This window comes from Cricetulus griseus, chromosome 4 (assembly GCF_003668045.3).
Source record: "Cricetulus griseus strain 17A/GY chromosome 4, alternate assembly CriGri-PICRH-1.0, whole genome shotgun sequence".
Classification (NCBI taxonomy): domain Eukaryota; kingdom Metazoa; phylum Chordata; class Mammalia; order Rodentia; family Cricetidae; genus Cricetulus; species Cricetulus griseus.
Genome location: NC_048597.1, coordinates 60,470,287 through 60,614,465, shown reverse-complemented (window position 1 = coordinate 60,614,465; position 144,179 = coordinate 60,470,287). Strand labels below are relative to the sequence as shown.

General features: G+C 44.2%; 1 protein-coding gene across 1 annotated transcript; it reads right to left on the bottom strand.

Moving 5' to 3' along the window:
- Positions 1-30,331: 30,331 nt before the first annotated feature.
- Positions 30,332-136,707, bottom strand: Mb21d2 (Mab-21 domain containing 2). The gene is made up of 2 exons (XM_035444664.1): positions 136,497-136,707; positions 30,332-31,596 (listed from the first exon to the last, which is right to left on the bottom strand). The coding sequence occupies exons 1-2, from the start codon at positions 136,705-136,707 to the stop codon at positions 30,332-30,334; spliced, it is 1,476 nt and encodes a 491-aa protein (XP_035300555.1).
- Between the last annotated feature and the right edge of the window lie 7,472 nt (positions 136,708-144,179).

Below are 144,179 nucleotides of genomic sequence, written 5' to 3'. Positions count from 1 at the left end.
GCTAGAGCCCAGGATGCCTGCTGTTGGGATGTGTCTGCTAGACATGACTAAGAAAGTGTACCTGTGAATGCTCAGCACTATAGGTGCCTAGACAAGACCAACACAATAGCAACAGCAGTTAACATGCCAACAAGATGGGACATTCCATGTGGTCCCACTTCTAAATGAACTACAGGTGGTCAATGGCTGCTGAGAGAGGAAGAATGTGTGTCCTCTAGGGACAAGCTCCCAGACTGGTAGTCTAATCCCAAGTTATCAGCCCTGCACATATATACATATGAGCAAAGGTGAATGGTCTCAGTAGGCTATATGAGTCTATGTATGTAAATATATATATGTGTGTGTGTATATAAATATACGGATGCATGTAATAATTATAATTGAATAGGAGATCATGAATAGGGGCATGGGAGAAGGTGGAAGGGAAGAGAAAGAAGTGGGAGTGGTATAGATTCAGTATCCATATATGAAATTCTAAAAAATTAAAATAAAATTATAAAAACTTCAAATGCAAAAATACAGCATTTTCTTAATTTCTATTAACAAAGTCATTGTTAAATTTATTATAATCACATTACTTGATCTCAAACTATAATACAGAGCTGTAGTACTAAAACCAGTGCAGTACTGGAAAAAGCAATCAAATAAATGGAGAAGAATGGAAGATCTGGAAACCTACACATCTATAGCCACCTACAAAACACACATTGTCAGAGCACATACTGCAGGGGGTGGGGAAGTACCTTCAACAAAAGGCACTGAGGACAGTGGACATCCACATGTCAATGAGACCAGATCCATGTCTCTCAATCATCACAAAAATCAATTCAAAATGGACTGAAGATTTTTATGTAATATCTCTAACTCTGAAACTACTAGGGGAAAGCATAGGGGACACATTTCAGGATGCAGGCACAAGCAAGAACTTTCTGAAAAGAACTCTATAACCTCAGGAAATAACTCCAAGAGTTACAAAAGCAGAATTCCATGAAATTAACTAGTCTCTATACAAGGTAATCAATCAACAGAGGAAAAGATTGCCCATAGAATAGAGAGAAGTTTTTGCCAATTATACATCAGATAGGGGATTAGTGGCCAGGATATATGAAGAACTCTATCATTTAACTGCCAAAAATGTCATCTAATGAATATTTTGGAAACCTTTCCAAAGACATATTCAAAAATATGTCAGACATAATTAGCTATTAGATAAATGCTAATCTAAACTACCTTGGGACACCATCTCAGTCTAAATGACTAACACCAATAAAACAAACAGCAAATGCAAGTGAATGAATATTTATACACTGCTGGTGGGAATATAAAGGAGAACAGACACTGTGGAGACCGATAGGAGTTTCCCCAAAAAGTAATCACGGAACTACCATGTGGTTCAGCAATACCACCCTTAAGTATATAGAGGAAGAATTCTAGAGATAATGTAAGATACTTAAACATGATGCCGAAATAGCCAGTATGTAAAATCAGACCAGATTCCCTCAGTAGCTGAATGGAGAAAGAAAATGTGGTCTACATATGTAACAGAGTTTGATTTCCACCATGAAGAATGAAATCAGCTGTGTAGTGGTGGCACATACCTTTAATTCCAGCTCTCTGGAGGCAGAGACAAACAGATCTGTGAATTTGAAGCCAGCCTGATCTACAGAGCGAGTTCCAGGACAGCTAGAAATACACAGTGAAACACTATCTTGAAACATGACTCCCCTCCCCAAAAAAAAGACTGAAATCAATCTCAATAATGATTATTTGGGGCTGAAAAATTACCAGATAACCATCACCAGTTGTTCCAGTAGAGAAAAGGTTTCACTTCACTGGCATTAGTCTCTTTTTAATAGTATTTGACTCATCAACAACTATCTTACCAGAAACCACAGCTTCTGAATTCAAAGTATCATATGAACAACCCTGATAGCATTTGCTTCCCTTTGAAATATCATGGGCTGCCTTTATTCTTTAGTGTAGCTCTGTCGGCAGTGCAAGTACCTTCTTCAAGTTAAGATATTGTCATTGCTTTGAAAAAAGTTCCTATGAAAAAGTTTGCCTTGAGTGCAAATCTCACTGGCAAATCGCATGAATTTTTTTGTCTTGAAATTGTTGTTTTATTTAGTGCACAAGATAAAAGGTTTCAGTATGATATCTTTCATAAACACATATGCATTATTGTACTTTGCTCATATTTTACCTCTGGTATTCTACCTTATCGATGCTCTGACCATCTAGCTTGCCCCTGCCTCTCAAATACCCCTCATTCTGTTTTCATACCATGTGTAAACACAGAGTACATGCACCTTTAAATCTGGATTCTCTGTACGAGGGGGAAATGCTTTCTCTTTATTCTTCCTCTTTCCCTCTGTGTTCTCCTCTCTCTCCCTTCCTTTAGTCCCTCCCTCCATCTTAACCTCCCCCTTTTACTTTTGTTCTCTGTAATGTTTAAATATTTAAATATTGATTCTGTGGTAAGGGAGAGAGTGGGAACAAGAAATTGTTCTTTAACACTGACACTTTTTTCCTCATTATGAACACATTTGAGCATTGTTGCCTATCCCAAAGAGCCCATGTTTAGTTGCATATAAATCCATGTTCATATAATTGGTAAAATAAATCATAGCCTTCTGTAAAAACAGAAAAAAAAAATATCGGTTCTGCTCCGGAGAAAAGTACAATATCTTTCTTTCTGAGTCTGTGTCTGTCACTTAGCCCATGGTCTCCACTTCTACCCATTACTGTTTTCACTTAGCACACAATCTCCACTTCTACCCATTTGTCTTCAAAGGACATGACTTTTTTATTCAATCAAGTGATGACCTCCTGATTTTCTGCAAACCAAACAAGTCTTCATTTTCTTAAGAAAGAAACCCACGGCTGAGATGCCTGTATAGGCAAAGTGGTTACTGTGCAAGTGTATGGAACCCAGTTTAGATGCCCAGCACCCACACTAAATAAAAAATAACTAGGCATGATGCTTCAAGAGTCCTAAGAATCTAATAAAAATCCATTGCCAGGCAAGGAAAAGCGCCTTTGAGTTGTGGACCAGAGGGTCCGAGAGAGACATAAGGCACATAGGCTGTTGCTATAGCCCTGGGTTATCTCCTAGAACTTAAGGTAAAACCCTATTGCTGAATTCACTACAAACTTTGGACATAGACTTGAAGGAATTGAATGTGAACTGTCCTGGAAACTTCCTCCCTGGAGAACTATTAGAAGATTCTATACACAATGGTGTAATAGTGACATATGTATTAGAGGTAATCACAGTTCTCTAATTGGACTTATGCAGTGGGAGGGCATTTATGCCTACCACTAAACAGCTACCAGTGGCTGGAGAGAACCTAGTATTTCCATTTTCCTAAATCAATATGGTTTTTAAATAAAGTTTCTAACTAACTGCATTCTAAATACTTACCCTTATGCCCACAGAGATGTGTAGCTGTCACCTCTCATCTAAGAAGCTTCTTTTTTGTGGTAGAGACTCACAACCGGTCAAAATGCAGACTACAATGTCCCTATTGGTACATCTACAATGCAACTCCCACACTATGGCTAGGGAGCTTCTCATAACAGGGAGAAGAAAGATTATACATCTGGAGGACCAAAACATCTGCTGTGAGAAAGTTGTCTATGTATGACAGGGAAATCTCAATAATATGGTCATCTAAACAAGACCTGCCTAATGACAACACCACTCAATATGTCTCTGTGGATGAGAAAAATCTCACAAGGCCCCACCTTATCGAAGAAGATTTATAGCTACAGGCAGTCAGTTCCTGCTGCACATATACACATGTGTGTGTTAGTTAGGGTGTCTATTGCTGGGAAGAGACACCATGACCACAGCAACTCTTATAAAGGAAACATTTCATTGAGGAGCTTACCTACAGTTTCAGAGGTTCAGTCCTTCATGGCAGGGAGCGTGGCGGCCCGCAGGCAGATGTGGAGCTGGAGCTGAGTCTGCTACATCTTGCAGGCAACAGGAAGTCAACAGACACACTGGGTGGCATCCTGAGTATACGAAACCTCAAAACCCACCCTGTTGCAGACACCCCTCGGGGAAGGGGGTGAGAAGACGCAGCCCCAGGACTCAGGCACTGGGAGTCAATGAGTAGCAGCGCATGCTGTAGACTCCTTTATTAAGTAAGTTAGACCTGCCTTCATACCCCTGACCAAGGTCCGCTTGGCTCAGGCTGCTGACTCTGCTGTATGTCTTTCTTCATCGGTGTCTCTGGATCAGGTGTCCCTCAGTCAGTGTCTCTGGCCATTGAGGCAGGCTTGGTAGCTTGGCTCAGGGAGGAAATGCCTGCTGCGCATGGGCGTGCTCGTGCGGACTGGCCTGGGAACTGGGGACAGGGTGACTGTGGCTTGGGTAGGCTGGCCACAGTTTCTCCTACACCACTCGCACAGTGACGGACTTCCAATAGAAGGCGTGGCCCAGATTAAAGGTGTGCCCTCCAGCCTCAAGGTCTGGATTAAAGCGTGTCATCCAGCCACCTGCAACGAGGCCACACCTTCTAATAGTGCCACTCCCTGAGTTTATGAGGGCCAATTACATTCAAACAAGCACAATATATGTCTATATGTATATGGGGGAGAGGGAAGAGTAGACATCATGTAAATACAGGACTCGTGTATGAAATTCTCAAAAGAAAATTTAAAATGGCTTCTTGTTTTTTTCATGCTGGGGATGGTGGCAGGCTTCTGTCGTCTCAGTGCTAGGAGGCAGAGGTGGAGAGTTCTTTGCAGGCCAGATAATCTCTGGTGAGAGAGATCCTATCTCAAAAATAAACTGGAGAGATAAGCTGGAAAGGGAGAGAGACCCACTCATACAGAGACATCACAGGAAGAAAGAGAGGGAAGGAGGGAGGGGAGAAGGAAAGATAGGAAACAATGAGATCGAGATACACGATATAAGAGACATTGAATAATAAAAAAGAAAGTTTAAAATCAAAAGAAAGAGAAAGACATCAGCCCCCAGCTCCACCACTGGGAGCTGCGATGTTGATGAAGGTCCATGGGGGGATTCAGCCCCTGTATCCTCTGTGTGCACAGACAGAGATGTTCATGGGATGAGAAACAGAGGTGGTTACTCTGTCCTCCTAGCTGCTAACAGCTCAGCTGAAGTGCAGTATGTACTGGAGCCTCTCCCTTTCTTCCTTTGACAACCCCATCTCTAAACCAGGAAACCTAGTCACTCCAAACTGCAGCTTACCTCATGGCTGCCTCCCACCTCCTGGGTCCTCACAGCATCTTCTGCATTCACCAAATACACTATAAGCATGTGTTTATGTGTCTGAATTTGCATATTGAACAGAGAACTCCTTAAGTGTCTGCCCCTCATCAGGGAAGAAGGAAATATTTAGTGAAAAATAGATGTTCCTAGGCTGGTGTTGTGGCAAACCCTTCAATCCCAGCCCTGGGGAAGCATAGGCCCGTGGATTTCTGGGCTCAAAACCAGAGTTGTCTACAAAGAGAGTTCTAGGAGACACTGTCTCAAAAGAAGGAAGGGAGGGACGGAAGGAGGGAGGAAGGGATGTGTTCCAGTAAGTATTACAGAGGGAGGGTGGAGGGAGGGAGGGAGGGAGGGAGGAAGGAAGGAAGGAAGGAAGGAAGGAAGGAAGGAAGGAAGGAAGGAAGGAAGGAAGGAAAAAAGTGTTTTTCTGTTCATTTATCTTTCACAAACCTTGATCTTCCTGGCAAAGTTGCAATTTGGTTTCAGGAACACAATGTTTACATCTTTATGCTTTCTTGATCGTGACACTTTTCCACTCTATCTTCTGATTTTCACCTAGGATTGGAGAGTCCCAGGACCCCCAAAAGCCTTCAGGCTCAGTAGCAAAGATATCGACTGCTACTCTGCTGCCCCCTAGAGGACCGTGGGGAACATCAGCAGACTTTGCGCTATTGTAAAGAAATGAACTTCAGCCAGGAATGCCTCCCAGGGTCTGGTTCTATAGGAACAGAGTGAGGCTTGTCTCTGGAAGCTGATGTAGGCGATGGAAACAAGAGTAGGTTAAGCCCCAAGGCTGAAACACTCCCTGTGTACGGAGCTAATCTCACACGTGGGAGACTCTGCAGAGTGCTGCAGTAAGTTGATGTTGCTATTTGACCCTCGGTAGACAACTCCCTTCCATTTAATCATGAACATTTTTAAATATTGCTTGATTCCAGAAGAAATACAATTTAAATTATATAAAATATAAACTAGTTTTTGTCTCTCTAAGCTTGTGCTTTTTCTTTCAGCACAGAAAGTCATGATGAAGTTATATAGATGCTTAGTTGTTGCTAGACCCTTTCTAATAATATTCTCCACCAGATAATGCCTCTAAAGTATCCTAAAGTTCTGTCATGAAAGGGTCTGTTGCTACAAATGTCTTGAATATTACTATCACTGGAACTATATGATTTAAATCAATGTGTTCCAGTAAGTATTACAGAAAAACAGAAGCCAGGGGAATGTATATAAAGTAGAGACATTTTTATGCCAAAAATTCCCAATAAAGCATCAGAGAAGCCAGTTTGTAATGTTAACATTCAGAAACTAAGAAAAAACTCACTCCTAAGTTTGATGCCATCTAAATTTTGAATCGGTGTAGGTGGCTTTCACTGAAGAGATTGTATATAGGGAAAGAATGTTCTAAAAATCATAGGTCAGATCTAAGATTATGGTTTGTTTTACTCAAATGAGAAGTCACAAATTTAGAAGTCATACTAATGCACTTCCTACCCCAACGAGTGTTGGATATTAATAAAGCAAAACTAAAGTGATAAAAGGGAGTATGTTTGGAATAAGAAACATCGTTCACCCCAGAATAACTCACACACATCCTTCACACAAACCCTTGTCATGTATGGAAAATGAAACTCCTAAGCACACATGTCTACTAATTGTCGTGATCATATTCCTGGCCACAAAAAAGTAATTTTCAGGAGGAAGGGTTTATTGTATGTCCCACGTTGGGAGCACAGTCCACCCGGAGGCAGAGCATGGCAGAAGTGGCAGCTTGAGATTATAGCTGTGAACTGAGAGGCTGGCTGCTTGCTCACATCTCTGGGATCTGGGAAGGGAATGTGAGCCCTTTGCTGCTTTTCTTTCCATTTCCCTTTTTACTCTTCCTGGAACCACAGATCATAGAATGGTTCCATGCACTGATCTTCACTGGGAAAGCCCTCACAATCAAACTGTCACTCATTCATGTCCTAGGTTTCTCTTAGTCCAATCAAGTTGGCAATAAAATCAGTTATTACATTTAAAGAGTTTGGCATAGCTAGCCATTACCAAGTCATGAGGGAGAGGCATAAAATAAGAATCAACACACTCAGCTGGTGAGACAACCAAGCACACAAACAAACACAAGATAGAGGAAACCATCACCAGCATTCCTGTATAAAGTTGAAAGAGCCACATTCACATTTTCAGATATAAAACAAGATTTCAAGGAAGAAATTTTAAAACCCATAACAAAGGCACACACAGAAAAAGAAAATAGTGAACTAAAAGTGGATGGAACCTAGGAAAGATTAGAAAATAGAGGACTATCTCAAAGCAAACTTACTTTAAGGTGCTCAAAATTATGAATTTTGTTGCTGTTTTGAGACAGGGTTTCACTATGTAGCCTGGAACTTTCTTGTTAGTCCAGGCTGGCCTTGAACTTACAGAAATCTGCCTGTCTCATTTTTTTTCTGAGTGCCACCACACCCAGCTCAAAAAATAATTTGAGCTGAAAACTAAAATCACTATTTGACAATTTAATTTAAAATATTATTTCTAGCACCATAAGATTCTAATACAGAAATAACTCTTAACAAAATTTGGGCAACCCTTGTATATTAGTTTACTTTCCATTGCCATGATTAAACACTAGCCCAAGTCCACCTGGGGAGGAACAGTTAGTTTCAGCTCACAGGCAAACGCCATTATCAAGTGGAGTCAGGGCAGGAACTCAAGGCAGGCAGGAACAACAGCGGAGAGCATAGAGGAATCCTGCATATCATAGCCTTGCTTCTCTTGCTTGCTCAGACACTTCTCTTACACAACTCAAACACATATGTCTAGAGCTGGCATTGAACATAGCAGGTGGGGTCCTTTTCCATCAAATAGAAATTAAGAAAATGCTTAATTCCCACAGACATTCCCAAAGGCCAATGGAGGCAAATCCCCCAATGAGATTTTTCTCCTCCCAGCTGATTCTAGCTTGTGTCAAGTTGATAAAATCTAAGCAGGTTACTCTGTGACTTAAAACTGCAAATCCAGCTGCAAGAAATTTAAGATCTTGCAAATGAAGAACAATATCATGCCTTCAGAATCGAAAAATACAATGTTTAATTGAATGTCTTTCCCAGGATACTAAATATTCTCAAATTAATCTAGTCTTAACACACAAATCTTAATCAATTCAAGGAAGCTTTTATATACTGTGACAGTTAATATTAGATCATTTCAGTATGCCTTGGGTATGTGTGACCATCAATAATCCATTCTAAAACTTATGTGAAAATGAAAGAAAACCTAGAATAGCCAAGAATATTTTGGGGCACAATTTTATGTTACCTTGATCTCACAAAGATCCATCTGCCTCTGTCTCCTGAGTCCTGGGATAAAGGTGTGTGCCACCACTGCCCAGCTTCTATGGTTAACTAGTGTGGCTGGATTTGCATTTTGATTCCCCAGGCAAGCTTTATTAGGTCATAAATAATATATCACCACAATTCTCCTTTTTTTGTCTAATACAAAAAGGAAGGCTACAACTAACATAAGAAAAACTATATACATGTTTATCTTATTGGTTGATGAATAAAACACAGTTAGCCATTGGGCAGCAAGATAGGTGGGTCTAGGAGATGAGGAGGATTCTGGAAGTATAGGCACAGGGGGACACGATGTAGACCCCAACAGAGTAAGAGGCCTGGACCTTTTCCCTGTTAAGGTAAGACCATGTGGAGATACTTAGATATATAAATGGGTTAGTAATTAAGACAGAGCTAGCCAATAAGAAGCCCTAGTCAATGGCCAACAGATTAATAATTAAAAATGGGAAGAAAAACTATATACAATAAGTATATACAATATAAATAGGCAATAAGTACATCAACAATGTCTAATCCATTTGCATTTGACAGATTCAGAGAAAATACTCCATTATCTATCCTATCTTGGTGAGTCCAAAAAGTTGTACCTTTTTCACTTTCTATTCTAATTTGCATTATCAAATTCTCTTTTAATGTCTCTCAACCTTTTACACTTTACACCTCTGTTTTCTACATGTCCTGAGACCAAAGTTTGTGATGTCTTCAGAAATAGAAATTCCAAAATCATTTTAAATCTTAAAAACTGGGCTGCTAAGATAACTTAGTAAGGGAACTTGCTGCCAGCCAACCCTGATGACCCTGGGTTCAATCCTTGAAATCCACATAATGGAAGGAGATAGATAATTGTCTCCTGAAAATTTACCTCTGACCTCGACACAGAGCTGTGGCAAATACATGAACACACACACACACACACACACACACACACACACACACACACACACACACACACACACAATGAAAGCATGAAAATACAAATAATTGTCAGCAATACAATGTGATGAGGTTATAGAACAAGAAGAGGTGTCATTTGTCACTGGAAGAGTATAAATCGTTGCAACACTTAAGATCACTGTTTGGGACTATTTAGTGTGCACTGACTCACATATTCTATTTCCAGTTATACACCAAAGAGGAGCAAGTTCGGGTGTCCAATAAATGCATGTACATGATGTACATGGCAGCTTTATTCTTAGCCATAAAAAGACTGTTGAAATAGACAAAAGCTACAAACAACCCAGATGGACCACAGCTGCCAGGCTTGAAAAACATCATGGTGCTTTTACAAGGAAATATATGTAGAAGACTGACTGGCTTTAACCATGAGTCCAAAAGGCCATTTCCAGACACAGTGAAAGGGTTTGTGTATTTTATGTTAAAATAAAATCAAGGATGTCTACTTAGCAAAAACACATCCTTAAGAGACTAGAAAGGCAAGGCACAGAATAGAGACATTTGAAAAACATGACTGATAGCAACCTATTGGCCATGCCTTGCTTCCAGGCCCAGATAGTGAAAGCCCAGTATACTTTGGCACAGATGTGTTAAATAAAGGTAAGCTGCAAAATCACACATTGTGCTTGCTTTCTAAATGGATACATACATACATACACACACACACACACACACACACACACACAAATATATATATATATATATATAGAGAGAGAGAGAGAGAGAGCGAGAGAGAGAGAGAGAGAGAGAGAGAGAGCACATTGGTGTTTTGCCTGTGTGTATGCCTGTGTGAAGGAGCCAGACTCCTGGAACTGGAGTCACAGGCTGCCTGTGGGTGCTGGAAATTGAACACAGGTCCTCTTGTAGAGAAGTCAGTGCTCTTAAAGGCTAAGCCATCTCTCCAGCCCCCATGCTTGCTTTCTGAATGGTTTGCTTCACAGGAAAGAGAGCATGACAATTCTAATTTTGACAACTGTAGAGGAAGCAAATCATTTTTGCTTTAGGTATAAGCTGGAATAATCTGAGAAGCAAATGAAAAAGAATTGTGAATTTGTGTTACATAAAACAAAATGATAGCTGTTTGCCTGATTCATGTGAGGATCTACCATCTAGAAATGTAATCTGTCAAATGTACAGAACATGAATGGTCAAGGAATCAGAGCAGGCCATCTACACACTACCCACATGCTAACCCACTATACCAACTGGCACTAGTGGTACTGTGTAAGACCCCGGGATAGACTGGGTAGGGAGAAAGACTAAAAAGAATTCTCTTTTGTTGCTGTTGTTTTGTTTTTTAGGACAGGGTTTCTCTGTGTGACAGCTCTGGCTCTGTAGACCAAGCTGGCCTTGAACTTATAGAGATTCTCCTGCTTCTGCCTCCCGAGTGCTGGAATTAAAGGTGTGTGCCATGACCACTAGGCGAAAAAATTCTTATTTAGAAATTATGGTGGAGACTCAACTATAAAGCTAATTTATGATCCATTTGAAGATTACAGCATCCAGCCCCCCAGGATTAGTTTATGTGTTGATAACTCAAAGGAAGGTTTGTCCAAAGAGCTTAAAGTGGGACTACTTCACCAATTTCATCATTATTTAGGCAAGAGTATTTGCCAATTTAATGAGTTAAAATAAGTTCCCGAGAAGCTGAGAGGCAAAGCACAGCTTCCCTTCCATATGAGCACTGCCCAGTGCTGGGGTAAAATGCTTACTAAATGGCTGGAATAAGTAGATGGTTTTGTCTCTCTGATTCCCTAAAAATCTATTTAAAACATTTTCTAAAAAATTCTAATGTAGCCCTCCTACAGCATGGCATCCGTCCTGCTGGCTCTAATGAAAATTCCTGTAAGTATTCAAGGAACAGATCATTCTTAATATTTAAACCTTTGAAAATGAATTTTTAATGGCCATCCAATTAATTTCACAAGGCTGGACTTACACTCTATTACACTTCTCTCTGCAGCTGTCATAACTAGCAGAAAATACATAATAGAGTGAGAATGAAAGCCACATTTGCAGTAATAAAAATTGTGAAGAAAAATGGAAAATTTTTCCTGAAATAGTGACATAGCAGAAAGGTGTTCCATGTTTCTGAGAAGGACCAAAAGATATAAGAATATCAATTAGTTCATTTGAAAAAGTAGATTTTTAAATATCTGAGGTAGTCAAGATGAGGTTTATAAAAATAAAACGATGACTTAGTAAGTTTTTTCATATATATATATGAAATATATATATGTATATATACATATATATATATATATATATATAATATATATATATATATATTCAGGATACAGTAACTAACTACTATTCCACAAACAAACTGAAACAAATCAGAGGGAATAGTGCATCGAGCTATATGATGTCTCCCTCAGAATGTAATACATTCTGCCACACTACACACCAGTGGGGGGAAAGGCAGACAGAAATAAGTACTGGGAGAAAAACAGAACAATAGTAACTAGAAAGTCAGTAACAGTCAATGAAAACACTGTTAGGCTTTAGCAAAAGTACCAATGGCTCTGTTCACGATGAATGCTAAGACATGGCAGGCAGGATGAAGTACAGAGCTGAAGGATGACCATTTCTTAATCACTCCTTTCTCCTTTAGGTGGTCAGCAGGGTAACAGCCACAAAGGAAGTGAGAGAAGGCGAAAATTTTTTCCTGTGAAAACACTAGGAAACACCATGCTCCAAAGTCAGGTACATACAAAGAAAACCTGCCAAGTCTGGTGAAAGGTAAGAAGAAAGTATGGCCGATGGAGTCTCAAGCAGAAGCAACTGACCACAGCAGCTTCCAAAGCGTGAGGCTCACTGAGAAGGGCAAAGACAATTAGTACTTTTGGGAGACAGGAGGCAGCTTTGGAGAAGCAGCTCGGTGGGCCTGTTCTGGATAACCAGGTTTTAGTGGTGAGGCCACTAAAATGTCACTGAGTTCTAAGGCTCAGAAAGGCACTGAGTCATTGAACCTCCCCTGCCTTCCAGTAGGGAGCTCTATCTAACACCTTGCTTTGAAGAGGGGAAACAAAACGAAAGGGTGGGATAAAATTTAGCACTATAAAATATAAATTTCAAGAAGAATGGTTAATGGGACTTGAAATATTTTTACTGTGTCTTATAGTTGTACACAGGAAGCTATGCAAGCTTCTGGGGAACAATAGACATCGGTGTTCTCAGCTAGCACTGTTTCCTGCATGCTACAATACTGACCCACCAGGTGAGATGTGCCCACTGGTTCAATAGTGGCGTGATTAATAAGGGGATAACCAGCCACTTTCTGATTGTGTTTGCAGCCTGCTCCACAGGAAAAGTTTCATTCCTGGTACTGTAAACATAGTAAAAATCCATGGATAAGAAGGTTTATGGACTGTAGGAGGAAGCTACTGTTGGTTTTGCTAATGATCATGTTGTCAAACTGCCTTCTAAATCTTTATGTTAATCCTGTTCATTTGTGCATCTTTTATCCTCAGTGGGAGAAACTTCTTTATGGCCTGGGTAGTGTTTAATGCAGAGTTTAATGCAATGAGAACAAGTGACTCTCAGGGCTCAACCATAGATGGATCATCTCTTTCAAACTCTTTCAAGGCTTACAGAACATTGTCAAAGATAGGGAGGAGAGACTGTAAGAGCTAGACAATCCCTGTGTGTGTGAAATTTTATCTTCTGAACACAACACGGCCATGGGGATACATGACCTCACAGCAGCCTGTGAAGCTCTACCCCTAGGGGAGAAGCTACTTGCAGTGAATGATTACTAGGGAAGGGAGAATTGTTTTTCTTTGGGGTATGACCACAAGTAATCATTATCTAATTGTAGAAGTCAGGTTCTCTTGATCCCAGGCCTCTGAACTACAATGTGGGCTGAGACATCCTATGCTTGGAAGTAGAAAGTTCTGGAAGAGGGGCAAGATAGGCTCAAGAAGACACAGAAGCCATCTTAGAAGAACTCCCATTGAATAAAATCGGGAGGACTTGACCACCAAACTAAAGACTCATCTTGGCCCATAAACCCATCCTGGAATAATACATGGAAGAACTGATAGCGTGATGAAGAACAGGACATTTACACACTTTGAAGATAGCTCCTCACAAAATAGTCAGGGAAGGAAAATAAGCCTTGCAATGGAGAGAGATAGACAAAATAACAGGTGAGAAAAATCTCAGCAATGCAGTTACTTTTTTAAAAGTCAGTGTAGATACTAGGTTTGTGCTGAGTGAGATGCAGAAGCCAATGGTAGAATTGTTGAAAAATATAGACTTGTAGAAAACTTCAAGTAGACCAAATTGAGTACATTCTGGAAAAGAACTGACTAGTAATCTTCAATTGTGTTAAGGGCCTAAAAACCAGAGACTGAAGACAGTCGGTGACAGAAGGAACATGACAATCCATCCACATTAGTCTGATTGTGTCCCTGTTATTAACAACTTGTACAAATCTGAGTGCTATGTGAGTATAAGAGTCACACACATCAGCATATATTCTTTGATTTTGATAGAAAACACAATATTAAGAAATTAAGAAAGAAAAGAATTTAAAGAAATGACAGAAGCAAAAGCCTGGCCATAGGAATAAAGTGTGATACATAACAAATAACAAAGTGTCAGAAAAGAAAAACTGATACAAAACAAACCCTTCCTCAAATAAAAAAATTACATATACTGAAATGAGATAAAGAGACAAATATCACATTTTCTCTTACCTGTAGAATTTAATGACAGACATATGATTATTTATGTTATGGTGTGAAAACAGAAAGGAGTGTACTGGGGAGGGGAGGAAGGGACCAGGAGGAGGGAGAGAAAGGAGGAAGTAAGGGAAGTACAATAATGTTATACATGGAATATATATTTGCATGTCTACATATTTGAAAATGTCATTGTTGAAATTCATTATTTTGTACTCTGTCTAAACATTAATTGTTAAAAGAGAGAGAGAAAAAAATTCCAGCTACCTGGCAAAAACTTCCCAGAATTCCCATTACCTAACATGCTCTAATATGGAATTTTAAGGCTAAAGAAAAACAAAACACATGGGAAGGAGAAAAAAAAAAAGACTTTTAAAATGGCACCGGAGTAAAACCAATGGTCAATTTCACCAAGTGGTTTTAAGCTTCTTGGCTGTTTTTCTAGTTTACTGTTTGTTGCTGTGATAAACACCATGACAAAAAGCAACTTGGCTTACAGGTTACCGTCCATCACCTCCAGAAACTTAGAACGGTGGAAGCTTAAAGCAGAAATCAGGAGGGACGCTGCTTACTGGCTTGCTTCCCCCAGGCTTGCTCCGCTACCTCAGTTATTGTTCTTATACATCCCAGACCTACCTGATTGGGAATTGTACTACTCACAGTGGGCTAGGGCCTCACACACTAATTAGCAACCAAGAAAATACTCCCAGAGCCATGACGGCAAGCCGGTACTATGGAGGCAATTCCTAAACTGACACCCCCTTTTCCGAGGTCTACCTTTGCAAAGGGTTGACAAAAAATCATCAGCCCAGCTGCCGAGGAACCGACAGCTGCAACCAACATTGTTCAGTTGCGGATTTGAGGAACTGACAGTGGTGTGACTAAAGCATTGGCCTCTACAAGAGTACATACCATCACTGAAATGGGAATATTTTCAAAGAACCTGAGAAAAATCCTGTCTGTGCAATCTGAGGTAGAATCTTCCAAAATGTGTAACAACTGATAATGTGTGTGTGTAGGGGTATGTGCTGTATGGAGTGTATGTGTGTAGTGTGTGTATGTATTTGATGTGGTGCTAACAGTGTGTGTACATGTATATAGTGTGTGTGTGTGGTGTGTGCCTATATATGAGTATGTATGTGTGTGGTGTGTGGTCTGTATGTGGTGGATTGGTGATGCACGGACATGTATATAGTGTGTGTACATGTGTATAGTATTGTATTGTGTACATGTATATAGTGTGTGAATTGTGTACATGTGTATATTGCATGTATGTGTGTATAAGTGTATACTGTGTGTGTCCATGTGCGTGTAGGAAGGTGCACTTACCCATACATAAACTTGTAGAGGCCAGAGTAGACTTCACGTGTGTTCCTCCACTGTGCTTCACTTTCTTTTGTGGAACAGTCTCTCACTAAACCAAGAACTCACCACTTCAGCTATACTGGCTAGCCAGTAAGCCTCAGGGATCCTCCTGTATCTGGCCCTGATTCCCCAGCTCTGGGGTGTTACTGGTTACCCTTCTCGGACACCCCTTAGGGGAGGGGGTGAGAGGACGCAGCACCAAGAAGTCAGTTAGTAGCAGAGCATGTTGCAGACTCGTTAGACCTGCCTTTATACCCTCCCAAGGTCCTCTTGGCTCAGGCTGTTGACTCTGCTTTATATCTTTCCTCATTGGTGTCTCTGGGTCAGGTGTCTCTTTTAGGTTTCTCTGGGCTTTGAGGCAGGCTTGGCGGCTTGGCTTAGGGAGGAAGGGCCTGCTGTGCATTTGTATGCTCAGGCGGGCTGCTAGACACAAGGGGCAGGGTGACTGAAACTTCAGTAGGCTGGCTGCAGTTTCCCCTACACTGGGCTTACAGACACATGCTACCATGAATAGCTTTAATATGGGTACTGTGGATCCAAACTCAGGTCCCCACACTTGTACAATCAGCACTGTATCCACTCATCCAGATGCCCAGCCCATCACTGTATTGTGTGTGTTGTATTGTTTTGTGTTTTGTTATGTTGTGTTGAGTTGTGTTGTATTGATTTGTGTTGTATTGTGCTGAGTTGTATTGCGTTGTGTTGAGTTGTGTTGTGCTGTGTTGTATTGTATTATTTTGAAACAGAGTACCACTAAGTTGCTTAAGGTTGGCCTTGTATTTATGATCCTCCTGCCACAGACTCTAGTGGATGTTCTTAATTTCACAACCACACGAGACTGATAACATAATCAGTATAAAAATATTTTTGTTTATGTAATGTTTTTGGCTTTGGCTAAGACTGAAAATTTTCTGAATGAGAATTGCCCTCTGTGACTATTAGACCTTGAATGGCTTTGGAAATTAACCTTTCCTATAATTTGATGCTTTTTAAAATAAATCCAACCAAAAATAATACAGCAAAATAGCTCTCATATGTCACCTGATTCAGCATTAAGTCATTTCAATGACAACTAACATTTGAATCTCAAGTAGAGCCAAGCTGTGTTATGAATATCCCATTCATTAAAAGCTAAGTGAGACTCTATCTCCACATGTTGCCACAACTCTGTTTATAAAGCTGGTGTTGCTTCTGCTGCAGTATTCTCCAGACTCCCACATGTAAAAGATGAGTGTACCTCCATTTCCTATGCCTATTTCCATCACCCCCCATTCCCCCTCTAAAATTCTCTTTCACTGTAGAAATCTTTCCTGCCCATCTGGACAGTTTAACCCTGTTAGCCTCCAAAGCCTTCTCTACATATCTGAACCAATGGTAAGTTTAACTTTGATAATAAGTGTTACTGATTTTTCTTTTTTTATTCTTTAATTACTACTCATTTTTACATATCGTCCCCACCATTCCCTTGCCCTCCCATTCTCCCATGTCCCTCACCAACCCCCCAAAACAACCCCCTAACTCCTCCCCAGGGATAGTGAGGCCCTCCACAGGGGACCTTCAAAGTCCTTCATATCATTTGGGGTAGGGCCTAGGCCCTCCTTACTGTAACTGGGCTGCAATAGTATCCCTCCATAGGGAATGGGCTCCCAAAGTCCATTTGTGCTCTAGGGATAAAGACTGGCTCCACTGTTAGAGGTCCCATAGACTGTCTTGGCTTCCTAGCTGACTCCCACGTTCAGAGGGCTTGGTTTGGTCCAATGCTGTTTCCCCAGCTTTATAACTAGGATCTCCATGCTATAGGTAGGTCAGGTCCACTGTTTCTGCGGGGTTTCTTCAGCCCTGTCTTGGCTCCTTTGCTCATCCCTTCTCCCTCTCCACAACTGGATTCCAATACTATAGTTCAGTGCTCTGCTGTGGGTGCCTGTTTCTGCTTCAAAGAGCTACTGGATGAAGGCTCTAGGAATGGGCGAAGGGAATCAATGGCATCCTCTCCACCACTGCCTAGCTTCTTAGTTGGGATCATCCCTGTGAATTCTCTAACATTTTCCCTGAGCCAGACCTCTCTCCATACCTGTACTGTCTCCCTCTGTCAAGGCATCTCCTTTCTTGCCCTCCTCTATTCCTCCCTTGTCTCAGTCCTCTTGTTCTCCTCCACTGTCCCCTTCTCCCTCCCCACATCCTTTCTCTCCCCACCCCACCCCCACACCCACTTTGCTCAGGGGTTCTTGTCCCCATCCCCTTCTTCAAGGGACTATGCAATCTTTTCTTGGGGTCCTCCTTGTTTCCTAACTCCTCTGGCACTGTGGATTGTAGACTGGTAACCCTTTACTCTATGTCTAAAAATAAAAAATGAGTAAGTACATACTATGTTTATCTTTTTGTGATTGGGTTACCTCACTCAGGATGGTTTCCTCTAGTTCCATCCATTTGCCCAGGAATTTCAAGATTCTATTGTTTTTTTCCGCTGAATAGTACTCCATTGTGTAAATGCACCACATTTTCTCCATGCATTCGTCAGTTGAGGGAACCTAGGCTGCTTCCAGGTTCTGGTTATTACAAATAATGCTGCTATGAACATAGTTGAACATCTATCTTTGTTGTGCATTCTTTGAGTATATGCCCAAGAGAGGAATTGCTGGATCTTGAGGTAGACTGATTGCCATTTTCCTGAGAAACCACCATACTAATTTCCAAAGTAGTTGTACAAGTTTGCACTCCCACCAGCAATGGAGGAGAGGTCCTCTTTCTCCACATCCTCTCCAGTACAGAATCATCCTTTTGCTACTTACTATATATCCAAATTCATAATTAATAACTCTCCTCATATACTTTAAGTTCCTTGAAGAAAAAGCTACATCCTTATATGTGTGTGTGCATGTGTGCATAAATAATTTATGTTTGTGTGTGTGATGGGTGTGTGTATATGGGTATATATATATGTATATATATATATATATATATATATATATATATATATATATATATGGTGTGCATGTATATATTTATGTATGTGAGTGCATGTCTATGTGTGAGGATGCACACATGCCATTGTATACACATGGAGGTCAAATGACAACTCACCTTCTACTGTGTTTGAAACAGGGTCTCTTGTTCCCTGCTACATACCCCATGTTAGGTGGTCTAAGAGCTTTTAGAGTTCCCCTGATGTGCCACACATCTTGTCACTGGAGCTCAAGGCTCACAAACATAGGCTACCACACCCAGCATTATGTGAGATCTGAGAACTCCACCTCAGATCCTCGTGCTTATGTGGCAAGCACCCCACCCACTTCCGGAAAAGCTACTTCTTGATGAATATGGATCATACCCCCTTCGGGTAATATTTGCACCTTTGACAACTGTTGTTTCATTAAATGCTGACAATCATTTTGGCAGCTCTGAGTATGAATATCATGAATGAAGAACTATAGAAAGGCTCAGCCATACTTCCAACATTCACAAATGCTATCCAACAAGCATTTGCTAGATGCGTGCTTCCTTTTGGCTAGGAGGGACATGAAGCTAAAACTGTTTCTACCCTAAGGAAATAAAAGGTAAGTTGGAATTATTTGCTATGGTAGCTTTCAACTACAAGCAATTTTATTCCCCCAAAGAGCGGTTGGCAATGCCTGGAAATGCTTTTTTGAATACATGTGTGGATGTGTAGGATGCTACTGACATGTGGTAATCCAGGCAAGAGAAGCTGCCAAGAGCACAGTAAATACTCAGGGCCTTCATGTATCTTGGTGCAACATCAACAGTAGCAAACATGAGACATCCTAAGTTGGCATGCCAGTATCAGTGAATATGTGTCTTTTTGTTTGTTTGCTTGTTTTGTTTTTCAAGATAGGGTTTCTCTGTGTAGTTACAGCTGTCCTGGAACTCTCTTTGTAGACCAGGCTGGCCTTGAACTCCCAGTAATCTGCCTGCCTCTGCCTCCCGATTGCTACCATTAAAGGCATATGCCACCACTGCCTGGATTCAGTGGTATGTCTTTTAAATTATGAAACTTTCACATGACTGCTAAGTTTTGCATCCGAACATCTAGGACTAATGTTTGTTTCCTATTGCCTTATGCTAAAAAATCTAGGAGACTGGACTGCAATCGAGGTCTATCCTTTAAGACTCTCGGTTTTGTTGTTGTTGTTTGCTTGTTTGCTGAACTAGGTGCTCCGAAAATCTGTCAAGTGAGTAAGTATTGAAGTATTAGCACACTCCTTATTCTCCAATATACTGGTTTGACATTTGCATTCTAGAATTTAAGGTCCTCCTACTTACTAGGCAAGCACACTACCACTGAGCCTCATCCCAAGTTCTGTTTTTCCTTTTTATTTGAAAACAAGTTACCCATTCAGTAACCTAGAATAGCCATGAACTTTTGATCCTCCTGCCTCAGCCACTAGAGCAACCAGATTATAGCCAGAACCATCTCTCCTGGCTAGAATAAATACCTTTAAAGATCGTTTCATCAAATGCTTTTTAATGGCCACTGGAAGTAATGTGGTTTTTCTCCAAAAAATATTCCTATGGGAAATTCTCATACTTAAGGCAAATAAATGCAGCGACCCATGACTAGACAGAGGTAGACGGCTGCTTTCTTCTATGAAGTACTCTGAAACACAAAGACAGAACAAAGGCTCTTACTTTGTTGAAATAAAGTAGTGTCACACCACCTGTATGTATGTGACTAAAGACGTCTGTGTGGTGATCTGTTTCCTAGGGCTGGTGTCTTCCTCCACATTCATGCCCCTTTCAACGGTATAAATGCCCCACAAGGCTCCAATCCCTTTCCAGTTTTGTGTAAGTTTTTTCGAGGCTGGAACAAGCTATGCGGATGAACTAAATAGATAGTTCTTTTTGAATCATTTTCTTCCAAGGCATTCTGTTCTGAGAACCACTTTAAGCCAGTGGTTTAAGTGCTTCAACCTTTCTAATGCTGTGGCCCATTAACACAGTTCCTCGTGTTGTGGTTACCCAAAGACCATAAAATTATTTTGTGGCTACTTCATAACTGGAATTTTTCTACCGTTAGAATCCTAATGTAAATATCTGATATGGGACCCTAGTGAAAGGCCATTCAGCCTCAATGAGGTCACAACCCACATGTAGAGAACTACTGATTGAGCAAAGGAAATTCAGACCCTCCCTTCACTGTTGACTTGCCCTTCCACACAGGTGAATGACTGTTGATGGCATTTGGAAGCAGGAGTAGAGCTAGTCTGAAAACAGTCTGTACATTCCTTTAAAACTCCAGCACCTGCAGTTTTCTTATACAAACTCCAGAGAGCTTCCAAGAGAGTTTTGGCGGGGTAATGGGAATGCTTAGAAGGCAATTTTTTTTTCCTAAAACGTCATAGGAAACTGGGTGGGATGGGAGTATGTGAAAGAATCAAGAAGTTGAATGAGGGTTTGAGATCTAATAAACGATTACAGGTTATTAAGAAAAAAGGAAACGGGCAATTTCATATACAGACTTGAGAGGGACCTCTTAATTAACCCCATGTCCTGTGTGGCTATTCCCTGAAAATACTATAAAGATTGAAATTGGGCATAGATTCAAGGAAGTAATGGGCAACTGGGGCCAAGTTCAGGATTCATGTGAGCTGAGCCCATCCCTGTAAAGATGAGGGAGTCATTCTCAGACCTGCCCTTATCCCTCAGCTGCACTTTGTAGGTTTCCTCCCAGAGACATTAGCATAGAGGAGAAGGCCAGAAGGTGAATGTGACCCCGAGGAAGGTTTGTCCTGGCTGGACTCACGCTGCGATCCTGTCAGAGTCACAGGGCTTTGATGGGAGACATTGTCCCCAAAGGTTTCCACCACAAGGTGAACACATGGGAGGTAAAGATCAAATTTAAGTAAATTATATATACAACCTAGTCACTGTCGCCTGATCCCAAAAGGTACTCTTTTTTCTTTTAGAATTCCTATATAAAACTGAACAAAAGTGATGTGTGAATCTGTCAAGGTCAACGCTTTAGCTATATTTTAATGACTCCAGAGCCGGAAAGCCTTCAATTTTCCAGTAAAAATCCTTTTGTAAGCAATGGCTTTTAAAATGCCACAAACAGCTATGCAGAAAATACAGAGAGGTCTAGCTATACCAGTGACAGTGGGCCTGACCCTGGGGAAACTCTCAAAACCATATGTCTCCACAGAATAGACTGGAGCAACGTCTGCTCATCACTATATCCTACCCAAGGGGTACCTGCTGCCTCCTTCCTTCTCGGTTCATCTAGAGTCCACGCCTGAGTCTGCAAATTCCCCTCACCAGTCCTACATAGGTTGTTATTGCTTAATCTTCTCTGTGTCTATCTTCTGTCCAGGTGACTATTTTTCCTCTGCAGCCAACAGTTATCCGTGGGAAAGGGATTTGTAGAGGTCTACAAATCTCACGGTGCCTCAGTGAACAAAGAACAAGTAAGTCCCAGAGAAGGGAAATGATTTCCTCAAAGTCATACAGCTGATGAAGGAACAACTTGTGATCCTGTTGGCCCAGCTCATCTGCACTGTAGTGCGCACAGCAGCTTCCCTGACCTTCTCAGCTCCTGAAGAATTCTCCTTTCCCCAGCTTTCCATTCTCAGAACTCTGATTCTGGGAAATGTAAGAAAATATTTTGGAAGTATCTGCCCATCAACCACAAAGGATCTGATGTGTCAATTTTATTTTACACAGTGAAATGGGAAGTTTCTTTGCATTTTAGTTCCTTAAGCAAGGACAAGTCGTACAACAGGTATGTGTAAGGCTTCCAAGAAGAGGCTGCGTGGAGGATCAAAGGACAAAAGTTGAAAACACGATTCTGTTTTTCAAGACAGCAATGGTCACCATAACGAAGGCCAGCTCTCCCATAGACCAGGCACTTATGCTGCTATTGAATCTGAATCTCAGTCTTTAATTTGTATTAGGATCCCCATTCCAACTTTTAAAGTTATGAATATAAAAATACAGATGTAGACAGGGTAAAGGCAAAGAATTTAGACTGGGTATAGTCTCTCGGTGTTTTTAAATAAATGCTTGAAAATTGTTAAACATACTATTTTTAAGCCTTAAAATTATAAATACACAATTTTTAAAATTACAAGATGGTCTATTCACATGTCTTTCATTTTTATATCAAGTTGTTGGCTGCCTCCAACTGTACCCAACTCTTAAATGCAATTAAGACCCGGAACTGCACATTTTCTTCAAAAACACCTCTCCCCTTACATCTTGAAAGGAGTAATGTTTTGTTGATAGTAACCTTTTTTATTTCACTTTCTCTGGCTCCCAATTCAGGAACTACAGTGGCAGTAGGGTCATTTTCACTGTTTCCCTTCCATCAACCCCAAACATCCCGTTAGTGGTTGTTTCTCTCCTCCTTGGATCATTCAGTGATAACTTTCTCCAGACACCCATCTGTTCTGCTGATGAAAACACTATGAAAGTTTGCCCAAGACTTATGTTATCCGAACACATGTCCCTATGGGTTCATAAGCAAATGTGTCCTAAATAGTAAGATTGGATTCAAGCCCCAGAGGCATCATGAAACAGGAAGTTTCAAATATGCTTTTAGAAAGATTTATTTTATTTTAAATTATGTATATGTATCGGGTGCTGGGTAGGTATGTGTTCAGAGTGAAGATATCTGAGGAAGCCAGTGGCATTGGATCCCCCTTAGAGCTGGCATTACAGGCAGCCATGAACTGCCCAATGTGGGCAGTGGACACTGAACTCTGGTCCTCTACAAGAGCAGTGCAATGCTCTTAAGCACTGGGCCATACCCTCAGCCCCCAAACCTTTAATTTCTGAAACGGACAAATGGATTCAAGCCCTGACTCTTCCACATACTTAATTCTCTGTAAGTTTGAACAAGTTACCTAATGGACTTAATATTGCAACTTACTGTGTTTAGAGTTTTGTGATAATTAAACAGGCTCATGAATGGAGAGGACCAAACAAGAACTGCCATAGCAGGTGTCCTGGAGGTGCCTGTGTTGCAACTTAGTGAGAATTTTTATTATTAAAATTCTTTAATTAATACTCATATTTACATATCCATCCCATTCCCTCACCCTCGCATGTTCCTCACCAAGGCCCCCAACCCATCCCTCAACTCCTCCCCAAGGATAGTGAGGCCCTCCACGGGGGACCTTCAAAGTCCATCATATCACTTGGGGGAGGGCCTAGGCACTCCTTGCTGTATTGGGGATGCAACAGTATCCCATAGGGAATGGGCTCCCAAAGTCCACTTGTGCTCTAGGGATAAACACTGGCTCCACTGTCAGAGGTCCCATAGACTGCCTTGGCCTCCTAGCTGGCACCCACATTCAGAGGGCTTGGTTTGGTCCAATGCTGTTTCCCCAGCTTTACGACTAGGGTCTCTGTGCTCTCTCACTAGGTCAGGTCAACTGTTTCTACGGGTTTCTCCAGCACAGACTTGGCTCCTTTGTTCATCTCTCCTCCCTCTCCACAAATGGATTCCAGGAGTATGGTTCAGTGCTTAGCTGTGGGTGCCTGTCTCTGCTTGGAACAGCTACTGTATGAAGGCTCTAGAAATGGTAACCAAGGTAGACATCAATCTCATTAAAGGGGAACGGCATCAATGACATCCTCCCCACCACTGCCTGGATTCTTAGTTGGGATCATCCCCTCTTAACAATAAAGTGCTGGAAAGGAGTCCAGACCAGGCTGGCGAAATCCACAGAAACAGCTGACCTGAACAAGGGAGAGTTCTTGGTCCCCAGACTGATAGCTGGGAAACCAGCATGGGACTGATCCAGACCCCCTGAATTTGGGTGTCAGTGAGGAGACCTCAGAAATCTATGGGACCCCTTGTAGTTGATCAGTACTTATCCCTAGCATAGGAATGGACTTTGGGAGCCCATCCCAACTAGAGGAATACTCCCTGAGCCTAGACACAAGGGGGTGGGCCTAGGCCCTATCCCAATGGCTATGACAGACTCTGATGACCCCCTATGGAAAGTCTCACCCTCCCTGGGGAGCAGAAAGGGTATGGGATAGGTAGGGTGTTAGTTCGGGGGCAGGGGAGGAGGAGAGGGAGAATGAACTGGGATTGGCATGTAAAATAATCTTTCTAATTCAAATAAAAAATTTAAAAAGCTAAACAGAGAGATATAATATAAAAAAAAACAATGAAGTGCTGGGGAAATGAAGACGTGCAGGTTTTTAAAAAGTGGGCTTCTAGATCTAAAACTGTCTCTTTGGAGACTGGAGCAATTCAAGCTGCCCAGTAAAAGCCAGTGAGGAGGAAAATAGTCTCAAACCCTCTAATTTACAGACATGAAAGTGAAATGAAATCTTATGGTTTATCTTCTCACAGTTAACCCTCTTTTCCTTAACTAAGTGATGGAGTTGACAGCAAGGGAAACTAGATTGCTGAATCCTTACCCCAGTAACAGCTCACGGATCCTAAGCAGAAAGAGGATTAACACAGATAACAAGCCTGAGCTGCTACACCAAGCTAAGATGAATTATGTCTTTAGGAGTCTCCGTAAATTTGGGCCCTTTGATGTTGTATATTTATTGTTGTCTTGAGAAAGGGCCTCATATAGACAAAGCTGACCTCCAACTTGCTGTAGGGAGTGTCTTAGTTCCTTAGTAATTAGCACATAGATGGGATTCAAGGATGTCAAACTGCTAGACCATCATCCTTCTGGGTGACTGTGGCCATGGTGCTGTGCTACCCTACAGTATCGTGTAAAGGCTGTGCCTTGTCCTAGGTGACTCATTTTAAGCGCATATGCGGAGGCAGGGTGACTCTGCACCATTGATACTGTGAACACCAGGCACAGGATGATATATAACTTATTCTTAAAAGTGAAAGGGGTGCAGCTATAATCTTTTCACAGACAATTGGCCTGGAGAGGCACATGGGCACATTCAAATCCTGTGAGGGAAACTAGGCTTGAGAAATTATTGAACAAGCCAGACCAAGGAAAAGGTTCGACCTCTCTTTTGGACACCAGAGGACACTCAGCACCATGATGGCGAAGGACCCAACTGAGCTGCTAACATTTGATGTGTGCTTCAAGGGTCTGACATCTCCCACCTGTCCCAGCTTCATCTCTATGCAGTCTCCACTACTGATGCAGCCTTCTCAAGTTACCACTTGTCCACACTTCAATTCATCCAATTGGACCCAACCCTGTCTTTCACCTTTACAGCCTCCATGGGGAGCTCGCTTCTGCAGCTTGAACTCAAGTCTGAGGCTTAGCTCAGTTCTGGCCCTATGACTCAATTTTACAGCATCTGCAGCAGCACCCCCGCCCCCTCCGGACTTAATTATCGGATCTCCCCTATTCCCATGAAATCTGCCTTACATCCCTACCAAGATCTTGTTTCTGCTGCTTAGTGAGGTCTTTGGGGGATTCCCTGAACTCTGCTGTGGCCTCTCTAACTCTTTGGAACTATTCTGTCAAACACATATGTATGTACACACACACACACACACACACACACACACACACACACACACACACACACACTTTTACACCTTGGAATCTGGTCCAGTGGTTAAGAGCACTTTTGGCTCTTTCTGAAGAGTAGAGTGTGGCCTTACTCTCTTCCTGCTGATCTGGATGTAAAACTCAACTACCTCTCCAGTACAATGTCTGCCTGGGCACCACCATGCTTCCTGTCATGACAATAATGGACTAAACCTCTGAACTGTAAGCCAGTACCAATTAAATGTTTTCCTTTATAAGAGTTTTGCCATGGTCATGGTGTCTCTTCATAGCAAAAGAAACCCCAAGACACAAGGTCAGACCCCAGTAGCCCTATCAGGTAACGCATAATTAATTACCTGTTATCTTCAGCTCCAGGTCAACCAATGCCTCTGACCTCTGTAGACATCTGTACTTGCATTTATAAACACACGCATATATGCATAATTTAAAATACTATTTTTAAAAAAAAAAAGCTGAATTCCTTTAAAAATGGGGAGGGATTTCTCTCAGCAAGGTATCAGAAGCAAACAACCAACAATTGTACAAGGAAGTGCTACAAAGTCAATATGTGGAAAGGTCCAATAGGTAATATGAAAGAGTACGTGGGTGTACACAGGGTGATACGGAAGTGTTGGCTCTTACACTAGATCCAGATGCCTCCTTCTTGGTCCTCATACCTCCACCCCAAAGCAAAATTAGCCATGTAGTTCCACCCTTTCTATTAAATAATTTGCACAGTAACTTCGGGAATAGTCTTACTTTTAAAGTGTTTCAACTTGAGTGGCCCCATTAACTCTGAAACTAACTTTTCCTTGCATTTATAGATCATCCATTTGGGAAGCAAAAGGAAGAGGGGAAGAAAAATCTACTCTTGATATGAGCAAGACCCAGCCCCATTAAAGAGTTAAAAGCCTGTTGAGTAATAACTTATAAATGTCTCCAATTAAAAAAATCACAACATGTAATTGTAAAATTATGGCTCCAGCTTTAAGGGATTTTATATTGTATTTGAAATACAAACGACATAAAGCAATCTTCTGGGCTGCAGACGGACAGCCTGGTGAGAATTCAATGTTTAAGGGGAAGGCATTAAGCAACATCCCATATATTTACCCTTGACTTCAGAATGTCTTAGTTTTGTGACTTGGACAGGAATTCTGGAGATTTGACAATGGGTACTAAAATTACCAACACCCAAAGGTCTTTGCACATTTCTCTGTGAGAAATTTAAATATTGTACTCTCCACTATGACCAGATGAGACAAAAGGAGTAAAACATCAGGATTAATGCAATAAAACCTTATGATGCCTGGAGTGAAATTCTATCAGAAAGCATCCACATTTACAATGAAGCTAATTGTACTTCAGACATTGATTCTGGATATGTCCTGACAGTAAGGTGGACTTTGGTTTTTGGAATATGTTTGTCCATATCAATCGTATATCTAACTTTGTTTTAGCCTAGCCAATATAACAAAATGGCTAAAATAGCTACATAGACTATGATAGAAGTCAATGAAATCAGCAGATGCTAGCTCTAAATACACATGTACTTAAAATCCTTCATAGCTATCCCTGAAAGAAAAGAGACACACACCTATAGTGGGAAATTACCAATACGGAATCAGGTAGAAATAAAAGGGCATTTAATAGGGAAAAGCCTTACTTGCAGAGCAACCTAGACAGCTGGCGTGGCAGCAGTCTGTCCAGCAAGTACCAAAGTGAAACCAAAAGAGAAAATGCAGTCACTCTAAGTCACCCTGACCATACCCTGTAGGTATGACCACCCTATGTAGGCGTGGCTACAGCTTCCCCTACACATACCATACAAAATAGCTCATCTAGGCATATTTAATTAAATATGGTGATGAACTGATCCTAACTCAAAACTGATTAAAAATACTGGTGATGAGGAAGTCCACCTAAGAGAAGAGGTCTTGGGCTCAAGGTTCTGAGGGCTTTCGCTTTCATTTCCATCTCCCACAATGCCATCTGATGTCAGCTGCCATGACTGGGTGACAGTTGTCAGTACCAATATAAACCAAATGCTTCCTCCTCCACTTCCAGGAGGAGTGTGAGCTTATGTCCCTGCTCTCCACAGGCTGTGTCCCCAGTTGGAAGAAGTGAGATTGGATGGCACTCCTTCACGTTTATGAGCAAGGAAATGTAGCTTTGTATCCACTGGCTTTTCCAATCAGGAGGCACATCTGAATCTGGGAACCAGCTGTTTGGTGTGGAAGATACGTATATGCCAAAAGGAACATGGGAGGAAAGAACCCAGGCTTCTCACTACACAGACTTGTAGACTAAAGGCCAGGGCTGTAATCACTGACTACTACTGCACTGCTAAGAAAGATACAATTTCAAAGCTGGGTGTGGTGATACACACTTGAAATCCCAGCACTCAAAAGTTCAGACTCAAAGATCTAGAATTCCAGGCTAAAAATAAAGGGCTACACAGTGAAAATGGGAGGAAAGAAGTGGGGGACAAGGGAGGAGAGAGAGAAATTTGAGATTATAAAGCAATAATGACAGCAAAATTCCAAGGCCGGTATGTTTCTTTTTTATTTTTGTGTTTGACTTGAGATTGTTGAATGATTTATAAGCATTACATTAATTCCCATGCAAAACTCCAAGACCACATATGCCTGATTCCAATTCCAACCTATGAGTCTGGACATTCCAGACCAAAAACCACCATGTTGCTTGACTTTTCCGTTAGCAGACATCATGGGTCATCTAGCTCAGCAGGCCCGTCAATGACTCAAGCACCACCGTCTGCCGTTGGTTCACACCAAAACAGGGGCCAATGCCCCACAGCACCTAAATCTGGTAAATCACTTCAGTCAGAAGATAGGATTCCTTTATTCCAACACAACCACTTAGGTATTTCCTGGTTCCTGCTCTCCAGTGAAAGCTGCCTTGAACAGGCAGGGTATCTTCAACTGGGGGATAATTCTGCCTGTCACTTTCCATCAAGGTCTCAGGAGAAATAAAGAGACTTTAAAAAAAGGAAAGGGGGCTGGGTGGTGGTGGCACACTCCTTTAGTCCCAGCACTCAGGAGGCAGAGGCAGGCAGATCTCTGTGAGTTTGAGACCAGTCTGGTCTATAAGAGCTAGTTCCAGGACAGACTCCAAAACCACAGAGAAACCCTGTCTCGAACCACTCCCCCCCCAAAAAAAAGGAAAGGGGAAGAGAAAAGTCTTTAGAACCCCTCCACCCAAGAAATAAATACAAAGATACCCACTTTGTCAAGTATTATCTTCCCAAGCTTTAGCTAGTCAGTGAACGGGTATAAAGCTTTAAAAACTTCCCTCAGTAAGGCAGGAACCAGAACTATCAAAGAGGGCAAAACAGGACCCACAATTAAAGGAGAACTAGACAAATGCAGAGACTCACTCTATTGACCGAGAGAGCTGGACTAAATGAAAAGCAACAGCATTTCCAGAAAGGATGCTAATGTACACCGAAACACGCATTGCAGCTATGACAATGGCAAAGACTTCATTAGTGCAAATAACAATTAGAATGGTGTGCTCTTTAATAGGATTTAAATAAGGCTTCAAATGATTACAAACACTAAAACTAACATTTGGGAACCTTAATTCTGTTTGGAAAGCTATGAAACCCTCCCTCCAAACCATCCAATGTTTGCTGATTCGAGGACAATTACATTCAATGAGGTTGCTGGGAAACACAACGTGCAGCATTCTCTCTCTTGAAGTTTCCATCCGGTAGAAACGGGAAGCTCTTCTGATCGCTGGTCCAAAGAAATAAATGTAGCCAGCATGCACAGGTCCTCCAGGTTCTGAGGACTCTCAGATACCCATCTCAGTGAAAACCCAGGAGAAGAACCAGGTCAAAAACAGAACAAAAGCAGAAGAGAGTTTAACCGTGTCAGAATGAAACGGGTTCGCCCCAACCCAACAACAAATCTACACTGGGTGTGAGTCAGAAAGCAAAAAAGAGGATTCATGGGCAGTGTCGTCTATATGGCTCAAGTTCTCCTTACAAATGAACACCGTAAAAAACAACAACGATAACAAAAAATAACTATGTGACAATAATTAGAAAACAAACAGCAAAATCAGGCAGAATATGAAATAGTAATAATACTGTTTCAGAGCCTGCACCATCCTGCAGAACACTTAAAATGTGTCCTTAACAAATCCAATGTCAGCTGGATATGTAAAAACAGAATGACAGATTCACAAACCACACTACACGTTATGTGAGTCTTAGAACCAAGGAGGGGGGGAGAAGGTCAACCAAATCATTCAGAAAAATTTATCATCGATTCTGAAATGGGGCCTCGTGACGTCATCGGGGTTAATAAAGACTGAGATGGACTTCCCTGGATTCTCAGTCACTAGCTGCTGCAGTTTTTTTGCCAGGCGGTCGTCAGGCTGATTGGGGTCCCCTCCGTCCGACTGCGGGGAGGGGATGCTGGTGGTGCTGCCCCGCCGCTGCAGCTTCAGCGTCAGCCGGTTGGCTGCCTTCACGTGCTCAATGGCGGTGCGCAGGTGCTCGGCGGGATCTGAGCGCACAGAGGACAGCTTTCGGGCATGGAGCATGACTGTCTCCTCGGACAGGTGCTCCAGCATGTTGCACTGAGGGATGAAATAATTAGGGCACATCTTGTTGACCAGACAGTGCTGCAGGTCGTCAATAAGACCCAGCAAAAAGTGGGCTGCATAGTCTTCCTGAGCCAGGTAGCTGGCAGGGAGTCGGTCACAGGCCCAGAGCATCATGCTCCGCAGGTGATAGGGGCTGATAGCCTTGGGCCTTGACAGGAGTTTGATGATGATGGCTTTGCAGGCCTGGTAGGCCTGCATGAGACTACCCGAGATGCACTTCTTCAACTGTACCTCGCTCCTGGCAAAGGACAGTCGCCATTCATTGTCCTTCTTACCCTTGTAGGAGCAAGCTGGCACCAAGTAAAAGCCACTGATGACCTCTTCCTCAGTGATCTTCCCATCCCAGAAGTGGTTCTCCATGAGCCAGCTCTGGGCCACCGCCGGCCAGCCTTTGAAGGACACCACGGGGACAATATCGTATAACATGCGACTGCTCCCCACACCCAGAATGATAGAGATGATGGTCCCGTTTTTCTCGACCTTTTCTACCTTTGGCATCCCTCGCTGGGGTTTCTTCTGTATCTCGGAGAGGACGATGCTGATGGAGTCATAGAACCAGTCAGCCACTTTGGTGGGAGAAAAGAAGTAGTTGGTGGCACCGTTGATGTGGTCAGCGATTGTGCAGCAATCTTTCCATTTACTGATTGTCCCTTCATCAAAGAGCCGGAGGCTCAGCCAGGAGTGGCACAAGGCTGAGTGGCGCATATCGAGTGTCACAGGCTGATTACGGTCATGCAGCTTAAGGGCTGGCACCAGAAGGGTAAAGTCCATGTCATAGTCAGTCCCTCGGGCATAGACGTTTAGCTCATCTAGGTCCAGGTCCACCACACCTTCTCGGACTCCTCCAGAGAGCAACAGATACTCGTTAGCCACAGGAAGTTTTTGATCTAGCTTTTGCACCATCCCTAGGAACAAAAAGAGAAAATTCTATTATTACAGGAAGCACACGGCCATGTGTGTTAGCAAGGAAAACTCTTGATCTCCATGAATGGCACCAGCACAAAACCACACCTCAGGCGCCATGCAGACCCAGCTAACAACACTGTTCAGGGCCTGCCTTTTGCCAGGTGGAAGGACTCTGATAAGTCATTAGCATGAAAAGTAGTACCACTTTCACAACAAACCAGGCCCCTCTTCCCCAATCATTCCCTTGAGTAACAGGCTCTTCACATGCTCAGTCATTCAGTCTGTGAGCTTTCCATACGCTCCAACTCTTCTTGACCTTGTACCACCAAAACTCATCCACAGCTCGTCTCACTCCCTCTGTGTTTCTCACTGCTGTCCCTGGTCTCCAGGCTGATGCCATCACGTGAAGTCAGCCTAGGGTTTTGGCAAGGCAGTCTTGCTCACCTGGCGGCTTCTCCCAGCGTCAACATTTCTCTGAACCAGAAGGTCTCAATGTGACTGCAGAGGCTTTCAAAGGACAATGTGTTCCTAACTCTAGCACATCCTCTAACCTTTCTGTTTGGAACATGCATGGAGTTCCAAAAGCCACAGTGTGTGCAGCTATGGGGTGATTTAGTGGGCAGCGTTTGAAACAGTGCCGGTGGGCTATGGTTCTTTCCCACTGCCCTGTGCTGTTATAAACTGTAATAAACTGACAATTTATGGGGATGTAGCTCAGGGTAGAGAGCTTTGCCTAAGCATATACAAGGCCCTGAGCTTGGTTCCCAGCATTACAAGTACACGAATAAAATACTGCATAAGAAAAAAACAAATTTCACTTAAGAAATCCTACGTGATTTAGAAATAAGTGGGTCAGAGGGAGATGAGGAAGGAGGGAAAAGAAGGTAAAGGAGAGTTGTTAAAGTATTATATATACACTCTGTGTGTGTGTGTGTGTATGTGTGTGTGTGTGTGTGAGAGAGAGAGAGAGAGAGAGAGAGAGAGAGAGAATGAAAAGTCATATTAAAACACACTGTTCCATACAATAAATACACCAACAATTTACTTATTTATTTATTTATTTATTTTGGTTTTTCAAGACAGGGTTTCTCTGTGTAGCTTTGGAGCCTATCCTGGCACTCGCGCTGGAGACCAGGCTGGCCTCGAACTCACAGAGATCTGCCTGCCTATGCCTCCTGAGTGCTGGGATTAAAGGTGTGTGCCACCAACACCCAGCTTAACATTAATTTTTTTTTTTTTTGAGATGGCCTCAACTGTTTATCCCTAGCTGGCCTGGAACTCACTCTGTAGATGAGACTGGCTTTGAACTCAGAGATCCACTTGCCTCTGCCTTCAGAATGCTGGGATTAAAGATGTGAACCCTAATGCCAGTTACATCTTTAAATGATAAAACTTGGGTAATCAGTTAGGTGGTGGTGACTCGTGCCTTTAATCCTAGCACTTGGGAGGCAGAGACAGGCAGATCTCTTTGAGTTTGAGGCCAGCATGATGTACAGAGGAGTTCCAGGACAGTCAGGGCTGTTTCACAGAGAAATCATGTATCAGAAAACAACAACAACAACAAAAATGTAAAATGTTGAGTGTGATGGTACATACCTTTAAAAACATCAAACACCCAGGATTCTGAGAAATAATTCACTGAAGGCCACACAGCTTCAGTGACATAACTAAGAGCACTGCCCTCTTCTCAAATATGCTGCAGAGGTCAGAGTGCCACATACATACTGTTCTCTCTGTGACAAGGACCCAGCTTGTTGTGAATGCAAAATGGCTCAGAAAGGAAGCAGCCAGGCTCTCCCAGCAAAGCACTGGCTTTGTATTTTTGTTGCTGGAAACTTTACTGTGACCTTGGACCAGTAACAGATCATATCCAGCTACCTACATTTATCAAGAAAGAGTGGATCCAACTGGCCTTGAAAATGCCATTAATATTCCCAAATAAATAGACTGCACAATGCTGGAAACACAGAGGGCATTGGTGGGGGCACCTGGCTGCCCAACAATCTCTTAGTCACCATTAACATTTTCATTACTGTAAAGATTTTATAAGCCAATGGGTCAGTTTTATTCTGCACAATTGCTTAGACAACTGCATGCAGTTTTACTTAACACTTTGAAAATCTGATTTAAAATACAGCTATGTCAATGGTCATGACTATTCAGTAGTATGTATACAAGAGTAGGAATAACTAAAAGATGTCCCCTCAGAGGACTTCCTTGGTCTATTGTCCATTTTGACCCTGATCAATATACATGAGTGCTGGGACCAGAACAAAAGGCCTTCGAAGGTGTCCTGGGTTTGTCATTTACAATTTAGATGAGCCTGCTAAGATATTTAACCTTCCTGAGCTTCCAAATCCTTATTTAAGCAAATAAATAAACCATCATCATACAGTTGATACCAAATATCTAAGCATATAAGACATAATTCATTTTACTTATATGAGCTTCCCTTTCCACCACCTATAAGCCTGGCACAGCAAACTAGATTTACTCCATAGAGTTGTTTTGAAGATCTAATTAAAGCAATCCTACAAAAGCCTCCAGCACATTCAAAGCACACAAAACATAAATGAAGGTAAATGAATAGTGTAGCATCTCCTTTGGATATAACTAAACTTCTGCTGGCCTAAGGGCACAGCCTTGGGTAGCTCCATGTTGGTGGACACATGGTTTGGCAAACAGGCAAACCGGATTCCACCAGTCCCCCTGTGATCTGTGGGCTGAACAGCTTGAGCAACTCCTTGGAAGCCTTGACCTGGACTAAGGACAGTCCTTTTCACTACCTGTGACAGTGGCATGCCGGCTTTGAGATGTTCTCTCATTCCTAAATCAAGTACTAACAAGGCCCACATGGCATGGAAACTATCAAGAGGCTCCGCCAGTGAAATCTATGCAATCGTAAAGTCTAGTAACTCCTGTAGTCAAGGTTTTATTTTCCCATGTCTAGAACATATTTCAGGATTGCAAGGCAAGTGCTTGTGCAATGTATCATGTGTTTCAATCAGTTTTAAAACCTCATTAACTATACCATGGATCACAAAAGGGCTGGCAGCATTCATGTATACAATGGTACACTGGTTGACAAAGTGTCAACTAGGGTAAGGAGAACCAAAAGCCTCACTATTTCATTATTTTCCTTTCAAACTGAAGTTCTAAGAGTCAGTGGCCTTTTCAAGGACTACTAGGCTATTGTGGACAGCATGAGGGTTTCAAGTCTGTAGGTGTACAATGACCTTGATTAAGCCCGCTGTGCCTCGAATTTCTTAAAATTGCAGAGTAACAACTCTAATTTGTAAGGTAGCCATGGTGAAATGCAAAACACAACACCTTGCAATAAGAGGTGGGTTGCTTAGGTGTCAGTCAGTACTCTCAGAGTCCAAACTTGTACAAGGACACACGTTAGCAACTCATCTCCCACTTGGGAACACTGAGCTCAGTTTTGAGGATACACAAAGATGGTGGCTTCCATACCTCAGAACTTCCTGGCAAGGCTTTCAAGTGTGGGCTTTGCACAGCCACGTTCAAGAATGAACAATGCTCAATTCTCAACAACAGAGACAGCAGAAGTAGAGCCAGTGTCAGTGTGGTGCCAAGTAACTATGTTAAAATAGAAAGGTGGTTCTGAGACCACATGCAAAACAGTCAAAAACCTTCAGACTTCAGTTAGCCAAGTCCAGCCACCTCTGCCTAAAAACTGGGAGGCTAGTTTCCATCGTTTTCTCATTTGGGGTTGTGTATGCAAACTAGTTAATCACTCTGCAATGGGAAAGTTGAGCTTACTGGGGAAGGAAAGGGACTCAAAGCTTGTTTCGTTTATTCATGCATGGGGATATAAGTATTAATACCAGACACTGAGGATACTTGGGTGAAGAGACACGGTCTCCCACACGTAATGCTGACTGTTTTGCAAGGAAGCTGGATCCTGGCTGTGTCCATCAGGAAAGGTGAGACTGTGATGAGTAATAATCCCAGCATCTCAGAGACTTGAAGAATTGTTTTACTTTGCACTCACATGGCAGGACTGCCAAGGGTAAACTGAGGGCTCGCCCTCCCTTAACCCCGGACAGAAGCGGAGGAAGCACACCAGCCCTCTACTGTAGTAAGAGAAAGCTCTTAGGAGATGGCACAGAAGTGAGAGCTTTGGCTAGAAATGATGCATTATTTCATTCATAAATCAGTATCCCAAACTAGTGCATTGTCCCAGCCAACTGTAGGGAAGGAAGCACACCCTTCCCACATGCTGGGATGGAAGAGAGCCAGGGATATTTGACAAGCAGCACACACAAATAATCACACTTAATGAACATACAATTATACATTGAAATTAAAAACGTGAAAGGAAATGAGTCAGGGTCTTAGCCAAAACACACAAGAGAAAGAAGGAGGAAAAGATGTTTGCCCTCAAGAATGGATCATTCAAGAAGGTCCAAGGATTCCTTAATAATTGATGAGTTGTGCTAATAAAGAAGAAATGAGTGTTACCTGTCCTTTTGTATGTAGAGGGTTTGGGGATAAAGAACAAACTTAGCATTCATGGAATGCATCTTCATCTGGAACACTTTTCTAACAATGCTCACCATGAAAGTAATGTGTTCTTCAAGGAATGACCAGTCATCACATTCAGCCGAGATGAAAACTAAAAATGATAGCATGTGATGATGGAGTCAGGGGAAATGTCTCCCAAGATAGCTGCCCAACACAAGAGCCAACCCAGAAAACAACGTGCCTCCAACAGCCATTTGGTGGCATAGTGCAGCCCCAGTAACAGTGGCAGTAAAACATCCAGGGAGCACCGTGGCCAAGTGCTTGGCTACTTTGTGCTGCTCTCATGTGGGCTTTGGGGTGTCGTTTGGATTTTGCAGCCAAGCTGTTGCTACACCTTCCAAACTACCTTGCCAATTTTAAAGACAGAGCACCTTACAGTACAGCAAAGAAGGGGGAGGGATGGGGTGCTGAATGTGTATAGCTCATGTTCCCAAAGTATGCAGGCTGGGACGGATACCACAGTCATTAGCATCGCTGTGCACTAAGGTATGGGCTGAACGCTTCCCCCGTTTCATTCCATCAGTTCTCCTGACACTTTCAAGCAGGTGGTGTTTCCTCTTTACAGCTGGGGATATCAAGATGAGCAAGCAACAGTGGAGAAAACTGTCCCTGGTTAGAAGAGCAGAGTTGGAATTCAAATCCGATTTCCCACTCTCCTATCCCATACTACTCGCAACATTACCCTCTCATAGAGGAATAAAACACTCATTATGTTCAAGCCTTTAAAGTGACACCACAGTAACCAGAGGACACAGTGAGAAGACTGCTTTTCTATCCAAAATGGGGGGTGAGGTGGGGATCACTTCTACAGTCAGTTTTTTAAAAAGACATTAGCTATGCCGAGAAAATAAAGAATATGAGGCAAATGAGTCAGGGGTCATAAGAAAGACCCCTCCTGCTCCACCCTGCACATCCACTATACCTGGTTAAAGAGCTGGACCAGGCATCTGGTTAACAAAAGCGCTAGCCACATCCAAGCCCTGCCCAGCTCTGGAAGGTGGCTTTGTTCCTCCTTGGACAATATCTAACAGTCTCACTTAAGCAGAAAATCCCTCTCAGGTCCACTAAAGAGGAAAAAAAAATGAGACTGGAATTCAAACTCCCAGTAATCACCAACAGGTGGCAACCATGCTCCATCCATTTACTAAGTGTGTACAGCGGACTCCCAAATCATCAAAACCTAAAAGAAAAGCTGGAGGCAACTAGAAGCTTCAGAGAGGGAGATGCCTCTGTAGGTCACATTAGAACCACCACCCTTGACCTATGCACCTCCAGAGAATCAACATCGGTGCTTCTCAAACCTGTGGGTTGCGACCCCCCTAGGAGGTCAACCGACCCTTTCGCTGGGGATGCCTGAGAACGTGAGAAAACACAGATGTTTACATTATGTTTCATAACAGCAGTAAGGTTACAGTTTTGAAGTAGCAATGACAATAATTTTATGGTGGGGGTCAGCAGAAGGAACCGTGTTAAAGGGTCTCAGCATTGGCAAGGTTGAGAACCACTTGCTCTAGACACCTCCTAATTTGTAACTTGGCCCCTGCAACCCGAGAAAAGAACAGCCTAGTGGGAAGCTACAGCTCCATCAACACAGAGCCAAGGCCAAGAGAAGCTCTGTCCAGACAGGCAGCATACTAGGCAATGGGTTCCCGAGGCACAAAGCCTTGCTGCAGAGCACGGGTTGTCAGCTCCCATTTGGTGACATTGTGATTTAAAAAACCAAAAGGAACAAATAAAAGTCCGAATGCCAGGAAGAATGAGACTCTGAGAAAGAAGAAGCAGCAGTCCATGGTGCTAAGACTTCAGGAGCTTAGAAGGGAAAATGAGTTTTCTAAGCAGCCTCCAGTCAATCATAGTAAGATTACTGCTGTATGACTGGCTGGGGCCTTTTCCACTTGTGCTGTGGATGGGCCTATGGAGAACAGTGTGGTCCTCACCAAACAAATGAAAACACAAGACACAAGGCTCCTGGCAGCTGCACAGCAAGTCAGGGCAAGCACATTCACCTAGCTGTTTAACCTCAGCTAGACAAAACTAACATGGTCTCCATCATTATATTGAAAGAAGGAAGGAAGGATATGTCATCGGGTTTCTTGCTGAGTTGCCAATGTATGCTTTGCAACAAAGGGCTCAAAGGCAAAGCAGGCACTAGGGGGCATCTACAGATGGTAAACAAAGGATTTCAGTTATGTCTAGACTATGTATACACCCCATCAACAAAATAAATACACATCACTCCTGTGGGGGAAACAGATTTTAAGTGTTAATAATCATATATTTAATAGCTATTAATCAATTGTCCATATGACTTATTAATAAATACCCTACCTTTACTTTCATTTAGTAGTATCTCAAATACTAATATTCCCTACTTGTTTCTGGACACAATGATACCCTAAGTTCCTACTATTTGAAAAACTGACTATGTTAATGTGCTTCAAGATTCCCCACTGAATAAAGCTGGGGTGACCCATACTTAAGTTCAGACTAGTACAGGCACACCCACATCTACAAGCTAAGTGGGGGTCAGAGGTGGGGGAGTCAGGCAAGCTCCCAGGGCAAGCAGTCCTGGGAAAGGGTGGCAGCATTCTGACTGATAAAGAACAGAATTATTTTTAAGACAGAACTGGCTATCTGATAATTATGCTCAGTATCAGGAACAAGCTTGAAGATGCTTGCATCAAAGGAAGTTGGACTGCAGAAAACTACCACCACCAGCCTCCATGGAGGTGCAACAGAGCAGGTTAGAGGCACAGGCGGATTGTCTGAAGAAGGTGATGTGTTGCAGTATCTCAAATCCACATCTGCCCCATGAAGACCAGGGCCAACCTGAAGCCACCCTCCTGATGCTTACATGGGAAGTGGTTATCAGAGGTTAGCTTCTCCGCCCTGGGCTCCCCAAAGGATGAAGAGTCATAGCCACTCTTCCAGCTAGAGGCCAACAATCAGTGGCTCCAAGAAGAGCATGTACCAGCTGCCCCTTCGACACTCTTGTCATTTGAATCTGCAACTAGCTGCAGATATCCTAGACCCCTGGGAGTGAAGTTTAATATACATGTGTGCTGTCCACACAAAGAATGGATCCCAGCACTCAGGAGGCAGAAGCAGGTGGATCTCTATCAGTTTGAGGCCAGCCTGGTCTACAGAGCGAGTTCCAGGACAGCCATAGCTGTTACACAGAGAAACCCTGTCTCAAAAAACAACAACAAAATGGATGAGTCAGGTTACTGAAGTCAAATTTGACTTCCAGTATTATTACTGCAACTGTATCAGAGTGCAGGAGCACAGAGCCAAAAGTCCAGAGTCCCCTGACCTGCAACCCACATCTACAAGGTAGGGAGGGATGTGTGAATGTGTGTGTGTGTGTGTGTGTGTGTGTGTGTGTGTGTGTGTGTGTGTGTGTGTGTGTAACTTTTGAGTCTGTGTCTCATCTCAAAGGGCAGAAACATAACCTTCAAGGAGATGAGTGTTTCAAGCTGTCAATATTGAGATTATTTATTCCTGGGTTTCCCTACCAGAAAATTCTAAGGTCTGCAAGAGCAGAGTGGCTACTCTCTGAGTTATGGAAGTCACAACTTAAGTGAGACTTCTTGAGATACAACTGTGATTACATTTCAGGAAAAAAAAAAGGAACATGTTTTATTTGTTGCAACTGTGAACTCTTCATTCCATCTCTAACTTCCCAAGCATCCATTTTACTTTAAAAGAGGAAACATGTGTTTTGCTAAGGTTTCTCTGACGATTATTTGTTCACATCTTGATCTCCTTCACCAACCAGAGAGGGGCAAATCCATCTTATTCCTGAACAGAGTGCTTGGGCTGAGAGTCCTCAAGGGTAGAGGTCAAAACACTCTTCCCTGAAGATGGGTCAAGGAGTATTAAGTGCCTCTGGTGATATCGCAATTACAACGCCAACCTTGAAGCCAAAGATACTATGGTTTGAGTCACCTCAATCCACACAAGTACAATTTCCAAAGCTACCAGCAGCCCAGGAGCTGAATCTGGACCCAAACTATTAAACACAGGCATGCACATTCACACTGTGTACCTCTCAAAAGCTTATTCAGATTAGAGTTTAAAGTTTAAGTAGGAAAATGATTACAGGCTTGAGAAGTCACTGAAGGACATAAACCCTGGTGTGGTTTAAGTGTGATACAGAAATCTAATTTCCAAGACAGTGTCAAAATGACCCAGATTGAATTTTTTATAAAAGCAAAAGCTCTCAACTTCGAGATAAAAAAAAAAACTCTTCAGTCTTGAAAGGGGGCGATCAGGGGACAAACCCTAAAGCAAAAAACACTGGCAGGTCTTGCTCTACCAACTGGAGGGAGCATTTCCCTTACTCTCCACTGGGGGGCGCCCCTTCCTAACTTTTCCTTACAGTTGTACAGGCTCCACCGCAAAGAAAAGGAACCTAAAAAATGCCTGCAAGTTTGACATAATTTTGTGTAATTCATACCTGATCTTACTGATATGCTTTGGAAACAGGTCAGGGTACTGTACTACGCGCTGGTGGATCCCTGACACCTGCATGCCGTTGGCAACAACACCCCCTCCTTTAATGGGATGTCAAGTCCACAGTATCAGGATGAAAAGAGACCAAGATGGCCAACGGATATGCTCTGAATTCAGGAATACAGGCAAGCCTCACAATTTATATGCGTTGCAATATTTGCATAAGCAGTTTGACTGCATTATGTGTGTGGAGGCTCCAGTGTGTGCAGGGGTAGATGTGTTACGGCCACTCTGTGTGCAGGAACACTTGTGTGTTGAGGTGCATGTGTGTGGAGGCCAGCGGTAGACGTCAGGTATCCTCTCCAGTCACTATCCACCTTAAACATATTGAACCAGGGTCTCCTGCTGTCCATGGACTTAAGCAATCAGGTGGCCGGCGAGCTCCTGAGATTCCGTCTCCAGCTCCGCATTTGCTAGATGTGCAGCCACCCCTCACTTTCTTCTTGAGAGCAAGGGATCTGGACTCAGCTCAGTGGGTGTAAAGCACTGGCTTCTCCCCAGCCCCACTGGCTTTTCAAACTTCAGTTTCTTCATGTCTTAAAGTGGGGCGGGGGCTTCTGCCAGACTTGACTGAAAGTTCCATGAAGCTCCCAGTACTGTTTCTGGAGATTAGAGAATGGTGGGAAAACAGAAGTTTCTTTGTAGAATATAATACTATTCAGACCACTGACTTTTTAGCATTAGCTGAATGTGTGTGTGTTTAAAAAAATTTTTTTCTACCTATTCAATCAATCCCTTCCCTTCTGGGCCGCATGGGCTCTGGCTTGTGCCTCTTGGCTGTGCTGGAGAATTTGTTAAGATCTGACTTGCTGGGCCTGCCCCTATACTATCTGCTTTGATGGGTGGATCTGGATAATTTGCATTTCTAGTCATTGCCCAGGTGGCAGAGGCTGCCAGTCAAGGACAACACTCTAAGGAACCCTGGACGAGCACAGCCACAGAATTTAGCATCAACATTGTGACAGAAGGGAAACCAGAACAATGACCTGAGACTGCAGTCCTAACCTTCCAGCTATTCACTGTGACAAGGGCAGGCTTGGCCATCCATCCCCTCCTTTACTCTGCACAGAGTTGTAATATCTAGCAATGAGGTCAAAAAAGGGTCGAAGAAGGAAAGGGATAAATTAAGACTTAAAAATAACTAGAAGATTCCCCATAAAAGGAAGCAATCAGCTGGGCCTGGTGGCCCACACTGGATATCACAGCCCTGGAGAGAGGGGGCACAGGAGGGACCAGGAGTTCAAGGCCATCCTCTCATTTAAGTGGGAAGTCAGCCCTATCTCAGAGGATGGGGGGAGGAAAAGAAGGAGAGGGAGCAAAGGAAGGAGGGAGGGGAAAAGAGAAGGGAGAGAAGAGGGAAGAGGAAGAAAAAAACAACCATTGCATAGCTGTTCTTAGCTGTAGCCTGACCACTAACTACGTGGCCACAACACTGCACCAAATTATCTACCTAAAAACCATGCCCTGGTTCTTAAACCAGCACTCAAGCAGGGAACAGAGTTCCGGGCAATATTGTCAACATCATCTCCCCAGTTGGGGCCAAGAACAAGGCACTTCCATTCTGCTTCAAGAGAGCACCCAAGAGTGTCCTCAGAACTGCCCGTCATGCCCAGTACAGGCCATTCTCGGGCATCAGGTGTGACCAGTTTCTGCCTCCTCCCCAGTTTCTGAAGTATTTAAACCCAGCTAGCTTCACAGTTACTACTGCTGCTGCTGCTACTGCTGAGAACGGCACAGCTGCCATCATTAGACGGGTACACCAGAGTCTGAGATCATCAGTTCAGTTGTCAAACATTTAACATCCTGTCTCTAAAATGTCTGCTCTTCCCTACAGATCCCATTGTTGTTGGGTGTCCCTGTCACCAACCAGCTAGGGCCTCACATCTCACTCACTGGGGATAATGACAATGCCTCCTATCCCATGGGCCCCACAGCATTATCTGTAAAGGGGTTTCCTAAGCACAGGCTCTGGTCACATCAGCAGACCGCACTATGTCCTCTGGCATTGCCCCATCCTTGCAGCCACACCCTCCCACACTCAGGCCAATATCACTTCACTCCTTGTCTAGACCACGCCTTATGTTCCCTATGAACTCCCGTCCCAGAAAGGATTCCCCAAAATACACCACCCAACCAAACACTGGCTTGGGTATTCTACCTCCCAATTTTTTTTCTCACACTCCCTTTTGTTTTTAGTTTTTATTTTGCCCCGTGCCTTGACTACTGAAACCATGCTATCTGCCCCCGACCCCCATAAAAAGCTTTTGCCTCCTAGCAATCTACTACCTTTCCCTCTCTGAATAGTATTTTGCGTAGAATGGTATTTTATGAGATTTACAGTGTGACAAAACCATGAATTTCATCAGGATGGAGACTTCTGCTCTGTGACTCCTTGTGCTCTTAGGAGTTGGTCACTGCGTTCTACAAACAGCCTGTCTTGTTACATGAACTGGCATGCACAGGACTGATGAACTGGGGAGTTACGCCAGCACACTTCAAGTACTGCCGCTCCATATGTAAATTCCTCAAAATGCTAATATTTTATACAACCAAGGAATAACAGTAAACAAAATGCACTCAAACACAGCAGAACACGGCACCCCAGAGAGTGATGCCCATGGTCTCCCTAGCTAGACTGCACATGACGCTCAGGAAACGGATTCCCTTTCTATCCATTCTGTGGTTTTACTGCATTTTGTTCTTGTCACTAAATTCCAACATCTAAATCTTCTTTTCATCAATCCTTAGTACATGGATATTGTGTGTGTGTGTGTGTGTGTGTGTGTGTGTGTGTGTGTGTGTATGCATGTATAACTATGTGTTCATGTATGAGTGTGTGTGCATGAGTGTGCATGAGTGTTTATGTGTGCATGTATAAGTGTGTGCTCATGTGTGCATGTATGTGTGTGTACATGTATGTGCATGTATGAGTGTGTGTGAGTAAGTGTGCATGTATGTGCACATGTGTGGTGTGTGTGTGTGTGTGTGTGTGTGTGTGTGTGTGTGTGTGTACTAAATACAGAATAATTGTATCTAATCCTGACTGAGCTGGGAACTCAATGCATACACCAGGTTGGCCTTGAACTAACAGAGGTCCAACTGTGTCAACTTCCTGAACCTTCAACTAACCTTTAGAGGTAAAGTCCTATGTTGGCATGCTATCTATTTGTTAATATTGCTAATTGCTTTAAATAGTTTCCTAGCTCTAAGTCCAATAGTTTTGGGATGCTCGTCCATGACCCCATCTTTCCAACAAGTTACACTGGGTTGGGAAGACAAGTTTGCAGGAAACAAGGACGTAAGGACACGTGTCCACTGTATTTTTTGCATACATGCCTGCACTACACTCCACACAGCCAGGGGCAGGAGGCAGGCCACCTTTCCGCACAGCCCCTCAATAAAATGTCCTTGCCTATGGGTTGTGCAGGACAGCTGGGGTTGGGGATCATGCCTCTGCTAGAAGCTGTAGCTTCCAGAAGGAAAGATTTTGAACCAGAGAGACTAACCCCAGCTAACAGAGGCACATAGTGGCTCTGAGTTTTCCTGAAGAGCTAGTTGCTTACAGAGTGCTGGTGTCAGAGCCAACATCCCCTCGCCCTAACCAGGCTCCTGAAGAGGGCATGTGAGTGGAGAGACAAAGAAAGGGGAAAGGGAAAAGTGTGGAGGAATCTGTGGGGTTCTTTTTGTTTGTTTGTTTTTTAAAGCAAGGTTCCTCTGTGTAACAGGCCTGGATGTCCTGGAACTCACTCTGTAGACCAGGCTGGCCTCAAACTCATCGCGATCCGCCTGTCTCTGCCTCCCCAGTGATGGGATTAAAGGCGTGCGCTACCATCTGGTCAAGGAGGAGCTCACAGTACTTTGCATGGCTCAGGCATATTGCATGCCATCTGAGGTAGCACATACAAAAGTTTCCTGTTTGACCCTTAGCTTGAAGAAAGTCAGGTTTAGTGGTTACAGAGTTGGCCTAAGGTGACTGACAGAGTTCTGAATCTAGAACACTGACTTTATGCTGCAATATTGGTTTCCAAACCGCACCTAGAGCCAGGCCTCCTTTGGAGTCAGCTGAGGGAGGGTGAATGTGGGAGATGAAGTGTGAGGGGAAAATCTGTGTAAGCATTGCAGCTTGGATGGCACGGTATCCTGGCAGTAGTGGCCTAATGATGACACCCCTCCTTCCGACCCCCCATTGTTTATTAATAAAAAAAGGCCAGAGGAAAATGTAGGGTAAAAGGAGGCCAAAACATCCTAACTCTGACTTGACCCCAGGACCAGGGATTGAAATCCCACCAATCCCTGAGCTTACCCCAGAGTCATGCTACAGAATTTTACCAATCCCTGAGCACAGAAAGCCACCAATCCCTGAGGTCCCTGAACTTGAAAAGCCACCAATCCCTGACTTTCACCCAGAATCAGGCACAAAAATCCACCAATCCCAAGCCACCCTGGAAAGCCCCCCTGCCCCAAGAAATCTGACATAAGGTTTAGTTTGCTGCTGCTGCTTCTCACCCAAGGAAGCCACCCTCCTGGATTCTTCCTTCCCAACAAATCTCTTGAGTGAGGATTGTTGTGTGGTGTGACATTTTCACATGGAGCCCAGCTGTAACAACTTCTCTGGGACCCTCTCCCCTGCCCCACCAGAGAAGAGTTGTTAAGCTTGCACTGGGAAAACCTTTCCCTGGAGCAGAGCTGTAAACTGCTAAGATTAAGACGACTTTGTGGTATTCCTTGGCTCCCGATTGCCACAATACCTTTCCATCCAAGCTGTAACACTTACAATGTGGGTGCCTCACCCAGTTCTAACTGCTTTGGAGCGAAGGCTTCCTCTTAGGTGTCCTTTTGAAGTCAGAACCCCACAGTTGGTTTCTTCCCCCCACCCCCCACCGAGAAACCAGGTTGCAAATCACTGCATCTTATCAAGCTATCTACTTCCCAATTCTGCCCGAGGCTGGGCTTCAGCAGAAAACTACTCAGTGCTTACAAAAGACCTAACCCAACACAGAGCACTGTGGAATTCCCTACCTCTAATCATTTCAGGACTTTCTAAAAGACTTTCTTTTGGCCAACTTTCCTCCCTTGTTCAACTACCTCTACCCATATCCAGAAATTCCAAGGCAGAGCGCAGCATTTGGAACAGCAGCCCCTTCAGCCCTACAGACAAGCCCTGGTAAGCACTGAGTCCAAAGCAGGGCACCTGGGGCCCAGCCACGCCCTAGCAGGAGCCATGTCAATTCCCCTACACGTCTCTGTTTCTTTAACTGACAATTAACTGCCTGGACTAATGGGTCTATCATGCTCTCTGTTTTTCAAAAGTCTATGACTAAAACATGTGCTTACATACTGTGTTAAGAAAAGGGGGGATGCTGTGTTTAAAAAATATAACAATATGGGGCTACAGAGATGGTTTAACTGTTCAAAACAAATACCACTCTTCCAGAGTGAGCCAATTTCACTTTCCAACACCCATGTTGTCGGCAGTTCACAACCACCTATAAATCCAACTCCAGAGTGTCTGATGCCCTCTTGTGGCCCGCACAGGCACCGGCACTCAGGTGTACATATCTAAATATCTACATACACATAATACAGGCTGGTTGGCACCTATCAGGAGGCTGTCAAATAGGACTGCTATTGTAAGGCCTGCCTGGGCACTTTAGTGTGACTCTGTCTCAAAATAAAAAGTGAAAGAGAGGGAGAGGAGACTGTGGTTGGTATGTAAAATAAATGAAAAGAATTAATTTAAAATAAAGGAAAAAAAGATACAACTTTTTTTTTTTTTTTTTTTTTTTTTTGTGAAAGAGAGCAAGGAATAAAGCTCACCGGTAAAGTCCTTGCCTACTGGGTGCAAAGTCCTTACTTCTACTCCCAGGTGCAAAACATAAATCGACAAATAATGACAGTGCACGCAAATAAGGCAGGCAAGCTGCTAACGAAGGCAGTGCACCCAGAAAGAAGATGTTATTGGTTCATTGTGAGAGGTGTAGAAAAGTACTATGGCTGAGAGGCTGGAAAAGAACGATGACATGAGGAAGTGGGTAAATGAGTGAGAAGACGTGACACAGTTGGCCCTGGGGCTGGCTACCCAGGAGACCACTCTCCAAATTAAATGGCTGAGTCATGAAGATGATTTAGAAAGAAAATGGCTAATGACTAGATGATATAAAAAGCTGGCTCTTTGTGTCTGCGATGAAGTGGGTATACCACATTAAGAAGTTATGACTAACTGATAGAATCACAAAGGTTTAAAAAGTCACCCCCAAGATAAATACGTAGATATGCGTAGTGGCTTTTCATATATAAGAGTACATTACAACCCACCCAGTGTGTCAGGATATTAAAATCAATACATTAAGTAATTATTTTTATTGTGGCACAAGAGATTGATCCTGGGGTCTCAAGCATGGTAGGCAAGTGTTGTACCATCAAGTCACATCCCCAGCTCTAAGTGGACAGTGACCCCTTTTCGTTACTTGAAAAGTACATTCCATGAGAACAACAGTTAGAAAAAACTTAAGACTGTTGCCAAAGTTCAAGGGCTGAATACTATCCACACTTTCATTTCTGTCCTGGGACTAATTCTAATTTTAATTCCAATAAAAAATGTGACTACTAAATGTATTTCTAGAAGTCAAACCCATCGACTAAAGTGCAGACTCTTCTGACAGATTAGTTCTTGAAAATTCAAGTGTGCCCAGTGAACACACTGTCAAATGGAAAAAAAAAAAAAAAAAGCCATCTAAACGCTGCTGTGTAACTGATACAGTACAAAACAGCCAACCCAATGGCTCTGTGACCCTTGTCCACATAAATGGTCATTTCATACCTCTCCAAAAGTCATTCAAGAGCCAAAGAGGATGCCCGGTGTTTCGGGGGGCAGGACACGTTGAAAGTTTCTTGGGAGTGGTTAGAAAGAAAATAATTGGCACTAGATTTACAGCCATCTCCAGGCAAGGAAGGATATGTCACCTTCCCTTTCTGGTACTGACTGTCACCCCAGCCAGAGGAAGCATGACTGCTGATAAAATGTGCCTGTCTCCAAACAGCAGGTATCCCTCCAGCATCCGGCCCCAGGCTGCCCATGCAAAGCCCACCGTCCTATAAGCAGCTCTCTTGGCTTCATTTGCACATACAGAGAGAGCCATATCCAAACTCCACCACTCGCTGTCCACCCCCACCAACCCACCGGACAAAGGCTAAGTCTCACAGCATGTACCCCGAAAATAATAGTGCAGATACATCGCTCTGAATGACACTGCTGCCCCAGGTATTACTGTCACTGTCCACCTATTCCTGAACTATTATTGACCATCTACTTAGGGCATGAAGGGTATTTTTATATTACCATTGTCTTCATGATGCCTCTGGAGATGTGGGAAAAAAATGGGACACTCTTGAGGCTAAATGATCAACTCAAGTTACACATTCTGGACTTGGTGTTTGAACCCAAGTGTCTTGACTCCAAAGCAAACACTGGCTCACAAACATCTCACATCAGCAAGTGGTGTGGACTTTCTACCCTGCCCCGCCCATAGCCTCCATACCCTCACAGCCCCACTGCTGCCCCGGAAGACAGCAGAGCCACCCATCCTTTCACATGCCAAGGGTCCCAAAATGAAAGACCCTGGGAACCCACTGGCAAGCAAGGAGGATTATGCCTGCAGATGGGATTTCTATTTTTTTTAAGCTGAATTTTCTGGTTTAACCCCCTCATATTGCCTGAAACCCTACCGATTAAGTTCACAATTAAGAAAATGGAAAGTTGTCTCGTTATCTTGGGCAAGTTAAAATGCAAATTACCATCTAATCCCCCAAATGTGTTCAACTGGAATGTGACGCTCTGCCAGCAGCAGAGAACACCTGCCATGGTGAGGAAGTTTTATGGAATCAGAACTGAGCATCTGGATGGAGATTAACTGGTATCAGGATGGGACATCAGCTAAGAGGTCAGAGGATGGGAGAGGCAGGCAGGACACACTGAATATGTGTCACGGAGATGTGTGGATGATTTCCTTCAGTTTTTCTCTTCTTCCTTTCCCACAGGTGGCTTCTTATTCCCCATGTCCAGGTTAATACGGTATTATTATTCACTTGCAAACCAGTGGCAGCTGTGAGTCTAGGAGCCACTGGCAAAGCTTTTACCTGGGAATACGTGACCTGATTTTTAAATTCATTATCCATCACATTTCTAAATGTAAAACTGGCAAGAAACAAATTACATGTAGCAAAGAGCAAACAGTATTTACTGGTCCATGGGAAAGTGGGTGGTGGGCATGCCTAAACTGCTTGCTCCTCACAGAAGTGGGTTCTAAATTTAGTTGCAGAGGAAAGTTCAGGACATACAGGAGTGAGTCATTTACTTTTTGTTTTAAACTTTATATTGTTTCATTTAATGTGTGTATGTATGAGCCTCAGTGTGTGTGCACCACATGCATGGAGGAACCCGTGGAGGCCATAAAAATCTTTAAAAAGAAAAGACTTCTTTATTTATTACATATATAATGTTCTGCCTGCATGTACACCTGCACACCAGAAGAGGGCACAAGATCTAGTTGCAGATGTTTGTGAGTCACCATGTGGTTGTTGGAAATTGAACCCCCGTCCTCTGGAAAAGCAGCCAATGTTGTTAAAACTCTGAGCCATCTCTCCAGCCCCTAAGTTTTTTGTTTTGTTTTTGTTATGTTTGTTTGTTTGTTTGTTTAACAGGGTTTGTAGCTCAGACTGGCCTAAAAGTCACTATGTAACCCAGCCTCAAACTCACAGCAGTCTTCCTCTTCAGCCTGAGTCAGTAATTCTCAACTGCTGGGTCGACTCCCTTTTATAGGGGTCACATTATCAAATTTCCTGTGTATTGGTATTTATATTAAGATTCATAACAGCAGCAAAATTACAGTTATGAAGCAGCAATGAAATAATTTTACGTTTGGGAGTCATCACACATGAGGAACTGTATTTAAAGGTCAAAGCATTAGGATGGTCGAACAGTGGCTTGAAGTGCTGGGATTACAGGAGTGAGACACCACACCCAGCTCACACACCAGACTTGACAGCAAAAAAGAGAATTCAGAACTAGAATGGAGACTTGGGAACGGATATCATTCTTGATAGGTCTTTTGCTGCATCATTTGAATACCTATCTAGATGTTATCCCATCAGACTAACCAACCAAGGCAAGGGCTTGAGACTGGTGACAACAGAGGCCAATACATAGAAGGTGCTCTCAGAGTGATGGAGACCATAACGGTCAAGAGAAGGAGAGGAACAAATTCGTGATAAAGAGTGGCACGTCCCTGCTGAGCCAGTGGCTCACAGGGGCTACGTGGAGCCCCATGTGTTTATGTTTTGTTTTGTTTTGTTTTGTTTTTTTGCTTTTTGAAGGGTTAAATCTGAAGGCAGGAGTGCCTCACTCCCATTCACCCACAGAGAACTTTGGCTAACCATCTTTTTCCTACAGAAGAGAACACCGAAGGCCATGCAGTCTGCAACTGAAGGTCACATAAGCTTGTAAGTGCCAGAGCTAATAGTAGACTGTAGTCTTCTCTTAATTCTTCAGCGGGGGTTCCTGAACCCTGAATCAACTGACCAAGTACTGAGATGGCTATGCATGTGAAAATCTGAATCCTTCCCAGGGCAGTCGGGCCAGCACACTGATGGCATATCCAGCTGCCTTCTGCTCTCAGCAAGTCTCCACCCAGCAGCTATGATATGGGTGTGACAGGAGTCACAGCTGTCACACTGCAAGTGCGCATTCAAAATTAAAGTCAAATTTCATATCGGAATTTCCAAACTGAATATCCTAAGCTTTTTCAATGGCTTTAACAAAACACATGTAAAATAAAGTCAAGATTACTTGGAGATTCTCTTAAGAACAGGTTCACCTTTAATTAAAAATCACATAAACATGGATCTGATTAACTTTCAAACCCTGAGGTAGGCATGGTAGCCATGTCCTATAATCCAAGCCATTTAGAAAGTTGTATCGGGAAGAGCATTGAGCCAAATTCAAGGTTAGCTTGAGCAACAAAATTACCTTCATATAAATAAATAAATAAATAAATAAATAAATAAATGTGATAAATATTTATTATCTGTTTGTGCATGAATGAACTGACAGATGAAAAAAATAAAAACAAAATTATATGCCTGGTTCCTTTTCCTAAGGATATCCTGTCCACAACCCAGTAACTGTCCTATAAAGACAGGATCACTACAACACCTCTCAGTTAGTGCTCAGCAGGGATTTGCTTTCATGAGAAAACAAGAGGAGATGAAATCTCTTGCTGGAGATAGATAGACAGATAGACAGACAGACAGACAGACAGACAGACAGACAGACAGATAGATCCAGATTTCTGGAGAGTTTTGGACAGTGAGAGTAAACTCGGATCTCGGAGGGACTTTACCCCAGAAGATCAAATCCTTTAAAGTCACTTGAGCCTTTGTGAGCAGAAGATTTGCTGGACTTAAAAAAAAAAAAAAAAAAAGTCAAATAACTAAAGGAAGCTGGGAGGTCAGAAGACTCCAAGTAACATGACAGAAATGCAAGGTACAAACTAGGGGCTGGCAGAACATGAAGACAAGAGTGCCATGTATGCAAAGAAGCTTCTCCAGGCTGGTAGGAATCTACAGAGGTATAGAGCAGGCTCTCTCCCAGTGAGCCCCACTCCAGCTCAAATTAGTTCAGAGGGAATCAATTATCTCATGGGAAAATGGTGAGAACAGAAAACCTGTTACATAGTTTCAATGATTTGATTAAAACAGGTCATTCCGTAAAGGTGTTGCTTAAGTTCATCTGGTGGCCCGCAGCCTCTAAGAAGGAAAATACGAAATTAGATTTTTAAGATTTTTTTCATTTAAACATTTCAAGCCTTGCATGTCAGATCTGTATCAATCTTGTTTCCTCCAGTCTCTGTAAATCACCCCTTTTCTCTCTGTTTTATGTTCTCATCTTAGCAAACCCCGTGTTTTAGGACACAGTCACAATCCTTCCCAAGATGAAAAGAGTACAGAAAATGTGCAAAGCACACCACGCAGTTCCTGGGGCTTGTCCCATGGCCAGCGCCTCTACCTATAAGGCCCTTAGCACAGTTCCCCAGGGCTCCCCCATGCCCAGCCTCTACCTGTGAGGCTCACAGCACAGTTCCCCAGGGCCCGTTCTGTGCCCAGCCTCTACCGTTCTATTTCCGGAACCTACCTGAAAATGCTGCAAGCTGCAGGCAGCAGCCCTTGAAGGTCCCCAGATTAGTCAAGGGCTTCCTTCCTCTGGCTTTGGTCCTGTCCTGTGCTCCCCTAGCACATTCTCCAGCTCCTCGACCTGCCTATCTCCCTCTCAAGGCAGCTCTTGCGAGGGGCCTGGGGATGCTCCAGATGGCCACCTCCTTTATTTCTGGCACACCACACACTTGTTGAACTAACCAGAAGCTGAATGTTGTACAAAACAGAAGCCTGTGAGGGGGTGCAGACTGTTTCAGGCAAATTTTTATGCCACAGAAGTTGAAAAAAAAAAAAAAAAAAACAGAGCTTGGAAGAGACCTTAAAGCCCACTTTTCTGAAGCCAAGCAGTCTTGGCACCGTGCCCCATTTAACATAAAAGAACATTTCACGAAACATAGGAAAGAATACTAGGAAAAGCAATACCCTCCCCTAAGGATAAAGACTCCAGACCACACAATGTGCAAGTAGAATTAATATTTCACAAGACTAATTTCATTTGGCTTTTATTAGTGGCTTCAAATATGTCCACCTATTACCTACTGGTGTCGAGTTTCCTGGGCTCAATTACTTAGCATGCAGATGAGGCGAGAGTCTCCCTTCCCTCTGTTTCACTAGCCTTTCAGTGCTCATTAGTACCTCCAACAGAAGGCAGAGGAAACGAAACTCCAATTTATCAATGTCAACTGTTGAACCAGCAAATCGCATCAGTCCCGCCCCCACATGGAAGTGTTTGGACAATTCTGAATCAACAAGATGTTGGCAGCTGTGTTCCTATGGTTCAGTAATTGCATTGTTTCCTACTGTGCTCTATGGGTTGTGAAATGAATTTATTAAATAACCCACACAAAGAAGAGTGTGCCGGGGGGCTAGGGGAAACAGCTCTAGGCTGGTGTGGGGAATCTTGTCCTTATCATCTGCCACTATGACCACTCGTCTTGGCTCCAGTTGCTTTAATTATCAGGCTCTCAAACTATTTGAGAAGATGGTAATTCTGCCCTGGGCAGCAGGGAAATCTTTATCACCTAAAACAGCGTATGCATTCTTGCCCACACAGAGATTTAACACATATATTCTCTGCAGACTGGAAAATGGCATGCTTACTTTCAAGCTCAAATTATGCCCTTTAAGTACAACAAAATATAACCTACAATGGTCCAAGTGCCAGCTAGGACACATTAGCAGCCTAAGTCTGACTGACCACTTACTAATGGAAGGCAAAGGTTAGAGAGGAAAACTGGGCACACGGAACACATGAACATACAGTGGAGGGATCCAAGCTCATGGGAACCAGGAACTGATTCTATTTATTGTCTTGGGTATGCTTGAAAGTTGACACTTTGCTAGCTGTCTTTGCATTAGAAACTAGCTGTTGTTTTGCAAATCTGATATACAACTGTGTAACAGGAGGAATTTTCTCAAGTGAGGATAAATTTTCTCAAGTAGAAGAAGATTTACTTAGAACATTACCACCACTATAGAGCGCAGGACTTGATTCTCATAAGAGTTAACCACAAATATACTGAGATTTGATACACACCATAAGCATTTGCTAATATCTACAGGCAGTGCAGTGGCTCTGGCCAGTGCCGTGACTGCGACAGATGATGTCTCTGGCCTCAGGACCTCCATGATGCTAAAAACTGACCAAGCTGAACATAGAATATGTGACACAGAGAGCCCAACGTGGTCACACAAGCAGTCTATCCTCACAGGGCTGGGTAAGCTTCCCAAGTTGTCCTCGGAACCCCAGTGAGACAGGACAGCAGGAATCATGATCACTTGTAGACAAAAAAGTAGTACGGCTCCTCAAAGACATAATGATGGGAGTGCAGAACCAGGAACAGACACAAGTCTACTTCACGCTCAATCTCAGTGGCTCTGTATTACAAGAAGCCAGTGTGAGGCTTTTTCCTGACTGGCAGCCACCTACAAAGCATTCCTGCAAACGGGAATGATTTTGCTTTGCTTTCCCCAACACCTGCATAAAGGCCAAATAGCATGTGTACATGCAAATCCATGATCGGAAGCTGTGTTTGGGTACTGTGAGCTGGATAACAAATCCACTTCGTTTGTTTTCTAATGAGGACACCCACAGCCCAGTGGCAGTGTAACAATTTTCTGGGTAGCACAGTGGAGGAAAGTAATGAACACTTGACTCACCTCTAGACAGACTGGCACCGACAGGCCAAGGCTCCAGTCACTTCAGGACTGGCCTAAAGCCTGGGGTCCTGATCACAAGATGCTATGTAAAGTTATTTCTTCAGGAGGAAGAAATTTTTTCAGGAGAGGGAGGGAGGGAGGGAGGGAGGGAGGAGGGAGGGAGGGAGGGAGGGAGGGAGGGAGGAACTTTCTATTATCCCTCAAGTTTTTCTTATTGTCCTTTGTGGTCAATGCCCTTCTCAGGCCCTAGACAATCTCTGATCTCATTTGCGGAGATAATTTTGGCCGCAAATCACCCAAATGGCACAGCATGTAACCTTGTGTGTCTGCCTTCCTCTGTTTAGCATCATGAAGTTAAGTTTCATCCACTTTGTTGATTCATCAACACTTCTTTTTCTGGTGAGCAGTGACCCACTGTGTGCACTTTAACACAGTCTATCCATTTACCATTGTGAATTTCCTTCTGTCTTGACCAAAACTGTTGTAAATGTTTGTGTGCAGGCCCTTCTGTAGCTCTAAATCCCATTTTTCTGTAAACACTTAGGAGTGTAACTGGTGTGGTATTTCGGTGTGTGATGCACTCATTTATTTATTTTTAATGAAGTGTCATATTATTTTTCAAAGTGGTTATAGAATTTTTACATTCCTACCAGACATAAACAAACTGGCTAGTATTCAGTACAGTGGCTCAGCAAATGACTGTTATGTCACTGCCAATGACTGTCCCTTCTATGGAATCTTCTACCACAGAGACCCTATGTAGTGCAGTCATCTACATAGCACCAAACATGCATGCAAGGCAGACACTGGACTGTGTGCTGAGTCTTTTCCAGCTTTATTGTGTTCCAAACACTAGATGGGAAAACAGAACTCACTGTGCGCTGCATGAAGAGCCCACCATGTTTTCTGTTTGATTTAGAAGCCCAAAGTCCACTCTCCCCATGTGTGCTGTTGACTTCACTGTGTTTGTGCTTACAGATAAGCAGAGTGGTATAGAAATACAAAACAGACAAGACTGCATTATTGTGGCATTCAATATGTTCCTTTTAAGAGATGTGTGAAGCACACAGGAGAGAAGTTTTACCAGAGGCAAGAAGAAAAGCAGGCGTCAGGGCCAGCATTCTGATTTCTGTCTAAGCGGTTTAAAGTATGCGGCTCTCATGGAACCATTTCAAAGGTATGTAGGGGGTGTGTGTGTGTGTGTGTGTGTGTGTGTGTGTGTGTGTGTGTGTGTGTGTGTGTGTGTACGTACCTAAGAGGAACAGGGTAGCAATATGAGAATGGAGGACTGCGAATCCAGCAGCAGATATCTGTAGTCTGAATCAGCACATCTCACTTTAAGTCTGCTCTTGGTTCAATTCCACCCCTTCCCAACTCTCCCCCCAAAAAGCTAATCACCTTTCCATTTGGAGCACTCATCTGTGGCCGCCTGAAACTTTACCTTCTTTGTGAAAAACCTCACAGCTCAGCAAGCTGCCTACTTGATAATGTGAGGAGTCTGCTCTGTTACATACCTCCTTCTCAACTAACTGACTTCATGGAGAAGGTGCTCTGTTTCCCTAAGTCTGTCTCTTCCTCTGTCTGCTAATTACACAGAGGAGGCAGGGGCACTGGAGACCGAGCTATTGGAGGCCTGCTGGCACTATTTGCTTTGCCACTGAGAAGATTCCAGACAGAATGAGAAGCAACTGAGAACGCCAAAAATCTCAGTCACATTCATGACTGACTGAAGCAAGACACCTGGAAACAGAAGCTGTGCTTTAACAACAGACACTGGGGTCATCTGTAGACTCATTAAAATTTCAGAAACTCTAGAATAGGGCATAAGTCACTGACGATTTTCATTCTAAGAAATGGTGTAAGGGGATGAAATGGCCAATATGTTGAAGACGGATCTATGCTGGAAAGCTACTGCAGCCTGATGGAGGCAGAGCCAATGCCAGTGGCCTTCACCTCCAGATGCCCATGCCATGTGTGATACCTCACAGTGAGCCAGAACTAGTCTGTGTGGCAAATGAAGGTATAAAAGAGCTGGTGGGAGATTACTGAAGCTAAAAACATAAGAGCATTGTGTCTTTTTTTTCTTGCTTTGGTCCTTGGAATCGCTGGAGAAAGCCAGTCACTCTGCTGTGAAGATGTTTACACTGACAGCGTGGGTCCTTCAGGGATTGAGTGACAGCAGCCTCAGCTAACTCTAAACTACAGCCTTCCAGGTAATGTCAAATCAGAACCACCCAGCTTAGCTTCTTCCTAACCCTTGGTCCCAAGCACTTCTGTGAGATAATGTTCACTTATTAACCCATTGTTTTTGGGAAGTGACTGTCAGCAACTGGTGGAAAGGAGGGAACTAATCTGGAGTCCCCCAGCTCATAGTGGCGTCCCCTGGTTATGTGGCCTCCTCAGTATCTCAGATGACTGTTGTAAGGAGCCTTGTAACCAGGCAGGCAAAGGCCTGGCTGGAGGGAGATTAAGACAAAGGTTACAACCGGGCAGGCAAAGGCCTGGCTGAAGAAAGATTAAAAAGAAAGGGAGTATAGGCCCACTACCCAGGCATTGTAGATAAGAGTGAGAATGTGTGGAATGTGGCAAAGTGTGATTAGCAAGATTTAGCAAACTATTTAAGGACCAGCTCAGAACTGGGAACTTTAGAGTGTACCATGACTCTATGTCCTGGAGTTCTCCTCCGAGAAGTTGATGGAGTTCTCAGTCCATCAAGCTGAGTGCTGAACCCAGCACTGAAACCAATATGACACCGGGCCTTTAGGAGACTCCATGGCCTGAATCCAGAGGAACAGAAGTCAAGAGCCTGAACTTGCCGGCTCCTGCAGGAGAGATATCCCCTGCTGTGAGCCTATTGTCTGTGGTCCTTAGGATTGTTTGCTTATGCTTGTGTGTTACTTTGACATAAGTGTGAAGTGAAACTTATATACTCAAAACCAACTTGCTGAGTTTGTCATTCCTCCCAGGTCGAAACGTGGTAAGGGCTCCAGACAACTGTAAATGGTGCAAGCTCAGCTAATCAAACCTTTGTCTCCTAAGTGCACCTTTTCTCCAAATGGAAAAAAAAAAAAAAACAGATCAAATGAAACACATCATCAATCCTATGATCACACTAATGTGGGAGATGTAAAGTTGAGGGAAGACACACACTGAAATCAATAGAGTACGGTTATTATACTCCTCCTCCTTAGACTGCGATGCTGTGAAGATCAACAGTCACCATAAATGCACCTGGGAGGCAACACAGGCAGCATCCTGAAGTAGTGTAACTTGAGGAAAGGAAATGGCATTTCAGCTATCCAGGCCAGCTAATTAAACTGGCTCGGTTGGGCTCCCTCCTTTCGCTTGTAATGCTATTGCCTCAGGCTCCTATCACCATTTGTACTTGAAAAGGCTGCTATAGAGCACAGCTGAGACGAAAAACAACGGCCAGGAAAAAGCATCTACAGTTTTTGTATTCCTTCAACTTGTTTTGGCACAAGAAACCACTTGGTGCAATTGTTAAGTGCCCACAGAGACTCCGAGGCATTAATTCTGGGGACCGTGCAGGGATCAGTATTAACCAGAGCCCCACACGTCTTGTGAACATACAAATTTTAAAACATTGATCTGCGCAACATAACGACCACACTTACTGACATTTGTTCTTTTCATCAGATTGTCATGAAAATCTATATCCTTCGTTAGGCTTACTTCTCCAGACACCTTCATGATCTCACTGACATCGACACAGAAAATGAATCTTTCTAAGGACATTTTGTCATCAACTAAAAAACTCAATGGTGTTATGGCAGAGTTATATCATTGCACGAGATCATAAATACCACACGGTGAGGGTATTAGAGAGTGTGTCTCTCAACAAATTGAACTGTCGCCTTTTTGTTAGTCACTGGGATGAACAGCCATTTACTGACATCTCCACAGGAAAAGGCAAACAAGGACACGCAGAAAATATCTTTAAGCCAGGTTTGGTGGCACACACCTGCCATTTTGGCACTCAGAAGAAGGTTGAGGCAGAAGGATCACTTCAAGTTCAAGAGCAGCTTGGGCAACACAGTTAGACTCTGCTCTAAATAAATAAAATAAGCAAGCAAGCAAACAATAAATAACTTTAGCATGGCTCTTTAAGTAGCCTCTTACAGCATCTTTCTCAATAAACAACACTAGAATTCCTCTTGATCTTTAAAAACCTTGAAGCGACCAGCCCCCTGCTTTAGCAGCCATGACCGGTTGCAGGAATGACTCAACTTGTGCTTGCCTGACCTTGCTGGGCCTGTCCTAGTCACTAGGAGGTCAGATACCCTCCTTGTGGCAAGGAACCAATCAGAAGTTAGCTGGTGGGTCTGTGCTTTAAGGCTCTGGGTGTGCTTTATGGTACAAGTGCACAACAGTGACATAACAACCAGTTGACCAATCAACACAGGACAGGTCCTCCAAACCCAGAAGCGCACCAATCCTGAGACTGTTGCGTACCCCTAGACACTCCCCTTGCTCTACCCAATATATTCCCTGTCTTGTTGCTTCTCTGGGTCCTTTTCAAGCCATGATGAATGGATGAAGGGTCGGACCTAATGCGGATAGCTTTTGAATCTTTGCTTTTGCATCGGAATGGGTCGCTTGGTGATTTGGGGGGTTCAGAATTTGGGCACAACAACCTCATTCATGAACCTTGGTTTTCTTCAGATTTCCAAAGGAAATTCATCCACCATCTGAACTTCTTCATAAATGGCAGTTACAGCCCAGGTAGATGCCCTGCTGTAGGAAGGACATTCCTGACAGGTGGTCCACCAAACAAGAGCATGGGAGCCCTTATTCCACTTCCTCAGGTATGAAGCATATAGAGACATGGGGCAAGGACTTTACATCTATCCTGGGAAGTGTCAAATCTGCAGAGTGTGTGTGTGTGTGTGTGTGTGTGTGTGTGTGTGTGTGTGTGTGTGTGTACCTTTAGAGTGCTGAGCTGTGTTATCACTGTCCCAGTGAGTAATTTGTAATTTAAGACACTATACAACCTTTTAGCAGGATGCCTGGGCTAACTGTACTTCTTCATATTCTGGTAAAAAGCTTTTTCTTCTGTAAAGCCCTCCAGACCTGTCTCCTCCCATCCTCCTCTGCCTGTCTACAGCGCTCACTACCCAAAACCAGTTGTTCACTGTGTTTGTTTAATCTCTACCACTGGACCTGACTACTGGAGGTCAATGACCCTGTTCATTCATCTCAAGGTTGTAATAGTGCCCAGTCATCAGTGAGTGTGTAAGCAACTTACATGAATAAGGGATCCAAGAACAGTCAGATTCTCTGGCTCAGATTCAGTCATAACATAAACAAGGACCCCAGGTCTAGGAAAGTGAAATGATTTGTCCCAGTCACAACAAAAAACAAGAATTTTTGTTTTTAAAGAGGCAGACAAAATCATCTCCTATCCACTCATTATGCCACTTCTTTGTGCAAGCTGTTCCCTGTGTTAAAGAGTACCTGTCCCCTGGCACACTCTCTCCAGTCTCCCCAATGAACTTAACTCATTCTTTTCCTTCATTCTTGCCAGGAACTAGGTCCTCCACAGATCCTTCAAGCCTGAAGCAGGCTCCATCATGCTGGAGAATCACATTCCTTCCTTTGGAGAATTTACTCAAAGCAGTATGCACTCAAACTGAAATTATTGTATCAAAGCATTTCCCCCACTTACTAAAATGCAAATGCCCTTTGTTAATGTTCATTCCTCCTGCCTAGCATGGGAAGCCTATCTCAATTTTTGTTAAAAAAAAAACCATCTGTTAAAATAGAGAATGGGTCTCCAGTACAAATATTCCATCTCATGATTAACACAGATACAATAAGCCCAGCTAAGTGTTCTTGTATGTTACAAGACATCTCTTGTTTATGCATTCACATAGCTTATTTATAAATAACATGTAGCCAGTGCTGAGAGTCAGACCAAGGCTTCTGGCTAGGAAAAGTCTGGAATGTCATTCTTTTTAGTGGCTTCATGAGAAGTATTAGGCCTGTGTCAGGAGAACGGGACCGACCAACTGGGAAGCCAGTGTGATGTTACAGGGCCTCTTCCCAGAAGTTAGTGGAAGTCCTCGCTGGGTCATGTGGACAGCCACTTCCCAGTGCAGGTACATGTTTTTAGAGCATTATCCATATCTGACTGTGTGGTTTTCAAGATGTTTTTTAAAGCCACACATCTGCAAATTTTACTCAACTTAGAGAAAAGCCACTCATACCTGCTGCACAGATTCCAAAAAGAAATGGCGACAAGATGACGTGACATTGTAAAACATGGTAACTGTCCGTTATCTCTAAAACTAGTTAGACACAGGAACCATCTCCCATCTTAATTCTAAATTAAATACATAAATAGATTACTTCAACTACCATCTCTTGCTGAACCCTATTCTGTTACAGACTTGACCGGCCTTGATCCTTAACTCATGGTGAGAAATCCAATTTCCTTTAGAAGATCAAAAAGAAGAAAGCATTAAAAAAAAAAAAAAAAAAAAAAAAAAAAAAAAGTCCCCTTTTGGACAGAAAGCTTTTGATTTCACAGTGGTGGGTTTTTTTGTTTTTTTTTTTTCACATTCCTGGTGAGGTATTCATCACAGGCTCCCTCCTTGGAGCTTAAAAAGAATAGGACACCACTCATTGGAGCATCTCTAGGATGTTGGAGAATCTCTGGGATGTTGGACTAAGGCCACAGTAAAGTCAAAGATTCTGGTTTTCTGTCCTCATTTGTCTTAGAGTGGGTGGAACTGGGTTGTAAACCAAAAGACCTCATTATAAACCGAATTAAATCCGTCCCTGGCTGGCCCTCAGCTTCTCTAACAGTAAATAAGGGTGTCATTCAAAGGGCCCTTTAACACTTTTGGCATTCTGTGTTTCTAACTTTAACACCATGTAACCCACAGAGAGAAGCTCAGAACTCATTTCCAAAATAGCAAAGTGTCTTTAGAGGTCACACTTTTACCACTGCCATGGGGACTTAAATCCTGCTTCAAGAAACTTCTAACACCTAAGGAGAATCATGGGGTAGTCTGTGTCACCATAAAACTCATACTGAAACGCTAATGCACAGTACCCCAGAATGTGGCTGTATTGGAAGATAAGGACTTCCGACAGCATGACTGAAGTCAATGTGAACCCGTTTGGGTGTGCCCTAGTCCAATCTGACCTGTGTCCCTATAACAGGAAAATTATACACAAGGAAACCTCAGGGGCACACAAAGGAAAGACCCTGTGAAGACTCAGTGTAAGGGAGGCTGTTTGTAAGTCAGGGACAGGACTCAGGAGAAGCCAGCATTGCATGCCTTGACTTGACACTTCCAGCCCCTAGAAATACAAGGAAAGAAATCTGTGTCACTTATATCACCTTGCCTGTGTTTTATTATGACAGCCTCAACAAATAAACGCATACTGAAAAAGGATTGCCTATTTAGATGAGAATATGTCTCACTCGTCTTGCCCAGGTCTCTCCTTTCTCCAAGCTAAAGCTGCCACGTAATGTCCGCAAACTGTCTTATTTAGGGTTACTATCGCTGTGATGAAACACCATGACTAAAGCAACTTGGAAGAGAAAAGGCTTATTTGGCTGATGCTTCCACATTACAGTTCATCACTAAGGAGGTGAGAACAAGAACTCAAACAGGGCAGGAAGCTGGAGGCAGGAAATGATGCAGAGACCATGGAGGGTGCTGCTTATTGGCTTGCTCCCCATGGCTTGCTCAACCTGCTTTCTTATAGAACCCAGGATCACCAGCCCATCATTGGCTGAAGCCTCCTAGCAATCGCTAATTAGGAAAATGCCCTACTAGCTTGCCTATGGCTTGCCCCACCTTGTGGAGGCATCTTCCCACATGATGTCCCTTCTCTCTGATGATCTAGCTTGTGTCAAGTTGACATAAAACTTGCCAACACAGAAGGTGTCAGTGTTACTTAGCACCCAAGAATGATAGCATTGAGCTCACCAGGTATATAAAAGCCCTTAGCCACCCTGACCTTTTTCCCTTTAAGCATACGCAGATCATACAACATGCATATCCTAATATTATACATCAAAGATCACACTCAGTATAGTTACGGTGCTTGCAGAACCCATATTAAGTTAGAATGATGGCATTTCATTGGCAAAGTGAAGGCACATTTAAAATGTGCCCTGTTGGTACCAAAAATTCTGCAAGCATTTGTTAACTAAAGACGTCACAAGACTCCCTGCTCCTTCACTCTAGCTGGTCAACAAGGTTCCTCATGAGAATGTTCTCCATAGCTACTTATTCCCTGTAGGGTCCTTTTCTTTCCCAAAAGGACATCTGAAGACTGAATACCTGGAAGAACTCTCATAATAAACATGCCTGTTTTAAAGAGTAACACAAGGCAATAGTCCAAATGTTGGCATTGCAGTTTGTCTCCATTCTTGACTCCTGATCACATTCCATGCTGAGCCCTTAAATGACGTTTTGGAGGTTGGGCTCAAAGGCAAGAACAAAACAGTCCCTTGACCTGAAGTATCCCAGCCACAAAAGGCATAAAGCTCCCAAAAGAGAACAAAAAAGACAATACCCCAAAGCAAACCTTGATGTTTAGACCTCAATTGTGGAAAAGGAGAGAATCCTATCTGGGTGAGTCCCAGATCACTATTCCAAGAATAAGTTCCCATTGCCTGTTTCTGCAGCTTGGGTGACTTAGCTCTGTGTGTTTCAAATGAGCCCTTAGTGATTATCTAATTTGAGAAGCCTGCTGCACACTTTTCAGAGTTAAAAGAAAACATCTGAGCGGTAGCAGGTACCTACAAATTCTAGTCCCTATCATTGACTTGGACCACTAGAGCAATCAGAAACCGGCAGCAATCCAAGGTACTATTCAGCCATTCTTGTGGCAGCTAACTACCATTGCATAGCACAAAGCCCCCAACTTAGGGACCTATTAAACATAAACATTTCATATCTTTCAATTTCTCTAAATTGAAATTTTAGGAAATCAGGCATTACTGGGGGGAGTGGTGTTTCTTGTGACAGGGTCTCTCTATATAGCCCTGACTGTCCCAGAACTCACTCTATGGACCAGGCTGGCCTGGAACTCAGAGATCTGCCTGCCTCTGCCCCCCGAGTGCTGAGATTAAAGACGAGCACCACCACCGCCTGGCTAGAGGCATTTCTTACTCACACTTTCTTAGGAGGCTATAGAAGAGTCTGGGACATCTGTCATCTTCGCCTGGTTGGGGAGGAAACATCCATTTACAAGTCTTTGAGCAAAGAGCTAAGTCCCCTGTTGCTGCTGGCTGAAGTCTTAGTTCTTCACTGCATGGGCTTCTGTGTGACATGTCCAGGAACCTCAGGATGGCAGCTGTCTTCCCACAGAGTAAGCCATCCAAGAACACCAAGGCGAAAGCCAGGGTCTGTTACGATGGACTTTCCTGAGCTGCACACTGTCACTCTCAATTTTTCTGCTCATTACAAACAAGCCACCAAGTCTCATCTAAATTGAAGAACAGGTTGTCTTTTGAAAGCAGAGTCAGAATTTGCAAATATATGTATTTAAGCCACTGTAATGTTCAGTGTTTCTGTTATATACAAAGAAGATAGCAATCACACACATACATGTCCCCTGCCAACACAAACCACACAGACACACCCCACACATCTCCACACACACATACATCTACCCACTCGCTGCCCCAGCCCCACACACTCTTATGGAATCTAAGCAGCCATGGAAGCAGAAAAAGAGCCAGAACATGTGATTATCATGCCCCTTTCATGAAATCAAGCTGAGAATACCAGTTTGTTCGAGGCAGAAGCATACCCTAGTTTCTTTTACAGCACTGGGCTCCTACACCCCTACTTTGCAGTTGAAGGGTGGCACAGTGGTCAGGGAGTGGGGCAGAGGGGACAAGGATTCTGAGTAACAATGCAGGAAAGACCCACAGCAGCGCTGGACAAAGCTGATTGCCCCGCACAGTTCTGATAATTCGCATGCCTATTGTTGGAGCACACCTCTCAGACGGTGAGGAGGCCAGGGAAACAGGTACCCCCTCCATTCCTTTAGCATGTGCACACTCCTGCATCTGTGTGCCTTCTGTCTGCATGCAAAATGGCGCTTTACCACATGATAAGGAAGCCCCACCCACATGATAAGGAAGCCCCACCCACAGGACGCGCATCCATCTAGCTCCTTCTTCCTAACCCTATTTCCTTTCTGGTAGATATGTACCTTTGGTATTTATTCCTGGCAAAGAGAATCTCTTGGGGCTTTAAAATGGACCTGAACAACTGTTCGGAGCAGCCTAACCACAACTCTTCCTGAGGTGTCCTTTTCTCCGTGAATTTTTATTCAAAGTGACAGTGGGACTGAGAAGGTGCTAGAAACAAATATAGAAGTTTCTACAAATATTTTGTATATGCAGGTATATTTATACAAAGATAGTCATGTATTAGTTGTTATGGTGGAAGCTTCATCCCAGCCCCCAGCATCCATATACCCCTATCTCTCTCTAAACTCTGCTGCATCTCAGGAAGCCCTCCAAAAATGACCCTTCCCCCAGAGATGCTCAAGACCACTCCCACAGGGTATTTGAACTGTCCCTCCAAGAAAGCAGGTGTATAGTATTCCAGTTTCTCCTGTGCCCTCTCTTGGAGGCTGGAAGGCCATCCGGGAGTGCTGTTCCATTAAATAAGGGCTTTTTAAATTTGGGTTGATTTGGTCTGATTTGGATTGCTGCATCGGTGAAGAGGCTTATTGGGATGCAGAAACTTTTCATTATCCATATAGATACAGACACAATGTGAAACATTCTAATGTTACAGGATTCTAGCATCAGGAGGGAACACCCCAGATCAATGGAGGAAACAATGTGCCTCAGAGTAGAACTGCTAAAGAAAGTAGCACTGTACATAGGGAGCCTCCATCACTTCCCAGGAGCAGGAAAGCCTTTGAAAAGAACATTCTCAAATCTTTAACACATCCCCTTCCCAGCTTCCCCTTTCCACCGTTCTCCACGTGCGTGCATGTGTGTGTGTGTGTGTGTGTGTGTGTGTGTGTGTGTGTGTGTGTGTGTGTGTGTGCATTAACATGAGCATATGTATGCACATACACAGTACTTTAAAGAAGAAACAAACCAATAGTCCATAAACTTCTAATCATGCAGGGAAACTGACAAAAAATAAATAAAAAAAAACTCTTATCCTTGATAAATATCCTTTTAACGCTATCTTGAGCCCTAATAAGTTTTTTTTAGAACTCCAAGGAACACTGCAAGAATAAGTATGAAAGTCCCCCACAGACACGAAAGTGATGATGAGAAGGAAAGCAAAGTCGAGGCCTGCAGTTCTAGAGAGCCACCTGCAGTGTTCCCCTTTTTAAAGAGGAAAAAAGGAGAAAGACTGGATTTAGAAACACAGACTCATTCGACACTTTCAAAGCCAAACACAGGGGCCAGAAGAACTTTGTTCAAAAAGGAAAAAGGAAACCAAAGCTCCTTTATTAAATTCAACCAGCAGAACTTTTATGCTTGTGTCAAACAAGAGCCTTTTCCCCCTCTGTGGCTAAGGCTCAGTCTCTGGAACCACTTATTGGGGAGATTTAGTTATAGCCAACACCACCATGCTGGAAGCCTACAGCTGTTCTTACCTGACAGGCAAGCATTTTAGCAGAAAGTTTCTCATAAGAGGAGGGGCCAGGTGAATCCCCCCCCCCAGAAGGAGGAAAAGGTGGCTGAAATTTGTGCACAGGTGGACCTCATCCTGTACATCCATGTCCATCCAGTACAACCCTCACATCAACCAGAGGCCTTGGAGAGGCAACCGCTGAACAGATAAAGGTCTAGAACTGAACGGACAAAGGTGGTTAGAACATCTTACACCATCTCCCGTCTTGAAATTATGAAATGTGAATACTGCATACCTGGATCTAGTAATGACTGGCTACCGAAATGTTGATCCTCTTAATTATCAACAAAACTGACAGATGAGAAACACACTGTAGCAGGTAGTTAAATAAAATAAAAATCAGCACATCACTTATATCCAGAAAGAACCAGGAATGGTTTTCTGCTGGGCCACAGAGTGGCTGTACAGTCAGATACACAGCTCCTCTAGACCTGAGTTGCTCCATTTGCTTAAACATTGACAGATTGGTGTGGAGAAACAAATAAGCAATAAACGGGGAGCCTTGACAGGTGAGAGTCACTGCTGAGCACCAGGACAGACCTGGCTAGGTGGAAAACAGAACACACACAGTGCAAAAGCAAGGCAGGTGCTGCAGCCAGCCTCCAGCATGGCCCCAGGGACTTCTCTTTCTAATACTCTTAGACCTCTACAGTCACAGCCACTCTCATGGATATCGAGGCTGGTCACCATTGTTAGGAGGAATGGTTTACCTTCCCAGATTATGTCACAAAGGGCACTCACTGCAGCTTCTGTCTTGGTCTTCTGTTGGTCCATTTCTTTCACTATCCACTTTGGATAAGCCAGCTGCTATGCAACACCATCACGATGACCAATGAGGTGGCCTGGAGCCTCCTGAGATAGTTTAGGACAAGCTCCTTGACCAGATCCTCCCCAGTCAAATCATCAGAAGATGATAGCCTAGGGGACAACTTGGCTACAGCCCCTTGAGTAATGTGAGCTGTATACCCCCAGCCAAGCCACTCCCACATCACTGGCTCCGCCCAAACCACAGGCGACATGGGTTTTTGTTTTTGTTTTAAAGTGGTAGAATAATCTATGGACAGTGATAAGTCACAAGGCTGTGTGAAAAGTTGTAATGCTTAGTGAAGCAAGAAATCCCAGAGGCCTGTGAGAGCTGCTGAAGGAAGGAAGCATTTGTGAAGAGTGATGATACGCTAAACAGATCTGAGCAACAAACTGGAGGTGACGCTGCCATTTTCATAGTCTTAGCGTACAATGTCCCCCACAGGCTCCTGTGTTTAAACACTTGTTTCCAAGCTGACAATGCGGTTCTGGGAGGTTGTGAAACATTCTGAACATGACACGGAGCTGGGGAAGACCACCAGGGCCAGGTCTCTCACAGGAATAGCATGGCCCTGTTTCTGTTCCATTCTCTCTGCTCCCTGACCAATCAAGATGAGCTGTGCCTCACACCCCTGCTGCCACAGACTGACCTGCTTGTTCTCTACCACCAGAATCCCCTCCCTGCTATGATGACCTGCCAACTCTTAAACCAACGGGGAGAGGGTGTCGGGTGGGGCTGGAGAGATGGCTCAGAGGTTAAGAGCACCCACTGCTCTTCCAGAGGATACAAGTTCAATTCCCAGCACCCACAACTGTCTGTAACGCCAAGATCTGACACCCTCACATAAACATACAAAATACCAAGGCAAATAAAATAAAAATAAAGCAACTAAGAAAGAAAGAACCAGAATAAATCCTTTCTCCTAAAATTGTCTCTACATGGTGAGAAAAAGGCCAGAGATCACACAATGAAGGAAACAGAAAGGCCCCTGAGTAAGGAGAGGACTGGGCTGTGATCTCAGGTTACTGAGTCTGCCCCCTGGGGAACACACAGGCGCTGTCCACACAGGTGCTTCTGTTTGAAGCAAATTCAAACAGAGACGTTATGTAAGTAGGAGAGAGGCAGCTGAAGTGGACCTTAGCCAAGCAGAAGCAGAGAACATAACTGAGAGGTATGCCATGGCCCTGGGCCTCCACCCTGAGCATTACCCTCCCTACCCCCCAGCTGCCTTCAGAACCAGAGGCCTGGGAGCCCACTAGCCCATTTAATCTGTGCATATTTAGTTGCATGCCTAAAGATAGTGTCACCATGGGACACATTTTTTCAGTCAAATCACCGCTATCATGTATATAACATGCTGTTCTGGTACCCAGAGCAGTGTGCTACAATATTAATGTCATAAATATGTTAGACTTTATAGACAGAAAATCATAGCAAATATGTAAACTTTGTTTCTTCTTAAATGGCCTGACCACAAGAACCGCACTGTTATCTTTAATAAAAATGAAATCAAATAATAGCAATAATAATAATTATTATTATTATTATTATTATTATTATTAAAGAGGAAACACCACAGAACAAAGAGAAATTCAGAACACTATCCTGAACAACATTGCCAGGGTAGAGGAGGGAAGAACTCAGGAATGGGATTAGCAGTATTAATTTCATTCGGTAGTCCTATACAACAGGGAAAAGCCACCAAAAAGCCATTTGGGTCCTGGAATCTTTGGGGTTCTTTGGCAAATACAAACTGTCCAGGTATTCAGAGGCTGTGAGATCTGCTGCTCGTGATTAGTTCAATTAAAGCCATTCTGTGAAACTCGGACAGGACAACTGACAGAAGGGCCCTTTCCTTTGGCACACTGTCTTTGCCTAACAGAAGCCCTCGGGTACTAGAAGGAGCACTATGCCGCCAGGGCAAAAGAGCACATATGGCCATTCCCTCCTATATAGGCCAGTGACCATCTGGTCTAACCTGCAGTACTCCTCTTACAGTTAGGGAAACTGAGGCTGGAAGCTGCTCACTCAAGTCACTAAGCTAGGAGATTCAATCAAGACTAGTATTCAGCTGAGTAAAAGAATAGCATGACTCAGTCCCTGGCAAGCAGGGGCTCAGTCAACACATCAGAAGCTTTTCAAGGCATCTATTTGTTAGAACTGTGCACACATGTACGCACGCGCGCGCGCGCATACACACACACACACACCACACACACACACACACACACACACACACACACACACACAGCTTCTTTCCTTCTTTTTCCTCCTGCTATAACCAGACAGAGGACTTGACACAGATATGCCATTATCATCTGTTTTAGACCACAGAACAACTAAGAATCCTTCTAGATTCCCAAGCAATGCAAGAAGGAACATTTGCTGATAAAATCTGAATGTGATAAATTTGCAGAAATTTAAACATTTCTATTTGGGAAACAGTGGTTGCAAGAGAAACCCAGGATTCACCTCCCAGCTTTGCCAGTTACCAGCTATGGTGCCCAGACATCATTTCACCTTACCGAGCCTTGGTTTCAACAACTGTGAAACAGGAAGGACCATTTGTTTCCTTACCTATAAGACAAAAGAACCTCCAGTCCCAGGTACAGGCTTGGAAAAAGCCATGGCCACCCTCCATGCACCAGGAACTCCCTGAAACCCACATGCGTTTGTGTACTGAGTGACAGTCCCTACCCTCCCAGCTCTGGTACCCACTCCTCTCCTGCCACACCATTTTACCTGCTGATTATGAAATATGCTATTACTGTCCAGGTTTTGATTTCTGCTCAACTTTATTCTTTCTAGTTCTACCTTCTGGCCAGAAAGCTACCCTAAAACAACCAGCCCTACGCGACATGGCCAGGCCCTCTCATTTACTTTGCCCCTGACTCTATGATGGAGCCTTACATAGCACCCATCAACACTCAGATTTAGTCTTACTTTCAGTGTTTTTGGATATCTGAAGAGAATGTTCTTGGTTTCCATTGCCCTGCACGTTAGTAGGAGAGCTTGTGAGGTACTCTTCCTAGCTCAACACCCTGCTTTGGTTGGGTGGCTCTCTCTACCATGGCTGTTTCAGATACAGTGTGTCCTCCCAAAAGTCCTTCACCAGGCTACCAGTGCCTCCTCTGCTGCAGTCCCTACAGCCCCTTCCACAGGCTGATGAGTCTATCAGCAGTATCTCATGGTGCCAAAGTTCAAAGGGCACTGGGCATCATCTGCACTTTTGTCTATAAGCACAGTTGCCACAGAGCCAGTGACAGCCTCACTAGAGAACTGGGGGATGCACGAGACATTTCTGTGACGCAGTACCCAGATTCCAAGAGCAGGGAATGCTGTGGGAGATGAAATGCCCTGGTACACCCTGCCAGCCTGTGACTTCTCCATCTATGTGCATTCAAGCTCATTCCAAACTCTCCCTTCATATACAGCCATGTTTTATGCAAGAAAAAGAAACCGGAAACTTGAAGGCAATAGCCCCTGCTCAGGCTCCCATCTCTCAGCCAGGGTTGGCAGCCTTTTTGCCTCTGTTTCCTGCAAAGGAGGCCAAGAATAAAGCTCAGCCCACTCTCTGCCATTTGGAATGTGTACAACTGGTGATAACAGTTCTTAAACAAGGCTGCTCCTCTGCTCACTAAGATCACTAAGTTAGTTTGATTCAAATGTAAAAGAAACATGTCTTCATTGTCCCATGTCCTTGGGCAACCCAGAAGTTTCATACTAACTAAATGATGAAAAAAATCTAATAAAGAGTAAAGAGGGTGGGGAGTTAGTAGGTGACTAGCACATGTTCTTCCTGAGAATAATCTGCTGAATGAGCGTTTTTCCCCTGGGTAATTAAGAGCTGGGGTAAAGGAACTTAAGCCACTTCCATCAGTTACTAATGAGAACAATGGGTACCCCAAACCCGGACAACTTACTGAACATCCGGAGCCTCTCACACTAAGAGTTTCCTGCAGGAGACGGCTTGTGACCATGCATCATTATCACCAAATTAGACGGTCTCCTTGCCAACCAGGATTCCTGCCTAAGCCTCGCCATGAATCCCAGTCCCCAGACAGAGGGCTGCAGGTGATGAAAGCCCTAGCCAATGTCTATTAGATCTGCATCTGCTTCACCTGCTAATGACCCCATGACCTTCTAGCTTGACACCCTCTGCCTTCCCACAAAGCACTCCAAAGGGACTCCAAGGAAGGACAGCACACAGACAGAAATGCCAAGTATTACGCAGGCCCCTCTTCTATACCAGAGGCTAAGAGCGAGCCGAGTATGACAGCTCTCGTGCATTTTTCTCTCTAGAACAACGCTTCTCCCAAATCATCCTAACACTCTGATTAGATGATCAACCCTTTAACCTGTCTGCTTTACATGCTATCACATTTGCCATATAATTCTGTGATTTATGAATGTCATAAAACTCACATAGCATCTCTTACGAATTCACAGAAGCCTTCCTCCTGTGCATGCATCATATATACATAGCAATAGCAACAAAGATGTAATAATAACACAAAACTATTTATTGAGCACTCGTGAAGCTCAAGGCATTTCATATATATTATTTCAACAAATCTTCATAAAAATTCTATGACAGAGGAGAATAGTTTTAGTGTTTAGTTTGTTTTTTTATATCTAAGTGCCTGTCTGGTCCTTCCCTTTCTTCTTTGTCCAAGCTACAGATCACCATGCACAAAGCCCCATTATGGGGCTACCCACTGTAAACCCCATCACGGGGCCACCCACTGTAATTGCTATGGTGGGACTACCCACTGCAACCCCTAAGCCAAATTCACAGCATCAAGTCTCCTGGAAGTGGGGGTTTGGAACAACTGTATTTTCTACTAGAAACATACCAAAATCACCCTAAATAAAAGTGTGATGTGGTTTCATTTGGGACTAAGCCATGGTCAGAGCATGAATTGTTCAAAGCATGGAGTTCAGAGCCCAGAGCATGGGCTCACACATTAGTGCCCCAGCACACATAAAGCCAGGGGCCACCTTCCCTTCCTGCTCCTCACATCACAAACTCTGAGTCTGTGGGCTTTCCCACCATTATTCTGTTCTATCTGTTCCGAGCCAAAGGTAAACATACTGATTCCTAGGAACATTTCACTAACACCAGTGTGCATAGGCACACTGACCTCTGTGAACACTTCACTAACATTAGTGTACATGGGCACACTGATTCCTGGGAACACTCCATGAATATCAATTAATTTAAGATCTTTCATCAAATGGTTTTCAAGGATACCCTGACTGACCCCAGTTGGGAAAACTTTACCACCACCTTAGAGGAGAGGATCTACAAACACCCCAGCAGCAACTACTCTTCAACTTCCCGGTCTGAATCAGGGGAGTTGGGAAGGCCCTGTACCCTCTTTAGTCTTCATGTAATCACACAATCATTTGTCAAAGTGAGATCTGACCTCATCCTCAGAGATCAGCACCATTTCGCTGAGCATATGTTGAAAATCAATTCATGGGCAGGTAAAGACACAGGTTCTTCAGAGAATTACCCCCAAATCCAGAACACTAGATGTGTCAATATCAGAGATGTGCCATGTTCTGATATCGATGTCAGAACACGAGATGTGCCATGCTCCGATACTGATGCCAAACACGTATCACCATGCTCCTCCTTAAAGCCAACTGGACACAGAAAGTGTGTGGGCTTGATGTGGCTGGAGCTGGGTCCACATCTTGGCTCTGTCACTAGCACCAGACACGGTCTTGAAAATGCTATACCTCAAAAGATAATCTCCCCACCACTATAAGAAAAAAAAGGATTAAAATCAACTCTCTCTGTCATACACAACCACACACAAAATGAGCTTTATATAAGCTGCCATGTGGCAGAGATGTCCTCAATGCACACACAGTTACAGTAACCAAACACCATTCACCACAAAACCCACTGTCAATGATGTTCTTGCAGGATCAACAATCCCCAATTCAGTGCAGCTGCCCAGATTCTTGAGAACCATAGCAACCCCTGAACCTGGCCGACAACTTACTTTAAAATGCATATATAACACCCTAAAGCTGTTTGTGCAGTACTTTTCCCTGGAGAACTGGAGGTGAAAAAGACTTCTGGGAAACTTTCTGAAAAATGTAAACAGTTGCATCCATCTTAAATGAAGTTTAAAAACTCCAGACAATAAGGGCAGGGAAAATTAATATCCATAAGAAAATTCAAATATAAACCCAATTTAAGCTTAACTTGGAAATACTGCACACTCAAAAATAAAATATAATGGACCAGAACATGTTCGTGTCTACAGCTGCAGCATTAACTCTGGTGGCAGAGTGTTTACTTTCATTAGCCAAGAAGTGCTCTTCCATCTGGTCACATACCCAGCATTACACACATATTTTAAAGCCATTCAAATATTTCATTCGTGAAAACAGAGAGGTTATTCCATGTAGGCAAGTCTGGGAGCGGTTGAGTGTCAAATATGCCACAGAGCTCCTGATTAACCCGTGAAAGTGACAGTTTTTTCTTCCAGCCTGCCAGTTAAATGCCTACTCCTCTCCTTAATGCATTCATACAGTTCCACAAACCCATGTGCTGACATTTTGTGAAAACGCTATCTTACAAGCCCCTAGCAGGGAGGGGGAATGAGAACACAACACAACCGCTCACTTTCAATGCAAGACACAGAGAAATCAACCTGGCTCACCAGCGAACTCTCCCTGATGTCTACTTTACAAGATGTGAGAAGGTGCAACGCAGACTGCTCGGGGGGAAAAAAGACATCAATGTCTCACCCACCGCTGCACCCTGCATGCCATTACTCCAATCTGTCTGGCAAGATGGACCTACTGGTCTAACAGTACCCTAACTGCTATGAGGGAAACCAACCAGACCTGTTCCACAGGAGGAGTTTGCTTGTTACTACTGTAAACCTGGTCAAAAGACTGTGGTTGGGGTGGGGAAAACCAACTGTTGTTGTCACGTTAAATGGTCATGCTGTCAAACTGCCTATTAAATATTTATGTTTATGGCCACAAGTTTGGTTGCTCTCAATTTTGGTCAGAGAAGCTTCCTTTTACACTGGGGAGCAGCTGCCAGGCAGTGGTAGAGGCTGCCTTTAATCCCAGCACTGGGGAGGCAGAGGTGTTATGTTTTTTACTTAAAAAGAGAAAACAAAACAATACATTGGGAAGTTATAGCAGAGACTGATTGTTATGTTTTTGTTTAAATTAGATATAAAGAAAAAGAGGAGGCGCAAGATGAGACATATTAACCATTTTATTATAGGCCCAACAGAGTAGGGAGACTAAAGGAGAAGAGAAACAGGGTAAATGGCTGACCGCCATGGCCAGTCGCCATAGAGAGAGAAAGAAGAGATATGGTGATGGCACGTCCCTGTGTGTGCCCTGACTGTTGTCAGGGGGCGGGGTCTGTCTCTTAAAGAGGTAGAGCTGATCAGCATTAAAGCCTGAACCTTTCACCGATCAAAGAGCCAAATATAAGTAACTGTACACATTAGCTGTGGACAGGCCATCTGTATTAACCTCTCCCCAGTCAACGGTGGCTAACAACGGAGAAGAGTGGCCGGAGAGAACACATTGGTACATTGGGAGGAGAGCTATAAAATGCTGATTTTGGGACATGCCATGGCTATTGTATACATTGACTCATGAAGCTAGTGGTTACCTGCACGAGACGAAGCCTGTCACAACTCCAGTGTACATGGGGTTGGGGCCCCAAGGCTGCACCCTTGGCAGGGGCGCTATAATAATGGGATGATTGCTGAGGGAAGGAGAGCCTTTATCCTTTGGGGACATGGTTGTTGGTAGGTTGTCTATGTCTCAGTTTATGGTTACATACATACATACATACATACATACATACAGCAGCAGTAATCAGGTTCCAGGGTTATTAATAAGAAAAACCACAAAGAGGACATGAACTTGGGATGGTCATAGAGTAGGAAGCACTGGGGGGGATTGGAGGGAAGTAATGGCAGGGAGATTCCATCATACATTGTATAAATATATGAAATTCTCAAACGATAAAAAAATCATTTTAAAATTTCAACCATGTTATAGCTCCCTTACAGTTTTTTTTCCTTATATTCATAATGTTGAATGCATTATCTTTTTTTAAAAATCGCAATTTTTATATCCTTATTGCTTTTGTTTTTTCCTTCTCTGAGAATGACTAAGATCCAAGAGAACATCTCTATGTTGTTCTAAGGTGTTTAAAATAATTCCTGGCACAGGGCTGGAGATAGTTCAATCAGTGTGGAAAGTGTGCCTGTGCTGCATTGAACCCCAAGGCAAGGGGTTCAATCCCCAGAACCCACATAAAAGCCAGGCATGTAATTCCAGCCTTGCAGATGAGGACCTGCTGACCAGCCACTTTAGCCTAATCCATAAGATGGGGCCAGTGAGAGACTGTGCCTAGAGAAACAAAGTAACCAAGAAAAACAGGCTCTCCATGAACAAGCAGGCTGACCTCAGGACTCCATGAGGAATGATAAGCAAGGCTGTCATTTGTCCTCCACATACATATGGACACATGCATCTACGCTCACACAGAGCAATAAAAAATTCCTAGCATAAAACAGGCCTTTAAATACTTGCTGAATTAATAACTGAACTGACACAAACACAACTATTACATCTTGAATAACTTCCTAGACTCCACTAAAACAGAGATTAGGTGTGGAGATGCCATCTTCTAGAGGCACACATTACGCTATCTGAAAGTGCCGCAATGTCCCCAGGTAGTTAAACAGAACAACAGAGATACAAGAAGACATGTGCACGGTGTATTACAACACAGACTGCAAGGCACTCCTCCTGTGGATTCTTCAAATTGAGGTACAAAGCTCTCGAATACGGCACCCACCAACCACGTGCTGTATTGTGTATGTGATTACCTGGATGGGTGTGGAACTCCTCTGTATTCCAGAGAACAGCCTGCTCAAGTCTCTACTTGCCTCATCCCACCCAGATAAACAGGTCTGGAAACCTTTGGCCTCGGGCACAGCCCTCCCTTCCGGGTGTTGAGTCAGCTACATATGCAACCTGGCAGAGTAGCAGGAGCCCCGCCCAGATCTACATTACTCCTGTAGCCCTAAATCTATGCTATATAGAGCAATTCAAGGGTGGTAAGAAGGATTCCAGTACAACAGAGGAGAGCACCACGGTATCTAAATCACAGGTCTGAGTAAGGAGCCCCACAGTGGTTTATTAGGACCACCCAACTTTGTCACCAGGAGGCATATTAACATACCTTGTACACTCCTGCTGGTGGGGTCATGGTGGCAAAGGGCACAGTCCTCAGTTAGTCAACTGTGAGCTGTAAAACCTATGTACACTGTCTCCCTTATCCCAAAAGGGTGATAACGATTATGTCTGCAAAGCGGGGTGATTAATGAAAACCAATGAACTTCAGGTAAATCTCATGGGACTATGAACACAGAGAACATGCCAAATACCGCTCCCACAAAGAAAATGTCTTCTGTCATGCCAGACGAACCTGGAACACTAGGCCAAGTGAGAGAAGGCAGACACACAGAAGGCTGTGTACGTCATGAGTCATGAGTCTACTAGGCAAGATGTTCAGAATAGACAGATTCTGTCTTAGACGACTAGAAACTGCCAGTTGCTGTTGCCAGGGATTGCTGAGGGGAGGAGGGAAGAGGGAGGTGATGCTAATAAGAGGAGGATTCACGGCAGTCAGACACTTTGGTGGATACTCGAAAAGTACTTTTTGAAGCTTTAACATAAAGAAAGAAATGCTGTAAAGTAGCGTTCTCCTGTGAGCGATCCTCAAACCTTCTCCCACTCCACCCTGAAGTGTCCAACACAAAGCAAGACAAACTAAATGTCAAAGAAATCAAGTAGCCAATGATAGATGTGGAGCCAAAGTTTTCTAGGAATATCAACAAGACTCGAAGTACAGAGCAGAACAAGAGGAATGTGCGGCCAGCACCGGCAAAGAAGTTTTATCCCCCGGGGCATCTGGAGTAGAGCCAGCCCACCCTGATTCACTGCGGCTGGGGTCAGAGAGGCAGATTCTGCCAACAATGGCAATGATCAAAGCAGAACAAGGTCCAACTAGTTCAGGGAGAGGAAAGACGAGGGAGGGCAAAACCTCCCCCATCTCTCCCCAAGTTCACAGTCAGGGACCGCAGTGGCTGGAAAGGCATCAGTCCCGAGCAAGCAATCAGCGTCCCAGCTCTGCATCTGAATGGACTGGGAAGGAGTGCTGAATGGAGAGAGCCATCAGGAACAATCAGGCTCTTATTTCAAAGCAACAGTTTCTTTGCTTGGATTGGCAGCCAGTAAAGAATTCTTAAACACATCCCAGGGCTTGGCTGCACCATCTTTGAAAGCCATCCCATTATACATGTTCTCCGGGTCATTGTCTCAGCTAAAAAATTTTAATGGGGGAGAAAACAGAAGAGGAAGAAATGAGGTAATGTTTCTAAACAAGGAAAGAAAATCTCTTTTGATCGTAAAGAGGAAACATTAGATTGTTCCCTCCCACATTTTCTAGACTCTATAAGCTATCAACACAGAAAATTTAATTCAATGAGAACAAGGAAAAAAGCCAAAGCCTACTTGTCAGTAAAGGTGACATAATTAGGGGATACAGGGGAAGTAAGAAAGCTCACACACACAAAATAAATAAATAAATAAATAAATAAATAAATAAATCCTGAAATTGTGCCTAGACTTTCCAGCCTTGTTCCTTACAGTGTCTGCAGAGGTCTCTGTGCCTCTGGGACAGCTCTGGGTTTGCCTGCTCTTGCTTCATGATGACCTGAAAATCCAAACTCTCAAAAGTCCCCTCCCCCACTCCTCCAGTGCTGGGGGGGGGGGGCACGACACTGACACAAGTGCTTCAGATCATCTCTGATTTCTTTTGACTACTTCTCTTTCCCATTATCACTGTCCTGAGCAGGGTCCTCATCTCTTTCCCCTGAGACCACTGTCATTGCCTTTGACCTGGTTTATCTACAGTGTATTTACTCTGGTCTCTCTTCCACCCAGGCCCAGCATTGTGAGTGTAGGAATAAAAAAAAAGCCTGACCTCTTTAGCCTGGCCTGCAAGATCACCACACCCACCGCCCCCTCTTCCGGGCTCCCCACACCCTCTCTTGCAGCATTCTAGTCTGTGATGCCTGTTAGAACTCTGGCACTCCTGTGACAAGCACTTTCCTACACTAAGGCAGCATTCAATACAGTGTGACTTTAATCATCAGAGGCTCACAGCAGACATAACTACATCTTGTCTGCCATTGCCTATGATGGGTCAAAATAGAAATTACTACAGCATTAGATACCCACCGAGTGGCCCTCAATAAATGCACAAAACAGTGCAGTGAGTCAATGAGTACCTGGAAATACTTGATTTTTTTTAACTATGCTAAATGATTTACACACATTTATGAATTATTTATTTAGTTTTTAATCTACAAATGAACTTTCAAACGAGCATCTTCATTTACAATACGGAAACTAATGTTCGCATTCCTGTCTCAGAGGGGAAAAAAGGGAGGGGGAGGGGGTACAAACCAGGATTAAAACTTAGATTCGTTGAGTCTGGAATACACTCTTTAATATTAAAGTCTTCCCACTACTCTCCCCTCTCCAGCTCTGCTGTTGTGTTTAAAAGCCAGAAAATAACATGGCAGAGAAGTTGCAAACAAGGCAAAGACCCAGAGATAACTTCATGTCTCCAGAGTTCTGAGCAAGTCAGTCAGGAGGAGTTTGTGCCCAGAGGTGGAACTGCACCACTCCTGACATCTGTCTCCACCTCTGCACACAGAGTAGTACCACGGTCAGCACACAAGCAACCTTCAGTGGATCCTTCTGCCATTCCAAGCCCACCACACTGCTCAGAGAAAACCTGGGAATCAGGAGCATCAGTCGAGGAGAGCCGTGAGCACTGACAGTTATCCTCACTGCCTGACCTGGCTGAGGTCTGCTGGGCATTTACCTTTCTAACAACTATCCCTCTTTTCAGATGTAAGTGTGGGAACCGGGTCAAAATAAGAAACAGTAAGCTGGGGGGTGGGGGGGTGGGCACAGACCAAGAATGCAGTTTCCTGAGAATTCAGAGTTCTTGTGGAAAAAACTCCAACAGAACAAGAGTCTTGTGACCTCAGTTTCTTCAAAACATGGAATTTTTCTTGGAATGTGTTTTCGTGCTCCTCTTAGGTGTAGCAGATAGGAGTGTGTTTACTCCAGTTGTATGGGCCTCTAGGAAAAACATGTTTTTGCCATGCAGTGGCTTGTCCTTGTGACTGAACACCTTACTCATGTGACTCTTCCTAACCCTCAGATTGCCTGATGCTCTGAATAAAGCTGGCTATGGCATGAGGCTCGAATCTGCCTCATTTTTAGCCCTGCTCTAGAACGTTCACGCCACCAACTAGAGCAGAAAACAGGCGCACAACTGTAATCACAGGGCTGGAGGCTGAGTTGGGAAGATCGAAAGTTCAATGCCAGTAGCTACATAGAAATGGGGTGGGGTGGGTGAGCTGGTTATTATTATCATTGTAGAGCATATGCCAATAATAGTGACGATAACGGATCACATACTATAGAGTAGAAAAAAACAAGAAAATGAAGTATGGGAATTGCTTTCTTTGTACCTGCCATGACAGTGGAAAGACTTAAGGGAAGAAAAGGGAAAACCCGAATGGCAGTGTGAGTGACTGGATCAGGAAACCTAACTGATGCCCTAATGTCTAATCAAAAGGAACCGCCTTTGCAGTATAAACTGAAAGGCCCGCTCAAAGAGAAGCAATTTAAGGTCCAAATTGAACAGCCTCGGCAATCTCTGGGAGAAGAGATACTCTGAAATGATGTCATGTGGGAACAAAGAACAAAGCATTTTTATCTGAATCCCAGACAATTAAATGAACCTGCCAATTCTATGGACAAGATGGGCTTTAAAGGGTCACCATCAAGTTGGGGAACAGCCAGTCAGTCAGTCAGAACTCATTAGATGCCAGAGGAGAAGTCGCTACAGATTTAGGAACAGGTGTCTCCAACCCAAGCCAAAAGGAGCTCATGGCTGTTCAGAGCTGCTGAAGACCCAAAGGGAAAACATTCTTTAATTAACCCTTCTGGTGTGGGCCTTTTGCCTAGCTTCTGGCCTTGGTTCCTCCTGCAGGTGTCATAAGAGCACAGGTGCATAACCTATGCCATTAATGAAAGACCACAGAAGAGGAAAAGCCTCTTGCTGCCAGTCAGGAAAGTCTATGACCAATCCTGACTCCTCTCATCCAAAGGCAGAAATTCCTCTTCATCTGTCACTTAACCAGGGCACATCCTTCAGTTCTTCCAGCAATGGATGTAGCAAAATCTTACAAAGTAAGGTCTGTAAAGCCATAAAATCATGTAAAGAGTAGGGCCAATGTGTTCAAATGCAGAGGGTACAGAAGGCACAAAAAAAGGTGTTACGGAATAATCTTTTGTTCACCTTGAAGATGTATCTTTGCAAAGGTGCCTTCTAATTGGTTTAATAAAAGAGCTGACTGGCTGGTGGCAAGGGAAGAGATATAGGTAGGACAGCTAGATAGAGGACGATGGGAGAAAGGATGACAGAGTCACGGAGTCTCGGGAATTGCAGAGATTTGGAGAGAAGCAAGATGAATGTGCCATGTTGAAAGAAAGAACAGCCACGTGGCAGAGGGTAGATAAGAAATATGGGTTAATTTAAAATGTAAGAGTTAGCAAGTAACCAACCTAAGCTATTGGCGGAGCAATGACAACTAATAATAAGTCTCTGGTTATTTGGGAGCTGCTGAGACACAGATAAACTCCACCTACAGATATGAGGTAAAGGAAAAGAGCCTGTTAGACCCCCGAAAACTCAAGTATCCGGGGTCTCAGGCCAGGTTCGCGGTCACCCCAATCACCAGGCGGATTCGAGAGCTTGCTGCAAACTGCACGAGGCTTTATTGTAATTTAACGAGCTAACCCCATGTTAGCTCGGGTCTTTCAACCACCCACCATGGCGGACAGCTTGAGAAGACGGCTCCTAAGGTCTCCCCAAAGATCTTATAGGGCAGCGTAAGGGGAGTGTCTAGGGGTACGCACAGGCTTACGATTGGTGTGCCTCCAGGCTTGGAGGGCTTGCCCTGTGTTGATTGGTCAACTGGTTGTTATGGCTCATAGGCCCTCCCAGGGTGGTTGCTATGCTCTCTACGTCATTGCTGTGCGCTTGTCCGTAAAGCACACCCAGAGCCATAAAGCATAGCACCACCAGCTAACTTCTGATTGGTTCCTTGTCACAAGACAGGCATCTGACTTTCTGGTTTCTAGGACAAGGTCATAGAAGCACATGTTCAACCATTATGGCTGCCAAAAGGGAAGCCGGTTCCTTCATTCCCCCATTTTCTTTTCTGGAAATTCCAATCATGGAATTGCTGTCTCTCTAGCATCCCCATCAGGGAGTGATAGATATTGGCATCCCCATGTAAGGGAGTTCCTTTTGACTTAGCATTTTAACCAGGGAAAATGGACGCCGAAATTCTTTTCTAAACTGCTTCCTGCTGACTTTGGGACGAAGTTAGGGACCCCAGAAGGTTGAAATGCTAGTCAAAAGCAAAAAGGGATTTAGGCAATGGGGAATTCATCAGGGGCTTCTGGGTAGCAGACACTGTTGCAGAGACAGGGGGTGTCCATATCAGCTGAACTGGTTCACATCCACAGCAAGTCCAGGGCTCGCAGTCTATTTAGAACAGCCTGTAGTCCGCAACTGATACTCAGATGTCTGCCAGAAGCAGAAACCTGTTTAAGACATATTTAAACTAGGAACAGAGGTTAAAGCTTATTTACTGAAGCCCACAGTGTAGAAAAAGCAGATATTTGGATATCTGTTTAAACAGCAGGAACATACTTAGCAAAAACTACAGATTTGGGCTATAAGCATGTACATTTTTCTTCTGTCCAGAGTGCCAGGTATGGATTGGACAGAGGTGCCTTTGGCCTGATGAAAAGCCCTTTAAGTTTGTACTTAGATGACAACCAAAATAAACTTAAAAACTTTGAGCTTGTGCCTGAACAGTAGATAGTTACTATTTTATCAGCTAACATACTGACTAGTCTATAGTGGATCTGACTGCCTGATGCTGTCAAGCTGACAACCAGTAATATTTCAGAGATCTGAGAAGAGTATACTTTATCCGAATCTACTAAAAAGTGACAGAAGCCAGTCAGAAGTAAGTCTATATACAGTTAGCCAAACCCAAGTTTCTCCATTACCGCTGGAGGCAGGTGTCTCAAAGACCAGCAATCCTCGCCAGGCCTATACTGTGAGAGTTTTTTTCCTCTCTGTGGAAGAGGGACATGGAAAAGACTGACCTTGTTTTGTCTAGGCAAAGGGGTGTAATCAATTTTCCAGTGTCCAGCAGCTTTGTCCACAGTCTCGGCTAGGTTCTGGCAGGCGGCAGGTATCACATCTGAGCATCTTGCTCACTGGTCCAGGTGCAGGAACTGGGTTGCCTCATAATCTTTGGAGACTTTGGGTCACTGTCTGGATCTGGCAGTCTGTCTGACATTATAAACTTTAAAGATAACAATTTAAATGCCATATTCTGAAGATCTCTGAAGCATTAGAGGTCTGTTTGTCTGTTTTAGTTACTTTCCTTAAGCACACATTAAGCATACAGGTGGCTAGGTAAGGTCTTCTTTTTGTAATTAATTTTTTAGTCTGACTGTAACTGGTTTTAACTTAGTAAAATGTTTGAAACAGCACAGCTGAACTTAAAACTGTATAGAGCTATCTTATATTCCTTAAACAGTAGCTTAACTTCTTTTTGAGGCAGGGTTTTTCTGTGACTTTGGAGCCTGTCCTGGAATTCGATCTGCCGGACCAGGCAGGCCTTGAACTCATAAAGATCCATTTGCCTCTTCCTCCCGAATGGTGGGATTAAAGGCGTATGCCACCAACGCCCTCAACTTAAAGTCGTGTGCCATCAACACCCTGAGCTTAAAGGTGTGTGCCACCAACATCCTAAGCTTAAAGGTGTGTTACCAACATCTTAAACTTAACTTTTAAAAACATCATAAAACAAGAACTTTACATTGTCAGGCTTTGCTTAAAAATAATTTTAAATTGAAGCTCTTTAAGTACAAATATTAATAAAAACAAACATTTGAAAACTGGTTTTAAAAAGAAATTTAAATTCCCTTAAGGTCTTTCTGTAATATATAGAAGTATTAACATTTTAAATCTTAATTGAAAAACTTGTTTCTAAGATGGTACCTCTAATTTCCATGGGGTCACCTTTAGTCAAGATGGCGGCTTAAGTATTTTTTTTAACTTTAGCAAAATGGCGACCAGTCAAGTCATGTGACCAGTTGGCCATGTGCTGGCTAAACCAGGAAACAGAACATTTTAAAACAAATATATATAAATTACTTGAGAAATAAACAGGACTTTTTAAAACAGAATTAGCTTAATATGGTTAAAATTTTAACTTATATTACCATTTTTAAAATTTACTGTTTGTAGACATGAGAAACCATAGCACAGTTTATAATTTTTTTTTACTTGTAACAACCTTTTCTCTGACCTTTAATAACTTTCCTCTGACCTTTTATAACTTACTTTAACCCTTTATAACTTTCTGTAACAATCTTTTTCTCTGACCTCCAACAACTTGCTTTAACCCTCTATAACTTTTACCATTTGTTTTAACTCTCTATAATCTTTTATTTTATTTCTCTGACTTTCTTAGACATTCTTAGACAATTTTTTTTTTCTCTATTATTTAAGCCTCCTACATTTTTTTCTCATTTGTGCTGCTGGTAAACCCAGACCCTTGGCCAATCCAGGGGTGGGAAAGACTCCTGCGGCCCCCCTGCATACCATGTGTGTAGAGCACAAAGAATGCCGGGCAGCTAGGCAAATGGCAGGGACCCACGGGACCGGCAAGTGGGGATAGGGAAAGACTCACCTACATGGGCCAGGCTCAGCTGTAAGGGCTGCAGCAGTGGTTCGAGTTCAGAAAAGCAGCATCGGGGGACTCCAACATAACACATTCTAACCCGTGACACATGGCAGAACTCCTTTCCCGTGCCATGTGCTTAGGGCAACAAGAAAAGACCCCTGACCCATGCATGCCACGTGCATGGGCAATGTGGGACAGAAAGAGATGCTTAAGAAACACATAACACAAATGACAGCACATTAGACAGCACAAACATTAGACAGGACAAACCGCGGCAAAGAAATGGTGCCCCAAACCAAAATTACAACCAAACCTTGGACTTTCATCCAGGGTGGAACCAAGGTTCTCGCAAGTCTGCTTACCCTATGGTTCAATTACAAATTCTGCGCAGATCAAATACAAATTACAAATTCTGCGCAGATCAAATCAAGCAACCCTCGGACTTTCATCCAGGGCAGGACTTCAGGGTCTTCCCCAGAAGTCCGAATTACAAATACAAATTCTGCGCAGATCAAATACAAATCATGGCACCAAACAAAACAGCAAGAGACAAAACAAGAAACATAGAACATTGAACATATACAAGTTTCGAGCTCGAATCATCTTACCTCCAAGATCGAATCCACTCAGGTGAAGGGTGGTCGCAAATCCCGGACGAGCCCCCAAAATGTTAGACCCCCGAAAACTCAAGTATCCGGGGTCTCAGGCCAGGTTCGCGGTCACCCCAATCACCAGGCGGATTCGAGAGCTTGCTGCAAACTGCACGAGGCTTTATTGTAATTTAACGAGCTAACCCCATGTTAGCTCGGGTCTTTCAACCACCCACCATGGCGGACAGCTAGAGAAGACGGCTCCTAAGGTCTCCCCAAAGATCTTATAGGGCAGCGTAAGGGGAGTGTCTAGGGGTACGCACAGGCTTACGATTGGTGTGCCTCCAGGCTTGGAGGGCTTGCCCTGTGTTGATTGGTCAACTGGTTGTTATGGCTCATAGGCCCTCCCAGGGTGGTTGCTATGCTCTCTACGTCATTGCTGTGCGCTTGTCCGTAAAGCACACCCAGAGCCATAAAGCATAGCACCACCAGCTAACTTCTGATTGGTTCCTTGTCACAAGACAGGCATCTGACTTTCTGGTTTCTAGGACAAGGTCATAGAAGCACATGTTCAACCATTATGGCTGCCAAAAGGGAAGCCGGTTCCTTCAAGCCTTCTCCTTTAGGACACTTTAGGACACTGAAGCCAGCCCCAGGGCACCAGCCCCATGAAATGTTCTTGACTGCATAACTGTTCTCCAAGTTACAGCCTCCCACCTTAAGGGTACCAAATCAAACTGAGTATTGTAAGTCCTATCTCAGTTCTGGGGGTGTCTGAAGACTAACACCACATACAAACAAAGTACTCACAAACTACACCATGCCTGCAACACCCAAGGAGACCCCTGAGGTCAGAATTCACTTTCTTCTCCCCAGGAGTTCCACCCATCTAACATACAACCTATCTTATTTTCTAGGCACTAGGCAAATGCTGGAGAGAGACAAGGATGTTGTTACCAGTCAATTAGCCCTAAACAGTCTTCAACTGTAACTTATCAAGGCAACCAGGAGGTTCCTAGACCTGTCTTGCTACTGCTGACAATCCGCTTGGAGACATTCTCCTGGGATACCTAGTGCAGAAGACCATACACCTGGATTTGCTATTTATAGTGTACAGAGCCCAAGTCCAGACAGAGGAACCATCTGTGAGCTGGAATGATCAGAACAGACTTCCTACCTGAGGTGGGGAGACTAGAACACACAGGGAGCTGTCACAGCAGGGACAGCCTTCCGGAGTCATTCATAAAACCCCTTATTTAAGATCAAGTTAAATACATGGAGGGTGCTCTGAAGGCTCACAATCTCCACAGACAAAGCATGTCAGCAGATCTCAGCACCATCACCCCAAAAAACGTGAAGGTCCCAGAGGGATCCTAGATCGATCCTTGAGCAACATGAATATACAATTCAGAATAAATCTAGTTTCATCTCCCTGGGAATAGCAATAAAATAAGGCTGGACAACAAAATTCACTCCCCAAATACAAATTAAACACAGAAAAAAAAAAAAAAAAAAAAAAAGCCAGCTTCCTCCTAGGCCAGCCTGTTTAAAGCTACAACATGTTCTCTGATCTACCATCTGATGTACGTGTACACACATACACACATACACACACCCCTTCCCCCAGAAGAATGGGCGGACCATGCCCAGTGATCCCAGGCCCAAGCACACAACCCCAGGCTCATCAGGAACTGGAGAAAAAAAGGTTGATTTCTTCTTTCACTTATTGGGTGCATCTCCCACAGGTCAGGTCTAGGACCCTGCTCCGGGAGTGTGTGTTTTGTTTCGGACTGCTGGGTCCTCCTTGGTATCGGGGCTGCTGAGCTCCCCATCAGACTCCTGTGTCTTTCGGCCATGGCCCTGGCACCACTTCTGGAGAGTGGATTTTGCCATTTTTGTTTGCCTCACCCATGGGAAATGCATACAGAACCTTTCTGGTTGCAGCCAACAGGCAGATAAACAGACAAATAAGCAGCTTAGGGTCGCTGCCATCTTGACCATGTGGGCTAACCTGGGAGCCGCCATCTTGGTCATGTGACCTACCTGTAGGCACGCCCACCCCAGCGGCCTGTGCCAGCAAACCTGTCTGCCGGATTTTTTATTTCTGTCAGATTCTTTTTGCTTTTTATTTTATTTTTTGTCTGTGATTTCTTCTTTCACTGGCTCTGTTGCTCATGGCTTGTTTACAGAATACTGTTGTTAGACCCCCGGAAAACTCAGGTATCTGGGGTCCCAGGCCACGACCTCGGTCACCCCAATCACCAGGCGGATTCGAGAGCTTGCTGCAAACTGCATGAGGCTTTATTGTAATTTAACGAGCTAACCCCCATGTTAGCTCGGGTCTTCCACCCACCTGCCATGGTGGATGGCTAGCAAAGACAAGACCTAGGGTCTCCCAAGAGATCTTCTAGGGCAGCGTAAGGGGAGTGTCTAGGGGTACGCACAGGCTCACTATTGGTGTGCCTCCAGCCTTGGAGGGCTTGCCCTGTGTTGACTGGTCAACTGGTTGTTATGGCCCATAGGCCCTCCCAGGGTGGTTGCTATGCTCTGCATCATTGCTGTGTACTTGTCTGTAAAGTACACCCAGGGTCGTAAAGCATAGCGCCACCAGCTAACTTCTGATTGGTTCCTTGTCATGAGGCAGGCATCTGACTTTCTAGTGTCCAGGACAAGGTCAGACAAGCACGTGTTCGGCCGCTATGACTGCCGAAAGGGGAGCAGGTTCCTTCACTGTGTCTTTCCAGGACCCTCTGTTTAAATCTACTCTGTCCCTTTAAATCTCCTGTCTGTTTGCTACAATGTATGGTTCCTCCTTTTACTGCTATCCAGTCCTGCTTGTCTCTGTACCTGTAATTTAACTTTATATTTATATAACTCTATATACATCTTAAATTAAACTGTGCTAAGTCTCATATTTCTAAATTGCTGTGTATCTTGAAATGATAGTAAACATTTAAAGTCATAAAGGTCTAATTTAACTCATGTATCTTTAAATGATGAAAGTTTAAAATCATAAAGGTCTATCAAATTAACAAAATATTTATACCGCTCAGTTCATCCTGTAAGCCATTTACAAAGGTAAAACTTTTTATTACAAAAAGGGATTTTTCTCTAACTAAAGGCAGATTTTTTAACTGCTGAGATACTAAACAGACAGACAGTCCTCAAGTGCTCAGAGATCTAGAGAACATGGCATTTAAAACGTTTTTGTTCAAAAGCTTTTTATAACAGAGAGATAGGCCAGCTGCTGGCTCCACCCCATTTCCTCCAAGAAGACTGATGGGGACTGAAGAAACTTCATCTCGAGTCAGTGACAATGCTAATCATTGAGCAACCCTGCCCTTCACCTCAACTGCTACAAAGTACTCCAGACCATGGACAAGAGGACAGTGGAATCGACTTTCCCCACGTTGCTTGGGCCAACGGTAGGCGAGTCTTTCTATAGTCTGTAATCCACAGGTCACATGCTATCGGCAAGAAGGCAGGTGTCCTGCAGCCCGGTACTATGGATGGAGGACCTTAGGGATGGCTGTCCATGCAGCCTGCTGGCAAGTCTCTGTTATTCTTTAATCATTGATTCAGGTAAAATCTTATCCTACTCAAGAACTCTGATGCTTTTGACGACTGGGAGTCTTGCCAACTTAAAGCAAAACAGATTTCAGGAACAGGTATTTTAGGGTTTATCTATGTGAAGATAGGAAAGTGTAAGGCATATGAAGGTTTGAAAATGTAGTTACAAAGGTCTGAGGATGGAAAAGTCTAACACAGTGGATAAATGCAAGTGATGAAGGTCTGAAAATGTAAGTTACAAGGTCTGAGGATGGAAAGGTCTAACATTATAGATAAATGCAAGTTATGAAAGTCTGAGAATGTACAGTATAAAGGTTTGAAAATGGAAGGTCTAAGATGGTAATGTAAGGTGTATGAATTAAAGTTATGAAGGTCTGAGGATAAAAAGGCTTAAGTGATGATAAAGTGAGTTGAGACATTAAAAAGAATGACATATGTTCCTGATTTCTCTATTTCTCATGCTACTGTTTATAGTAAAGTTTTACAATACCACTATAGGATCATAACTACAAGGTCAAGATTAAGATGCTTTTCATTGTCCTAAAAAATATCTGTCAATTTTAAAATGTTAATGCTTTCAACCAAGTTGCTTCTAACAAGAATATGCTGCTAAAGTGTCTAATACTTATGTTTCCACAAACTCTAAGGATTCTTGTAAGTTCCAGGGAGCTAAATTGGATCCAAACAAACAGGTCTAAGAGGCGCCAGGGAGTTCCGTACAGCCTGGACTACAGTGAAACAACCAGCTACCACAGGACGTGGCAGCACCCCAACCTTCTCAGGTCCCTGAAAGATGGTCAACGCCACCCCCGCAGGAAGCAGTCTTGAGAATTCGATGCCCTTATTCCTTAACCTGCCATGTCTAACACCCCACCTTTTTAAATAATAAGTAGAGGTGGGAATGAAAGGTTCAGGCTATAATGCTGATCGGCTCTACCTCTTTAAGAGACAGACCCCTGCCCCCTGACAACAGTCAGGGCATGCACAGGGACGTGCCATCACCACATCTCCCACCACGCATTTTGAGGACTCTGGGCATGCATGCGCAGTCTTCCCTTTAAAAGTTCCAACTTCCCTGCTTGGCGCTCTCTCTGCTTCTTCTTCGCTCTCTCTTCTCCCACCTAAGTGCTTTCTCTGCCTCTCTATGGCGACCCGCCATGGCCTTCAGCCATTAGCCATGTTCCTCTTCTTTCTTAGTCTCCCTACTCTGCCTGGCTTATAATAAACTGGTTAATATGTCTCTGAGTCTTTTGTCTCATCCACCTCTTTTTCTTCAAAAACAAAACAATGACAAGAATGAATAGAAGGGGAAATGACAGAAAGCTTCAAGAAGACATTTGTCCTTACATGAATGGATGGTATTCAAGAAAAACAGATACAGATGAGAGATGGGACCAGAATGAGACATGGAAGATGGAGGGGACAAGGTGAAAAAACAATTAGGGGCTAGAAAACACCAGTGAAGGGCTGCTTGCAAAAAGGCATTTAAATGAGACGAAAGCAGAAAATGTAGAACAGAGCCTAAAACTTCTAGCAGATTCTGTAGACTGCATAAGTGGGGGTGGAGGACCGTCACAGGTTCTGGAGAATCAAGCTGGGGATCCCCCTAATCTACACAAGCCCTGAGAGCAAGCAACTCTGCTAGAGGTTAGACAGATTCCTGGAAGCCAATGAGTGGAGCTGGTCCTCCCCAAGCTGTTCCTCCCAGGGCACAGTGTTCTATGAGCCAAAACCCTGCCTCTCTTTCCTCTGGACTCTGCTTTGACATGTCCTGGAAGGGCAGCGGGGCTCCCCAGCACAGTAAACCAGTATTTTAAACCTCAGGTACAGACATGCTACCAACCTCTGAACAGAGACTCCCTCTGATGCAGAAGGCTTTTCTTTTACTTACAGTCATTTTATTTAAATTTTTTTAATGTTGTAAAGACTGGATCTAGGAAATAAATACATTTCAAAAAGAGAAAAGTCATTACCACGAGTAACAAATAATGGCCGGAGGTTATTGATTGTGGCAATTTAGGAACACCAGCACAGGGTGCCTCTCCAGTTCACAGAAATTGAGGGAAAACACAAGCCACATGGTGTATTAAATGCAGATAGCAAGGTTTCAGCACGCAGGCAGTTGCTGACTGTGCACCACTAGGCCTTGTACGGTACCAGTCTGCCCAGGAGCCTGCTCAGAAAGCACCACCCGGCAGAAGTAGGGAGACAGGACCCAGTTTGGGGAGAAAGAAGTGATAAAGCAATCTATCCACTCATGCCCCTCTGTTGGAGTGCGGCAGAGTCTCCCAGGCAACCCAGACACATCTGAGATAAATCCACAGACATGACAGAGGGACTCAATCAATATTCTAGTAAGCAAGTCTGAAAATGCCAATTCTATTTCTTTCTCTTCCTTTATTCTGTTAACAAAAGCAGACTGGTAAATAAATGGCAGAAGCTAATGATTTCTAAAGTGCTAAATGGTGCAGAGAAAAGAGCATTGGGGCGGGCGCCAAAGGCTGAATGCAGTTCCTACTTTGAGTGGGCACACAGACAAACACTTGGAGCAAATGAGTTGACTCCCTTCAGCTTCCCCTCTGAAATGCATCTTAGCAAACATCACATGGACATTCAGGGCTCTATGTCCATGCACCTGCTAACCTCATTTTGCAAAATGAATTTTTGTCCCAAGTTGTAAGCAGACCAGAAGTTTCTGGGCTTGTAGGAAACCATACTCAGGTGACCTGGAAATCCAGCGAGAAGGCTGGAAATGGCATCTTCCGAAACATGAAGCTCTCTCCCTTCCCCTTCGAAGGAATAAGACTGTTATTGCATGTTCGTGCTGCCTGTAATGATGGAAACAGCAGGGAGACTTAAGCCTAAGATTGTAGACAGCATATGAAATCCTAAGTGAATGTTTATTGTTTGATATTAGCTGGCCATGTCAAAGACCAAAGCCCTCGCCTGAATCTGGTTTGGAACTGGCAAAACCTTCCTCTGGTCCAAGTGCAAATATTGATAGTGTGTACAAGTGTTTAAAAATGACTGATCTGTGTGTGCAAAACTAGCAACTTCAGCTTCCTCTTCCCAAATGTTTACAGCCTGAGACTGCTGCCTACAAAGACTAGCTAACTCCTTCCTGCGCTACACATAATAAACTTGCTGAGGTTCTGGGTGGGTATGAGACAGAAACTCTGAATTTTTCTTTTAACAACATGCTTAGATTTAAAGGAGAGAGTCACAGTCCAACTACATATCAGACTGGGTTGCCACACACTTGGTGCCACTCAACCCACTCAACCCCTAGATTTTCTGCCCATGTGTCTGCCCTTTCTTCAGACCCTGGACACTCTTGTCAAATTTCCAGACCCAAGCGTTGCACAATACAGTATAAGACTTTTTTTTTAAATTCTTCAAAAATTTTCCCAAAGCTGCTGTCTAGTTATACAATTTGGCTCTGAGAAAGCAACCCTACAGATGCTTCTCAAAGATGCAGTAGCTATTTGGAGGAAAGACTGAAGAGTTAAGGAGCCCAGCTTCAAGATAGTTCAGTGGTTGAGTGGTGTCCAGCAACAAAGTGCATCCAAACCCTAACCCTCTCCACCCCCTGCCACCAAAAAAAAGTCCTGATTTAAAATGTTAAGCCTAATGATGACTGTTTTAGGAGCCTCAGTAAGGTGACAAGGTCACAAGAATACAGCCTTCATGAAGGGATTAGTGCCTGAAGAAGAAAGACAGAGAGTACCCCTGACCCTTAAGACATGAAAGAACATAACAAAAATGGTCTCTGTTGAACCAGGAAATGGGCCTTTACCTGACATTAAATCTCTGGTGCCTGACCTTGCTTGGCTCTGAGGCCCCAGAACTGTGAGATCTAAATGTCTGTTGTCCTAACCCCAACCCCTGGTGTATGACACTTGGCAGCCCTGGGAGTTCTTAAAATGTCATTCTATAACCTCTCCCCGGTGGAGATCCCAGGTCTTCCCAGGGCACTCTCTCCTGTCACCAGCTTTCATTCCCATAGCAACTGAGGCAGCTGAGCAGTGAGTGTCAAGGAGGTTGAGAGGAAGCCAGGAGGTTACACCAAGCAGCACAGCCAAGGTTCCCTCTGAACGCTCTCTCTCCAGAGTTCTGGAGTTTCTTGTGAAACACATACAAGGCTTTCTAGGAAAATGTTCAACAGAGGTAAATAAAAAGCAGCCCTGTTCCAAGGGTGAAGGTTCTAATGGATGGAGAAAAAGAAAGAGCAGGAGCTGCCTGTCTGCCTACCTGTCCCTAAGGAACACCTTGTGAAGGACTAAGACGACTGTGCCCCATGCACTGGACTCCCCTGACTTCAGGACCAAGTGAGAACTAAAATTGGAGGTATACATGGGTGTGAAGGCGCTCAGAGAGCAAACATAGCTTTGAGTCTGCTCTCTATTGCATCTACCCCTGTCCTTCTAGCTGCCCCACTGTTCCTTTTGGCTTAGAGTATGGCTGTCTAAGTCTGGTACCTTTAAGAAGTTACTGGTATAAACAGTAATGAAATCAATTAGGAGCCTGACCCTTGGTTACCAATGAACTTTTCCTCAAATATCATAATTAACTGTTCATGTCTGAAGCTCAGAATCGCTCCCAAATAATCAGAATTAAAAAGTAATTGCAGCAGCTAGAGAGATGGCTCTCAGCCTACTACAGAGGACACTGATGGCTCAAAACCACTGTAACCCCAGTTTCAGAGGATCCGATGCCTTGACCGGCAGTCCCCTAGATGTAAAGTCATCCAGGCACATACACATATGACATAAACAAACAAATCTTTTTTTTAAGAAAAGAGAAAGAGAGAAATAAAGAAAGAGGGGGAAGGAGGGGGAAGAAATAAAAAGAAAGAAAGAAGGAAAGAAAAAAGAAAAGAACAAACAGCAAGCTAAGAAAATGCACAGCAATTTAAGAGCCCCTGCTGCTCTTAAACCCAAGCTCAGTTCCCAACACCTACACTGGGTGGCTCACAACCATCTGTAACTCAGGCTCCAGGGAATCTGATGCCTTCTTCTGGCCTTTTCAGGATCCTGTACTCATGATCACATAATTACAATCATACAGTCATACACACAGTTACACACACATACACAGTCTCACACACACACACACACACATACACACACACACACACACACATTAATTTTTAAGATTAAAAATTAATCTTAAAAACCAAAAGCAACTGCAGAACCACATTTCTATTACAGCAAGGGAAAAAAGGTACAAGGGGCATGAGGTCATGAGCAGCCTAGGCTGCATATACAGCATGACCTTGTATCCAAATAAGGCATCTGCAAACTCTTTTTAAATGTTTAGATTATTATTTTTTAAAGATGACTGCATTTTAATGTATTCTTTTTTTAAGATTTTATTTATTATGTATACAACATTCTGCTTCCATGTATGTCTGCACACCAGAAGAAGGCACCAGATCTCATAGTGGATGGTTGTGAGCCACCATGTGGTTGCTGGGAATTGAACTCAGGACCTCTGGAAGAACAGCCAGTGCTCTTAACCTCTGAGCCATCTCTCCAGCCCCTAGGTTATTATTTTTATGTAAGTGATTTACATACATTTGCATGTATATCTAGGCACCACATGCATGCCTGGTGCTCAGAGATGTCAGAACAGAGCATCAGATGCCCTAGAGCTAATACTAGACTGTTTAGAGATACCATGTAGGTGCTGGGAATTGAACCTGGGTCCTCTGAAAGTGCAACAAGTGCTCTTAACCATGGAGCCTCCTCTCTAACCCCAAATGCAAACTTTAAATATATATATATATATATATATATATATATATATATATATACTGCAATGTGCAAGTGTAAGCAAGAACCACCGTCTATTGAAAACAGAACATTACACATAGAGGAATACTCCCTGAGCCAAGACACATGGGAGTGGGCCTAGGCCCTATCCCAAAGGATACGATAGACTCTGATGATCCCTATGGAAGGCCTCACCATCCAGAGTGAGGGAAGCAGAAAGGATATGGGATAGGTAGGGTTTTAGTTGGGGGGGGGGGCGTGGTAGGGGAGGACCAGAGGGACAAGGGAACAGGGGTTGTCATGTAAAACAATATTGTTTCTAACTCAAATTAAAAAAATGAAAAGAAAAGAAAATGGGGCTGAAGAGATGGCTCATTGGTCAGGCGCTCCTCTTGCTCTTGCAGAGGACCCTGGTTCAGTTCTCAGCACCCACAACAGGCAGCTCACATCTGTAACTCCAGTTCCAGGGCATCTGACGCCCTTTCCTGGCCACCTCAGACATCCGCACGAATGTGGTATCCAGAAACACACACGGGCATACACAAAAACACATAACTAAAAATACTTTTTTAAAAATTAAAAACAGTACTTGCAGTCTGTTCAATCTTCTAGAATTAAAAGAAAAAGAGGAATAACCCCTCTTTCTCCGATTAAGAAGAGAACTGATGCAAACAATAAAGGAATATAAATCTCTCCCCTGAACCTGGCTCCTGACTAATCCCTTTTGCCAGATCCATGGTAAAAGCACAGCACTTCTTGGCATGCATGCACACACAGGCACACACTCACACATTTAACTACAAATTATAGAGTAATTTCTTTTTTCCAGGTGGCCAGGCCGTCAATGAATTCTCGATTAACTAAATTGTTTTGCCTGTCCGGGAAGACTGCTTGTTTTTTGAGGCATGGTCACGTGAAAAACAGGCTAGAAAAACAATCTGTTCTCATGTCAGGCATTGGGTAACTCGGGAGAGGAGAGAGCTGTTATCTCTGGAAGAGTTAATTGGCCTGCTGCATGGCTGGGCTCTCAGAATACCTCTTACCTCCTGCCTCAGACACTCAGAAACAGACATCAAGTCCCACGTGAAAAATGCTACACATTCCCCTTCCTCCTGGAAGGGAGAGAAAATGGAGAAGGCTGCTTCCCTCCTTTCTACCTTTTGCGATGCATGCACACAGATGGCCAGAAGCCTCAGGTTGGAGGAAGGTAATAAACACAGAAAACACCGCATAACAGGTTGTAAAATGACTGACTTTCAGCCATGGCCTCCTGACCCGTGGAAGGAGCATGAGGTAAAAGACACACAGTTCAGGCAACGGACAGCAGATCTCAGCCTTTCTGCAAGTACAGATGCTTCGAGAGCAATGGAAACAGTCTCTCTCTGCTCCTGGGGAACCCTGAAAAGCCCCCCTAGGCTGAGGCAGAGGCAAAACAGCCCCCGCCCCAAGCTGATAGGAGCATTTTATCAATATCTTACTGATCTGAGCAAACAGCTCAACCTGGCTTATCCTCTGGGGTGGGGTTCAGGGTGGGGAACAGTGGCTCAGAGATCCAGAAAAAAAGGGGGGCACCAAAGTTGGAAAGACAGGAACTCTGGATGATTGGGTGTTGTTGTTTTTATTTTATTCCTGAAAGGGGGTGGAAGGGGCTCCAAAACACGGGGCCAATGGCTGCTCTAGCAGGAGGGCTTTGCTTAGGTTCTAATCAGCGAACAAAAGCTTAGATGACCAGGTAACTGTGGCAGATCACAGATGGCTAGACATGCTCTGAGAAAGCTCTCTTCAAGGAAGGCTAAGTTGTCTGCACTCTGGGACCAGAGTAGGCTCTGTGACTGCCTGAGGGATAAGTAATGTGGGCGTGTCGCTTGACTGGTTCCCAGGCTCCAGACTCAAAAAACTGGCAGATTCTTTTTTATCTCTCAGAGAGCCCAGATGCTGGATACAGAAATTCTGAATTAGGCTGCTGTGCTGTAAGAGAGACCCTAAGCAAGGGTGGGCAGGAAGGTGACTGGAACTCTGGGGGACAGAGGTGTCTGGCCAGTGCCACCAGAGGAGAGTGGGTCTGGATAAATGCCTGACCCACAGAATCACTAGGTAGTAAGCCAGTTTTTATGCAACAGCTTCACTGTACTTGAGTAAGGCCTTTGTTATGATTTCAACCTTAAACAGCCCAAAGCCTTATGTGTTGACAGTTTGGTCCCGAGCTGCTGACACTGGGTTGGAGATGTGGGAAAACTTCAAGAGGTGGGGTCTAGTTGGAGGTGAATGGAAAACCGGTCCTAAGAGCATGCTTCTCCCTGAAAGAGCTCTCAGAATCCCAGATGCTAGCTCCCTCCTCCCCGCGCCCCCATCACATCTGTCTCAACTTCTGTGTATCTCCAAGCTGACATGACCTTTCTTCCACCATGTGTTTGTTCCACGACGCTGCCCATAGCCATGGGGACATGTGAGCATAGACTGGGACCTCTATGAAAATGTGCAGGACTTTCCTCCTTGGTCTCTGGGATTCTGTCACTGAGTATCACTCCCTTCTAGCTCCAACAGCTCTCATTCTGTGATCCCCCTGTCTCTCTGTGGCTCTCCACCTCTTAATCCATCCTCACTCGGGGCAGCTGAGTTCTGATGTTAGCTGGGGTGGACACACAGTTTTACTGTTGAGTTCTTCAAGATCTACCTCTCCTTTGGAACTCGAAGCAGGCAAGAGGCAGCTGGAGCAGGCACAAAAAACAAACAAACAAACAAAAAAAAAACAAAAAAACAAACAAACAAAAAAAAACTCTGAAAATGGAGGTCAAAGCAATGAAGACAAAAGCAGGAAAGGGCGGAAACTGAGGACCAGGGCATCACCTGACTTGTCTGAACAAGCCAGCTCTACCCATGACTTTTCAGTGGCACAGATTGATACTCATGTTGTTTGTGCTGGGTTTTCTAGAAACGTGCTACTGCTCAAACTAATCACAAGTTAATGGCAAGTAGTTATCAGGAGTCCTGGCTTGTTTTTTTCCTATTCTTAATTAATTAATCATCTGTAGAAAAGAATCATGGGAGAGGGCTGTAGACGCAACATGAAAATACATTAAGGCCTGACTTTCCAGTCTTTAAAATGAAAGGCTGTTGTGTGCTGTGTCTAGGGGAGGAAGGATTGCAGCACACGTGAGACTTGTCAGTGCACCTCCCTCATGCTGTTCCCTGCCACAGGTAACACAGGAAGACGCTGGTGCACCCGGGTGGCACTGATGGATAGATAAGCAAACTGTCACACAAGTATCACGTGACTTGATGGAGCCAATGAAATGAATGCATGTGAGAACAATGCCACTCACTGAAACTATATCCATGAAATAAAACACCAAGCGACCGCACAGGCTGCAGACTCACTGTGGAAACACATACAGTACATTTCAGGATGAAACCGTGAGGGTGCTGGAAGAGCAGAGGCAGTGTGGTCAAAGGGTCCAGAACTTGGAGTTGCCCCCAGCTCAGATCTGAAGCACTAGCAACTCTATTCTCTAGATCCTTAGAATGGACTCTACACACAACTACTCAGAGCCCCCTAATAGATGGTTGAGCATACCAGGTGCTATCAAAGTTAGGATTCCTGATTAGGCCACAAGAGAGTAAAGGGTACAGTGCTTGCCCGGCACACACAACACTCTGGGTGGAAAGCACCAGCTGCCTACACTTTCACTAGTCTTCCAGTGCTATGAGCCTGATTTAGCCTTGAACCTGAAGCTGTGTCCAGTTTCACAGGAAGGGTCATGCCTGCAACAGAGGCCATGAGAGAACCTGTTAAAGCCTGCACAGACCAAAGCAACAATGACACTGACATTAAAGAAGAGAAACCCGACTCTTTGGGCTCCAGTTCAACACTGTCCACCACCTGCTAGGGTGAGCTATGCTAGGGAGATACATTAGAGAACCTGTGGCCTTACTGTATGTTAGCATCGCACAGAGCAATTCTCAGGGATAAATAAATTGTACATCTACAATGTCTGGATGGATTGTGCTGAAGAATAAAGCAAGGGTCCAGTGGTTCATCAGAAAGGCTAAAACAACATTAGTTACTAACAATCATCACCAAATAAATCATACAACCAACACTGGTGCTTCAGACTGTTTAGAGACTCAAAACTCTCAGTCCCACATAGTCACATGACAGGTGGGAATATCTGTGAAGGCAGAGGCTGAGTCCATCACTTCTATAGCAACCTACCTTCTACCCACGATGACAAGCCTCCAGCATGGAAAGCTACAAATATTTTGAACATAAATGCACTTGAAAGTGACGGTTACTTAACAGTTGAGAATAATCACTGCAAAGGTTAAAAATGAAAACTTTGGGGGCTGAAGAGATAGTTCAGTGGCTTAAGAGCACTTGCTGCTCTTCCAGAGGACTTAGGGTCGAATCCCAGTCCCACATGGTAGCTCACATTGTCTGTAACTCCAGTTCCAGGGGATCCAACTCTGCTTCTGCCCTCCAAGGGTTCCAGGCAGGCATGTAATATACAGACATGCACATAGGCAAAACACATATACACAAAATAAAATTAGTTTTTAATGAGAACCTTCATCACTGCAAAACACGTATCTCAGTTTTCAACATCCTTTAAGTATAAACCATGTGCTAGGCACTGCATGAGGTGCTGAGATACAGAAGGAAACAAGACCATAGAACTAATGTACCCAGGGGATTACCTCCTATGAAAAATGATTAGCATTCCTCATAACAAATGACTATCAGATACAAAGACATCAGAACTAAAAGAGGAAACCCCAGCCTCTCCCATGGGGCCAGGGAAGCAGACCTCAGGAATAAGATGGAAGAGGCAAAGACAGTGTGGTGTGTTCAAAGTGCAAACTCCTGAGTGAGACAGGAAGATACGTTCAAGGTCATCTTCTCTCACCAGCTTCATGCCAGCCTAAGCTACTACAATGAAATCCTGTCTCAACAAAACTAAGTATAATAGACATGCTAAAGGAGCACAAAGGAATCCAGAACAGGGGAAGTGAAAGGGTAGAGACTGGGTGATGCAGAGAGGTGAGCTAAGGCAAAGTCATCCTTAGAGACTGGTTACTATGCTGGGGCTGCAGAAATGGCTCCTTAGTTGAGCGTGCTTCTCCCTCCTGCAGATGCTTGGATTTCAGTTCTCAGGACCTGTACTGGGCAGCTCATAACTGCCAGTGAACCCAGTCCAAAGAGATCTGACTCCATCTTCTGGCCTCTGAGGGTTACCACCGAGGAGGTACACCTCTCTCTCTCTCTCTCTCTCTCTCTCTCTCTCTCTCTCTCTCACACACACACACACACACACACACACACACACACACACACATACACACACACACACTTCTTTATTTTTTTCAGACTTAGAGGCGTTTTGTTGCTGGTGAAAAAGAAAAGGCCTCTCTGAGTAGCCTCAACCTCCTGAGTACTGGGCCTATTCATCCAGCTGCAGATCATTTTAAGTTAATGATCATGGGAACCATGGCAACAGAGGACTGACATACTGGAGGCAAAACCATGCACTAGGAAAGCCACCAAACTCTCACAGAAGCTAGAGAGACTCATGACTAATCAGGAACTTTACAGCAGAGGCTATCAGGTACCATTTGAAGACTCTCCACAGCTGGCTTTCTATGCAGCCTACCAGCCCTCCTCTACTCTTATCCTTTGTGACCTTTGCCCTCTGGAAGCAGAAGGTTCTCTCTTCTTCAACACTGAGATGGTGTCTTCCCAACGTAGCAATGACGATGTAAAACACAGTGCTGGTTAATTCTTATGTCAACTTGAAACAAGCTAAAGTCATATGGGAAGAAGAAACATCGATTGGGAAAAATGCCTCCATTCAAACTAGCCTGTAGGCAAGTCTGTGGAGCCGTTTACTGATAAATGACTGATGGGAGAAGGCCTAGCCCACTGTGGATAGTGCTATCATCCCTGGACAGGTTCTAGAAGAAGGCAAGCTGAGTGAGCCATGAGGAGCAAGCTGGTAAGCAACATTCTTCTAAGGTCTCTGAGTTTCTCCACATTTCTGCCTTGAGTTCCTGTCCTGACTTCCACTGAGCTTAGATCATTCTAAGTTAATGACTGTGGGAACCATGGCAACAGAAGACTGACATACTGGAGACAAAACTATGTTAAGAAAGAAGGCTACTAAACTCTCATGGAAGGTCCCAGAGAGTTGTTACTAATTGGAAACTTAGCAGCAGAATCTTACAGGTAACATCTGAAGACTCTCTCAACTACTGGCTTCTAGTTGGGTTGGTGGTTGAAGGGGGGGACAACACAAAATTCTCCTGACACCCTATCTTTAGAGTCACTGAAGCTGATGTTTCCCCACCAACCTCTCCATGTGTCCATCTGTCTTAATGATGTCCAAAGTATCCCAAACCTCTTGCACTTCTGGCTTTTCTGGGTCTAGGGTGCCTGCCAGCCTCTGGGATAGGGGAAGTAATATGTGGGTAGTTTCTGTGCAATGTGTCCATCTCTCCAGCCATTGCATTGTCTCTATTTTTGTTTTTCTTTCATTAAATACCTCACCGCATTGAAGGAGGGTTTTACATAGGGATGATTTACAAAGAATGGCCACAGTGCAATGCCTGTTTACCCCAGCACCTATTCCTCTAATCTGTGAAGCCCAGCTTCTGAGCACCTAGCATTTAGAAGATATCCAGCTACCTGAAAATGCATGGAAGATTGGATGGACATATGGATAGACATACAGACAATATGGTAAGATGTCTAATGAAAGAAAAACAAAACTAGACAAAATGTCAGGGCTGGAGAGATGGCTCAGCAATAAGAGCACTGACTGCTCTTCTGGAAACTCTGGGTTTCATTCCCAGCACCCATATGGCAGCTCACAATGGGCTTTTAGTCCAGTTCCAGAGTATCTGACGCCCTCTTCTGGCCCCTGCAGGCGCTGCATGCACAATGGTGCACAACCATACATATAAGAAAACCACCACACACATTAAATAAAAATAAATAAATCTTTTTTAAAAGGATGTGAAAATGCAAATTAGAACTACCATATGGATGTATCAAGAAAGGATTGTAAGTATCTAAAGCTTGAACTTCTGTTGTCGTTATGGAAAAAAACTGTGGGTGGATTGTAAATTTTTAATTTTTCATTAAATTTGCTGTTTATAGAGCAATAATACATAAGAAAGAAAATATTTTTGTTTCACTGAAATCTGGAATGAAAATGGAAATGTAACAAATATACATTCATATACTTTATGGATACACAAATAGAATACTAAAATAAACTTCAAGAGACAACCAAATGATTAAACATTAAAGCTGACTTTCCCTCTGTACATAGCTATTAAAGAGTAATTAAGACTTTCCACTGAGTTAAGCAACCACTTGCCTAACAAAGTTGCCATAATCGTGTGAAAATGGGGCAGATGGAACCAAATGAGATGCAAATGGGGCACCGCCCCATGTGCATTTATGGTCTGCATTCTGACTGTCAGCCATTCTTACCCAGAAAGACTTGTAGCTACATGGGTCTATGTCTAGCCTGTTTCCAGAGGCCACTAAGCCAACCATAGGAGTAGAAACCCTCCTAACAAGGAGGGTGGTGACATGGGATCCAGTCCTGGCTCTACCAGTTCTGGGTGTGTTCCCCTAAGCAAGCTGTTCAACTCTCTGCTCCCCTTTCCCTCACAGGTAAAACTAAAGGTCCCTGCCAAGCCACAAGTCCCCAGGGTTCTGATGTGTGATGTTCTCTACCTCTAGTGGCAATCAGCCCACGGGGAAAGGTGTGGGGTTGGTATCACTCCCTGCTGTTCCCCAGGCACGGACAGCTCAACACTGCCCTCTCCCCGAGACCTGTTCCTTGATAATCACACCCCTCTACTAAGGCCAGGTCCACCATGTGGTCTGGGGCCCAAGAGAAACCTGGCTACCATCTTGAATCTCTGCTTCTCCTTTACCTCCACATTAAACACCAACTCTGCTCATTTTTGTCTTCTACTGATCGCCTGGATCTGTTCCATTTTCTCCATAATTGCAGGTTCTTACTGCCTCTTTCCTGAACTATTGCAGCACACGCCTACCCTGTCTTCCTTGCTACTATACTCACGCTATTCCCAACCACAGCCACAGTAGTCTCCCAAAGTGTGTCATTTGCTTAAATCTTTATGTAGACAATGCTATCAGGGTGCTGGCCCATATCCCAGGTTGGTACACAAGGCTCTTGCTTCCTGTTCCTCTGTCTCACGTCCCCATTTAACTCACTTGTTTAGTCAAACTGAAGAAACCATCTTCCATGGCCTGGTGGCTTCTGAATGTGTCTTCTAATGAGTGTCCTTTCTTTCAGTCTCCTTCCTTGGTCTGGCTATTCTCTACCATTCACTGCTCCTTCAGGCTCTAGTTGTCTCTCCTTCAGGATCCAAAACTGGAGGAGCTGATTAAGATGGCTTGGAGCTGACAAAAATGTCCTCTGCACGCTCATGTGTGTGAGTACTTGATCCTTAGCTAGGAGCAGTGTTTGGGGAAGTTGTGGGAACCCCAGGCATGGCTAGTGAGGTGAGTAGATGACGAGAGACCTTAACAGTTATTTATAGCCTGGCATCTCCGCTTCCTGCTCTGCGGGGATGGGAGGTGTGGTGGTGGCTGCTGGCTCTGAACACTCCAGTTGCCACGAGTTCCACACACACGATGGGCTGTACCCTCTCCAATTCTTCCTCCCTGAATCACTTCTGGCCAGGAATTCTGTCACTAATGAAGAACTCTTCTGAGACCTCTCAGCAGTTGGCATTTATTCCTCAAGATTGTGTGTGTGTGTTGTCTGAGTGCAAACTGAGGGGGGAAAAGGTTAGTCCCCACTGCTTCCCAGGGTCCAGAGTAATGTCTGTGGTGAATGGCCAGTACTGGTTTATGGATAACACAATGAAGAGAGAGAAAGGGGGAGGCGCTAAAAAGTAAGATCTTAGGTATACTCAAGACCCTGTCCTCTAAAGGAACTGTGTTCCCAGGACCCGGAGGACTGCATATGGGCCTCTGCTAGATACATTTTCTTAATTTGCTAACTTAGGAGATGGAATAAATCCTCACAGATAATCATAGCTATTCTTTTGCATCAAGCATGATTACTTTCCAATCACTCCAGATGGCTACAAACATCAGTAAAGGAACATCTGTAACTATCTAGGTCATCATCTTCACCAGAGAGAGAGAGAGAGAGAGAGAGAGAGAGAGAGAGAGAGAGAGAGAGAGAGAGAGAGAGAGAGAGAGAGAGAGAGAGAGAGAATAAACTTTCAAAGCAAATATATCTGATGGTCATCCTGAGATCAGAATCATTTCATGAAGAAGGTCATGGATGTTCTCGGTAACACCTGAAGCAGCAGCATCTGAGGGATTTCGTGCCACTCCCTCTTCCCTAAGCTCTGCCCATTCCAAAGGCCAGTCCACCTGTGAGACGACCCTGACCGTCTAAACCAGGGGCTCACTGTCTTCCCACAAGACTTCACACAGGCAGCTTCCCACGGTCTACGCAGCCCATGGGTGAATTCTCAAATACGCGCTGTGTGTGTGGTCATGTATCGCGTGCATGCACATCAGTACCTGTTACAACACTTACCATAGTGACCCAGTGTTTGCTCAAGAAATCCATCTCAAACTCCTAGCAGATGTGTCCGTATTAAAAAACAGAGTAACTAACCACTGAGGGACACCATAGCTACTCAGACTTGGGGGGAGGAGACGTGAAGGATCAGGTCGATCCACCAGCAAGTATAATAGACTGATGCTTGTGTTTTGCACTTCTTTCTCTCCAGAAGTTGCCATGTCTAAGATCTGGAGTTTACGCTTGTTGCCAAAACTTTGAAGGGCAAAGATACAAGTTCTTGAAAATTGGGGGCTCCCAAATAGATAATTACTTCCTGCTATAAGCTGGATAACGGAACGTGTCCCCAAAGGCCAGTGTGGTAAACCCTGTATCACTATGGGAAACTGCTGGAATCTTTAAGATATGGGGCCTAGCAGAAGGCATGTGAGCAACAGAGACATACCGTGGAGAGGTGATCAGAATCCCAAGCCTTGTCTGTCCCACTCAATTTCTTGTATGCCAGGAGGGGACCAGGCTCCCCTACCATGTGTTCCCACCCACTGGATTGCATGGCCAAAGGCCCAAGTCAACAGAATCAAATGGCTGGGGACTCTGATGACTCTGAACCTGTGAGTGATAATACATTTTTCTTCCCTATAAAAGTTGATTACTTTGAGCATCTGGGCACCATAACAGAAAGCTAGCTAACACACACATGCACGAGCTTGCACATGTACCTGCACAGGCACGCACCCTTCACAGCACAGCTGGAAACAAAACAATGCATCATGGGAAATTCTGACATAGCAGAAATCCTGGGCAGTCTTGGGCTTGGTGGGATCCGCCCCATACAAAGTCCTCAAGCAATTTCCTCTTGTTCCTTCCAACACCCTGAATGAAGGCCGTGGACTAAATTATTTCAAAAGGCTTTTTGACTCTGTGGTATATTGTCTACTTCTAACTCCTCTTCCCCTAGGCAAATTCAGTGGCAAGACGAAGTCATTTAAAAAATGGACACAGACGAACGCCTTTATAGGCCTCTTACCCCTTAGTGAGAAAATTGGACAAGAAATAAAAAGCTTAGTGATTTCTTTGGTATCAAGGCTTTGCCTGCTGCCATCTATAGAACAGACTAATTCACCTACACCTTCTGCTCCAGTCTGCTCTTTCAGGGGAAAAAAAAAAAAAACAACTTATCTATACAGTTTTTAAAACCTCCATTAAGTAAGGGCTTTGAATGTCTGTCTGTGTTTATAGGAGCTATGTCTATGTACCTCCCGGTGAAAACCCAATTGCAGGTTTCATGCTGATCACGTGGTGAACACTGTGTGGAACAGCTGAACTCAAAACAAACCCCCTTCTCTCCAAAAGACGGAGGTGCAAAAGAAGCAGTTCTCTACCTGCAGGCCTCCCAGGTCGAAGACTTCCAGTGTGGTGGCACGTTAAGACTAAAGGCCAAACAACCTGATGTGAGCAATTCACTGGGAGTTAGGGTGGGGGTGGGGGACACAGGAGTCTCTCTTTGCTTCCAAGTATTTAGTAGAAATACTTCTTTGTCTTGTTCTATACTCTGTAGGTTCTAATGCTCCCTTCCCAGGCACGCCCCACTGGGACAGAGTACATGGGACTATATACTACAATGAAGCCACTAACACCAGAGCTGACCAGCACCAATAGCCCTGACCAAGGGGGCCAACAGATGGTGATGGGTAAAGTGTACTGTTGCTCAGTCCTGGCCAAGAGGGTAGGCATTTGAGCAAGCAGAGTTGAAAACAACTCTCTCTTAGGCCTTAGAAAGGCCTTCCTTTCTTCCTTCCTTCATGCCTCCCTCTCCATCTCACGTCCGTCTAGTCCATTAGCAGCACAATCATTCCTGCTAGAAAGTCAGACTGGAGGAGCTGTGCCAAGCGCAGCTCAGAAAAAGGACGTCAGTCATCACGTGACGGTTCTGAAGCAGCAGCACAAAGGGCTGTTGGAAGCAAAAACAGAATTCCTAACTCATCAACCCTGAGGAGCTTCCGATATTCAGAGACACAGCTCCCAAAGCAAGTAAATCTTTAATTGATTAATGTCATAAACCATTAAAACCGGTTTCCCCTGCAAAGACTACCCACAGCAAGAAAGACTTAAACTTCCTCTTAAATTCACAGAGCAGTCAGTGTTGACACCTGGCCCTCGGCCAAATTCTTCCCATGCCGAATCTTTCACCAGAACAGAGAATGGAGAAGAACCATGAAGACCCCAAGCACCTACATCCCACTGGTACCCCAGGCTACCCAGCAAGGGGCTGCTGTAGGAATAAATACAAAACACACTGCTGCAAGGCTGTTTTCCCAGGCACAGAGGCAGAGGCTGAGCCTAGGGCTGGAGATGTTTATTAGGGAAAGCCAGAAAAAAAAGTCCTGCTCCTCAACCTTGACTGGCACAGATCTCTCTACCTGAGGGTCTCCCTGGAAAGGGATGGCCCAGGGCAAGCAGCTCTCTGCAGCACATCCCCCTCCCCTAAGGGAGCTGACAGCTAGGACTGTCTGTCTGTCTGTCTGTCTGTCTGTCTGTGCACCACCTGTACTGTCACCAAGTCCTCCTGCCAAGGGAACCCTGGTGGCATGTCTGTGCACCCAGTCACCCACTTATTCCAGGGGCATAGCCTGTCATTCTATTTATAATTAAGTCTTAAAAGGTTAAAAGTTTAAAGTTATATTGTTGAGAATAGGCTACGATAGGTAAAATGTAAGTAGGAAAAATTTTCATTTGTACTTAAAATAACTTGAAAACACCAGGAGGAAAGGTAGGCTCTTCTCATTTACGGAGACTTATAAAGACTTAAACATGCACGTGCCGTAGATGGAGGGGAGGACTGCTATTGTAGTGAAAAACAACCAAGACTAGACAAACCTTAGATCCAGTAACTCACCATGCCGCAAAGGTTGACTACTGGGTGCTCTGTATCTCCCTTTCCCCATGTTAGCTGTGTGGGGGGGTATGGCAGGGGGCTCCTGAATATTTCATAGTTCTAACAAAAATGCCAGCTGCCACCACCCCCCACTGTGGAAATAAGGAAAGTAAACTTAACTAATAATACACAAAATTCCCTGAACAGATGCACAGATTTTCAGGAGTAAGAAAACTGCACTGGCAGCCGTGAAGTCTGAGCTCTGCCAGTTTCCAGTGTTTCCAGGGGGAATGCGGCCTCTTGGTCAGGCCTTTACAAAGAATCTGGTGAAGATCCTGCTGCAAACTGATCAAACCAGAAATGAACACATTCTCCGTCCTGTACAGACTCCAGGGGAGCATACCAGCACCAGCCTACCGAGATAGGCCAGCCTGGACTGCAAATGCCCCTATGAAACTATCACTGGAGACTTCAGAAGACAAAGAACCAGCATCCATACTTGTCCCCAAAGGACTGGGTGCTGGCTATCATCCTGTGTGATATTTACACGTTCCCCTGGCTTTATAAGACATACAACCCAAAGGAACTGTGAGTCAAGAACATTTACCTACATGACTCCCTGAAAGATGGCGGGGAGCAGCCCCAGGGCTCTGACAGCAAGGGCCCTGTACTCCACACCTATGTATCTCTAGTGCCTACCTTGCCACTTGCCACAACACAGACCAAAGAACCAAGTGAACGAATGAATACATATGCTTACGCTCCTAGGCTAAGTCCAAGGACAGAGTGGACATAAGAATGCATTAGGCAACACTTGAAAATGAAACAGAGGGAAGGTAGTGTGCCCTTTCAAGACCAGACTGGAGCTCTAGAATGTAGAAGTCACACTTGAGCATCATTTGAGTTTCAAGAAAAGCTGCTTATGCTGTAGATCTGCACAGTTACACATCAACTTGGAGATTTGTGTCCACTATAGGTAAATATGATTTTACCAGCTGGTAGAAATTAGAGCCCTCAATGTTGTTTTATTGCCCTGTAACGACATCAAGTAGCCCTGTATCTGCCCCATTCCTGTGCCTGTGGCTACAACAGCTACTCAAATCTTTCTTTTCCACCAGTCTCCTGTCAACGAACTAAATCTTTGACATGTACTTACTCTTCATTTGTAACTTTAAAAATTAAATTGACAAGCAAAATGCAAAAAATAAAATAAATCTAGCTTGTAGCCTCTTGTGAGTAAAGACATGGACATAAACATGCACTCTGTAGATGAGAAATGCCAATACAGATATAATGAGAGACCAAAGTGCGGGGAATTCAAAAGATGACTTCAGGTCAGTTCATTAACTAGGTTTGGTATTCACACTCAGTGACACAAATCCTTGTGCACCGCTCAAAAGAAAGGAGTGTAGAAGCAGTCCCTCAGAGTGTACTCGGAAGAAACTCTATCTCTGCAACAGTAGGGTCAGTGATTAAAATTACAGTCCTGAAAATTTTCCAGAAAATACGATGATGGTCCCATTGTCTGGATGCTAGCCTGCAGCTCCAAAGTTACAGGATTTCTGAGCAGTCGCTTGACTTGAGAGAGATAACCTCCACCTGGCTTCCTCCATCCCCTTCAGAAGCATCTCCCTGAAGGAACAGAGGAGCAAGCTATCTGTATTTTAAAGAACTGCCTGTATCTACGGTGGACTGTTGCCTGAAGGCAACAGTGAATGTGGATGGAATCCTACAATCGTAACAGACTTGGTCTCTTTCTTTGGCTGTCTCTGGACACCTGAGACTCTGTGATAGCAAAGGACATAGACAGGAGTTAATGCCGCTTAAGAGTCACAGGGACAAAACTAAACACAATGAAAGCCAGGTCCAAGTCATTGGGGTTTGAGGCTTTAAAACTATAGGATATTTGGGATATATCTCCTTGGCTTTCAAAGTCATAGTGTACTGCCAATGCATGCTGTTAAACTTGTGTTTTAAGACTGTGTACAGTGGTACCTGCCCATGGTTCTAGCTACTTGGAAGGGGGAAAGGGGGTGCCCTGGGCCCAGGAGAGAAGACCAGTCTGAGCAACATAAGATTACCCTATGCAAGAAATAAATAAAATGGAAAATAAGCTGAAGACTGCACTACTGTATTGTATTGCAATTCACAAGTTACTGTTAATTTTTAAACCAGTCAGTTATGGGTCTGCCACTCTGTAGCTCTCCCACCATTTCGGATTAACCCCTGTTTCTTCATCCCTATACAGTACCGTGCAATTCCAGTGAACTGTGGCAGTCTAGAAAGTGGAGATAGGGCTGGAGAGATGGCTCAGTGGTTAAGAGCACTGACTGCTCTTCCAGAGGACCCGGGTTCAATTCCCAGCACCCACATGGCAGCTCACAACTGTCTGTAACTACAAGTCTGATACCCTCACACAGATATACATGCCCAAAAAACACCAATGCAAATAAAAATTATAGAATAAAAAATAGTCATTATTGAAAGTGGAAATAAACAGCAAGAGACAAGAGTTTGTTATTCTATCCTCTAAAAAGTCAAATAATTCAGAGATTGAATAAAGACTCTCCCCACAGTGCCTGCACACATGCTCTGCGCTGCTACCATGGGCCCTCCTCAAGGGAGGAAGTTGGTAAGTACTGGGTGAGTATCTGAATGAGAGAACAAATCTATGAATCACTCAGATAGGGAAGGACTGAGTATCATGCCCATTCCTGAGAAATAAAACCTTATTCAAAAAGATTTAGCACTGTGTAACAGCCAGGGAGCAATTCTCCCGCTACATCTGGCACAATCCAGACCCTTAAAAGATAATTATATATGTTTTTGGAAGATTAGAAATATTTGAGAGTTGAGATAAGAGCAATAAATATGATTAAGGGGCAGGAACCTGTTCTGGGTGAGAAATAAAATCATACTAGCAAGGGTTAGATCAGACTAGAGGCATCCTTAGGACTGTCTGCACATTCCAGGTGTGACTGCAATTGCAGGCTCCATTCCACTGCTCACAATAAAACATCCACAACTAGGAGGCCTGGATGCTGGACCAACAGCGTATTACTGAAGGTCTTGGAACACACAGTTACTCATTTTTGTCACCAGGGCTTAGCACTATTTCTGTTCCCCATCCCAGCATATGCACATCGGTTTGAAAGCCCATGTCTTTCCCGTTGCCAGAAAGAGTGTCCACAGTGATTGGCCTCAGTCTACTCCCATGATTAAATATCAAATGTGTGACCTTTAGCACGCCCTCCAGGCATGGATTATTGTAATAGGAACACTGATCAGTCCCCTGGGCTTACACAGCAGGCAGACTCTGAAGGAAGGACTTCCTTAAAGGGAAAGGTAATTAAGGAGACAGCAGTTCCTTGGGGGTTCCTAGACTCCCCCGATTAGAGATCTGTCATACATCTGGGTCCCTCAAATGGCTCAGAAGAGGTACTGTCTAGAGATGGGACAGAACAAATGGCAATGCAGTATGTGTAGCCGTGAGTCTAATATGTTTAAAGGCCACGAGGCCACAGCTGGGCCAGTGCCACATCATATCTTTTTGGAAGTAGCAGAGCTATGAATTTCCCAGCCCGCCACCAAAAGCCTTCAAAACCCTGTCTCCGTCTACAGTGGTGAGGGGACCAGGTCATGTGCGGAGTAAGAGAAGACTGGCTCAAACTATGGCAATGCCCACACTTCCAAGAATTTTTTAGACTTTAATTCAACCAGGAGCCCTACCAGCTAGATTATTTTCATGTTTATATGTAGTCTCGACATTTTTGTGATGAGGCTGGAGTATTTTCTCCAATCACATCTTGGCCATGTGTGATGGCTTACCCATTTGATCCCATTACTGGGGAGGTAGAAGCAGGAGGATCTCTGCAAGTCTGGGCCCAGCCTGACCTAAATGGTGAATTCTAGAACAGCCAGGGCTACATAGTAAAACCCTGTCTGCCTCTCTCTTTCTCTCTATTATAAAGGATATTTCATGGGCTGGAGAGATGTCTCAGAGGTTAAGAGCACTGGCTGCTCTTCGAGAGGTCCTGAGTTCAATTCCCAGCAACCACATGATGGCTCACAACCATCTGTAATGAGATCTGGTCTGCAGGGATACATGCTGACAGAATACTGTATACATCATAAATAAATAAATATTTTTTAAAAAGATATTTCACTAACAGTTTTGAGAATTTGAGTTTATAAACTATTTTCACACAAATTGATTTCTATCAGGTTTTTCAAAACAGAAAGGAAAAACAAGAGGTCCTTAGTAAAAGCAAACTTAGTAGTAGTTCATATGTTTAGCCAATACAAGACCCTGAGTTCAAACCCCAACACCAAAACATAAAAAAATAAAGCAACCAGTTTCTTAAATGCATTTCTCTTATATTCCAAGCAAGCATAAATAGCAGAAATGATGTCATAAAAACCATGTACACACCCACTGGCTTTTGCTCACCTGGGCATTTTACCACACTACCCCCACATACTGGGAGAGGGGGGAACATGTACAGATATAATTATTCTATTCCCCTCTCCTGTCTTCACAGAGGTGGTTCCTATCCTGAAAGGTATAGGATGCATCTTCCAGTACCTTCTCATACTTCTACTGTGTTTATGTTCATAGGCAAGTGATACTACATTTTAATTAGGTGGACGATGTCTAATTAGGTGGATGATGTCACGGGTGCCAAGTGTCCTGCTACATGCTTTTCTGAACTTGTCTGAGACTGTACATCTGTTATCTCCATCTAACTCAACATTCACAGTCAGAAGCCGCATGAAATGACTCAGTAAACCACAAATCTGAAGAAACAAATGACTCGGGCTTCATATTTAATAAGACAGTGCTCTTCCTACTGGAACTCTCAGACTGATCTCTGAAGGGAGGAGACGCAAGATTGCAAAATCCCACTGTGCTGCACAGTGAGGAGAAAAGAAAACTCTCGTTGTCACCATGGTCTCCAACAGGACCAGCAGGGAGAAGGCATGAACTCACGACCTCGGTGCCTTGATTAAGCTAAACTCCAGGCTGGGGAATGTGGCATTTGCTCATGAATCAATGTTACTTTTATTTCCGTACAGGGTCTCCCTGTGTATTGCTGGCTGACCTGGAACTCACTCCCTCGACCAGGCTAAGCTCAAACCCAGAGATCCACTTGCCTCTGCTTCCTGGGTGCTGGGATTAAAAGTGTACACCACCAAGCCTGGCCAAGGCTTGTATTTCCTGACATTGGTGCTATGGTTACATTAGGAAGGGGGAAGTGCTGCTTAATGGCTCCAGAATTATCCGCACAAGATGAAAAGTGTTCCAGAGATGCACTGCACAGCAAATGTGACTGTCAGACAAAACCTGTCTCCCAGAAGTACCATGCATTGTGCCATGCATTCTACCTACAGTCCCACAGGGAAAAGTGAGATTTAGGGATAAAGAGAAACACAGCTTATCTCTGAATTGGTCTTCCTATCTTTGTATGCTTCAATTTCTCTTAAAACAAAAGGTTTTAAATAAAAGCAGTTTAACATGACAACAATAAAAATTCCATTTCATTAGTGAGTTGGTGGAGGCTGTCAAGAATAAAATTAAGGTTTGTTGTTGTTGCTGTTGTATTGTTTGGTTTATAGATGCTAACAGTCCTCAGACCAGCTTCACCTTCTATGGTTCTAGAACTGCCAAATGCATCTCAAATTGGAGTATGTGATGGACTGGTGCTTCTCAAACGGCAGTATGTAACAGAATCGCCTCAGGAAACATGAAATGCTAAGTTCAAAGCACAGCATTCAAACTAGCTCCTGGGTAAAGCTGTGGGTGAACTACACATGAGGATGGCATGGGGACAAGAAAGCAAGCAAATTTTTGCAAGGGGAAACGTCAGTGGCTTTCATCAGTTTGCTCTAGAGACCAGTGAGCACAGGCACTCTCAGTCAGGTCTGGAGGAATCCTCCATCCCTTTGCCTAAGGACCAGCTAGCACCACTCACTCAGTGATAGCCTACCAGAGGACGGACGGGGACATACTCTCTCTCTCTCTCTCTCTCTCTCTCTCTCTCTCTCTCTCTCTCTCTCTCCTTTGGGGGACAGCCTCCTATATTTAAACTCATTGAATAAAAATAAAAACTTCTCTAACCAATCAGACTCTGCTTCTAATCTAGTACATGATGACTCCTCAGGAAAAGACTTGGCCCAAAGGTCAAAGTTCAGAGACCTGGGCAAGCCTCGAGAATCATTAACAAACTGGGAGAAGTAAAAAAAAAAGAGAAAGAAGTCTGAAAGAGCAGACCATCTCAGGAAAGATTTGGGGTTAGCATCTGAACAGCACCTGGCTGGTATTCAAGAAACTTGTACAATGCCCACCTTCAGCAAACAATTTCCACTGGAAACATTACTAGAAGGGAATTTTTTAAAGATTTTTAGTATTTTATAATTTACAAAGTGGACACAATCAACCTCCCTACATACCTACATACTTATCTGTCTAGATCTGTATATCTGTCTCATCTGCAGTCTCTCTCTCTCTCTCTCTCTCTCTCTCTCTCTCTCTCTCTCTCTCTCTCACACACACACACACACACACACACACACCTGAGTAAGCAGAGATAATCCTTCTGGCAAGTGATGAAAAGACAGGTACTTGCAATGCATGAAGTGAAACATGAGCTAAGGCACGGAAGTATGTGAAGACCCATAGCAGACAGCACGATGGAATGGCTGGAATGCGAAGACCTACACTGCTGGGCTCCTGGAAGAAAAGAATTCAATGCCCATTCTAAGAGGTCAGCTGGCTCAGAACCCCAAATCGTACTTTAATTTTCACTTAATAGATAATATTCTTTAAGAACAATAAATAAGTTTCATTATGACTAGCCCTGAAAGCATTTTCTTGAAGCTACAGACTGTACGTAAATTTAATACACCTGCCCTGGCCTTGAAGTTTATTGCAGGAACGATACCTATAATTCTGTATATAATTTCCAGGAGCTTGTGTCAAGATGAAACCCAAGCCAAACTATCGTTCAAACTGTTTCAGAGGTGAGTGAAAGCTGCATTCAAAGTGGAAAGACTTGAAAAGCGTTTTGTGAACTCTCTGGAAGGCATGCACCATGGCAGCCTTATACTATGACAGAATTTGTCACCAGCAATTACTATAGTCGTACTCCTAGGATTAAACTCACTGAAAGACTTCCCACTGAAAGAACGAAGGCCCTAAACACATGCACATCCAGTGCCAATGAGTCTCACAAAACAAAGCAATAAAAATATTGCTCAGTGAATAAGGAAACCCTTATTTCAAGAAATACTAATGCTATTTCTGAAACCACAACTGATCACAAAAACAATGTCTTTCCACATTCACTCCACAAGGACATTTGCTCAACTGTGTTCATAGCAGTATTATTCGTAATAGCCAGAACCTGGAAGCAATCTAGATGCCCCTGAACTGAAGAACGGATAAAGAAAATACATTGACATAATGGAATACTACTCAGCGGTAAGAAAAAATGATATCCTAAATTTGCAGGAAGATGGATAGAACTAGAGAAAACTATCCCGGGTTAGGTAACCCAGACCCAGAAAGACAAATTTAGTATGTACTCACTCATAAGTGGATACCAGACATAAAGCAAAAGACACCCATCCTCTAATCCACAACCCCAGAGAAGCTAGAACACTCTTCCAGAAACAGATGGAAGCACATAAGAAATCCACAACTAACCATTGGGTCAAGCTCCTGGAGTACAATCAAAATGAGGAAGGAGCGATAATATGAACAAAGAAGTCAAGACCATGATGGGGAAACCCACAGAATCAGTTGACTGGAGCTAGTGAGAGATCACTGACTCTGGTCTGACAAATTCAGAATCTGCATAAAACCAAATTAGACTCCCTTAATATAGGTAACAATGGTGTGACTGGGACAATATATGAGGCCACTGGCAGTGGGTCCAAGATCTAACTCTAATGCACAAACTGACTTAGTGGAGCCCATTCCATATGGAGAGATACCTTGCCCAGCCTAGACAGAGGGTTGTGGTGGGTAGAGAGGTGTCTTGGTCGCAGTGCCTCAATGAGATGATAGGACAGACTTAGTAGACTTCCTAGGGGAGACCTTATCCTCTAGGAAGAGCAGATGGGAGGGGGGATTGGAGGAAAAGGTAGGAGAGGAGGGAGAAGGAACTGGAATTGGAATGTAAAAACTAAATTAACAAAAAAAGAAGAAGAAACAATGCCTTTCACCTGTGTTTATTCCTGGAATAAACATCATCCTACTGTTTCTGGAAAAATGCCCCTTCCTACAGTTATAAACAGTTGAAACATATTCCTGTACCCCTTGTGGGCAGGTGTGAGGATGCACTAGACAGAAAGCATCTTGTGTACCATGAAGCCAGGTGCAAACAGCACTCCTGTTGTTCCATAGATGGTTTGTTTCCAGGGATCACAGATGCCAGAGAAGATCCCAACAGAAATGAATGAACTAAGAGGACATATTTTTCTGGTACTTTCAGCTTTAGGAGATCATTACTGGGTAAATCTTAGATTCAGGACACCAGACACAGTTTATATATATTTGCCTTGAAAAAAATCTCACTTTTTATAAGTTCAGAGTCTTAGACCAGTGGTTCTCAACTTGAGAACTGACAAACCTTGGGAGGGTCAAACAACCCTTTCACAGGGGTCACCTAAGACCATTGGAAAATACATATTTACATTAAGATTCATAACGGTAGCAAGATTACAGTTATGAAGTAGCAAAAAAATAATTTTACTGTGGGGCAGTCACCACAACATGAGGAACTATATTAAAAGGTCACAGCATTAGGAAGGTTGAGAACCCCTGATCTAGTGTTTCACACAAGGATAGAGCCCTGTGGCATCAGTTCCCTCTATCCAAAAACAGAATTCACACACACACACACACACACACACACACACACACACACACACAGCGCCCAACCTGTGGGGAGGGAGAGTTTTGGACGACAGGCCATTCCCTGTTGTATAATATTCTTTTAACTGAGGAAAGATGTGTTACATTTGTTTATGCTATGGAATATTTAACTGTGTAAAGGTGGATTACAGTAGTTTATGCTGCATTTGTTCAATTATGAAAAGATGTGTTGCTATTTCCCTTTCCTGCCTAGGGCACCTGACTGGTCTAATAAAAAGCTGAATGGCCAATAGCTAGGAAGAAGAGGAATAAGCGGAGCTGGTGGGCAAAGAATAAGTAAGAGGAGAAATCAAAGCTCAGAAGAAGAGAAGGAGGAGGAGGAGAGAGCAGGGAGCAAGGGAGAAGGAAAGGGAGATGCCCAGGGTCAGCCAGGCAGCTGCCAGCAGGCAGACACAGAGTAGGACATTCAGAAAGAAAGGTAAAAAGGCCTGAGGCAAAACATAAAGAGAAACAGATTAAAACAAGAGCTAAGATAAAGCCGAGCATCCATAATTAATAAGCCTCTGTGTTTTGATTTGGGAGCTGGTTATGGCCCAAAAGAGAAAGCCCACTACCATTCCCCCAAACTGAAAACCAAAGACTGGGTTGTAGATGAACTCAGCTTTGGTGGGACTCACAGTTTAACCCCCAGCACTATCAAAGCAAACCTAACAAACTGTGTAACATGACATGCAGCTGGGTGCCTTACGAACATCCATCAACAGAATCTCAATAAGCTCTGCATTTCTTTATTTACTCACTATAAACATTGGTCACCGGATCTCATCCAGGTACTGTAGAGAAGGCTGGGAGATGGCATTAGCCAATTGAATATGTGTACAGAAAAGGCTCGGAGAACATTAAGTGGCTTGTCAAGCCAGTGCCAAGTCATAGAGAACAGCAGAGAAAGCCTATCATAACAAGACACATGAAGGTGTTCTCAAAATACCTCCAGTAACTTATAAACTCAATACAAACACAAAGGGCTTTAATAAGCATCGCCCCCACTCAACTCATTAGATCTCTGGTTTTGCTTCCTCCTCTCCCCAAATGTTGGATGACACAAGTCATCTTGTCAAAAGAAGATTGGAGCATGGCATCTTTTCATTTCTGATGAGTCATGTGTGTTAGAGGGACTCCGTCCTTCTTCCCATGCAAAACAGACTTATGCCTAACATGTCCATCTGCCAGTGTCAAGAAAGCAAATCACCTCACAAAGAGCAAATACCCAATTACCAAACTAAGCCTGCCTCATAAGCTGACAGACCCGGCTCCATCTTGCATACATTTACTGAAACTCTTCTGTGCCAAGGCTTATTTATTCCTCTGTCTTGCTGTAACCCTTTATAACCCTCCCAGGGACTTCAAATTAGGTGGAGAAGAGGAAAACTATTTCCAATCTGTAGAAAGTTATTTAGCGTAGGAATATCAAGAAAGGCCCACACAGCCATAATTTTTCATGATAAACCATAAATGCACATTTTCATATACTCATGTGAATTTTTAGATGTTACCATCACATTCAATCATGTATTCGTATTTATTATAATGAGGGGCAAAACAAGATAGATCTGCAAGCTACATTCGGGGCTGCAGATGGCCAATTCATAACATGTGGATCAGAATACCAGATGTAACCGAAGACAAGCAAGAAAAAAACATCACAAGAAACACTGACTTTTGCCGTTTCCAACACGGTAGACAAAGGCACAAGGGGGTACAAATCCCTATGAGAGGGGGAGATGGCAGGCACTCCCGAGCTGAAGAGCATCTTCAAATACTTCCCTACACGGGATTAATACAATACTAATATTCTCCCTGGCACCTAGTTTACAATCAAGAAATGTTCATTCTTTTGTTATTTTGATTGCTATTAAGACAAGAAAAGTCCAGGGGTCTGCCCTGGCTATGTAACCATCAGCAGTTTACATCTGGCCCTCTGTATCCTCAAGGCTTGCATACATGGATTCAACAAACAGGGGCCAACACATAGGAAAAAATATAGAAAACTGCATCTGTATTGAACTTACACTGTCATTATTCATACTGTATTAACTATTTTTCACATATATATGTCTGTGGTGGGTACACATATGTACACTAAGTACATGCATGTTTTCAAGTGTCGTGGTACAAGCGTGAGCTTGGGTATAAACACACATGAGTGTGCATGTGTGCGGAGGCCATCCTGTCTTCTTCATTTGTTCTTTACCTTATAGATTGAGGCAGGCTCTCTCACTCCACTCAGAGCTCACCCATTTCACTAGTCTTGTTCCAGGGGTCCCTGTCTACTTTCTCAGTGTCAGCCACCAATCCCACCAGCACTGACATGACGGCTGAGGAACTAAAAGCTACTCCTCACACTTGTGCAGCAAGCACTTTATGTACTGGGTCACTTTCCCAGCTCCAGGGTTAGCTATTGTAAGTGACCTGAGGATAAAACATTACGGGAGAGGGGGGCATTATATCTAGGCCATTTTATAGGAGGGGTTTGAACATCTGAAGAGCTGAGTGTCCCTTGATCCATGAATCCATTCTCATGAATGAGAATCACTGTGCTTAGTCAGCATCTAGACTTCAACATCAGCATCTCTCCAATCTTCTGGCAACAGACCAAACTTCAAGATGTGTTAGGTCCCACTGTTTCTACAGAGGTGATGGGAACCTTTCCCAAGGCAAAGCACAGTATATGAGAGAAGAAAAACTTTCTGAGCTGTAAACACAAGCCAAAAGGTATAATGAACTGTCTTCCAATGGGAGTTTAGGCATCATGTTTAAACCATCTGCACCTTCAGTGCTTAGTCTGCAGAGTAAGAAAATTCACCACCATTTATTTGACAAGACTGAGAATTAAAGCACCATGTAGACTATCGTGCCACAGTTATCATTAGCACAAACATTATGTATGAAGCTTCTGTTCCACTGAAGCACCCGGGGCCCACCAGGAGGCTCGCACAACACCTCCTTGTTGCCCACACGGGGAACTGTGCTGAGTCCCATCCCTGGTCCCTGCTATTCCCCTCTGAGTACACAGCCTTGGGCTCCGACTGCCATCCTCCCTCAGCAGGTTCTCACACTCACCGGGAGCTGGGACTTGAGATGATGCCCTATTTCACACACAGATGAGGAGTTAAGGACACTGGGTTTCTGAACCCACATTGCACCCTGCTACCTGCATTACTCAGAAATCCCCAAAAGAAAGACAAGGGCATCTTAATTCAGGCATCTGCAAGATTCTCTTTAATTCGTAGTCACTGCTTGTTAATATGGCCAGCACAGGAAGACACAGGGCAAATATCACAGTAATCCAAAAGCGGAACACAGCACTGTAATTACCCTAATGTTCCTAATAGAGTTACACAATGGGCAGAGAATTATGTACAGAGGGGGAAAATTGTATTAGACACCTCTGAACCTTTGAAATTGTATTACTTAGAACCTTGGCAAATGAGCAGTTAAGTATTTAAAGAAGATTAAGATGAATTTCCCATTTGGTGTCCTACTTAATTTGCAGGACAATATTTGGCTGTCACCTTCAGTATAAACTGCTCAGGGCCTTCCTGGTAACTTCCACTCTGCAGTTCCACTTCTGCTAAGCATGACCCAGAGCTGTCATGCCACCATTAGCAGCAGGGCCTGGGTAACAGCCTCCCAACAAGGGCTTGCACTCTCCTGGGGCTTAGTCACCGGGCTGAGGGCTGGAGAAGTATGTCATGTGTGATGTCATAACTTCCTCAAAACATGAGAACACAAACTTGCTTTCCAGAAATTCCATTAAAAAGTGATTCCCTGCCTGCCAAACCACAACAAAATTCCACGCCGACTGGGAAGTTAATATATTTAGCTATTTAACAAACATCCTTTAACCAGAGAGAATGAACTGCACACAGAATCCGAAGTCACTGAGTGGGAAGGGAAGCCCAGCTTCCTACTTATACAGATGGGAACCTGAGGGCTGCAGAGAGGAAGTGGCTGGCTGGCATCTAACCCAGTGATTTATGAGAAAACTCTGCTTTTCCCGGAACATTTGGGAAATCTCCTTAGCAGCTCTCGGACACTAGGAAAACAGCTGCACCAGATGCTACTCGGGGGGTCAGCCCAGGCTACCCTCAACGACCCCGCCAGGGCTTGTTTCCTTTCTCTTGAAATACCCTAGCCCCATTCTACCATGTCATGGTCTTCTCTCCTAATCGGATTCAAGCAGGGCGTGGGTTTCCCAGCTTCTTGCTCAGCCCTCTATCTGACTTCTCCTGAAGAGAAGCAGACAGCTATTTTCATTTTGAAAACCTCATCCCCTCACCCTGAAAGGGTAACCAGAACAACATATATGCTACTAGACTCTTACAAACTCTTTACTGGTGGGATGAATAAAACATATAGTCTAATTCTTTCTGAGATGCAATTTGAGCTTCTACTATTTCTGAAACAGACTGAAACCTCCCACCCTCACCAGACCCCTTGTCCTATCCCTTAAGAAGCTCCTCTTCAGACACCCGACATCCACCTCCCACCTGAGCAACAGAAACATACATTTTGTTGCTGTTTGAATGTAAAATGTTCCCCACAGGCTCTTGTGTTTAAATACTTTGTCCTCAGCAGGTGGTGCTGTTTGGAAAGGATGCAGCCCCTTTAGGAGATGGAGTCTGGTCGGTGTAAGTCTTTCACTGAGGGCGGGGCTATGAGGTTTTATAACCCAGTCCTTCTTGCTGTTCGATCTTTGCTTCCTGAGAACATATGCCATGTGATCAACCAACTACCTCCTCCCCTACCATGCCTTCCCTGCCTGCTACATGGCTTCTATCCCTCTAGAACTGTAAGCCTAAACAAATGTTTTCCCCCTTAAAGTGTTTTAGCTGGGTTATTTTATCACAGCAACAGAAAAGGAACTAATACTCACACCAAGTGGGAGATCACCCAGTTCACAGGACAGCTATTCCTTCAAGGAGAGATTGACATTAGGCTTTTCCTCACCTAGTCTCTCTCTTCTCTCTCTCTCTCTCTCTCTCTCTCTCTCTCTCTCTCTCTCTCTCTCTCTCACACACACACACACACACACACACACACACACGGATTAAGAATAATGATAGAATACGGATAAGACTGCCGTGAAATCCTCTTTGAGGGGCTGGTGAACTGGTTCAACAGGGAAAGGCACATGCCATGCAAGCTTAGCAATGTCAATTTAATCCCTGTAGCTCACAGAAAGGTGGAAGGAGAAAATGGGCTCCACAGAGCTAGCTGTTCCTTGACTTCCCCAAGAGGATCAGGGTCAGCCGGAGTTTCACAGGAAGTCTGTGTGAGCTCCACCAACCCTTCCAAACACACCCCAATAAGACCTAGCACAGAGCATTCCCAAATCCTCCCTGTCTTCTTTGCTAGCATAACTATCAACATAAGCAAAAAAATTAAAGTATCAGCTGATGTTAATTCCTCCAATCCAGCCAGGCAAGATGTTTTGGTGTGCGTGTGGTATGCATGTGTATGTGTTCATGCATGCACATATGTATAGATATTAGTGCACATGTCTGTGGATGTGGAGGCTAGAGCATGACCTCTGGGTCTTCCTCCATCATTCTCCACCTTGGTGTTCTGAGGTAGCATCTCTCTCACTGAACCTGGAGCTCATGGATTTGGCTAAAATGGCCAGCCAGCAAGTCCCAAGGATTGGAGGATCTCTGCCTCAGTGCTGAGACTATAGGCCGGTGCCAAGAGCTGGCCTCTTACATAAGTGCTGGGAATTCAAACTCGGTATTTATGTTTGTGCTGACTGAGTCGTCTCCCCAGCCTTGGCAAGAGGGTTTTGATCCATGTAATTAGTTTAGTGAGGTAGAGCAGCACTTCTCCACCCTGTAGGCCCCATGGGGAGGGTTTGTACAATGGCCAGAATAAGCGCCTCATTTGGCCAATCCTATACTATAAAAAGTCCGGGATAGTATTAAAGGAAAAAGAAATTTATGTTTCCTGGAAAATCACCTTTCTTTTATGGACAAAATCTAAAAAAAGACTCGAGGAGCTTCTATCCTGCGTACTCAACAATTTGTTGACAAAATGTCAGAGAATTTCAGGAGCCCTAAGCAGATCTCATCGGATCCTTTGGGCTCAGGCTGCCACCCCCATCTCAGTTTGGAAGAACGGGGCTTGAGCAAGAGGCTTCATGTTCTGTGTGCTTCAGACAATGAAACCTAACTAGGGAACTACAGATTTTGCCTACACCACAGCACTCTCAAATTGTCCAAGCCAACCTCATTCACATTAGCAGAAATTATCAACACCACGATTCTTAGTTTTCTCAACAGGCAATAATCTAAGCACAGTTATTTTACATTTGGAGAAATTTCTCACATTAGGGTATCTTGGGCCACTATTAAAACATGTAGGGCCGCCGGGCATTGGTGGCACACGCCTTTAATCCCAGCACTCGGGAGGCAGAGGCAGGCAGATCTCTGTGAGTTCCAGACCAGCCTGGTCTACAAGAGCTAGTTCCAGGACAGCCTCCAAAGCCACAGAGAAACCCTGTCTCGAAAACAAAACAAAAAACAAGTAAGGCCACAGACAGTCATCAGTGGCAACCTTCCAACTGCCCAAGTTCAAGACCAAAAACAAAATCATCAATAATATTAGCAATACTAGTTCAATCTTCATTGGAATGGGCTTCAGACACATAAAGGAGAAACAAAAGTAGATATACAAGGGGCCATCTCTGAGATGTTAAGGAGGTGAGAAACATCAGGTTATCAGTTACGAATATTCACAAATTGGTAACTGACCACACCAGCTAAGACCTGTGAAGCTTGAGTATCAGCTGCCACCTCCCAAGAAAAGCTCATTTGCTGAGGCTAGGTAGTGAGAATACATGAAGCTGGCAGGGAGGGGGTAGGGTACATGAGACCAAATCCAGGCACGAATGAGACTGGCTGGAGCAAGGGAAGAGGCACATGAGGCTTAGGGGGGGGTAGGCAAGGGGTGGACATAAGGCTGGAGTGCAGTGACATTCAAGGCTGGAGGCGGCAGCACTGGTTGTCCCATCATGATCAGTCCTGCTTTTCCACCTTAACAAACAACACAACTTAGTGCCTCATACAGTATCTGTCCCACCTGGACCACTTGTAATGCCAGCACTAGCAAGGATGAGGAAAGAAACGAAGGGTCAGGAATTTGAGCCAGCCTGGGCTACCCAGACGGATCCCAAACAAAAATTACACAGAATTAAGATGGCTAACAAAGTTTTTCCATAAGCATCTACATTGTTGAGGAGGCTCCACCCTGCAAAGCCACTGACAATTGTGTTGCGATTTTTAGCCGTGGGGGAGAGGTGCTGGGGGAGGTCAGAATGAGCTTTCTCTGCAGATTCTGATGTCAGCCCACTGACATCATCAACACCAAGACCTCACAGAGCAATCTCATCCCAAGGCCCCTGCCTTGGTTTCTTTTCCTGTGATACAATATTCTTCAGCAACCTAGGGGACAAATAGCTTGTCCAGCTGACAGCTCAGCTTAGCCATCATGGTGGGGAAGTCACCGAAATGGAGAGCCTGGGGTCACACTGCATCCTTGGTCGAGAAGCAGAGCAGTAAATGCTTGCTCCTGTTCAGCTCTCTTCCATATCTGACACTGACCAGGACTGGACCAGGAAAAGGTACCACCCTCCCACCCACCATGGATGGGTTTTCCCAGCTCAGCTAATGTAACTGAGATCATCTGGCACGGTCACACCCAGAGAGCCCTATCTCTCACGTGATCCCAGATTCTGTCAAGTTGACAGTCAACACCAGCCATAGTGGCATATGCCAATATGTTCAGTGCTATACCACAAGTCCAAACACAAACACAGACCCATGTACCATGGGGAAGCTGGGCAGGCTATGCACTTTTAACAAAACACAACACTAAGGAGGCAGATTCCTTCATTTGCATAAAAGCCAATTCAGCTAATAAATTCTGATTGCAAAATAAACTTTTAAAAAGTACACTGCCATCAGCCTTTCACTGGGAAAATCATCTGCTCCCCACCACCCCAGGACAGACAACATTAGCTACACCCTCATTAAATGTTCTAAAATCTGAAGTGAAACCCACTGGGGTGGGGAAAGGAGCATCACAAAACTGTTCTAATTTACTTAACGCCAGGGGCCCAGTTGACTTCTGTAGAGCTTAAATCAATCAATTAGCTGGGGCCCACCTTCTCACTTTCAAAAAGAGGGAAGCTGGGGATAGGATGAGGTCTCATACAAAAGACTATTCAAACACAAAACCACGGCATCAAAAGAATGCCGGTCCTGAGGGAATGCCAAGAAACATCCAGTAACAGGACCGTGCCAGCCCCAGCTTCTAGAACAGCAAAACTGCTCTGTTCTCTACTTTGCCTACTATTCCTCACTTCCAATTGCCCCCCTGAACATTTGCCACTAGCCCAAATTCCCCATCATGTACCACACAGAGCCTGGGATGGTCAACTTCCCGATGATGCAGAGAAGGAATGAAGAAGTCATGCTGCCTGGTTGAGTAGCCTCTGGTGCTTGCCTAAACAAGTGATTTCAAAACACTGATTCCCTCAGCTGGGAAGTGGGGATGGCAAACAGCCAGAACCAAATGGGTCACTGATTCTAAAGCACCTGAAACAACTGGTAACGTGTCCCCTGATTTCACCTTCAGCATCACTGCTGCCTGGTCCTGAATAAGTCACTGTCCACTCTGGGAGTTAAGCATCCCATCTAGACAGTGATGCAGTAGGTAACATGACCTCAGGACCAGCACCAGTGCACAGCTTCGCTGCTTCATGATTCTCTTTAACCTGTTAGAGAGCTAAATCCTCAAGACTCTGAGCTCCCAGACCACCAAGCCCAAGAGAGGGTAATGCCAGCTCTCCTTTGCCAGGAGATGTAGACCAGCCGACAGCGCTCCCACTCTTCTAATCACAGGGAGGGCCAGCCAGCCTTCCTTATCCCAGATTTTGGATTGTTCGGAGATCAAAATAACCATCCGAGTTATGAAAACAGCTCAGGTGTAAAAAGACACACATCAGAGGAGAGAAACCAGAGAGGAAGGGACAGGGAACAATCAAAAAAGACCAAAGCAAACATGACAGACCAAAATACACTCAGCCTATGAGGTTTTCTTTTGAGCATCCTGCCTCTAACAGCAATTAAGAGAACTTCAAACTACAAGGAGGCTTTGTAGCAGAGAAATGTCCCCTACCTTGAAGCAGAGCCCTCCTGAAATGACTTCAAAGCTAGGCAGTCTTCCCTGGGGGACAAACACAGAGCCAACCGGAGTATGTGCAAACACCTTGTGCAGTATCATCTATTGCCCAACATTCTGCTAATCTCTACTCAAAAGTGAAGCTGGGGCCCAAGATAATGGAGTCCCTCCTTTGTGGCCCTCAGTTTCTATAACTGTAAAATGGAGGAGGGAGGAAATCCAGCCATCTAATTCTCAAGTTTCTTTGGAATATTAAAAAGTATGATTCTTTCAATGGCTTCCACTTTGCATGAGAAGAGTTACTTTAATTGTGTTTCTGAAAAAAAAAATTAAATTAAAAAAAAAAAAAAGGTTTGCCACGGTCTAATGGAGATGAAGGTTCAATTCCCAGCAACCCCATGGCAGCTCACAACTGTCTGTAACTCCAGTCCCAGGGGATCCAGTGCACCAGGCGTATCACAAGATACAGAAACATATGTGCAGGCAAAGCACCCACACACAAAGAAAAATAAACAATAAACAAAGTGGAAAGAGAGAAGACATAAACTTACGGCCTGGTTTGCCCTCTGTCTATGATAAACACCCTGACCCAAGGCAAACTGGGGAGGAAGGGATGTATTTCAGCATAGCCATTCACAGTCCCTCACTAAGGAAAGCTGAGGCAGGAACTCGAGGTAGGAACTGAAGCAGAGACCATGGAGGATGCTGCCCACTGATGGCTCCTCAGGCCTCACTCAGCCCAGAACCACCTGCCCAGAGCCGAGGGTGGCACCACCTACATTGGGCTGGCCTTCCCACATTACCAAGTCTCACCGATTATTAATTCACAGGCCAATCTGATAGAGGTATTTTCTCAGTTAAGTTCCTTCATCCCAGACGACCCTGGCTTGAGTTGACAAAAAACTAACTAGTAAAACATATTTGTTTACTGCCTGAAACTAGACCTCTTAGGTTCAAACCCCTCCCTACTCCACCTCGGAGTGCTACAATGTCTGGCATTCCTGCTCTTTGCTTCTGAGCCCACCTTGGCGAGATAAGGGTTACTTTTACCTTCCTCCCAGTTCGGTTAATACTAATTTAGTTAATAAAGGGCCAGTACAAAATATGTAGAATTGTGCCTGGGACACAGTAAACACTATTTAGTGCGATTATCATTATTTCCAATGCTACATAGCTAGATTTTCAATTTAAAAATAAAAGTAGCATGACAGCAAGCTAGGGCAGATACACACACACACACACACACACACACACACACACACACAAAGGAAACATGAGGTCATGATTACCCTGCCCTCATGTAACTGGATGCCCTTGAATGAACTATGGCTCCTTTATGTGCCTCCAGCAGACAGCCCAAGGACTCCCTAATGCATTCAGACCAGAGGGGATCAGCTAAGAGGTCCAGTGTTGTCTGGCCTATAGTCTCAAACGCCCCTGTATTTCTTTAAAGCTTTACTGTGCTGTCAATATTTAAAATTTTGTATATTTCTCATTAAAACCCCCACACATCTCAAAGCTATCAACCCTCAGTCTTGAAGCAGTGGCTTGGGAAGTGTGGTTCCCCAAACAGCAGCTATCTAACCAGATGTGTTAGAACTGCAAATTCAAGACTCCATCCCATGCCTACAACATCTGGCTCTCTCTAAAAGCAGAAGTTTAATACACAACACACTCTAGCTCTGAAACCACCCAGTGAGCAAACACTAGAAAATGGTGGGGCTGCTTCATTGCTGACCCCAGCACACAACTACACTCCCTGACTGACAACAAAGGCTGGGTACCATTTGTAAGCCAACCACAGCATTGTTCCCTCACCATCCAAACATGCCAGAGCCTTCAGGCCACAAGCTTTGCTGTAAATCAGTGGTTCTCAACCTGTAGGTCACAACCCTTTGGGGTCCCATTTCAGATATTTTACATTATGTTTCAAAACAGCAGCAACATTACAGTTAGGAAGTAGCAATGAAATAATTTTATGGCTGGGGGTCACCACAGCATGAAGAACTGCACCCATAAGCCAGTAGGACCGTATTGCTCAAAATCAGACAGCCCGCATGAAAGCAGACTGCGCACACCAAGGGCACAGTTGCGAGAACAAACTGTTGAGTTTTCTTTATTAATCACAACACAAGCGGCACACGCAGCTGCTATTAGGAACAGCTGCAGCTGCTACAAGGGTGTTCTTGAAGCAGCCTAGAGAAGTGTTTAAAAGTTGAATGCGGATCCAGGCACAGGCACGTGGAGACAGACACACACAGGCTTTGGGCTCCGTCCTGCCTCAGATCTCTGCACCACAAGGAGATCCAGAAGCCTGGTTCCTTCCACTCCCCAGGACAGGCTGGGCCGGAGCTGGCATAGAAAACCAGGCAACTGGGCGCTCTTCAAAGGACCAGAGTCTGATACCCCCACCCCACCCCCACCCGTCACCCCCACTGTGACCTTCATCACAGTGCTGGCATTCTCTAGGCCATCCTTTCTTCTCAAGATGTACCAGGTACAATAACTGCTTCATCAGGTTAGGTAAGCCAGGAGGATAAACTGCATGTGATGGTATTTTGAAAACTAGAGAGGACCAGACAAAAAACAAAAGGCTTACTGTCATCCCCTGAACACTGCAGTGTTCACAAATCAACCCAGGATTTATTTTTTCTAGCCCTGGGGTTATCAGAGGTGAAATCAGAGACTAGCAGAGCTCCAAAGGGCCCCTCTGACATCTGTCACCCTGCTGGGCATGATGGTACAAACAACCAAGAGGCTCACCCTCACTGCTAGGGATTCTGATGCCACAAGTTCACAGGCAGGCGGGGCTACACAATGAGTTCCAGACTCTCCCGGGCTACATAGTAAGCTCCCATCTCCAAAATAATAATCATCATCATACTAATCATAATAATGGCTTTGTGATCTAACTTTTTACATTCTCCTCATCTCCATCCCTTTCCTTAAAGGCCAGGGATAAGAAGAGCACTGTCCAAGGGTGGTCCTACCTGGAAAACCTCCATCTATAGGAAATGCACTACATTCCTCAGTCTCGGTCAAACTGAACACAAACCATTCTGCCCCAGAGGCAAGACTGACTGTAATTGAAGTAACCCTGAAAGACGCTTGCAGCTGTACCCCCTTACACCTGCTGTTTCGCCCACCCTAATATACTACCATCTGGGCTTCCAGCAACTGGCGCCTTCTTGCACTTCAAGTGAATGTGATTCAAGGAAGCCTTCTCTGTGGCTTGCACCACGGCCAACCCCTCGTTGTGACAGTCCAGGCTACTTGTTTTCCTTATGCACGCGTATCAATTCACTTGCAAGCTTAATCACAGTATCCGTTCTCTGGAGAACAGAAGCCTCAGAGGTAGCCTTGCTGTTCTTATTTACTACTCCGTGTTCTTACACAGTCATGGCATGATAGTAGCTATGCTAGCACACGGTTGGCACACCATCCCTGAATGAGTGAATGAATGCCTAGCAAGCACCATTCACTGTGTGTGTACATGGCAGACATTCAAACCCTAGTTAGAAGAAACAAAAACATAAATACAATCTAGACCAACTCCCACTCTGGGATTCGTTTAACTCACAAATAGTAATCAAGTCATCTGTGCGGAGGAAAATAAATTAAAAAAAATAAAATAAACACATTGCCAAGCGGTGGTAGTGCATGCCTTTAATTCCCAGCATCAGGAGGCAGAGGCAGGTCTTGTGAACTCTGTGAGTTCAAGGGCAGCCTGGTCTACAGAGGGAGTTCTAGGACAGTCAGGGCTACACAGTGAAACCCTGTCTGAAAAAAGCAAAAACAAAAACAAAACAACAACAACAACAAAAAAAAAACAAATCAAGCAACAGTTCCCTACATGGTTTACTTTCAGCAGTTCCATCTCTGGTTCTCTTGTCTTGTGTAGAGGGAATTCACGAAAAAGCACCGGAGAGTATGAGAAACAAATAGCTCTTCCCTGGGGACAGGGCCTCAAGGAATGGCATAATTATGAACTGTCCTTAAGTAATCACTGAACTGACAAGTACTTAGCCCCATGATCATTGCAAGCAATGCCACCGACCTAAGGAACAAGCTGGGCGGGACCAAGCAATCAGGAAAATGTATGGCCACGGGGTTAAAACTCATACATCACTCTCATCTAAACTGTCTGCAACACTTCCTCAGCTCAGGGGGGAAACAAAACAAACAAACAAACAAACAAAACCCTCAGGTAAATGATACCTGTGGCCCTGGCCTTGTCTGAGAATACAGATTTGTCCCAGGAAACCAACGGAAGATATCTGAGGGTGAAAAGCCCTGTAAGTTCTTTGCAGTATCCTGCAATAAGAGACACTTGTAGCTGGGTTGAGTCTTGCTCCACGACTAAATTTGCAACCTTGAATAAAGCGCCATGACCTCCTGTTCTCAGTGCCCCGTGCATAAATGGGGGTTAAGGCTGCCTATACAATTTCTCACAAAGGCCTAGCCCAGCCCCGTTATACAAGAATGTGGACTGCAGTCTATAAAACACTTTGTTTACTGTGCAAAGATAAATTATTATTGACTGTAAATACCCCATTTATAACTAAGAATTGCTGTAATTGGAGTCCCAGAGGAAGCATCTAACCATTTGGAGGATGAATGATAAGCCTACTCAACACCTTATTGGGAGTGATGGCTAGTACAAGGCCCCAGCACGCACAGAGGCCGGTCCAGGAGACGCCCAGAGCAAAAAATCCCAGGGCCACAACAAAGGACCCATGCACAGGAGTTTACAAGGCACTGTTTGCTGCTCTTGGCAAGCCATTCCCCTCAGTCACACTGGGCATTTCTTACACTGTCCTTAAGGAAGGCAGGAATGTCTTATGTAGAAAAAGTTAAATATATTCCTCTACCACCAAAGAATGTAAGACCAAGATTCCACAGCTCCAGAAAAGATGATCAAATGTGGCTTAACAGAAAATCATGAGACAATTTCAGAAGAGTTCATTTCCTTTTTTTGAAGATTTTATCTTTTTATATGTACTAGTATTTTGCCTACCCATAGACATGTGCACTGGAAGCATACCTGTTACCTGAGGAGGCCAGAAGAAGGCGCCAGATCCCTGGAACTAGAACTAAAGACAGTTGTCAGCTGCCATGAGGGTGCTGGAAATCAAACCCAGGCCCTTTTCACAAGCAGCCAGTGTTCTTAACCAGAGCTCATAAAAGGCACATAAAATAAGCCAGGAAATGGTGGCACATGCCTTTAATTCCAGCATTCATGAGGCAGAGGCAGGAGGATCTCTGGGGGCTCGAGGCCAGCCTGGTCTACAGAGTAAGTTTCAGGAGAGCCAAGGTCACAGAGAAAAACCCTGTCTTGAAAACCAAAACAACAAAAAGTTGAATAGTTAACTCAAGTCATCTTACATTTATTTTGTAGGTGCCTACTGTGTATACATCTTTACTGAGTGCTAGAAACATAAACACAAGAAAAGAATGTGCTATGGGGGGCAAAGTACTAGGAGAACACGGGGAGGGAAAAAAGGGCAACATTCTTTCTCCTCAGAGATACAGTCACATAAGTAAAGTCACCTTTGAGCAGCGGGAAGAAAATGAAGCACAGACAGTATGTCCAATTGGGACCCTTAACTATTTCTATGACAGAGATCTTTTATACAGCCCAGTCTATTCTACAAACTCCTGCCAGAACAGTAGTGTTTGTTTAGTACGGTTTTGAGACAGAGTCTTTCATTTAGGCCAGGTAGCTTGAATTTACTGTAATATGAATCAGGCTCGCCTCAAACTCAAGGTTCTCCTACTTCCCAAGTTCTGGGATCACTGGTGGTGTACCCCTTCATGCCTGGCAAGAATAGGATATTAAGAGAACAATGTTACCCAGATTTTCAAAGAAAGTCAGCATTAAAATACAGGTTTTATATTTTAAATCCAAGATAGATCATATACGATTCTTTGTTAACCCAACAAATAGAAGCTAGCAAGTCTGATGTCTGCCTTTATTGGGAAACAACAGTGACATCTTTTTTAATTTTTATTCCAAGTATTTATTTTGTGTATGTGCACACATGGATGTGACCAGCATTTGTGTGGAAACCAGAGGGCAACTTTGGGGAGCTGGTTCTTGTCTTCAACTACATGAGTGCCAGGGATCCAACTAGGGTCATGGGGCTCATAGGCAAGTGCCTGTAACCACTAAGTCATCTCAATGGCCCAATTTCTTTTGCAATCTATGTGACACTGTATTATGAAATGAAATGCCAGGGATGAAAAAGATGGTGGTTAAGCATTGGCTGTTCTTCCAAAAGACCTGGGTTCAATTCCCTCATCTACAAGGCAGCTCACTACTGTCTGTAACTCCAGTTCCCAGGCATCTGATACCCTCACACAGACATAAATGCAGGCAAAATACCAATGCATGTAAAAATAAAAAGAAAGAAAAAGAAAATGCCTGTGATTTCTATTAGCAACAAAAACCTAGGTATTACCTACTAATAGTACTATAGTTTGTCACCTATATTTATAGTGGGAGGCTATGCTTTGTCTCAGAAGTTAATAAAAAAAAAAAGACATCCTTTCTTCTCATTCAAGTTCACAGACTCTCCATTAATTGTTTCCATGGAGCCGGGTTAGGAAGCCAATAAAGAGAGCAACCCAAGAAAAGGAAGAAAGGAAGGACCATAAGTCTTGTATGGAATGTGCAAGATGGGGCAGGAGAAGCACCAAAGTCACGCATGCCCGAGGTCTGTCACCCTCAATTAGTAAGTCACAGAATGAGCTCTAAGCCAAAGAATGGCATCTTAGAGTAAAAAAGACTGAGTGAAAGAAGGGAGGAGACCATCATCCCGCAGGCTCCTTGTCAGAGTCCCTCTTTGAATGTGCGGTAGATGACCCCATGTTAGCCAAAAGTAAAAACAGCATAAATCCCGTTCAGGTCTCTGTTGTATAAAACCGTATTATGTAAGTACCTACAGGTGTAAGCACAGTATAAATAAATATAAACACAGATGTCCAGTAAAATGAACAGGGAAATATTATAAGTGATTGACATGAAGAATGGTTTGACTTCTTTGTGTTCCTAGTCATAGAGAATGGGCAGAAAAGCCCAACAGAGGCTAAGAGACATGGGGTCACACCGACACCGCTGACTACAAAACAGAACTCCACAATGCCCTTCTTTTGGGTTGCACAAAAGGGTTGGGATTCAGAAGCCCAGGCAACCAAACACAGGAAGTAGGTACAGTTATTAACCCCAACTGGCAGAAACTGAGATAAGATTTCCAAAAATAACGACAAAAATCACATGGCAACAATTTAGAAATCATGACGTAGAATCTGGGTCTCCTAGCCCAGGTGAGTGGGGAATGCAGTTCTTGCTGAAATTGAAGGCTCTGCACTGGCCTGACCTGGGTTAGATTTCAGCGATGCTGTCTACTTGCTGGTAGTAAACTTGGGCAAATTTCTGAGGTTTTCCTTTCACAGGGCTCAGCAGTGTGGGCCCAGTCTCCAAAGACAGCAGGGATGACACTCACTGCACCTGGGGATGGCTTTTGTAGACAGAGAATGCACAGCCTCGGGCTGTGAGGCAGACAGACAGAAGTGCTGAAGGTCAAGTTTGGAGATCTCTGGGGATTCTGAATCAATAGCTCTGAAATGGGACCAGAAAGTCTGAATCCTCCTAGCGCTCCCCAAGGGGAACTGCAAGGGCTTTAACATTCAATGGCAAGTTTTCAGTTTGATGAGAGGGACTCTAACAGGCTGTGAGAACACAGAAGAGGCACCAGTGCCACAAGACCCAGGATACACTGCAGCTCCAACACTCTTTCGTGGAGGATGAAGGGCACAATTGCTGCGAACCAGCTGAAATTAGCACCGAAACAAATGTGCAGAGGGACCCTACTGCCCTAAATGTATATGCTGTCAAGAGACAGAGCAAACTAAAAATCATCTTGGAATTTATAAGGGAAAAGCACAGTAGTGAGTGCAACTCTAAGCGACCAAGCTCCAGGGGACTGACGAGGCCACATGTGCAACAAATGTGGCTGGGTAACTTGGCATTCGTATATCAGAAAGTCACCGCTTCCAAATGGCCTACTCAGGAGGTATAAAGATTGCCTAGGAATATGGTAGATCCAGGAGCACTCACTCAGAAGTACTTTGAAGGGGCCAGATGGTGTTTATTGGGCTGGTTGGGAACAGCCAGCAACCTATTCTTAGAGTTCATGTACAAGAGCACAAGGCTGGGGTGGGAGATGGATGGCATGGGGTCAAAATAGATCCATGTGAATTTCTCAAGGTTTCTGCACCCTGTTTTATTCTCAGATTCCTGCTAAGGTAAGACAAACAGTACTTGTTAGGTTAAAAAAATAAAAAAAATAAAAGAGGTACAAAAAAAATAGAGAGTAACCAATGGGCAAAGAGAATCACCCCTGCAGAGCAGACTAGTAAGTGGAATATTCCCCAGGATGTAGGTCCTTTCAGTTGTCTGAGCAAAGGGTGAAAGGGATGAAGGCTTTTTGCACGGGAGACACCAGGGTCTAACAGATCAGCCAAGAGCAGCCAGTTTAAACTCACGCTCTGTGTGATCCTGGTATAAGAAGCTGACCTCTCTGCATCTCCGTGCACCATCTGCTTCATCTTCAAAACACATGGATGGGACACATCCTTAACATTGTGGGATTACAGGAGCTGACCGATTTAGGCAAAGGAACCAACCAAGAGCAAGCACACAACTATGCACTTAACAGACCTAAGTGAATGTTGGAATTAACCATGCTCCCTTCGGCCACAGCCTCTACCCTTCAGAATACTGCAAACTGGACTCCATAGTTCTTTCTGAAGCAAAGCTGTGGGAGTCATTCCAGCTGAAGTTCACTGTGTTTTCTAATACAGCACGTTTCTTCGGGTAAATAATAAAATCACGTCTGCTCCTTTTCCATTTAGAGAATTTTACATGCAGACATCATGTAGAATAGGTTATTAAAAAAAAAATGACGACCACACCGCCAGCAAACAGCAGAGTGAGGCTGGAACCACAGATTTTTCTGACAGTTTCTCTGTGATTTTTCCCAATCAAGAATTCAAATAGGTGATCTTGTGTCATGAAATAAAACACTTGAACTCGAGTGTTTCAGCAATCACTCGAAATGGCTGCATGCGTCCAAGACTCTCAGCTCGAAACAGACACAAAATCCTGAAACAAGTGATTTCTCAGAAGATAGCCCTCTGCCCCGAATCTCACTCTCCCATTTTTTAATGCACTCAAGTAAGAGAGGAATGTGTCTTCAGTCACTACAGTTTCCTAACCACTCGTCTTTGTTTCTTTATCCCACTAATTGTCAGCATCTTTACCTGGGAAATGGGAACAAGGTCCCTGCTCAAAAAGTCCCATGGGGCTCCTGCCCTGAGAAGGTTTGGTCAGCAAATGAGAGCTACTCTCCTGACCAGGCCATGGCACCAAACCCTTGCCTGCCGGTGACTACATGAGTCCTGTTGCCTTCTCCTCCATCTCCTGCATGCCCTCCTTTGCACATATGTTCCACGGAAACACCACCAGCCCCCATCCAACCTCACCAGGGAATGAAGATAACAAAAGACCCAGCAGAGATGGTATGCAAATATCAAATATTATTAAAACATTAATGAACTCTGGCAATGCCTCTGAATTTTGATAAATGGTATTTATTATGTACTGCCACTCCTGTCACACAGTCTGGGCTCTCCAATATTAACTAGATAATGACAGCAATCATTCTCCGGATAGAACGAGGTATAGAGAAATAGAAGTCATTCTTGATGATGCCAGCTAACACCTGCCTCCAAAGGAAATGTAATGTCTGCACAAAGAACAGTTCCTGGAGTCTCCCACTACCCCCCCAATGGGTTACTAAGCCTGTACAGATCCCAGCTTTGACAGGACAGTGGGTTACCCTAGAGCTGAAGGGTAACCGATTCAGCCATCTACCTCCTTCACTCACCTGCAGAAAACTCCCTCCAAACTAGATAAAAAGGAAAGATGGGAAGCTCCCAGGACCTCAGTCCAAGCTAACAACCTTGTAACAGAGAGGGGCTTGCCTGGCCATCATCCTGGGCTCCCAACTGCCCGCTACAGAGTAAGCATTACCCACACTTCCATTAAAGAGGCTAAAACAAACGCCTTTCCATTTCATCCTGAGAGGACACCATTTTTTTTAAAGCTGCTGACAGTCCTCAGGTGCAGCTCAGACAGAGGCACAACAGAGCCCAGAGAACTAACCTCCCAAAGACCCCCCAGAAATGAAGGCCTGATGCCACACAAGTGACACCTTAACAAGCTGGGGGTCATTAAGACACCTCATCCGAATATTCATGAAAGACATGACGACATAGCAAGTGAAATAAAAGTGTACAAAAGAGATTTTTTCCAAAAAACAAAAAAAAAACAAAAACCTGCTTTAGAAAAAGTAAACCCACATGGGGACCCTTGCTGTCGACAAACCTTCACCTGTCTAGAACAGCCAGGGTCTCATTAAAGAAAACCAAGGGGCTGGGAGACTGGGAATAAATGCAGCGCCACACACCGGCAAGCTCATTTCGCCCTCTGCCTGGTAGTATCCAGAGGGGCAAAGGGCTTAAATGACACTCCTGGATTCTCTCTCCTACAGGTGGAAATGCTGGAGTCCCAGGGGCGGAGAAACCAATTCTTCCAAGGTCAACGGATTGATAAGGAAGAAAAGCCCATCTTGTTTATCTGTCAGCACAATGCCACTGGTGACCTTAAACAAGTGCATAAATTAAACACCCTGGAATAACTTACCCTTTGTATGTGGCTTTAGACCTTATAACTCGCTGTGACAGACGAAGGAACAGTGCAGAAGTTCCTACTGAACCAGGCATTTAATCTTGCCCTCCCCAAAGGCCTCCCTCTTCCTGATCCATGACTATCCTCACCACCTCTTTACAGTGAAGATCCTAGGGAAGGGCTGGGGGGGGGGGCGGCTATAATGGCAGGCTGTGGTTAGTTATGCCAAAGACAAAGGCCATAATTAAGCAACTTAAATAACTGTCCTGAGCTTTCTGTGTGTCCCATCTCATGTCCTTCTCACACACGCCCCCCCAAACACACACACACACACACACACACACACACACACACACACACACACACACACTTCCTGACAATCACTGGTTTGGATTTGAGATGTCAGGGCTTTGTAAGGGCTTTAACCTCCTTTTTGGAAGCTGACTCCCATCACACTGTGAATTGAAATAATAATTCACTTAAATAGTTGAGCAGTTAAACATCTCAATAAAGATCTTTTCACCCACATTCACCACCTAGAATACACTTGTGGGGTGAGCAGCAAAAGGAAAACAGTCATGTGTTTAACATGGCCCATCCAACTTGCCTAATTCTTCATAGCGCCGGTGGGTTACATTCATTCTGTACCTCTTCGACTTGGGCTAAGAGGAAGAGATTCTGGAGGGAATAGGTACCTCGGGGGAGAAACAGCAACAGTAGGCAGGCTGCAATCTCAGGAGACCGCAAGACTTCATCCTGTGGCCAAAGGGCCTTTGCCAATCACATTTAACACTATCTGGTAAACTGAAAATCACATTTAACACTATCTGGTAAACTGACTGTGGAAACGTTCGTAGAGCACGGCTCCTCCAGTCCAGTCCTGCTGAATGTAAACCACGGGGCCACCACTGCTGCATGACAGCGCTACACCCGAGGCTCCCAGCAGCGGATGCTCATTCTACAACTCAGAAGCAATAATCCCACCGCAGGACGCCAGGGATTGGGATCCTCGGGAACCCATTATTTTTCTTTACCTTTCAGGGCGGATAGGTGAGGGACTGGGGGATGCAGTGTGGGGAAATTTTCTAACACAGGGTTGCTCGGAGTGCACCTCCTGGCCAGCACTAGGACAATACACAAAGACCAGGGGGACAGCGCTCCTCCGCGGCCAGAGCTCCTCTGAGCCTGGTCATTTTCGAGCAAGGAATTAGGAATTCCGAGCTCAGCAACAACCCGGAGAAGCACCGGAAATGCTCTGACCCCTTCAAAGGGAAGTCGATTTGCAAATCAAACTTGCCGCAACTCCGGGCGCCCGGACTACTTCCGCGGGTTACTCTGGAACACCCAACAAGTTTGGACACCCGGGGCTCGGCGTGATAGCGCCGCGCCACAACCACGACAGAAGCAACTTGTCGCTCAGGCGCGGGCCGGCCTCCGCACGCTGCTAGGGCCGCCCGGGCTTGCAGGGGACCCGGTATCACCCGGCCCGCGCCGTTTCGGGGGTTCCCCAAGCCGGGAGGCGTCTCCCGCCGCCACCTCACCTGCCCGCCATCCCTGCGGTCGAGGAACCAACAAAAGAGCGGGCGAGCGATCGGAAAGGAGAGGGGCACCCCGCACGGGCAGGAGCGGAGGGGGCGGCTGGGCTGACGGTGGAAAGCAAAGGGGACCTTGCGGAGCCAGGGGTGACACCCCGGGCAAGCGCCGGAGCGGGGACCAGGTCTCCCACCCGCTCCATCACACCGGCGCGCACACACGCACAGTCACACAACCACCACCACCCCCCCGCCCCGCACGCGCCGCCCTCCTCGCCTTACCCAGCATGGAAAAGATGAAATCCTTGGCAGTGTGGATCTCCAGCGCTCTCTGGTCGTCGTATTCCCGCTGGTCGTGCCTGGTGAATTCCTGGATGAGTTTGTTCAGTTCCTCCACCCGAGCTCCAGACCTGAAATCCAGCTCCGGGAAGGCAGGCTTGTTGTTGCAGCCCAGGGAGGCTGCCTTGCTGGCGGTGGGAGCCGCCATCTTCATGCAAAACGCGCCGAGCAGAGGCTCGGCGGCGGCCGCGGCACCCACCCCCGCCCCCCACCCCGCCCCGGCCTCCCGGCGCGGCTGGGTAGCCCGGCCCGTGGGCGGGAGGGTTGGATTCTGGGCGGGCCCCGCGTCGCGCTGCGCTCCGGGCGGCCGCGCTCCTTCGCGGGAGGAGCCCCGACTGCGGCGAGGTGCGCGCGTGTGGCCCCGGCACCCGGTCCTCCGGCCCCCGCCCGCAGCGCCGCTGCGGGTCCCTACCCTCCCCGAGCCGTGCTGGTTAGCGGCGGCGGCGGCGGTGTCCAAAGAGCTGAGCCGAGCCGAGCCTCCCCCGGGGCAAGGAAAGTGAAGTGGAAACAATGTGAAATTCACCAGCGCCGAAATCAACAAGCTGCCGGCTCCGGTGTTACGGAGCCAGCACCAGCATTCCCATTTAAAGGGACAGCGCACCCGGTGGGAAGAGAAATAAATAAATGGCAGAGAGGGTTCGCGCGCCCGGATCACTTGCCAGGCTGTACTCCGGCTGACGCGCGTGGTGTGGACGCTTTCTTTCTCCACCTCCACCACCACCACCCCCTTTAGGGGCAGGGCTTGCCCAGCGCATCCAAGGAGAAAGGAGTCTTCCTACTCTGATCTTAGGGCGGTGTCCCGGGCGAGAACGTCTCTGTGGGCGCGTTTCTAATCTCCATCCCACGAACTTTAATACCCTTAGATGGCGGAGAAATATGAAATGTATCTTCTGTCCATTTTCGCCTGGATTGCCAAGAATGATAAAATTAGAGTATCAGAAAGGGATGCCCATCCCGCCGCGTGTAGACACTCCCAATTAACCACTCAAGTATCTTTACCTTTGCCCTAGGTAATTAGTTTTCTGGATAACAACTCATTGAACTTAACATACAGCGCCTTAATGAGAGCCAACCTGCTCTAGCGTATAGATAGGGATCCAAATGCGGGTGTGGGGGAGGAAAAATAATGAATTGCCCCAGGGTACAATGAAGATTGGAGAGGGAGAAATTCTCCCATTCGGCTAATAGAATTTGAGCACTCTGTTAGCCAGACTGGAATTACAGGATGTGGGTGGACAGGGACAAGCCAGAGGACTTGAGCCCCCACCCCACCCCCTCTGGAACTAGGACTGTCACTACAAGGATGGTGCAGTTCAGTCGTAGTCCTCTAGACAGCATGGCAGATGTGGTTTTAGTGTTTAGGTGATTCACACACTAAGAAGGCCTGTTGACTCCTGGAAACAAAGGTGAACTGTTCTCTTGTCTCCATCCAGGCCTGTGATCCTGTCAGGGTCCTTTTAATTTTCCTACCTGTCTTCTCATCACGAAAATTCCATTATTTTGTAAGACCTGGAAAGGAGATCCAGGCTTTGTTGTACTTCCCCATGTGAAATAGGATAATAATAATTACATCGTCATAGGCTGCTTTAAGAGTTACGGGGATAAGACTGGATGACCAGTACTTAGTACAAGGAATGATAAGTTTAGTAGCGATTAACTGCATTAGCTTCTGCTGCATATGGAAACTTTCAATGAGTGTGTGTGTGTGTGTGTGTGTGTGTGTGTGTGTGTGTGTGTGTTTCCCTGAATGCATGAGCACTGAATTCTTGCCTGGTGCCTGTAGAGGTCATAAGAGGGCATCAGATCCCCCTGAAACTGGATAGATAGATCCAATAGATGTATGTCAGCTGCCTCATGGATGCTGGGAGCTGAACTCTGGTCCTCTACAAGAGCAAGTGCTCGTAATTGCTGGATCATCTCTCCAGCCCCTTCCACTAGATTTTTACGAAACATAGATCTGGCCACTGACACCTCCCATGAAATTTCCCTCCTATTTTCCATTCTCAACAGTATACCAAACCAAAGCCAACCCCATCCTTCCGTGTTCTGACAGACACATGCATGAGACACCAATGAATAGGCTTGCTTTATTGTTGTTAATGCAAGTCTCACATTGTGAGTTGCCTGGCATGCACTACAGTCTTTGCTTGATCCCCAGCACCACACACATATAAAAGCAAGACAGAGACACAGACCATATATAACAGTCAACTCACCAGGGGTGAGTTGAGTCATTGCTTCTCCCTTGTTTCTGCCTTTTCTTGTGATATCCTAGAGAGAGACATCAGGTTTCCAGCAGAAATCACTCTTTTTGGGAGTTAGCTCTGGACTTAGTAGTTTTGAATGACAGGGACAATGAATAAGATCTTCATTGTCTACACTTCTTTCTTTTCAGCCAGCTCAGAATCCATGAATCATTGACCTTCAATGACCCTATTTATATTGACAGTGTTACTGAATGATAAATATCTTACAGACCTGTGATAAGATGGCATATCTATCTCTCTGGATTGGAGAAAGAGAGAGAGAGACAGAGACAGAGAGACAGACAGACAGACAGACAGACAGAGAGAGAGAGAGAGAGAGAGAGAGAGAGAGGTATTTCCTCAGCACTCTTGGAAGATGTTTTGTTCTCTGTGTCCTAGCAGACTACAGATCTCCACCCCTTTTGCAGACAACTGTATTTGGTAGTTCCTGCCCCATCTTAGGTCCTATTTTTTCTTTCCTTGATTTTTTTTTAAGACAAAGTTTCACTATACTGCTCTGGCTGACCCTGAACTCACTATGTAGTGAGGTTGACATAGACCTTCCTATGTAGGCTAAGCTAGCTTGGAACTCAGAAACCTCCTGCCTCAGCCTCCTGAACACCAAGATCACAGGCATGCATCACCATGCCTAACCATGTTGTGGTTTTAATCAATGCTCGTGAATGAACAGACATCATCCCTCAAAGTCCCAGAGATCATTATTCAGGTGAGAGCAACCACACAGGACAATGTCAGCTACCTATGGCTTTCGACCATCACTTAAGAGTTCATATAAATGTGCATGGCAGTGTTGGTACACACCTTTAATCCCAGCATTCGGGAGGCAGAGGCAAACAGATCTCTAAATTTGAGGCCAGCCTGGTCTACAAAACAAGTTCCGGGATAGCCAGGACTGTCACGGAGAAACCCTATCTTGAAACAAGCAAAAAGTTGCTATAAATGGAGAGACTGCTCTTTGAGTCAAGTTAAATGCTGCTCTTTTCATACTCTTTTCACCTCCAATGCATGCTATAGGAGGTCAGGGAAGAAGTCGGGCAGGAGAAAACGAGGAGAAAGAATAGCTTCTGCCAGATCATTACTATCTGAGCTTTGCAATAAATATGTAGAAATGATTGGAGAATCTATCAACTAAGTAAACACTCAAGTATGTGGCACAAAAAATAAAAACACACAGACAGATATTGGTGTTCTAGCTGAAGATCAGAAAAACAAAGTAGTCACTCCACTAGAAAGTTCTCCTCTATCAAGGCTCAGTCCAAAGTGGGGGCGGAGCGGGCAATCCTGTCCTCAGAGTGACTGCAGACTACAATGCTCTCCACCAAACCACAGACTGCCCTGAGCTCCTGCCTTATATTCCTCTCTAGTGCTGGAATTAAAGACCTGTCATCCCAAGTGCTGTGATCAAAGGTGTGATCTCTGTTTCTCTTTAAGACTGATTCACTCTCAAACAGTAGTCCAGGGTGGCCTTGAGCTCACAGAGCTCCACCTGCCTCTGTCTCCTGAGTGCTGGATTAAATGTGTATGGACCACTGCCTGTCCTCTATGGCTAAAGAGTGGCTTAGGTGTGTGGCTAACTAGTGCTTATCTCTGTACTCTGATCTTAATTTGTTAGATTACAAACAAAATATCACTACACAAGTAGGCTTTCTTCACTTGTTCCTCTAGCTGCAAAGCAGCCAGAAACCATGTTTCCCACTGGGGAAAGGATCTTTTCCTTTTTCCTGATGTCACAAGTACCTTGAGAAAGATCTCTGTATTTGCCACTCTAGAGCTATTTGTTTTTGAACACAACTCTGAAGGTTCATGGCAAACCCTCAGCCATGAATAACTAGACTGTGCGGAGCATGTATTAAAAATAGCAAGCTCCACATCCACATGGTGAAGGAACAGACTACAATTTTAGCCAAAGTTTGTCTGACCGGACAGGGATTTAAATAGCAGCCTGGGCTACGAGATGTGGCCTTCTTAGCCAGACGGATGGATGTTCAATAAAAGTCTAACAAATGGAAATCATCCAGGTTTCTTATGATTTCCAAATATATACAGAAAAGCATAAGGCAAATATCACAGGCATGTTGGTGGCAGAAGGGACTTGGGAGATAAAGGCCATCTACCATCTTTATATTGCAGATAGTAAAATCAGAGCATGGAAGAGGAAAAGAACCTCTCATGATGAGGAGCAATAGCACTGTTCCTATTTTTCATACTAACTCCAAATTTAGTAAATAATTTTGCATTTACATATTGCCAGAAGGCATAGATGTCCCCATAAAATTACACAATCATGATTAAGAGGGATGAGAAAGGAAGGAAGGAAGGAGGGAAGGAAGGAAGGAAGGAAGAAAGGAAGGAAGGAAGGAAGGAAGAGAAGGAAGAGGCAAATAATAGTCCTTGGGAAAAATACACTTATTTCACTTGAAACTTAAATATTAATAAAGCAGGAATTACTGACATTTGGAATCATCTGTCTATATTTTCATATCATGGATGCATAATTAGGACTAGAACTAATCAACCTGTGGTGGTTTGCATGAGTAATGTCCCGCATTGACGAGGGTATTTGAACACTAGGTCTTACATATAAATTAACCTGTTTCTATTAATCTGTATATTGACACATGGCCATGGCATTACCTGATTTTCTACATGTATTTCTTTCCTCAGCGGCTGACTGGCATCTCCCTGGACTCCAACTTCTTTTCCCCTGTATCTCTGCTAGGATTTCCCAACTAGCTACACTCTGCCCTGCCACAAGCCAAAGCAGCTTTATTCATCAACTAAGAAAAGCAACACATATTCGCAGCCTCAAAAGGATATCTTACATCACACAACCTCCTGTAACTCCAGTTCCCAGTCATATAGTGTCCTTTTCTAGACTCCATAGGCAGTTTTCTCACATCACAAACACACACACACACAAACACACACACACAACACACACACACACACACACACACACACACACACACACACACGCGCGCACACACACACACACAAATTCTTTTTAACACATTTTTATTTAAATTAAAAACAATATTATGTTATATACCAATGCCAGTACCCTCTCCCTCCAGTCCTCCCATCTCCCCATCCACTCCTCAGGGAGTGTGAGGCCTTTCTATGGGGGATCGTCAAAGTCTGTCACATCATTTGGGGCAGGGCCTAGGTCCTCCTCTGTGTATCTAGGTTGAGAGAGTATCCCTCAATGGGAAATGGGCTCCCAAACGCCATTCGTGCACTAGGGTTAAATACTGGTTCCACTGCCAGAGGCCCCATAAACTGCCCAGGCCTCCCAACTGACACCCATGTTCAGGGGGCCTGGTTCTGTCCTATGCTGGTTCCCCAGCTGTCAGACTGGAGTCCATGAGCTCCCACATGCTCAGGTCAGCTGTTTCTGTGGGTTTCCCCAGCATGATCTTGACCCCTTTGCTCATTCCTCTTCCTCTACAACTGGATTCCAGGAATTCGGCACAGTGCTTGGCTGTGAATCTCTGCTTCTGCATCTATTAGCTACTGAATGAAGTCTCTATTACGGCATTTAAGGTAGTCATCAATTTCATTATAGGGGCAGGGCATTTAAGGTAGCTTCTCCACTGTTGCTTAGATTCTTAGTGGGGGTCATCCTTGTTTATTCTTTTGTTTAAAAAGAAGAAAAGAGGAATGTTGAGACATGAGACATAAGACTATAAGTTTATTATAAGGCCCGGCAGAATGGGGAGACTAAGAAGAGGAACAGGGGTTAAATGGCTGACCGCCATGGCCGGTCATCATAGAGAGAGCACATAGGTGAGAGAGAGTAGAAAGGAAGCTGAGAGGAAACAGAGCAGGGAAACAGAGAGAGGGAACAGAGAGCGTAAATGGGCAGGGGCCTATCTTTTAAAGGGGTCCTTTGTATCTGCGTGCAGACTTAGTTCCCATGGAACCTTGGGCTGACCAGGGTACTGCCTGTTCCACCAGGTTCACAGGGGCAGGCCAGCATAATGCCTGAACCTTTCAATCCTCTCACACACAAATTCTTAAAAATAAAAAAAAATTAAAACCTTTTTTTAAAGGAAGGAAAGAAAAGAAAAATTTCAGGAAATGGATGGAACTGGAAAATACTGAGTGGATAATGTGGGCTCAGAATCGTATGTTCTCTCTCATATGTGGAGTCTAGCTTCAATTTTTATGTTTGCTTACCTGGAGGTGATTGTCCATAGAGGCCAGGAAACTATAAAGGAGCCCATGAGAGGAGAAGAAAGAGGCTGTAAGGGAGGGGGATAGAGAGAGGATGAAATAGCTTGTGATATGAAAGTGGAGGGGGGAACTCTGAGGGTGGAATTGCTTAAGGGGGGGACAGGGACGAGAAATAGGAATGAGTTGAAGGGTGGAGGAAGGTCAACCCCAAATAAATATGTATGAGAATGCTGTAAGGAAACCTACTACACAGTAAGCTAATTTAAAACAAAAGAACCTTCCTCAAAACACTCAAGTCTCTGCTTGGGACAAACTAGGCAGACTTGCCTCTGTGGAAACAGGCCATCGCTACGTCAGTGAAATCCCTGCCCACCAAAAATATGGCTGCAGAACTTGTCTAATACTCGATTTTATCAAAGGGGACCTCAGTGAGCTCCGTCCCCTTGGATATTCGCATGTTCATGATTCTGAGGACCTTGCCCAGTCTCCCCTAGTTCTCTGCCAAAACCACTCTGTGGGCCAGAGTCTAGCCACAAGAAAAACCACAACTGTGAAGTCTCTCACCTTAGTCTGTTGTTTTGATCTGGGGCTGGAGGAAGGAATGGGAGAAGCTGTAACTGTGGAAAAAGAAACAAAAACTAGAAACGCGTGTTACAAAACCAGATAACATTTATTAACATTCCTTACATGGGGGATGGCACTACAGTTCAATAAAGCATTATGGAGGAAACTTGCTCGCTCACTTTCTCCTCGCTCCTGTTAAAGTGGGAAACTCACTCAGTTTCTCTTCATCTCCTGCTAAAGCAGGTCACTCCGGGCTTCTGTTGCTATTCCCATTTCTGAGATACAAAGATTTGGCTTGGCAAGATGGCACTAGAACTGTCATCCTTCTGTTTCCTGATGGCCCTCCAATTCTACTCCCTCTGCTCTCAGTCTTGGAGACATCTCTCAACTCTCATTGCCTTTATACTTTCTACCACAGTCTTGTTGCTCAGGCTTCATCAAAGCTGCCTGGTGTCTTTTGTGTCTTCCTCATAAGAAAAATAAATAAATAAAAATGTCTGTTTATATGCATGGTGACCGTGTATGTATGATCACAGATGTATTCCCAGTCTGTACCACTGAATGTGAAGTGCAAGAAGGTATTCAGGAAATGCTGAGAGATTTTTTTTAAGTAAATAAA

Excerpts from the sequence above, each read along its gene's own strand:
- Mb21d2 (XM_035444664.1), bottom strand. The coding sequence starts at position 136,707 with ATGAAGATGGCGGCTCCCACCGCCAGCAAGGCAGCCTCCCTGGGCTGC. Across the intron at positions 31,597-136,496 it reads TTTCATCTTTTCCATGCTGG|GGATGGTGCAAAAGCTAGAT; the intron begins GTAAGGCGAGGA and ends TTTTGTTCCTAG.